This window comes from Sturnira hondurensis, unplaced genomic scaffold (genome assembly GCF_014824575.4).
Source record: "Sturnira hondurensis isolate 20B ecotype Veracruz unplaced genomic scaffold, ASM1482457v3 Scaffold0021632, whole genome shotgun sequence".
Classification (NCBI taxonomy): domain Eukaryota; kingdom Metazoa; phylum Chordata; class Mammalia; order Chiroptera; family Phyllostomidae; genus Sturnira; species Sturnira hondurensis.
The window spans coordinates 1359819-1499198 of NW_028094263.1; the positions used below are offsets into that span (position 1 = coordinate 1359819).

A 139380-nucleotide genomic window follows, 5' to 3' on the forward strand; every position below is an offset into this window, starting at 1 on the left:
AAGAAATTATGTGGTATTAGTAATAGAAGGTATAAGGCATAGAGATGGATCTTGATAGGTATTAGGAGAAAGATTTTCCTTCAAGCTTTGTGTTTTTCTCCCTACCTGATCCCTCCAGAATTTGGCATTCTGAAGGAATGACTAATAACGTAAGGTTTCTTTGCATAAAGCCAATAAGACCAGTCATTAATAGTGGTTTTGTTAACCAAGACTTTGACTGGAATGTCACGCCTGAAGGAGGCATGTATGGGTTCTGGTCGTTACCAGAGAGCTCAGAGGAACTGGGATTGACCTGTGAAGCTAGCAAAAGCCCACGAGAAAAGCCTGGTACATTGGTTGGTTATGTGGTTCGTGCCAGTCTTTCTAGGGAAGGAACGAAGGTTGCCTTCCTGAAAGGTGGCTAAAAGGAACCTATAGGCACAATGGAGGCTCAAGGATTTGAGTAAAATGACTGGTACAGGTGAAGCCAGATGGCAGATGTGTGGCTCTGCTTCTGTGCCCTGAGGGGCAGACTGAGAAGTCAATCTGAAGGTTCCCTGTGTGAGTTCCAGCAAAGTGGACTTAAGGATCATAAGTGATCCAGGCTGCTCTTGGTGTGTTTATGCGAATGAACAGTCAAAATCAAAAGTGGGACCTAAAGTAGTCCCTGTAATAACAGTGAGGGTGATCTTAAGGAGAAAAATTATAGTTCTAGGAAAATCACTATGCTCAGTATTGGATATCAGAATGGCGCAGCTAACTGTCTTAAAACTGTCTTATTTTCATTTAAGAGTTGAAACCTGGTTTGTAATGTCACCAAAGATGTACAATTTACAGGTGCAAAGGACCTATCAAATTGCCACTGTTAAATGTCATTTCAGAAAGGACCTTGCAATGGAATGTCATCCCAAAAGACAGTCTCACAGGCAGAGCAACTGGTTTGGAGATTATTGTGTGAATTACCCTGTGTGCTCTTCTGTTTACATAGGCTGTATGCCTATGACCTGCCTAATCTGTCACCTGCAGAATATGACCTGACCAGAAGGCCAATAGTCCAGTAATGCCAGCCTTTGGACACCAAGCCTGCGACTTCCTGGTGACAGCCAACTGACCAGGACCCTGTAAGGTCCTTCCCCTTGCAGGAAGGACTCTGTGCTGCGCCCACCTCCTCCTCTTTCACGGTACCCCTAACCCAAGGGTAGGTAGGACAACGTCCATGTCTAGCCTGAAGTAGTTATAAGAAGAATGAGACCTTCGTCCATTGTCCTTTATATGATTCCAGAAAGAGAAAGAAATCTCAGAACCCCTCCTAATAGTTAATCACAGGAGGAGAAAAATAATGAAGAAAGAAACCTCATTAATGCTCTGAATCCAAGAACAGGGGGGACCTGTATATTCCTAGGAGAAGAGTGTTGCTATTTTGTTAATGAAAGTGGCTTAGTTGAAGAAAACTTACAATGCATAAATAGACTTAAAGACAGACTATGGCCCAGGGCCAGGACAGGAGCGTCCTCCTAGTGGCAGGACACTCTTCTCTCCTTCCTAGCCCTCGTCCTAGGACCCCTGATCATCCCAAATGAAGAAGAGTCAAGGGTTTGACATACCCCAAAGAAAACAGGGGAATGTTGGGAACAAGAAAAAGAGTCTCAGCGCCAAGGAGCCTGCGTCCCTAGCAAACGTCCTGTAAGTTGATTGCCATCTGTTTAGTTTCAAAATTTTCCTTTCAGTTGAGTCAGACCCCACCCTGTTCCAGCATGCGGGTTCTGTAAGCCAATAGCTAACCGCCGCATCTGCTTCTGTGCAACGCTTGCTTGCTTGCCCCTATATAAGGACTTAGCTGTAAGCGCTCCACGGGACTCTCATTTGCAGCCCTTGTGAGCACTGTGTCTCTGGACACTTTGAGAGTTTGCCCCTGCGCAGGTTAAACTTGGCCAATAAAGTAACATCTTTGGAACCCTGAAAGTCTCCGACATTTGTTCTCGCGGTTGGTGGATGCAGCATTTGGAGGCCTCAGTGAGATTCTCCCTCGGCAGAACTTCGGATTGGAGACCGAATGGTAGCTCGGGCTTAATAAGTATTTGGTGGGGATCCCCTTTTGGTTTTGGTGCTCTAGAGCAAATAATCCTGAGGGGGTAGGTGGGACGCCACCTGTGACCCACCCAGGAACTTTCAGAGGCTCGACGCTGCCCTCTGAAATTTGGTTTTGGTAATTTGGATTGTGACCGGTCACGTTAGGTTTCCCTTCCCCTGCACCACGTGGTGCCGCGCGGCGTTTAGTCTCAGTTTGTGTGCTGGGCGCGTCTGATGGTCCGTGTGTTCACGGAACTGTGTTATTTGTTTAAATGTTTGTCTGTGCGTTTGTAAGAGTGACTGTGCTTGTAGCTCCGCGGGTGAAAAACCTATGGAGCAAGAGTGACACCCCCTCCCCTTGCTGGAGGGACTGGAGCCGGTGCTGGATGCTCCTCGGCGAGCGCCTCCCTGTCTGGTTTATGTGCCCTTTTCCACCGGTGACTTATTTAATTGGAAACATCGGAGTCCCCCGTTCTCTGAGAAAACCCAAGGGCTGATCTCCCTTCTCAGCCCCCGACCTAGGACCCTGGTGATACCGGGGGAAGAGACGTGCTCCTCCAGTGTCACCGGGTTCTGCTAGGGGGGCTCGGGGCAGCTGTGGGAAAGCTTACCAAGTTTGGTAAGGTCAGTGAAGTCATCCAGGGCAGCGTTCCTGGAGGGGCTTGTGGAAGCATATAGGGTATATACACCCCTCGATCCTGAGGCAGAGGAACCAAGAGTAAAAAAGAATGATAGATAAATCTAGATAAGTAAAAATATGTATAAAAGATGTGAAAGTTTTAAACCTGGAGTAAAAGAAACCTCAACTACTTGTTTTCTGGTTTCGTGGGAAAAGAGCAAATTTCTCACATGTGGTTCTATTTCTGATCAGAAACCTGTATTGTAAGACCTAGGAAAGGTCGCCTGTAGCCAGTTGGGGAAAATGCCTTTGCCACCTGGGACCCAGGAAGGGTCAATTGGGGCTGACGAGTTCTTCAGCCTGAGGCAAAGCATCATGTCTCTGCCATGAGACTGGGCCTGAAGGAGCATGTCTCTGTGAGGCACCAGTGGACACACTGGTGCAAGAGAATGCCTGTGTGTTATTTCGGAACTCTGTGTTTTGGATTTTGTTCTGTATCTGTATCTGAAAGGGAAGGGAAAAAAAAAAGCCCACTTGCAGGCAGCAAAGACCAGAGTTACAGCACCTACAATTCTCAGCCTAGCTGGCTTAGACTCAGACCAGACTGCCACAGAGCTTCAGAAACTCTGCCACTCCCCTTGGAGAGGCCCTGGCCAGAGATAAAAAATCATTCACTGAGAAGGAGACTGGATGACCTTGGACAGATTTGCTGCCGCTGGCACTGCTTAGAAATAGGAATGCCCCCTAAGTCTTCAGGAGACCTCCTCCCATCCTCAGAATAGATAAAGGGGGGAGATGTAGCAACAAAAGAACATTACCCTATCAGTAGCCCTGCTTTCTTGCTTCTGTAAACCTGCTTAGCTGTGTGCTGCTGCTGTGTGGACCCTGGAGCAGCCAGATTCTCTGTGTAACTGGTTCTGATAGGAATGGCTCTAGTTTTGAAGGTCATGAACTGAGGTCCAAGGCTGACCATCTGATTTATAGGGTGTTTGCAAGGTCTAAGCTTCAGAAAGGTGAAAAATGTCCCTGCGAACCTAGGGACTTTTAGCTGCCAGATACTGAGTTTAAGTACAGTCCTTCCCAGTGTGGGAAAGGAACAAGGATTAAAAGAGAATTATAGATAAATCTGGATAGGTAAAAAAGGCTATAGAAGGTTTGCGAATATTGTAGGAAGTTATAAAATAAATAGAAATGTAAAAGTTTTAGAAAGAAATTATGTGGTATTAGTAATAGAAGGTATAAGGCATAGAGATGGATCTTGATAGGTATTAGGAGAAAGATTTTCCTTCAAGCTTTGTGTTTTTCTCCCTACCTGATCCCTCCAGAATTTGGCATTCTGAAGGAATGACTAATAACGTAAGGTTTCTTTGCATAAAGCCAATAAGACCAGTCATTAATAGTGGTTTTGTTAACCAAGACTTTGACTGGAATGTCACGCCTGAAGGAGGCATGTATGGGTTCTGGTCGTTACCAGAGAGCTCAGAGGAACTGGGATTGACCTGTGAAGCTAGCAAAAGCCCACGAGAAAAGCCTGGTACATTGGTTGGTTATGTGGTTCGTGCCAGTCTTTCTAGGGAAGGAACGAAGGTTGCCTTCCTGAAAGGTGGCTAAAAGGAACCTATAGGCACAATGGAGGCTCAAGGATTTGAGTAAAATGACTGGTACAGGTGAAGCCAGATGGCAGATGTGTGGCTCTGCTTCTGTGCCCTGAGGGGCAGACTGAGAAGTCAATCTGAAGGTTCCCTGTGTGAGTTCCAGCAAAGTGGACTTAAGGATCATAAGTGATCCAGGCTGCTCTTGGTGTGTTTATGCGAATGAACAGTCAAAATCAAAAGTGGGACCTAAAGTAGTCCCTGTAATAACAGTGAGGGTGATCTTAAGGAGAAAAATTATAGTTCTAGGAAAATCACTATGCTCAGTATTGGATATCAGAATGGCGCAGCTAACTGTCTTAAAACTGTCTTATTTTCATTTAAGAGTTGAAACCTGGTTTGTAATGTCACCAAAGATGTACAATTTACAGGTGCAAAGGACCTATCAAATTGCCACTGTTAAATGTCATTTCAGAAAGGACCTTGCAATGGAATGTCATCCCAAAAGACAGTCTCACAGGCAGAGCAACTGGTTTGGAGATTATTGTGTGAATTACCCTGTGTGCTCTTCTGTTTACATAGGCTGTATGCCTATGACCTGCCTAATCTGTCACCTGCAGAATATGACCTGACCAGAAGGCCAATAGTCCAGTAATGCCAGCCTTTGGACACCAAGCCTGCGACTTCCTGGTGACAGCCAACTGACCAGGACCCTGTAAGGTCCTTCCCCTTGCAGGAAGGACTCTGTGCTGCGCCCACCTCCTCCTCTTTCACGGTACCCCTAACCCAAGGGTAGGTAGGACAACGTCCATGTCTAGCCTGAAGTAGTTATAAGAAGAATGAGACCTTCGTCCATTGTCCTTTATATGATTCCAGAAAGAGAAAGAAATCTCAGAACCCCTCCTAATAGTTAATCACAGGAGGAGAAAAATAATGAAGAAAGAAACCTCATTAATGCTCTGAATCCAAGAACAGGGGGGACCTGTATATTCCTAGGAGAAGAGTGTTGCTATTTTGTTAATGAAAGTGGCTTAGTTGAAGAAAACTTACAATGCATAAATAGACTTAAAGACAGACTATGGCCCAGGGCCAGGACAGGAGCGTCCTCCTAGTGGCAGGACACTCTTCTCTCCTTCCTAGCCCTCGTCCTAGGACCCCTGATCATCCCAAATGAAGAAGAGTCAAGGGTTTGACATACCCCAAAGAAAACAGGGGAATGTTGGGAACAAGAAAAAGAGTCTCAGCGCCAAGGAGCCTGCGTCCCTAGCAAACGTCCTGTAAGTTGATTGCCATCTGTTTAGTTTCAAAATTTTCCTTTCAGTTGAGTCAGACCCCACCCTGTTCCAGCATGCGGGTTCTGTAAGCCAATAGCTAACCGCCGCATCTGCTTCTGTGCAACGCTTGCTTGCTTGCCCCTATATAAGGACTTAGCTGTAAGCGCTCCACGGGACTCTCATTTGCAGCCCTTGTGAGCACTGTGTCTCTGGACACTTTGAGAGTTTGCCCCTGCGCAGGTTAAACTTGGCCAATAAAGTAACATCTTTGGAACCCTGAAAGTCTCCGACATTTGTTCTCGTGGTTGGTGGATGCAACAGGTTCACAGCTGTATGTGAAGCACAGTTTATTCTTGTATTATTATGTATTAATCATTGTGTTATTTTCTTTTTAAAAATATTTTATTTATTTTTAGACAGAGGGGAAGGGAAGGAGAAAGAGAGGGAAGAGAAACATCGCTGTGTGGTTGCCTCTTGCACACCCCCTCTTGGGGACCTGGCCTGCAACCCAGGCATTTGTTGGTTCACTGGATAAAGGGTAACCCAGTGAACTGGAAACGCTTTGGTTCACAGGTTGGTATTCAATCCACTGAGCGATGTCAACCCGGGCTAATGATTGTGTTATTTTCAATATGAAGAACTGCAAAACTCCTTTAGTCAAATATTACTCAGCCTTAGAAAGGAAGACAATCCCGACACCTGCTACAGTGGTACAATCTTTGAAATCTTTGACAATCTTTGAAAGCACTATGACACGAAAGTGAAATAGCCAGAGAAAAAAAGACAAATGTATTGTGTGGTCCCACTTCCATGAGGGAGCTAGAGTAGCCCCATTCGCAGAGACAGGCAGCAGGGGCTGCCAGGAGGGCGAGTGGGAACTCAGGGCTCTGTGTGTGTGCAGAGTTTTAGTTTGCGAGGATGGAAAAGTTCTGGAGCTGGCTGGATGCACGGCAGTCTGAAGGTGCTTAATGCTACCGAAGATGTTTTAAATGATACATTTTACTTATGTCTGTTTTACTTCTATAACGGAAAAATGGCTCTCTGAGCAGGGCTAGGGAGGCACCCTGATGAGCACCATTGATTGCATGCAGAGACTAGCATGTTTTGTGAGGGTTCTGCCCTAAAGCAGTGAGGGCAAAGGGCTACCATATGCCTGCAGTCAGCCTCAGAGTCAGGTCTTGGAAGAATTCAGCTCCACTCCTCTTTCTCTCAATGACCTTAAGCAAATATCCTCCCTCTGATCTGATTGTTCATAGCTCTGTTGTAACTGACTGTTTCTAAGTAGTATATGAAAAACACCCCTTGCCCTAGCTGATATAGCTCAGTGGATTGAGTGCGGGCCTGTGAAGCAAAGAGTCGCTGGTTCGATTCCCAGTCAGGGCACATGCATAGGTTGCAGGCCAGGTCCCCAGTAGGGGATATGTGAGAGGCAACCACACCTTGATGTTTCTCTCCCACTTTCTCCTTCTCTTCCCCTCTCTCTAAAAATAAATAAAATATTAAAAAACAAACAAAAATACCCATTTACTTCTTATACATTTTAAGTTGATTTTTTTGACAGAAAGAGAAAAACATTGATTTGTTGTTCCACTTATTTATGCATTCACTGGTTGATTCTTGAATGTGCCCTGACCAGGGATTGAACCGACAACCTTGGTGTTTCAAGATGAAGCTCTCACCAAATGAGCCACCTGGCCAGGGTGACAAATGTCCCTTTCCAAGAATTTTCCTCACTGTATGTCTGAGAAGGGAGCAATGTAATAAGAAACGTGGCAGTTATGAAGGAGAGGTGTGGGGGAGGGGGGAAGAGACTGCTGATAGCCACGTAAAGACAGCAGAGGAAGATGAGGGCAGGAGTTGTCATTTTGAAAGAAGAGATGACAGTGACTTGGAATATAATACTTCTATTTTGCCAATTAGATCCAATGCCAAAAGAAACCCAAATGGTAGCCAATACCAAAATATAAAAAAAAGGCTAATAAAAATTGTTCTAAAAATGACTGTTTCTGACTTTCAGATGGAAAGTGAAAATAAGGAGTGTGTTCTGAACTGCTGCACAGAGTGAGATTATTTTGATCACAACTAATAACCGGTGGCAGACACAGGCAGATGTGACCTTAAACAAGCAGCACTTTCCTGATGACAACCCCACACTGAAAAACGAAACCGGCTACTCTCCCAGCAGCTGCCAACAGTTGTGAAGGCCTGGCTTTCGGAAAGAATATGGGACAAAAGTCTTTCTTTGGATGACTTTGTTTTTAACTTGAGTCAAAGTCAAGAGCTAAAGTCAACTGGAAAGTCTTGGATAAAGACCCAGTGGCTTGATAAGTCAGAACGAATCTTATGTATCTTCCTTTTTTCACTCATGGTTTAAGAAATTCATTGATTGCTGACTTAATACCAGGCACTATGCTGGGCGCTTAGTCTGGAGACGTGAATGAGACAGGACACCTGTCCTCAGGGAGCTCGCTGTCTAGGGGAGGACACCAACCCTGAGACTGACGGTGGCAGGCAGTATGACCAGTGCTGTAGGAGAGGGGCCACAGGGGACAGGCACCCACCCTAGGCACGTTGCGGAAGTTCTCCCAACCCAGAGAAAAGAGTGGTGTGTTAGTTTCCTATTATTGCTGGAGTAAATTACACAAATTCAGTGGCTTAAACAGCAAAAGTTTAGCAGCTTCCAGTTGTAGAGATGGATTAGAAGAAGTGAGTCTTATGCAACTAAACTCCAAGCATTGGCAGGGCTGTTTCCTTTCAGGGGCTCTAGGGCAGAATTGTTCCTTCTCTCTCTCACATCAGGCAGTCCTTGGCTTGTGGCCACAGCACTCTCGTCTCTTCCTCCCAGGCCACACTGTCTCCTCTTCGGTGTCCAAGCTCCCTCTTCCTTTCTTCTGTTTCTTTCTTTAAAAAAGATTTTATTTATCTTTCAAGAAGGGAAAAGGCGGGAGAAAGAGAGGGAGAGAAATATCCATGTGTGAAAGAGAAGCATCAGTTGGCTGTCTCTCGTACATCTCCAAATGGGGAGCTGGCCTGCAATCCAGGCATGTGTCCTCACTGGGAATTGAACGAGTGACCACTTGATTCATAGGCCAGTGCTCAATCCACTGCGCCATAACAGACAGGGGCTCTGCCTTTCTTATAAGGACACTTGGGATTGCATTTAGGGCCACCTGGATCATCCCAGGCAATCTCTCCATCTTGAGATCCTTAACTTAATCACATTCTGATTTATTCAGTCATTTCCCTTTTGGCTTTAAATGCAACCTTAATTATATATTAAGGACCCATATACATTTGTATCTGTTTCCAGGCTGTGTATGTTGTTCCACTGATACCTGCCCATGACAATGCTAGAGGTTTTGAATTTTATTATAAGGTCTAATATCTGGTTGGGCAGGAGGACCCTTGTGGCAATTTTTTTTCTATTTCAGGAAGTGGTAGCAATTATTGTACATTTATCCTTCCATCCTAATTTGATTCTCCCTCTAATATTCATTTCAAGATCATTTTTACCTCATTCTAAAAACAAAACGGGGAGTGTCCGAGATCTTGTTTCCAAGCATTTGCCATCCGTAAACTCAAACTCATTAAAAAAAAAAGAACAAAACAAAAATCATGTTAGGGTTTCTAATTGTAATTGCTTTAAATATGAAGCTTACTTGGGCATGGACTGATTTACAGGAATATGGAGTATTACTTTACACATGAACTTATTTAAAGCAAATACATAAGTTTGTTTTAAGTAAACTCTATAAATAGAGATCATTTGTTTTAAAAAGTACTTTGGGGGCTCCTGTCTTCAAGGGCACCTGAATCTGCCTTTATTTCAATCCGCTTCTGGCTGTGATGACAAGCCACGCCGGAGCCAGCTGCCTGCCATCAGGAAGTTTGGCTCAGGCTGCAGAGTGATATTTGGCTCCTCATGTGTCTCTCTGTGGGTCCCTGACACACATTCCCATTTGATTACCCCCATTTTACAGAGGGAGACACAGGAGAGGTGGAGCGACTTGCCAAGATCACACTAGAGCTAGCAGACGCCATGCTGACCTGATGCCCAAGGTTTGACCAAGAACAGCTGCCTCTTATTCTGGTCCTGATCTTGGGCTTCTCGGGCTCCCTCACACAGCGTCCACATGCAGGCACCAGGGGTCACTTGGCGTGGGGGCTACACCACCGAGCCAGGCTCTCACCCCCGAGGAAAGAGCTGCCTACAGATGACAGGCTTCACTTTCTCATGAATATGCAGGTTGACAGCCTTAGGGATGTAAAATCATCTTTCTCAAAGGGAACAGCTGCTGTCAATTCCTCGCTCTGCTGCCTCGCTTCTCTGGGCTGCGTGTCTCTTCTTGTCTGACTCTGAGCCCTTTTTCAAAACCCAACTTAAATGCCACCTCCTTTGTGGGGCCTTTTCTGGTTTCTTCTTTCTTCCGAGACCCCTCCTTCCCACCATGGTGATTGTGACCCACCTTTCTTGAAATGCATCTACTTACTCACTGTGACTGTCCTCAAACAGTTAAGTAGATGACCTTTCTGAGCCCCAATTACTTCCTTTGTAAAACTGAGATAATAGCTGCCGTGATTTAAGAGAAATAACACATGCAAATCAGGACACAAAGTGGCATTATCACATATATCTGCACAGCCCTGAGCTCTTGTGCACAGATTTTATCTGTATGTGTTAGAGCCCTTGTGTGGGGGTCCGCCAGGCCTTAAGGGGGCCAAGGACAGAGTTCTCCACTGTGAAAATGGTGGACGAACTTGGTTTCTGGTCCCTGGAGCCGGCGGGTACCTTGACACTTTCCTAACCTTTTAGTTCCCAGCCTTGAAGGACACAACAAGGCTCTGGCGCAGGTGTCATGTTCCCAGATGGTTATGAGAACTTCTTGCCCTTGGTAGCTTAAGGGAGTGCACGAACTTTGAAAAACAATATTGTTTCTAGTTCCCTGCAGTCTTGCTTTAGGCATTAACAGTTTGTATTTAAGACAGCTGTTGCTTGAATAAAGTTGCCATAATGCCAGCAGACCTATGGTCCTCTCCATTATTTTAGTCCCTCGCCTCACTTCGTGATCACGTCTGCTGCAGCGGGCTGCGGCACCCTTGTTCTTTCTGCCTTACACAACAGTTATTTGTGTTGACCGTGGGCTCCTGTGGGAGGGGATGAAGGAAAATAGGGTGTGGGGAAAAGAAACAGGATTTGGAATCGAAAGATCTGGGCCTGCCCCTCAACCAGCCGTGTGACTAAGGACAAGGTATTCCTCCTCCCCGACTTTCTTCCTTTGTAAAAGGAGATACACAATAATACATCCCGTAGTCTTTTAATGTACATCAAAATAAGATGTACATCCAAATAAGATAATGGTTGCTACAGGGCTTAGAGATTGCCAAGGGCTAATGTCTTACTACCCAATTTCCCTTGTCTATTTCCCAAAACTCAGCACAGTGACTCTCTGGGAGCAGGAGGGGTGCACACGAGAATTTATTAAATGAGTAGACCTTTGCACTGACTTCTTTTGGTCTTCACACTTCCCCTCTGAGATAAGTCTCAATATCCCCATTTCAAAGATGAGAAAACTGAGTTTTGGAGTGGGTAAAGTGCTTCACTCATCCATTCAACAGACTCCTGGATGAGATACTATCATGCATCAGACACTCGGATAGTGGGGATCCAAAGACAAAATCCTCGCGCCTCACAATCCAGAGTGGAGGCACACAAAGATAAATATAACACAAGACAGATTATGAATTATAGCTGATATTTACTGGGCTGATATTTACTAAGTGCCAATGCAAACTCTTCCTGTGTTTCACTCATTCGGTCATTCCCAAACAGGCATTATTATATATCCACAGATTAGGCATGGTGATTGCTTAAGGTTTCAAAAGTACCAGGGGGCAGAGGCAAGATAAATATCCTGTTCGCCTCGTGGCAGAAGCCCTACCTCAGTCACCAAGCTCTACCACCTCTGATACTAAGGCAGCACACAGGACATTGTCAGAGCCCCAGGGAGGGACCCCTAACTCAGTCTGGGCTTCACTGGGTAGTTGGGGAGATTTCCTGAAGGACCGGGGGAGTTAGCTAAGTTGAGGTGCGCGGAGAAGGCAGGCCTTTGCAGGAGAAAGAAAGGTGAGGAGGCCCCCTGCTGGAGCTCTACGCTGCATCCCAGGCAGGGACGCCGGCTTGTGAGGAGGCTGCAGAAGAAGGCAGGGCCCAGTGTGGAAGGGAGAGAGATCCATACCCACAAGGTAGCTGAGGTTTGAAGGGCCCTGGCTAGATTTTTAGAGCATCCTCTGGGAGGCTGGGTAGAGGTGAATGAGAGGAAGAGAGACTCAGAATAATCCCGGTCCCAAGGTTCCGACTGCCCTGACAAGGTCTGGGGCGATGAGGAGGGGATAAGGGGCATTCAGAGGTTGGATTTTCCGGATAACTTGGAGACTGTTAAATAGAGGAGAGGGAGCACTTTTGAAGGACATTTGCTGTTCCTAGTCCAGGGGAATAGGGGTGATCTCATGAGGTCAGTTTGGGATGCAGCCCAGGCCTTCTGGCTCCCATTCCCTTGCCCTTTGGCCTCCTGGCTGGGACAGCGACGGCGTCCGCGGGCGTACCCCGAAGTCGCCAGGGAACGCAGATGCCCCGCCTCTCCGGTGTTGGTGGAGACTGCAGGGCGCGGCCCCAGGCGCGAGAGGGCGCTCCCGCAGCGGCCAGGGACACTCTGGCCCTGCCCGTCTCAGTGGCCTCGGAAGGTGACGTGGACACGGAAGTGGTCGTCGTCGTCGCGGCGGCACCGGTGGGAGCAGGGCGCGGGGATCGGAGTGCGGCCGGGCGGACAGCTGAGCGGCGGAGGTTTCGCACCTGGGGCGGCGGAGGACGCACACGTGGTCGGTTGGGAGCGAGTCCGCTGAGCCGAGGAGCGGCTTCTCAGGCATCCCCTGCAGGTCGGAGCCCCGGAGCCAGGACCCCGCTCAGCCGGCGTCACCATGACCAAGGCCGGTAGCAAGGGCGGGAATCTCCGCGACAAGCTGGACGGCAACGAGCTGGACCTGAGCCTCAGCGACCTGAACGAGGTCCCGGTCAAGGAGCTGGTCAGTACAGTCGCGCGAGGCCCAGGCGTCCACCCGCGACTGGTGCTGGCCCTTGCGTGGGCTGCTTCCTTTTTCATGCCTGTTTTCACGTCTTAAAATAAGGTGGGGGAGAGTGGGACTAAGTCCCCGGGGAGGCTGCGTCCGGCCCCAGCGTTCTTCCTGGGATGGACACGTGTCACTTTGGCGCAGTTCCAGAAGAAGGGGTCGGTGGGAGCCGCTTGTCTGGCACTGGGCTTTGTACTGGTCAAGAGGGAATCTCCCCGTGTCCTATTTGGGGTTTCTTCACAGCGCCCCGCTCGGTGCTCGACTCCAGGTAGGAGTCCACTGAGCGGCTGCTGGATGTATTCGGAGAATGAATGAACAAATGAATGAATGACTAGGTCTGAGAGGTAGGCGTCCGGGTAAACCGGGGTGTGGCCCAGAACCCGGCTTTCCTAGGAAGCCACCAATCCCCGTTGGCCACCTCAGCCCGGAGGCGTCCTTGAAGAAGGTGAGGTCTCAGTGCTTGGTTGGCAAGGTCTCTTGCACCGCAGTCCCGGGGTCCATCCCTCCAACCCCTCTACTCCCACAGTCCCACCCAGGAAACTGAGGCCTGTGGCCCTTGGGAGATTACACAGCTAGTGGCCAAAGCGGAGTGAGATCGTTCACCCCTGCTTTCCCCACACGGTGTCCCCACCTGCACCCTCCTCGCTGGCCTCACTTTGGGTGAGGTAGACTTTTCTCACTGCCTTTGGCACTTGACCCAGTCTGCCCTCCACCTTGGCTGTGTAGTATGGAGGTTAGCACTGGGTTCCCATTGCTTAAGAGCTGAGTGTCTTTGGCAAGCTAGTTAACTTTTATGCCTAGATTTCCTCATTTATAAAATGGTGATAATAGTTCCCATCTTGTAGAGGTTGGGAGGATTCAGTAAGATTGTAATGTGAACTATTTGGTGGGTAGCAAATGCTGATACATGGAGCCGGCAGAATGGCTTTCTTCCTATAATATCTAAAACATTTCTAGGTGGTCAAACTTTATTCCTGGGACTTTCTGACCATTGGAAAGTGTGGGTTGGCCCAGGGACCTTAACTGAGTATTTGGCTCCCTCCCCACCCCGTGCTCCAGGCATTTGGTCAGCACGGCATTGCCCCTAGGGAGAAAAAGTGTCAGTTTTGCTGAGCTCCCAGTCCTGAACCCCAGGGAGAATGGAGATGGGCTGAGGGGGCCTTGCCTTCACTCTGGCACTCATTCATTCCATTACTCGTTCAGTCGTGAATCAGCCATCATGTATATTGAGTGCCTACAAGGTCCGAACTAAGGAATGTGGAAAGTGCAAAGCTATAGTAGACACAGTCCCTGCCCTGAAACCTAATAAGGAAGGGTGCTAAAGAAAATGTTAGAAGTGCAAGGGAGAATTTCTAAGAATCTGTTTTCTTTCCTTGGCTGTCACACAGCCAAACCCCTGTTCTTTGCGTTCTTCCCTCCATTGTGGTTGACTGGCTCATTTTGCCTCTCCCGTTCCTAGGAGCATTATACTTCAGTGTCTTTTTTACAGGCCTTTCCTAATCACGGGAACTGGTAAATGCTTCCTTAGCAGATGTCACTGAATCATTCCATGTGTTGATTTGACGTTTTGTTCTCATTCCCTTTCCTAGGCTGCCCTTCCAAAGGCCACCATACTGGATCTGTCCTGCAACAAGCTGACTACTTTACCGGTAAGACGGACAAGCAAGCACAGTTCCTGCCAGAGCCCTGATACTTCATCTTCCTGTTTGGGGGAGTTGTGTCATAAGGCGTAATTTTAGGGTAGGCCTGTAGGCCGGCTTCATTGATATCTGAACGTGTTGGGGACAGAGCAGGGTGGTCCGCCTCCGTGGGAAGGGAAGCACAGGTAGGGGCCGCATTCTTTAGAGCACTGGGGAAGTCAGGCAACAGAAAACTAAAGTCAACGTCGGGATGCTGGCTAAGTCACTTATTGGGCTTGTCTTTTTTTCTGCCTTATTTTATTAGTTGAAAACTGGTGTACCTCCCTATTGCACAGAGAAATTGCATGGAGACCTTCGTAAACTGCTCTGCATTTCAGGGAGAAACCCGTTTCTTAACAGCCTCCTTCTGCATTGTTTGATGGGGCACAGGAAAAAGTGTGATTTTTTACAGGGCTTCTGTATCATTATCCTTTTGATCTTTTTTTGCTCAGCACATTCATTCTATGGTCAAACCCTTTTGATTTTTCTTGTACCAATTTTCCTTTTGCTCCACCTGTGTAGGCGCCGGAGTCATTCATCCCTTCAGCCTCTCCCGGGGAGCGGAGGCTCTCTCCTCTATAGCAGCGCTCCTCACAGTCAGGCCTGCGTACGTTGTCGCTGTCGCCTTTCCCATTCATTACCCTGGCGACGTCACTCCTTGCCATTCTCTGTTGGGCTGTGGCCCAGGAATTGAGTCTCAGAAGTGGGTGGTTTCTTCAGTGGGTCCTTAGTCCGTTCCTGGTATTCACCTGGACCTCACTCACTGTCTTAGCGTCGTCCCACCGCTCTACAGGGCCACGTCTACCACTGAAAAAGGCATCTGAGATCCCACTTCTTCCAGGAGGGATTTTGTGCCTAATTGGAGAAGGGCAGCAGTTCCTAGCCACCCAATGCCTGCTGTACTCTCTGTCACATGGCCACTCCACACTCCTGAGTGTCCTCAGTCTGAGTTCAGTTGTCTTCCTCTGCAGTGCAGGTCCCCTGGTGTTTGTAAGTCCCCAGAAAATGCGAATAGTGCCTCGTGAGCTGAAGCTGGAATGTCACCTCAGATTGGAGCTGAGAGAGGCTGAATGACAAGAGGGGTGTTTTGGCCTCTGCTGAAGAAGAGCCAGGATATGGGTAGGGTGGGCCTCAGCCTGTTCCGTCAGTCATGTAAAGGACATGACGCCTGTGTGGGCACCTGTGCGGGGTGCGACAAAGATAACAATAGCACCAGTTATTCAAGGGGTGCTTGATCTTTTTAGGAAAATGGTTGGTCTCACTGTGTTTTGACAACTCCTGTGGAAGGGTGACATGGGAGAACAAAGTGGGTCCCCAGTCGCTCCAGTAACAATGTGAGGGATAGGTGAGGGGGGGAGCTGTGGGTGAAGGAATGCACATTTACCTGGTGCCTACTTCGTGCTTGGCCCTTTTGCAGACGCAGCTCACTATTTACCACCAAGGGTGATGTTTGTTGTGTCCATTTTCATCTGAGGTAGAATAGCTGGTCAAATGGAGAGTCAGGATTTACACACAGAGGCCTCCGACTTGGGGGCTCGGGACTGCCTCATCAAGGTGTGTGAGCCCTGGGCTCAGAGGTTCTCTCCTCGGGTCCTAGGCGGACTTCTGCAGCCTCACTCACCTGGTGAAGCTGGACCTGAGCAAGAACAAACTGCAGCAACTGCCGGCTGACTTTGGCCGTCTGGTCAACCTCCAGCACCTGGACCTCCTCAACAACAAACTGGTCACCCTGCCTGTCAGCTTTGCTCAGCTCAAGGTAAGGACTCGTGACCTGATGTTCACGGCCCGGTGTGGCAAAGGGCTCAGGGACTCGTGGAGCATGGCTTTCAAAAGGGCTGGCTGCTAGAGGTGCTGCCACATGGTGTTCCCTGCGGCTGGGACACACAGGGGCTCTCTTCCTACTCATTTTGTTTCTCTTGGAGGGACCCTGTGTGGGAACTTAGGCTTAGCCAGCCTCTCTGTTCCTTTAGAGCCTGAAGTGGCTGGACCTGAAGGATAACCCCCTAGACCCTGTCCTGGCCAAAGTGGCAGGGGACTGCTTGGATGAGAAGCAATGTAAGCAGTGTGCCAACAAGGTAAGCGCGGAGCTCCCCGTGTCTCCCTCATGCACTGTCCTGGGACTTGCCTCTGCCTCCTCTGTTTTCCCTCTGAAGGCACTGTCGCCACGTGTTGATGAAAGCGCTCGGGTCTCAGTGATATGCGTCTGCTATGAACCTGGCAACCAAAGGGACTTTGTGCCTATGTTTACTTTGCACGTAGTAGAACAGCGCCATCTCTGCTGTGCTGCGGGACTTCAGTTCGTAAGGAACCAGGACCTTCCGAGGTCCAGCATTTCACTGTCCAGTGTTACCTGAATGGGACAAGAGGGTTATGGGCCGCAGGAATTCTGAGTCGCAGCTGTGGTAGGAATTTTGATAATAAAGGTGTTGGTGAATATTTGTGAGCTTATAGCTATTAAGCAGACATACCCTTTGCAGATCTGGCATTTGATTTCAGTCGAGTCATTTGACATCGTGAGGAAATAGAGGCAGCATGGAAGGCAAACATTGCCAATAACCTTGAAGAGGCCACACGAGGCCCGTAAGAACAGTCCTAGACCCACCTCTCAAAGACTCCCAACTTTTCCCCACCTGTAGTCACTTTTCCCCACCGGCTTTAGAATGGATTGCTGAGCACCATATGACTTTGGCTATGTTTAGGGCGCATGGTGAATGAAAAGGACTTAACTTTAAATCTAGAATTAATGTAAGTGAAACATGTGTATGATGGGTCTCTGTAGATCTCAAGAGTAATGGCCCTTCCCTTATCATTAGCCCCGGGCTTCTTCGATAGTCGTATCATCCATACCACCCGTTGTCACAAGAAATCAACAACAAAGCCAAGACAGCCAAGTAGCCAAGGCGACAGTTTGCCCTTAGCTGGGAACAGTGCTGGTGGTGAGGAAAATCCTGTCCTGAAAACATGGCACTTCAGGAGTGATGGGTGCTTCAGAGACCACAGTAGCTGCCAGGGACCACTCTCCCTTTGCCCCGCATGCTCTCTGTGCTTCATAGCCCCCCAGGCCCCGGGGAGCAGGCATTCACATCTCTGACACGAGAACCCTTCCCTGTGCACAGGCCTTTCACTTGTCCATGTGTTGGTTCAACAAGTAATGCACTGAACTGTATGAAATCACTAATGTTTTATAGTTTGTGACTTTTACAAACGATTTTTATTGAGTGCAAAGGTCTTTAGCCGCATTGACACATACCTTCCAAAGCCCGGCAGCTCAATGCATTATGGGTGCGGTCATCAAAGCTGAACCACCAGCCCTGCGGGGTCTGAGCTGTCTTCCCGCAGCACCCCTTCAGGCACTGCATCGGGGTGGCATGGGTCCATCAGAACGAGTTCACTCGTCTCCAGGAGCTAGTTTAGGTCTCAGCTCATGTGCTCATGGGCTCATGGGCTAGTCCTGGAAACTCATCAGTTTGGCACACAGTAAAGCACCTGTTAAAAACAGCTGGTTAGTGCAGCGGTGTTCCCCAAGCACTTACCGTTTGCTGTGGACTGGGAGAGGGAGGTAGTCTGCCCTTGAGGACTTACTGTCTGGACTGGCGGAGTCTCTCCCGTTTCTGAGCTGGCTATGTTTTCGGATAAGTAACTCCTGATGTGGGGGAAAGGGGCATCTCTTAAACCTCCCAGCTTTTTACGTAGTCGGCCGTATACTCCCTAAAACCAACGGCATGGTAGGTGCTTATTTAAAATTCAGAGTTCAGAGCAACACGGGGACTTCGAACTTGGGCTGCCTGTCTCCATCATGCTTTCCCTTCTTCCAGATCCCATAACCCCTTGTTGAGAAGCCGATTTTTAGGAAACTGGATTCCCTTCAGAGAGGTCAGGCTCCTGCGTTACAGGACAGGGTCCCTTGTGGCTTCAAACTAGGCTCTGGGAAGGAGCTCCTTTTGCAGTCTGCCCCTGAGCCCTGTCGCAATGGGTGCGGAAGTGCCTACAAAGTAGAGTCATTACGTTTGCATACCTGTCTGTCCTGTAGGGTCCCTAGTGCGCTGGGGACCATGGGCAATTTGCTCTCACAATCTCGAATAGTTTAGGTTTTCCTCTCCTTTTCATTGATGTGGTAAAGATGATAAAGTAAAAAGGGGGTAGGATTTATTGAGTCCATATAATGCCGAGGGTCATGTCAGGCAGCTAGTACAAGTCCTGTAATTTAATCTGTGCAACAGGCAAGAGAAGCCTTATCTCCATTCTCCAGGAGAGAAAATCTGCTCAGAAAGGCTAAGCCACTAGCTAAGGTCAACTGTGAGTAAGTAAGTGGCAGGGTCAGGGGTGTGTTGAGCTCCAGGCTTATACTGTGTCCCCAACATCTAAGGAATCCCAGCTTCTAAAAGATACAGACCTTAAAAAAAAAAAAAAAAAGCCATTTACACTCCCCGCACCATGCCTGTCGGGAGACTCTCCAAGGTTGTCTCAATCAGAGGTCCACCCTGACGGAGCTAAGGCGGGCGGGTTCGTGGGGCTTGGGCGCCAGGGGGTTGTGGGTATTTGGCAGAGTGGCCCTGCCCTTTCTCCTCCAGCTCCCCAGCCTCTGCGTGAGGGAGTGGAACAGGCTGTGGTTGGGAACTCGGAAGACTGAACTCCCAGCTGTGCTGCTTTCTGACCGTGCGGCGTGGGCCCATTCGCCCCACCAGAATCTGTTTTCTTCCTTTTTAAAGGGGCACCCAGTCAGTTGTTCACCAAACATGTACCAAGTGCCTAGAATGAGCTAAGCTCTGCGCTCGCCTACAGACGGACGGTAGACCCTACCCTTAGGACTCCTGGTCCCCAACTGAGCTACATAAGAGAACTCCCCAGGATGGGAGGAGGGGAACCTGGGGTAGCCGAAGGAGGAGGGTTGGGGAAGTGTCTTGGGGGAACTGGTGCCCCTGTCTGTCAAGGAGTTGCTGGGAGAATTCTACGAAATCCTGCACATCAGCGACCGTAAATGGCAGGATTTTTTACAGATTCCAGTTGTGTTCACAAACATTTTTCCTGGTGGCTCTAGGGAACCGGGCTCATAGACTCTTCTCCAAGGTTGGCACTGAGTTAGGCCACAGAGAGGATTCTCTCCATTAGCTGTGCACGGCTGTCGGGCCTGTGGTGACCTGGGGTCCTGGGAGTGGCTGAGCACCCCCCACTGCCTTTGCAGGTGTTACAGCACATGAAGTCTGTGCAGGCGGACCAGGAGCGAGAGAGGCAGCGGCGGCTGGAAGTAGAACGAGGTAGGTGGCTGTCCCTTCTCGTGTCATACTCCTGGTCCCAGTCCCAGCAGCTGGTTCTGCTTCAGGAGCTGGAGTCCCGCAGAGGAGCTAAGTGGGGCAGCAGCAAACGGCGTGGTGGTAGACTGCGTCGTCTTTGTCCGACGCACCCATCTCCAGTCCTGGTTTCTGCACTGCGCCGCAGTCACGTTCAGCTGCTTGTCTCCCTGTCTGCTTGGAGGATTAATAGGCATCTCAAACTAAACACGGCTAAAACACGTCCCTTTGGGCCCCTCACAGTGTTCCTTCCAGGAAATCACTATCCCTGCAGTTACTCAAACCAGAGATTAGAAAGTTGTCCGTGGCTCCTTTCTCCTGTTACTCCTGTGTCCATCCAGCCTGCCAGCACGTCCTGTGTGTGCGCACTTCTCCACTTCCAGTGCCACCACCGAAATGAAGCCTCCATCCTGTGGACTACCGTAGTACCTCCTACCAGTGTCCTGACACCATGCTTGTGCCCTCTCTGCAAAGTCATTCTCCTCCCAGCAGCCAGAGAGCTTTTTAAAACAGATCAATTATGCTGCTGTTTGCTTAGAACCCTTCAATGGCTTCCAGCTGAACTCAGAATGAAGTTCAAACTCTGTAACGTGGCTGACAAGGCCCGCCGCAGCCCCAGCCCTCACTCCCCAGCCTTGTTCCATACCCACACACAGAGAACTCAGTTCACTTCACCCACACAGGCCTCCCTGTTGCTCCCACACACCCAGCACAGTCTCCCCTTTGCAGCTTTGCTTGGTTTCCTTTTCCCTCAGATCTTTCCAGGGCTGGTTTCAGGTGATTCCTCATGTCTCTGCTCAAAGTTGCCTTAGGTTAACCCTAACCCTTTCTGAAGCACCTGAACAAGAATAGCCACCCCACCTAGCATTCTCCATCACATCTTCTATTATTTCTTTTGACACACATCACTGTCTTTTTTAGTATTTTTTAGTATTTGTTCACTTGTTTGTCCCCTTCTCTAGAAAGTAGGTGACTTAGGCACTGGAACCTGGCTTGTCTTCACTGCCGGATCTCGAACACGTAGAATAAGGCCTGCCACGCTGGCGCTCTGTCGCCTGGCTGGCTGACTCCTGAGCCCCTTACTGAAGGACTCCTGTGGTTGGAGGAGGGATGTGTATGGTCCTTATTGCGGGCAGTCCCTAAGACCAGAACTCCGAGCCATGACCGTCCCTTAGACGTGCATGGCTCCTGTGACGCCGTGTTTACTCTGACCACTGCTTCTTTTACTTCGTGACAGCATGTTCTCTCGAGGCTGAGGGTAGGGTGTTCCTGGCATCCTCAGTGCCCAGCTGGGACTTAGAGCTTGTTTGTTCACAGAGAAGCAGTGGAAAGCTACCATACTTACAGTGCTGCTATTCAGCTACAGGATGGTTCAAATAGGCTTTTGGCCCCTAAAAGGACATTTAGCCACCATTTGTGGCCTTCTGGCTGTGGAAGAATGTACTTCAGATTTCCAAATAACTAATTTGGAAAGCATTTTTGGAACCCAGTCATTTGTGAGTTAGGTACTGCATGTAAATGTCCTTGAGCAGCAAAGTAAATCGGAACGAGTTAAATCTAGACACTACAAACTGTTCGTCTCGCTGTTTCAGAACATGTCCATCATCTCCAGCCCTGAACCTGAGTGTTCACTTTCTCTTCTTACTGGCCCTTCTCAAGCCACCTTTCTTTCCACAGCTTAGCGGGGTGGGAACACCCTAGACTCAGCGCCCCCATTGTTTCTTCGCTTTGGAGCTCAGCTGAACGAGGCTGTCGGTTGCTGTGCTTTCTGAGTCAGTACCTAGTTCTAGAGTAGCTCCCAACACATCACCCACACCTGTCTTATGTCCCTCTTGTTACCGCACCCTAATCTCTGCAGCTTGTGGCTGGAAACCTCTTGAGGAGTCCACTCAGCAAACTCTGAGAGCAGCTATTTTGCATGGGGGTAGAAACACAGCTCCTTCCTTTTATATGCTGTTTGTGGCCCACGGCCTAGGGGAAATGAGGCTGAAGCCATACTTTCAGCCACTCGGGGAAGCACACCGGAAGGCGTGTGGGGAGAAACCATTGTGGGGCACACTTTTGTGTAGAGGCTGAGAAGAAGCGGGAGGCCAAGCAGCGAGCCAAAGAAGCTCAGGAGCGGGAACTGCGGAAGCGGGAGAAGGCGGAAGAGAAGGAGCGCCGGAGAAAGGAGTATGATGCCCTCAAAGCATCCAAGCGAGAGCAGGAGAAGAAACCCAAGAAGGAAACAAACCAGGCCCCAAGTAAGTTTTCCCTCGGCTGCAAGGCCACGGCACAGCGCAGTGGGGGAGACTCACATGCATGTTCAGGCATGGATGAGTGAGCGAGCGTGCTTGCATCCCTTAGTCAGATATGGTAAACCTGGTGGCCTGGGAGTACCTCGGAGGGTTGGCTTACCAGGAGTGTGGGGCGCTCCTGGGGAGCAGGTGCCCAGCAGCATGTTTCCCCAGAGCCACAAGTACAGGGGTGTTGGTCCAATGTGGCTGAGAGCATTATCAGAACAAGGAGTTGCGCTGCTTTGCCAGAGTTAGAATCTGAAATCACTGAGAAAGGTGAGGGTTGCACATGGTCACGCACCCTTAAAAGTCCATCCCATCATCCTAAGTGCACTGGGGGTTTTGAGTGCATTGGCTGTCTCAGTAAAGCCAGCACTGCCTGTGGTTTCTCTGGAAGTTGGAACAGATCACTCTCTGCTCGAACACCAAGGAACCATGTTCAGGGAGCCACGTTGTATAGAAAACTTACTGAGTTTTGCCTCAGTGTGTCCAGTTGCATTTGTGTAGCGAAGTGGCTGCATGTACTTGGGAGGACTGTACACCCTCTGGGCCGAAGGGGCCCCAGGGGGAGAGTCACCTGCGAGGCTAGGGCCCTGCTCCCCTGCTCGCCCTCACTGGCCTTGAGCAAGTTGCCTGACCTCACAACCTTTTTGCTTCTTTGTGCAAAACTAGGAGCCTGTCTCCTTTCAGAGTAGTGATAAGATGAAGTGAGAAAACCTATGTGACAGGATCATGAGTTCTCGACATGTGGGTCCTCAGGGTTTAAAAAATTTTGCCTAAAAATCTCAAAATTATTTTTTAAATTATAAATGTAACAAACATGTTCATTGCAGAGAATTTAGAAAAGTCATCTCTCTATATATCAGAAAATGGCAATCACTTCTAATCCCCCATTCTCAGCAGTAATCACTGTTAACAATGTGGCATATAATGTTCCAGGCTTGCTTCTTACATTCACCTTGTACAGGGTGGGGCAAAAGTAGCTTTACAGTTGTTCATAAGGAAAATAATACAACAATTAATAATACTGTAAGAATAAACTGTGTTTTGCCTACTTACAACTGTAAACCTACTTTTGCCCCCATCCTGTATAATATTAACACTGATATATCTCAAAGGTGTTTCCCCAAGTGGGCAGCACTGTGCCCATGCTCGGTGCCTCCTGACAAGCCCCTGCCTCCATCCCAAGGGGCCTGACCATCACCATGTCTTCGAGAACTTAGGACCCTGGGGACTGTGGACACAATGTGAGACGTCCAGAATGAGTTCCAGTTTTGAATGTCTCCCTTGAGACCCAGGGAGCTTCATTAAAGAGGACGGGTGCACATGAATCCGCAGGGAGGAGGCTGGCATAGCTTGGTGGAGCGTGTGGGTGTCCTCAGACTGACTGAACTTTTTTGTCTACTGTGACTCTGTCACTCCAGAATCCAAGTCTGGCTCTCGGTCCCGTAAGCCACCGGCCCGGAAACACACCCGGTCCTGGGCTGTGCTGAAGCTGCTGCTGCTGCTGCTGTTGTGTGTGGCCGGCGGGCTGGTGGTGTGCCGGGTGACGGAGCTGCAGCAGCAGCCCCTCTGCACCAGTGTGAACACCATCTACGACAATGCGGTCCGGGGCCTGCGCAGCCACCACATCCTCCAGTGGGTCCTGCAGACCGATTCTCAGCAGTGAGCTTGTCCTCAACACCGGCTGCCTCCCAGCCTGGGAGCTTGGATTCCTATGGAATTGGGTTCTGCTGGACACAACCTCTTTTTAGCGTCAGACCTACCTGCCGTCATTAAATGGCTGCTCATTGGTACTTGAGAACCTCCTCTTTGTAGGACTTCTTTGTTCCTTAGTCAGGGCTCCCTGGTGGAATAAGAAGTGGAAGTGGGGAGAGAAAAAACCTGCATGCCTAAAGGAACAGGCTTGGGGGTGGGGAGAGGGGAAAAAGCAGAGCCTTTCTAGTTGTCACGCAAAGCCGTGTAAAGGCAAGGCTTGTTTCTACTAAATGGTCAGCTGTCACTACATTTATAGTTTTGTATGTCACAAACCTGTTCTTTCATCCCTCCCTGGGTAGCCAGGGCAGATCAGGAGGCAGTGGGTTGTTGGGGACTAGGGAACACCATACTCGGCAAATATAGCCTAAATAAATCAGAGAGGAGGGGCACACATGTTTCCTTAAGGGTCTCAGGCATTCATTTTGATGACCACACAAAACCTCAAGCTCAAAGGGACTTTAAGACTGCCCACTCCAACAAAGCACTTGCTGATAAGAACTTGAGACCTTCCATGACTTGCTTACAGTCTCCCAGTTAGTTTGAGAGAGCCGGACTTCCACTCCAGTATCCCTTTTTTCTCTCCCATCATTTTGCCTTCCTTATAATGTCCCAAGAGAACGGAACTCACACCAGAACCGAGTATCTCAGCCAGAGTGTGGAATCTTTCATGTAGACAGATTCATGACTCATAGAAATCTCACAGCCACGAGGATCTCAGATAGCCCCTGTGTAGTCCTGCACCCAGTCACGTGGCTTCCCTAAAATGCCTTGATTTTGGAGCACTAACTCTCCTCCATTGCCAGTAGACAAGGCGGACCTTTGCAAGCCACACTGTCTATGACAGCTGTTAGTAGTCAATGTGACTGAGTACCTCAAAGGCAACCTGAAAACTCAAGTGTCAGAGACTGAGGCTTAGGATTGTTTGATTCTGGACCTAGAGCCACACTTAGGCAGTGAAGGGAAGGCATCAGCTAGTATCACGGCATTTGACAGTGGGCAGGGACTGTAATCACTAGTGCAAGTAGGGGCAGCACCGCCACTCTCTTGTCTGCCGGGGTGTTTTCTTGCTCAGTAGCCTCCCTTGCTCCATCTTTGACAACAGTGGGACGAAGGGATCAGGAATGGCCATGTCATGGTGCTCACTCACTGAGGTCAGATGGCGAGCTCCTCGCCTCTCACCCAGGAGAGCGAGAACCTGTTATAACCCAGACACGAAGAGGATGGGTCCAGCTTCTAAGCCATAGTGGCCCAGTTGGATAGGACTGCCACTTGTGACTCTGATACTGGAAGAAATGACTTTGCTCCCCGAAGGATAGCTCTGCTGTGTACCCCCCCACCTTACTTGGTATCACTACACATTCCTTTAGTCTTCCTCCAAGCTCCAGAGCCATTGGTACAAATGCTTTATTGAAACTAACCACGTAGTACATAAAATAAGACTGAGATACAGAAGTCGGCACAGTGATCAGACCCGTTCCCTGGCTGGTTGAGGCAGCCCCAGTGTGTCCAAGGCTGGTGCACACCCAGCCTAGTAAAGTCGGTCTGCCAAGGGCAGTTCTCTCAAGGTTCTTTTGGATTTCTACAACTATTAAACATGTGTCTGAGCAGTCTGTCTGTGTTCCTTTGTGTTTTGGGGGCTGGCTGGGGCAGAGGCTGGGGTAGGAGTGGCTCGTGCACAGCAGCTGATTTTTGCCAGGAGTGGGGCACTGAATGCTGGTGAAAGGCAGATATCCCAGCCAGCTGACAGGGAGACCTGCAAAGATCACGACACCTACCAGTCTGTGACGGACCTGACCAGGCCCGTGCTACGGGAAGCACTTCCCATCCCTTCACTGTAGTCATGTCCCGAGGTGGGTGAGGTGGAAAGCTGTAGCTTTTTGTCTTGTCCCCGAGGGCTAGCTTTAGTCTGCACTGTCCAAAGAGAGATCTGGCTGCAGTGCGGTCATCTGAAGGTAGACACGTCTGGACAGCTCTGGTCCAACACGGCGGGAGGTGGATGTTATGCCTTCCCCACGGCGCACCTGTATGTCTGCAAGCAGATTCTGGCGTTCTTGCTCTGAAAAACACTGCCTGTAAGCCTGAAAGAGGAAAATGATCTCTTAGTACTGCACCATCCACAGTCATCCCCCATTTATGAACAAGAGTGAGGTGCCCCTGGGGCAGGGAACGAGAAACTGTCCTCCCACCCTGCGTCAGTGTTAACTCGGGTCTCAGCTGACCTGCACCATTGACCTACAAGGCTCTCTCAGGCTCTCACAAATGCTACCCATGAAAACCTGTAGGAGTCCCACTGAGGTCGCAGGGCCCTGGGCCGCGGCCCCTGAGCAACATACCTGGGCCAAGAGCTGTGGGGAGGGATAGGCAGCCACAATGGCACTGGCCATTTCCAGGCTGACGCGGTTCAGCTGCTGAATCTGTCTCCTCCAGACCTGAGCAAGTCCCCTGCCAGTACGGTCTACCTTCGCCCCTCCAGTCCAGTCACTCTCCAGGCAGAAGGAGAAACTAGTTTGATCTCGCAGTTTCCTGTAAACAGCACAGATGAAGAGCTGAGTCACTGGTTAGTGTCCTGTACCTGTCCCCTTAACTGGGGACTTAAACCCCTCCCTCCAGTGACTTTGGAAGAGGTGGACAGGTTGTATCTCGCTCACTTTGATCCCAAGCAGTGCCAGTTGCAGGTTCCCTTAAAAGCAACATCTAGTCCTTCTCATTAACAGAGAAGGTACCAGAAAAGCACGAGAGTCTTTTATGTTGAGATGGGCTGCATCGACCAGAGGCAGCACACAGGGTCAGACGTCGCGGACTGGGTTCCTGGCAGTGTGCTATCTGCTCCGCTTCTTCCAACTTGCTAGGAACTTGTTAAGTCTTTTCAGGCCTCAGTTCCTTCGGGTAGAGAATGAGGGACCTGGACTAGACTGTCTCTGAGTTACTAATTTAAAATTCTGACTATGAACACTCCTTTAGCTCAATAGGCTAAAAATTCCATTTTACAAGAGCCTATCACATTGTGACCTGACCTGTAATGAATCCTGGCAACCTGGCCAGCTGGTGACCGCCACCAACCGGCAGAACACAAACCCAGAAGCTACAAGCAGAATGTCTGAAAGGGACGGGGCTGGAGGGCTCTTCCCCAGAACCCCCAGCATGAGGTCAGCTCCTGCTTCATGCCCAAGAGACGATGGACTGACAACGCAGTTCAGGGGAAAGGGACATCTCTGGACCCTGGAACCGCTGTACAGGACGAGACCCAGCAGTGGGGCTGGGATTTGCTGGGGCACTTACTTGAAGGGTGCTTCGGCCACAGCCTTTGTGAATGCGCATGCGAAGTCGGCCAGCTCTTTCCAGCTCTGCACAACTCGAGCCTGGGCGTCGGTGTGTAGCTGCAGATCAACCAACGCCTAAACCCAAAGGCAGAGAGACTAGAGTGCAGGTGAGACTAGTCTGAAGGGGTTCTCCCCTCCCTGTTCACTGAGGCTGCACCCCAGCCCCTCGGCTCCTGTTTGGCTCCTTCTTTCCTACCCAGTACCAAGGCAGAGTACTGGCCGGCAGACATTTCACTCTTTCTCCATAGCAACTTGGGTTAGATCAGAGTGGGTGCCCAGCCTGCCTCAGGCAACAGGATTTCTTACCTTTTCCATGTCTACCCTGGACACTGTGGGCCCTGTGTTGGCCTCTGGTGGTTTATTTTTCTTCTTCTTGGCCTGTTCTCTGTTTGCCACTCCCTGCTTCCTTCTCTTTGGTGTATTCGGGGCACTGGAATGGGAGGAAATCAAAGAAGGGCGGCGCCTTCAGGCTGAGCTGAAGCAGAAGAGGCATGAGAAGACTGGACCACAGCATCACACAGGGCTTGGCAGGGATGCTCTGTGGCAAGGGACCCAGATCTGGGATGAATATATTCACCCCTGATGGCCCAAGAACTGCCCCATTCAATGCTAAATCTCGAGGATGAATCCAAACCTGAGGCGTTTCTCGGGATCCACAATCACCAGTGACAGAGCTTTCCCTGCTGTCCTTGCCGTGATGTCAGTTACAAAGCCCCGAAGTGTTTCTTTCCCGTCCTCAGTGCCACCTGCACTTCCCTGCATAAAGGGGCAGAAACCGCATTAATGCTGCCCGTGTGCCATGCCTCAGTGCCCACCCCTCCAGCTCTGCCCACCTGCTTGAAGTTGTGGACCATGAACACAAACGCCTCTGCCAAGAGCAGCACCAGGACCACCGGCTCCTCCACCCAGCCCTCCTCTCCATCCTGCCAGGGCACCTGGAACCCAGCAGAGGCAGACAAGTCAGCAGGTGTTTACCACCTGCGAAACCCAGACCTTCTGGGTGAAAGACCTCAACCCCATCAGCCTAGCCCACGTCGCTTTATTCTTTTTCTTCCAGAATGAAGTCACGGTGGCAAGAACCAATAACCTACGATCCTGTCCCTCCCCAGTCTCAACTATTCAGCCTTGGTATATTGCACCTCAAAGGTGGTGGATAATAAAAGAACTTTAGTGAAATGGGCTGAGAAAATTATGAGATCAAACAAGGGAGCAAAAAAATATTGTTTCATCTAGACTCTTGAAAATGCAGGGTGGAATATTTCGGATTCGCAGATGAGACGGACGAAAGGTACAGGAGCTATAGTACCCTGGGGAGCCTGGGCCAGGAGGGAACATGTACCCTGTGCCTACCTAAGAGCTCAGTGCTTGGTTATCTCATTTAGTCCCCAAAACACAGGGGCGGGGTGGGGAATGAAAGGCATATAACAGTGTTCTCATTTTATACACGAGGCACAAAGTGATCAAATAATTCGCCCAGAGTCACAGCAATAAAGCCACAGGCTCTGATGCAAACACAAGCCCATCTACTCCCAAAGCCCACTGAGAATAAGGAAGCCTGTGCAGAGTCCATTCCCTCTGGCCCACAGACCCACTCTCCACCCGCCGCCCCCCTCCAACCCTGCGCTCTCTACAGCCTACATCACAGGGTCCGCATGCACTCTGGCTGGGAATGGCTCGTGGAAAAACCAGCAGGAGATTGGAGGGAAGGATACTTGAGTCATGGTATTTCTTCCCTTGGCCCCTTCCCAACAGGGTCACAGGATTTTCTACACTCCTCTGCTGGAGGTCAAGCTTCTTTCAAGATGATCCTCTACATTTCTATCCTGGATTCTGGTAACCACTTCCTCCCCTCACCCCTTCAGGCCTAGGCATGGTAACAACTATGATAACCTGGTGGTACCCAACCTGGGTGACTTTCCTCCCACAAGGAACATCTGCAATATCTGGAGACATTTTTGATTGTCACAACTGGGAGGAGTGCCACTGGCATCTAGTGGGTAGATGCCAGGGAGGCTGCTAAGCATTCTACAACACATAGGACAGCTCAGCACAAGAGAACTGCCTGAAATGGCAACAATACCTGAGAGGGAGAAACCCTGAGTTAATGCTGTTATTACCCTGAAATACTGCATTGTCCTTTGTAGTTTCCTTGTACCCTGCCCATGCCTTGGAAAACAGTCCCTTATTAAATCCCCCTCAAATTATCCTGAGTGTACCATCTGCGTTCCTGCCAGGGCCTTGACTGAGGTGTATGAGGGGAGGCGGGAGGGAGAGGATAGACAGAGCCAGAAAAGCCCTACCACAGCCGGCCGAGCCCTCCTCCTCCTCCAGGTGAGGCTGCACGGCACGGCCTGGGCCTCAATCGCACAGCAGCACTCCATGGCCTGCAGCGCTCCGAGGAGCTGGCCCCCACCGTCGGTCTGTAAAAGCACTGCAACAGACAGAACAGGGGCTGTTAGGGTGGCCCAGGAAGCAGAGGCCCGGCCCAGGGTGAAGACAGATGCTGGGAGGACCTGGATCCAGCACCACCACGAGGTGTTTCAAGCCCTCCTCCGGCTTCTGGGTTTTCGGCCTGCTGACCAGTGCTGCCTTCTTTTTCCTTTGCGATTGTGTCAGGGCATTTTCCTTCTGGCTTGCTTGTCCCCATGGCTGGCATCCCTTTGAGCCTCTCCTCTGGATCTCCTGACTGTGCTTGGCTCTCTTCTGAGATGGAGGGACCTCAGCATTTGTTTTTGTTACCATTAAGTTGTAGCTCTGGAGAGGGCCGGAAGCTTGGTAGGCTGGAGGCGGATGGCATGCACTGTCTACTCCAGGGTCCTTGTTATTTGATGTACACCTCTCCGAGGTGTAACAGAGGGGATCATCACAGGTTTTTGGAGACCACTGTTTCTTCCTGTCACATGATGCTCCTTTGTTATTTTTATGATCCAAACCACGTTTAACTGGGGAGCTAGAGTCCTCGGGGCTCAGCTGCTTGTGGGTCAAAAACTTACATGTGAGCCTCTCAGCCAGGGGAATAAGCTGCTCCTCATCCTCACTTCCACTGCTTAGCACCCCGGCTGACTGTGTTTGTATGACAGTTTCAGCTGTACCTGGGACAGGTGGTGGATCTTTCAACCTTGGTGATGGAGGACAGGAGGTCTCAGAATCCGAGGTATCGACCACCACAATCTTCTCTTCCCTCTGAGGCTGCTTTCTCATTGTTGAAGATGGTTTCTTCTTCAGAAAGGTAAACACTGGCAACTCCTCAGAATCACTCTCACTGGATTCCAGTGAGAGCGACAACTCCTTTAGAGCCATCAATACGTGATATCAAATTAATTCTCTAAAAGACAAAGGAAGGTGAGACAGACTGTGGCATTCCGTTCAGTCCACTAGATGTGTCCTATGGCCAAGCATTATGGAGCTAAATATAATACAGAGAAACAGAGACATGAGAACTGTCCCCAAGACACTCAGCCTGGAGCTCAGAACACCTATGCCTGTAGTCTCAAATCCTCTCTAGGTCAAGGTGAGATATAAGCAAAGTGGACGTTAATAATACAAGATGTTAATGAAATAGTAGTAACAAGATTCACCCCACCTCCTCACACTGATTTTGCATTTGAAATGGAGATGACAAACGTAATTCTTTAAAAAAAAAATGAGATGCCTTAAAATGTATCCTTTTAAAGCATTCAGTACAATGTTTCTTTGTATATTCACATGGTTGTGCAACCATCACTACTAATTCCAGAATATTTTCATCAACCCCAGAAGAAATCTCATAGCCATTAAGCAGTCATCCATTTCCCTTCCCCTCAGCCCTTGGCAACCACAAACCTATTTTTGCTTGTTCTAGATGTTTCAAGTCAATAGAATCATACAGTATGTGGTCTCTTGTGACTGACTTCTTTCCCTTAGCAGGCAAGGTTCATTTATGTTGTAACATGTTTTAGTGCTTCATTACTTTTCTTTTTCTTTTAAAAGACTTCATTTTTAGAGAGAGGGGAAGGGAGCGAGAAAGAGAGGGAGAGAAATATCAATGTGCCAGATATGCATCAATTGGTTGCCCCTCATGTGCCCCCAACTGGGACCCAGCCCACAACCCAGGCACATGCCCTGACTGGGAATCAAACTGGCAACCTTTCAGTTAGCAGGCCAGCACTCAATCCACTGAGCCACACCAGCTGGAACTTCATTGGTTTTGATGGCTACATAATACTCCACTGTATAGACATGACACATTTTGTTTATCTTTTCATCAATTGCTGGACATTTGGTTTGTTTCCATTTTGGGCTATTATGAATGATGCTGCCATTGCCCTGGCCGGTGTGGCTCAGTGGATTGGGTGCCAGCCTGAGAACCGAGGGGTCACTGGTTTGATTCCCAGTCAGGGCACAGGTCTGGGCTGTGGGCCAGGTCCTGGGTTGGGGGGTGTGCAAGAAGCAACAACACATTGATGTTTCTCTCCTCCTCTTCCCTTCTGTCTAAAAATAAATAAGTAAAATCTTTTAAAAAATAATGCTGCCCTTGGACACTCATGTAAAAGTTTTTGTGTGGATGTGCTTTCAGTTTTATTGCAAACGTACACAGGTGTGCAACTGCCGTGTCGTGAGCAAGAGTCATTCTTTGAACAAATACATACTAACACTGGAGGTGTGAGTCAGGATAAGCCATGTAATTTTCTGGGCCTCATGTTCTTCTTTAGTAAAACAAAACAAAACAAGGATAATGACAATGCCTACTTTATAAGGTGGTGAGAAACAAAAGAAACCATGCATCTTCTACAGCGCTTAGTTCAATATCTGGCACACAGTATGAGCTCTGTAAAGTAGGCTCAATGACTAGGGAGGGACCTCATCCCTGTAGCCTCGCAGGGCCTCGGTAGACTCCTGCAAAATCAGGGAGTGGGACGGGCGGGCCCTGCAGGGAGCGCTCCTCTTCCAGCAACGCTCCTCGGTTCATCCGCACACCGTGGCAATGGACGCCCAGGCCACCAAGGCCCTGTGGAGCAGTGCCCAGGAGGGAAGCCCAGCCTTGCCAGCCCAGCCTTGCCCGCCCAGCCTTGCCCGCCCAGCTTGACCGCCCAACCTTGACCGCCCAGCCTTGACCGCCCAGCCTTGACCGCCGCGTCTGTATCGGCAGCGGCTTGGGTAGAGCCAGCTCACCTCCAGCTTCTCCCGCCATTCTTTCAATGGCCAAGCAGGACCCGGAAGTAGATCTTCGGCAGCGGAAGCAGAAGCGGACGATTTTTTTTGAGACCGGAAGCGAGTGTACGGCAAATATGGCGTCGGCGGCGCTCGCACTGAGCACCAGGGCTGCCGGTAAGGGGGCGCGGAGTTGCTACCGGCCGAGTGGTGGAGGTGCATGGCGACCCTGCAGGGAGCCTGGGTTGGAGGCCTCTCCCTACGTGGAACCCCGGTGCGGGGTGTGGGGAGGAGTGTGCGGGGCCCACGAGGTTTGAGGGACGGCTGTCGCCTATCACGTGACGTCTAGGGTGGCAGAGCTGTGGGTGGTGGTTCTAGGAACTCCTGTCCTTCCTCTGCCTGGCGAGCAAACACAGCTTCCCTAGCAATTGGTGACATGAGCTTGCCGCTTCATCTCTCTGGTTTTATTTGGTCACTTTCTTTTTAAAAATACATATTTTATTATGCTATTTCAGTTGTCCCATTTCCCCCACTTTATTCCCCTTTGCCCTGCACATCCCCTCCCACCCACATTCTCCTCCTTTAGTTCATGTCCATGGATCATACATGTAAGTTCTTTGGCTTCTACATATCCTATGCTATTCTTAACCCCCCCTTCTATTTTCTACCTACCATTTATGCTACTTATTCTCTGTACCTTTTCTCCCTCTCTCCCCCTCCCACTCCCCTGTTGCTAACCCTCCATGTGATTTCCATTTCTGTGACTCCGCTCCTGTTCTAGCTGTCTGCTTAGTTTGCTTTTGTGTTAGGTGTGGTTGTTAATAATTGTGAATTTGCTGTCATTTTACTTTTCATATTTTTTATCTTCTTTTTCTTAGATAAATCCCTTTAAAATTTCATATAATAAGGGCTTGGTGATGATGAACTCTTTTCATCTATAAAAATATAGGTTACTAACATTGCCACACCAGGGCTCAAAACGTTAATCTGTTCACTCCACAAATTGAGGTCTGTCTTTGTGCCAAACACTGTGGGGCTCTCAGTAGAAGAGAAAGACATAGTATCTCTATCCCCAGGACAAGTTCTTTCTAGTGGATAACCCAATAAATGAGCATGTAAATAAAATGAAGCTGTGAAAGCAAGTGTGTGCACATGCATGTTGGCCTTCATGTGTGTCCTCGTTTAGGTTGGTTGGTCAGGAGAGCCCTCTGAGGAGGTAACATCTAAGTTAAGACCTGAAGGATGACAGAAAGCTTGGCTCTGTAAGAGAGTGAAGGGCAAATGTGTGGCCTGACTCAAGTTTAAATTTTGAGAAGCAAACTCTTGTTCTTATGTGAACCTAAAGAGGATAGGAATAGAAATGAGGAAACCAGATGGGAAGCTGTAACACCAGCCCTGGTGAGAGATGATCTAGCCAGGATGTTAGTGGCGGTGTACTTGGAGGGAATGGATGGGTTTGAGCTCTGTTTTGGGTGTAGAACCCACAGAGCTTGCTGGTGAACTTGATGTTTGGGGAGAGCAAAGGGAAGGGATATGCGATGACTCCCTGATTTCTGCCTGAACAACTGCGTAGGTGGTAGTGTCACTTACAGAGAGGAGAGGGCTGAGGAGTAGAGTGGATGGCAAAGATTTGTGAATGAGATAATGTAGGTAAAGCAAAGGCCCAGTTCCTGAGCTTAATATGTGAGTGAGTGAACGCATGAAGAGCTATTGAAATTCAGGTAGGCTGTTGTACTGGGCATTTCATGTGTTATCTGTCTAAGTCCTTATCTCTGGTCCTGTGCCCCAGTTAGTCTCTGTTCTTACTAAAACTTCAGAAACTCACGCTTTGGGAACTCTGAACTTACAGGCTCCAGACACCCACAGGGTTTCTCTTAGACCTGCCATGGCCCTGATGTACTAACCGTGGCTGTGTCTGGAGACCTGGAAACAAGGACTGCCAGCCCTGGGCTTGTCATGTAGCAAGGGACTTCCATCTTGGTTAGCATGAATTATAGTTTGCTTTCCTTTTTAAAACAAATGCCACTGAGCACATTGGAATGAGTATAGAGAGGTCAGATTCACAGGACAGAGTGTCCATCTTCTTGGCTGGACCTGTGCGTGGTGGGCTTGCTGAAGAAAGGGCCCAGCCTTACGCAGTGGCCACGATGCTGTGGGAGCTGTCCTTAGGGAAGCTGCCCTTCTTGTGTACAAGTACATGGTGTGCAGTGGAGGGGTAGAAGGCTAAGGAAGTGGTGGTTGAGGCCAAAGCAGGAGTCTCTTTCTGGATGTCCTGTTGCTGGGCTCTGTGGTCTGGCCCCTCCACAGTGCAAGGAGCCGTGAGGGCATGATGGGAGCGAGGCTGAAATAGGCAGTTTTGTGGTGTACTCTTGCTGGCTTCTAATTTTGTGGTGTTTGTTACTTCTCAGCAGGGCTGAATGTGTCCAGACCCAAGGTACATGGTGTTTTGGGGTTTTTTCCCCATTAGTATTTTACTGCCCCACCCCTCATCCCCTGGTCACACACAGCACACATACAAACATCTCATGTAGTGCTTACTCTTTGGACAGTACAACGAATTGCTTCTCCCCTCCATGGGAGAAAGCCAAGGACTTCAGACACTCCCTGAAAACCAATGCAGTTAGGTGGTATTCTGTTCCCGGAGCTTCCTCGCCTCCCCCGCCACTGCCTTCTCCCATCTCAAACTAGCACATGGCCCGCCCAGGCGGAGAAAGAGCCTGCCTAAACAGTTCTGTTCTCTCCGCAGTCACAGCCCTGCTGAAGCCCCCTCAGGCTGCGGCTCTTGCTGTCAGATATGCATCCAAGAAGACAGGTGGTAGCTCCAAAAACCTCGGTGGGAAGTCACCAGGCAAACGCTTTGGCATCAAGAAAATGGAGGGTGAGGGTGTACCCTGGCTTCCATTTTCCATCTGTACCCCTACCCTGTGCCCTGGCATTCCTTTGAAGAGCAGGAAAAGCATGCAAGTACCTAGCTGGGTGCTCTCTGCTTAGCTCAGCAGAGCATTGGCTCCAGATTAAAGAGTCAGATAAAACCAAGGTGGGGTGGGGGGCCCGAGGGAGAGCAGACAGTGTGAACCTTGGGCATGCGACTGGAGAGAAGAGGCCGCTGGTTGGGGGACAGCTCTGCTCTCACTGAGCCATCTGGGAGCTGGTTTTTCCCAGGGGCAGGCCCAGGGGCTGTTGCGCAACACTGGGGCCAGGATAGTATGGGCCGCATCGTGTTTTCTTAGCAGTTCTCTGTGCTGCCCTGGAGTCAGTGCACTGTGGACTTCTCTCCTAGGTCACTATGTTCACGCCGGCAATATCCTGGGGACTCAGCGCCACTTTCGCTGGCACCCAGGTGCCCATGTGAGTTATTTTCTGCCCTGCCCACCCCACTTTCTTCTCTGGGACCACCTTTCCATGCTTCTAAGCACAGAAATAATAATAAAACACCTGCATTTTGGGGGTGCTTAACAAGCACTGTACTGATTCCCATGCCTATGGTATCTCATCTACTCCTTGCTCCTTCCCTGTGAGGTAGGCGGTTACTTCCATTTCACAGGTAGGATGTCAGAGGTTTAGACAGTGGAGGAGCCCGAGTAGCAGAGCGGGGTTTGGACCTTGTCTGCCTGACTCTCCGATCCCTGTGTTTTGACTTGGAGTAGCACTGGGTTTCCTTACTAACCCCCACTTCTTGGAGAAAAAGATGCCTAGTGATTTATTTTTCTGAATCTTGGGAAACTGATGATAATTTATTCATTTTTATTTATTTCTAAGAATTCTTCCTTTGCATAAAGTTGTTCCTAGATGGCTGAAAGAGAGCTTGAACTTAATACAGTAGAATTGATTCCTTTGTAATTAACTTCAAATGCCCCCATACCCTACCCCTTTTTGGCAATTTTAATGGGAACAGAAAGACTGATAGTGACCTATAATTTCAAAAATACTAACCTGTATGTGAGTTGGTTGTATTCGTGTAGCTTTATCTTTTAGAACTTGAGACATTGGCTGCGTTAACTCTTGGGACTTACTAAAATAATGACAACAATAATAAAAGCCAACGTGTTTTGAGCTAGAGTATTCCAAGTATTCTAAGCCCTTTCAGATTGCTCACTCATTTAGTCCTTGAGGTGACCCTATTACGTCGTTGATATCCCTGCTTGGCAGATGAAAAAACTGAGACTTGAGTGAAGTAGAGTAACTTGCCCAGATCAAACATGACAAGTAGCAGTGCTGGGGTTTGAATCGAGTGTCCTGGCTCCAGAGTCCATTCTTTTAATCAGAGAAATAATAAATAATGCTGGGCCGCCTGGATGAAAACTGTCACACGTCTAGTCTCAGATTCCAAAAGAAAAAAGCTAGAATATATACAGGTAAAAAATTACAACATACAATTTATTTAATCTTTTTGCTCGCGTTTCTTGTCTGAAAAAGTTAGAAATAGTAGTTACTAAACAGATGAAAATTAAATGAGTTGATGGATATAAAAGGGCTGTATTATTATATATTAATATTATAAAAGGGCTTAGAACAGTGCTTACCATGGTAAGCACTATATATAAGTATTACCTGATATCATTATTGTTTTCTTCACATATACATTGTCCATATAGCTTTGGTCTGCTCTTTCCTTAAAGCCTAAATTTGGTAGATCACTATATAAATGAAAACGTATGTCAAACTAGTGTTTATTATGATAACTCCAGTATTTTTGAAATCTAAGTAGGGGCATTTTCCTGGGCCTGTTTTGAGAGTCTGTCCAGTGGGGCTTCTAGTCAGTTGCACAGGTGTGGGTCTAAGTTAACAGCCCTTGGGGACTGAGCAGTCACCTAGATTGGCTGTCATTTTCTTTTCCTCCTCTGTCATGGAGACGGCAAAGAAGTGGAAGGCAAGGCAGTGTCAAGCAGTGGGAAAGGGACCTGAGAAGGAGCTTTCTGAACCCTTCCTTTGGCCCCAGGGCTCGACCCCTTGTGAGAAGTCTGTCCTACAGCCCCAGGACAGACCACCTCCCAGGCTTTCCTGCATGCAGCTGAGCAGGTCTGTGTTGCAGGTGGGCCTGGGGAAGAAGAAGTGTCTGTACGCCCTGGAGGAGGGGGTCGTCCGCTACACTAAAGAGGTCTACGTGCCCCACCCCAACAACTCGGAGGCTGTGGATCTGGTCACCAGGCTGCCCAAGGGGGCTGTGCTCTATAAGACTTTTGTCCACGTGGTTCCTGCCAAGCCTGAGGGCACCTTCAAACTGGTGGCTATGCTTTGAGCTCATACTCAAGACTTGGACAGCTGGAGCCCGGGTGACAGGGGCAGGTGGTACCAGAAGTCAAGAGTTGGGGTGTTTACAAGCCTCCTGAGGAAAAAGTCTGTGAAGTGACTGGCTGGGAAACCCTTTGGAGACCTGACCTGAGGCCAAAAATAAAGTTAGCTGGAGTCATGAGTCTGTGCTATTTGGGGACAAACCTGGGAGGAGCTCCCTATTGATTTGTGGGTCTTTCGTGTGTTCTCTAGTGCACACCCAGGGAACCTCCAAGCAGGAAAGGGGCCTGTTAGAGTGAGCAATGACTAGAGAGGACTGTGTCAGAGGAAGGGGTTACTTCGGCAGCATCCCTCAGGGGGGAGCGGGAGCGCTTGTGCTTGAGGTTGTCACGGCTGCTTCCCCTTTCTGGATCCCACAGAAGCTGGGCTGGGAAGCAGGTAGGAGGGACCAACAGGAAGCACCCCGATCACATTTCTTTTCTGAGGCCACACTCAGAGGGAGCTGGGTTGGCAGCCCCAGAAATGGCTGCATGGCAGATCCCTTCCTGTCTCCGCTGTCCGGGGCAGAAAGGTGCCACCTGTCCCAGAATACTGAGATCCTTCTGGGGGGATTCGGCAGGGGTGGCGGGGGGAGCACTTGGGGGGAAATGCGGACAGCTGCAATTGAACAACAATAAATAATTATTTTTAAAAAAAGATCCTTCTAATGACAGAGTGAGTGACAGATGGGCTTCTTCCTGCACACCTGGAGAGACACGCCAAGCTCACATTCTTTTCTGGTTCTTGGTGTATCACAAACCAGGAACAGCAGCAAAGATGGGCTTCAGGAATGCCAAGTCTGGGTTTGGAGTGGTCTGGGGGCGATCTTTCATTGCCAACCCCACCCAAGACCTTGAGAGGCTTGGCTTCCAGTGGAAGGGCCAGGAAGGAAGTCTCACCTGGTGCCTGTGGTCCTGGTTGTTGGATGTGCTGAAGTAGGGAGGGGGCAGTCTCAGGGATCGTGAAGTCCTGGGTGGCTCAAAATGAAGCTCCGGATTTAGAGTCAGAGAGCAGGGCCCAAACTTCCTGTCCCCATGTCCCTCTCCCCATCCCCTTAGTTCTGTCCACTGAGTCCGGGGCCCAAAGTTCAGACACTCAGCATTTCTGAAGTGCGCTGGGGTGTGAAGAGATGCCACTCTCTCGTGGCCACTAGCTCATTCTCTCAATTTGGCAGCTGTGTCTGACGACCTTCGGAGGGAGAGTCAGAAAACCTGTCCCTACATCTCCATGTTGTCTGGTGCCCAGAGTTGGGCGGGAGTGGAGGGTCACAGGGGATGGGGTGGTCGAAACCTGGGGAGGCTGCAGGTCAGAAGGCTTATTTTGCTTTCTGTACCCAGGATCCCAAGTGTTGCCCATCCCTGGGGAGAGGACTGACAGGACTTTAGCTGCCACCTCTCCCCTTGCACAGAAGCCAAGGCTCTGGGCTGTCTATCTCCCAGGAGCTGGGGAGAAGGGGCAGGCCTCCAGTTTGGAGAGCTGGGGAGAGACCGTTGTCTTCATCAGCAGCTCCCAGCACTGGGTCCAGTTTAACCTTTGCCAGGGAGGAGACTGACCAGGATGTTATCAACCCTTTCCCAACTGCTGCCAGGGCCCGGGGTGAACTCAGGCCGGAAGATGCAGTCCAAAGAGTAGACTCCAAAGCCCCCTGCATACTGAACAAAAGCCGGTGCCCTTGGTTGGGGTTGGGGTAGGGGCATGGAGGGAAGGGGTTGTTGGCCAGGGCGCATGTGTGTTGGCTGGGGCTCTGGAAGAAGTGACGGGAGCAGAGGACCCAGCGACACTGGGGCTCACGGCAGTGCAGCAGCAGCAGCGGCAGCAGGACAGCCAGGATGAACACCAGGGAAGAAACCACTCCCTGCGGAGGCCGAGGCCCTGCCTGCACAGGCTCATCTTGCCCTCCCAGATTGGAATTCTCCTGCAGAAGCTGGGTAGGACTGACCTGGCTGGGGCCGGTATCAGCTTCACTCAGGGGAAGCTGAGGTGCAGGATCTTTGCTGCTGCGTGAGCTCCCCGAGGCAGAGATTTGTGAGGGAGAAGGGAATAGCTGTATCCTGTCTCTTCTTCAGCCCAGTGGGGGGAGTGATGTGTGCAAGGGAGTTTATAGAGGACAGACTCGGGATTTGCCCTGTGACGGGGGCAGGCACCCTTAGGAACAGTGGATCTAAGGAGGCAGGAGGGCCCGAGAATCTGAACTCAGACTCCTGGTGCCAGCCCTCTCCCATGGTCATAGATCGTGGCGTCACAGAAATCGACGGTAACTGGTAACAGGTAACTGGTGCCAACGTGGCAAGGACCTCAGGGATCAAAGACCACACATAGCATTCTTTCCAAGTGGCTGGCTCTAGGTGACCCTGTAGATGAACAGGGCTTCTGGCTGATGATGAGGGGCCAGGGGTGCACGTGCCCCAACTGTGGGATGCAAGACAGTAGGTACCCACCAGTGGCCCCTACTATGGCTAGGAGACTGTTTCCACGATGGCAGAGGGGTGCCAAGGAGGAGCATGGGCCTTGAGTGACCTCAAGAACAGCCAGCAGGGCTACAGGACTGACTCCTCCCGACCCCACCCCAGAACCCCCTGCCCAGAGCTACCTCCCACCTCAGGAATCCTGGCCTAGGGGAGCAGCCTCATTCAGAGCTGGGGTGTCTGTGAGCAGCTCTGCAGCTCCTTGGCCTGTGCCCCAGTTTGTCCTGGTCAGTAGCATGCCATGACCTAGTGTCCCATAGGTGGCACTCCCTTCTGCAGGCCTGGCAGCCACGAAGGTCGTTTAAAACCTTCAGAAGGGGTGGCCAAGAACAGGCTTGGCTTCTGCTAAAGCCGCCAGCCAGCCAGGGGAGCTCCAACTCACTCAGCTCTCTGTACTTCTCATCCCAGATCCCCTCCTGGCCAACTCTGCCCCACTTCCCATTGGCCCAGGTAACGGCTCCAGATGCCCATTGGCTATTGTCTGGTTTTGGCTTCCACTGCTAACGGAACTGCGGTGTTGTCCGTGGTTGCCCTCGAAATTGGGCACACAGGCCACAAAATACAAAAGCATCTCCACCCTGGCTCTCCCTCTCCATCTGAAGTAATTATGCAGCTCTGGGACCCAGCCTTCCCCAAACACCACCCACCACCACCACCCCACTTTGAGCCTCACTGGAATCCTGATCTTGACCCCAGGGGCCCAGCCGGGGGAGGACTTCAATGAAGCCTCAAAAAGCCCAGGCCTCTAGGCTGAGCTCACCCTACAGAATGATGGAGCTGGAAAACACTGTCAGCAGAGTAGCTGCACTTGACACTTACCTCGGAACTGGATGGGAGAGGAGGGCCTCCACCCCCAAGCTTCCCTCTTGACCTGCTGGGCGTGGTGGAGCCCGGTCCCTGGTCTTCAGTGATTCTAACTCATGGGGCCCAAGACCTGCCATCAGAGCAGTGGGGGTAAGGCCACACCTGTAGGTCTCACAGGCCTGCAAATTGGAATCACCTGCAGGAGCTTTGCACTCCGACCATTACTGGGCTTCCACTTCACGCCTCTTAACTCAAAACCCTCAGTCAAGAGCGCAGTCTACTGGGCTACAAGTGCAAATACAAGATGTTCCGGCAGGTGACAATAATGAATAACTAGGACCTGCTGTGACAGAGTGGGAGTGGCAGGGACTGAACCAGAGTGCTCGTCCCTCCCAAGTTCAAAAAATAAGCCTGAAAACTTGTGCTAGCCGTTATTGGTGGTCAGGGTGGTCAGCATAGCCACAGCCCAAGGTCAGCCTGCAGGCTGGTCTGTGTGCCCTTAGCTAGCAACTCTGAATGTTCTGATATTTGCCGTCTGGCTCTCGTATGCTGAACCCAGTTATTAATCTTTCTCCTTATTTACTTAGGATTTGATGTTTAAAAACATTCTAGAGAACCAGAGTAGAGTTTCCTGACGTTCACTCAAATAGGGGCCAGAAAAAAACGTTACCTTAGCCCTGAACCCAAACACTGTTTTCCTGGCCTTGTTGCTGTCTGGTCCCTGCCCTTGGGAGCAGACAGTAGTGGCAGAGGGGCATGGAAGCCGGCTCCATCCGAAGCCTGCCGCCACCACGTAGTGGCTGTGGCTTTGGGCTCATTGTGTCAGCTTCCTGATGTGCTGAAGGAAGATAATGACAGTGTCTGCCTCAAAGGGTTCTGAAAACTAAATGAGATACTGCCCACAGCGTCAGCACAGTGGCTAAACAAACAGAAAACACCAAAGCCGTTATTGGTGGTCAGGGTGCCCTCTCCCGGCAATTAGGAAACTTGACACGTGGCAGCCAGGGCAGGAACTGAGCCCTTTGTTCACCAAGCTGAGCTGGCCAGGCCAGTGTGCCTGGCTGATAAGGGTCAGAGAACCCTTCAGTTCCACCGCACTGTGATGCAAGGTTGAAGGACAGATACGGAAAGCCCTGGCTGACAGTGGCGAAAGAGCAGGAGGGGAAAAGGGCCTTGAGAAGAGGAGGGAGGGTGGATGACCCTTTCCAACATGGCCTTCCCAGGTCTTAGGGCAGTGGCCAGGGACCCAAGCCACTGCTGCTCCTGTCCCTACAGGGACAAGCTCCAAAGGTAATCAGTAGACTGTAGCTGGGATTGCCTCTGTTCTTGAGGGTGCTCCACACTCAGGGCTGGGTGGGAAGCAGAGTGAGGAGGGATTCTGTGGGGGTGGGACTGAGGACACCAGAGCAGCCAACATCTGCCTTGGCCTGGAGGCAGGGAAGTCCTGGAGGCAGGGAAATCCCGGGTCAGGGCTCGAGAACTGAACTGGCTCTCCCACTGGCCTACTAGGTGGCAACGAGAACGTCTCTGAGCCTCTCCACCCCTTTGAAAAGGACAGAGCTATATTAGATGGGTTCTCGCATCCCTTCTGGTTCCTGGGTAGAATCTAAGCTGTTGCCACTCTTAGGAATGAAACCTCTACCTCACGGCTGCCCAAGTACCAGCCAAGACTTTAGATGAAGGCCTAAGAATGAGGGCTTCCCAACCCCCAGGAGGGAAGACGCAGAGGCTCGGCTTAGAGAGATAGAGGTCTATTTCTTCTGTTGCATATTTCAGACTTCACGCTGAGCTTCAGGCACGATGCTGCTCCAGGTTCCTCTGAGATCCCCGACAGAGTCTTCTTCCCATGCTGCTCATGTGGCCTGGTCCTTCTGGGGCAGCAGCCCAGGCTCTGCTTGAGTTCTGGGTCCCTGGGAGACTCTGCATTGTTCTTAGTAGGCCCTGGTGCCCTGCCTTTCCCATCAAGGAGCAGGGCATGCTGGAAAGCCCTAGGGCCAGCCCCACCCTCTCTTCTGTGGTCCCCTGGCTACAAGAGGCGGGGCTGTCCCACTAGAGCCCAGCTCTGCAGGGCTCCTCCAAGTCACCTGCTCTCTGGGCCTCAGAGCCCAGCAGGGCACTTACAGAGCCTCAGCCATGAGCACACACAGGCCTAGGCCCAGGGATGATGCCCTGGAGAGAGAAGCAGGCCCCATCTCCAGAACAACAGCAGATGGGCCCATCAGGCCGCTGGTCCCCAGAGCCATGGCCCACTTCCTGGGGCTGCTCTGAGCCCTATTGCACATCTTTTGTTTCCAGTTCCTCCCCACACCACCCATTTTCCTTAAAAAAAAAAAACAAAACAAAACAAGAAGAAGGCTTGGAAGAGCAGGGTGTGGAAGCTGGAGCCCTTCTCCTCACATTCCTGCCCTCTCTGGTCCCCAGCAGCGCCATCGGCAGTAGTAAATACTGTGCCCACCTTCCTTGCTGTCTGTGCAGGTTCTTATGGCTGATGGGTGTGTTGTCTGGGCTTCTGGTCCTTGTCTGTTGGTGGGGGGACACCCCTCCTTTGTCTGTAAGTGCAATTCCCCAGGTGTTCCAGAGGTGCTGCCAGGGCCCTGCTACCTGAGTCGCCCGTCTGCTTTAACAGGCCCCAGCTCTGACTTGGGGTCGGGGAACAGAGAGCTCCAGCTGGTCAGTCTGCAGAGCTCCAGGGAAGGGCAGGCGGAGGGGCCCGTGGCACACAGTCCAGCCACAGACCAGAAGCCGCTCAGTTCCCCATCTGTCCAGGCCTCGAGCTCGGGGCCCGTGAGCAGCGTGTGCTGCCGGGCAGCCTCCTCCACGGGCTCTGGCTGAGGCAGGTTCAGGATGCCACTCAGGCCCTGGAAACTCTGCTCCATGTACTCGTTGTGGGGGGGCCCGGCGTGCAGCCAGCTGGCATCATCTGGGGGTGCAAGATCATGCCGTCAGCACGCCCGGCCCAACTGATTCCATGAAGGCCACACCCTGGGAGTCAGGTCTGGGCCCCCCAGTTCCTGACCCAACTCTACTGCTGAGTCACATCTTGCTGAGTGACCTGGGCTCTTGGGCTACTCCACAGAACTTTCTGTGCCTCTAAAGCCATTAATTTTATAAAACCAAGACAGTCGTCCCTGAATCCCCAACTTGAGGGTCAGGTAGAATAGTGGGTTTGGGGCACTTTAGAAAATACGGTAACTCTCCCAGAATGGTCTGCCTTGTGTCACCCCCACCCGTTCTCAACCATGTCCAGAGCCATCGGAAGCCTCCTATTCAGGCCCTCCGGCTATGGGGCCCCGCTTGCTTCACCAGCCTTCTTTCCTGCCACCCCCCTGCACCCTGTTCCCCTCCACTGTTTCCCTCATGCATCAGACACCTGCCAACTTCGTTCCCTCAAAATACCCTTCTGTCTATGCAAATCCAGCCTATTCAAGGCTCAGCTCCAGTGCCCACCACTATAAAGCTGACCTCCTTTCTGCCCTCATCCCCTCCAGCAGGCTGTGAGTCCTGGGAAAGCAGGGTGTGGCTGCCCTCGGGGTCTGCCACAGCCCACCCACTAGTCTGTCCTCCTCTGGGTTTCCCCACTCTGACCCACCTTCTCTGAGACAGGAGGTGGCCAGAGGAAGGAAACATGTGCCTACCTACTGAGCACCTACTGCATCCCAACCACTTTCACCCACATACTCATATCAAATGTCACCCAGGGACTAGTTACTTGGGGGACATAGGCCCCCCCGCCCCTTGAGGCACCTGCAGCCTTGAGGCTCCCTTGGCTTCAGCCAATGGGTGGTGGGTCATTGGACCTTGCCCACCAGGCCATACAGTGAGATTTGCTGTCCTAAGAAGGTGGACTTGGGGGCCAGGCCCTGGTCAGTCTCTGTTGCCCTAAGAGGCCGTGTATCGTGTATCAAAAAGCCGGAGCCTGAGGCTAACACAGAGAGAAGATGGGATGGTGCACAAGACGCCCCCAGAGAGACGGAGAAAGCACTGCTGGTTTCCAGTGAGACTCGAGACATTTCCTGGGATCTGTGGGGCACAGCCCTGCATTCTCCAATAACTCCCCCTTTTTATTTGAGCTAGTCTGAGTGGATTTGTGTTCCATGCACCCAGAAGATCTCCAGTAGTTACATTACTCCTACCTTACACTTAATGAGACTGGGGCTCAGGAAGCTGATTGCTAAGAATAACAGCCCAACTGTCAAAGCTATGTTGCAAAGCCACGGCTGCCTGACTCCAAAGCTTCCCCTTCGCACCACAGCACAGCCCTAGGATGCCAAGGGGCAGACGATCAAGTTCCCCACTTTCCCCCTTCCCCTTCTCTAGTGATGGGGGTCAGCTCTGATGGTCCACTTCTTGGGGTTACCTCCCTGGCTTCTGGGCATCATTTGGGAACTAGATCCTTACCTTTCCTGAGAGGTAGTTTGCGGTTGAAGGTCAAGGGCAGCACGAGGAAGTGGGTCTCACCCAGGGGTTCCCAGAACTGAAGCAGTCGAACGGTCCAGGCCCCCGGCCGCAGGGGCCGGCTCAGTGGGGGCTTGTACTGTGTGACCTCGGTCTCTGTGTCCACCACAATGTCGTAAGATGTGGCCACCACATAGGTGGGGTCGATCCATACCACAGTGGCTGTGAGGTTGGGGCCCCGGGCCCAGCGCTGCATGGCCACAGGCTCATCCAGTGGCCCCAGCAACCCCCCAAAGTTCCGGAAAAGACGCTCTTTGGGGTCCCACTCGGTGCCAACCTGTAGGGAGAGAGGCAGCTGGGCAGGAGTTTGGGGGAAATCCTCCTCTCTACTCTAATGCGGCCTCTAATGCACTGTGACCTTGAACTAGACACAGTCTCCCTCTGGGTCTCAGTTTCCCCATCTCCAAAATGAAGGTCTTGGACTAGAATCTGTTCTAGGCTCCCATTCTGACCTGGTCTGCAATGGTGGGGCAGGAAGGCAGAGGTAAGGTTCAAAGTCCTGCCCGGAGAACATTCCCACACGAAGCGAAGGCCTCTGAGAGAGACCTGGAGACAGAAGTTGCCTGAATGGAACATCCACGTCCCTCTAGAAGGAAACCCTTGCAGTCTAGAAGATGAGGGTGCAGTGCAGTGGAACTGCGGTCTCCTCGGTGACCATGGCACATCCTCTGGGCACCCCAGGTGGGAGGTCCCCTCCAAGTGTGCATGCAGGGATGACCCACGGATGCACACAAGGCACCGCCAAGGCTGCTGTCCCTGGGAATGAGAAGCCCACGGACTCGGTCCTGAAAGGCCTAACCCAGTCCTTGCCCCTCCCCCAGTGTTTGGCCCTGTCTTCCCACTATATTCAGTCTTACTGGGAGTCAGGAGGAAGCAAGGGGAGGACCTGTCCCACCTCCAAACTCTGGAGCCGGCTGGCCTGGTCACTGTGCCCCAACAGCTTCAGCGACCCCTGGGGCATCAGCCACATCTCAAGCGTCTCTGCTGGTCCCTGGACTGAGGGCTGCACCACTTGCGTCACCAGGTAGCCCTGGAAATGGTCGTCATAGAAATACAGGTGCACGCTGGACGGCAAGCCCCTGGGCTCAAACCTAAGAAGGTTTCAGCAGGGAGAAAGGGAGATGCCATCAGCATATTTGATTTGGTCTGGAGTCCCAGAGAGCGGGCACTGGGGAGTCCCATTCCAGGCACTTCCTTCGCCCCAAATCTCACCTCTTGCCATCTCCATTTTATTTGCATTTTCCTCTGTCTTAGACTGGGGGCTCCCTGATGGCAGGGGATGTCTCTGACTGGTCTCCCCCCTCAGTCAGCACACCCCGAGGACCTGTCAGAGGTCTCACCTGCAGAGTGGGGTGGCTGGCAGGGGTGCAGTGGTGGCAGCGTGGCGCAGGCTGAGGCGGGTGAAGGCGGTGTAGGCGGTGAGCATGACATCACTGAGCCCACTGGGGCCATCGGCCGCGTCATAGACGTTCTCCCAATAGGCCTTGAGGGCTGGCGTGCCGGGCGGGTAGTTGCCATACAGGTGGAAGTCCAGAATTTCCAGGACCTCCTGGTTCACAGTGGACTCAAACTTCCGGGCAAAGAAGGTGGGTCTGGAGACTTGCTGGAGCAGGAGAGGCAAGGAGGCTAAAGGGGTCTGCAGGTCCCGGAGAGCACAGCAGGGGAGGGGCCCCTCCCAGCACTGCCCAGAGATTGGCCTCTGCACTTTTCCTGCTGCTACAGTAGCCCCAAGAGCCCTGAGGGGGAAGGCCCCAGATTCTCTGGTTAGCCCACCCTGAATGCTTTCTGACCCTGGCGAAAGGCCAGGTGAGGCCCTAGCATGGGGCAGTGATAAGGGGCCCTGGGGTGCACCTGCAGCCGCAGGAAGTCCTGCGGCTTGAAGTCGTTGGGGGAGCAGCCACACCAGTCCACGATGTGCTTGTACTGGCACTTGCAGCCCAGCTTGCGGTTCCAGTTGGTGACCCGCAGGTTGTTGTCCACGAGGCTCTCGCAGGCCGGGCTATTCTCCAGCACTGTGTGGAAGAAGGACTGCAGGCGGCAGGACAGGGTGGACGGTGAGCTGTGGGCACCCCACCAAGCTCCCTCCTGGGCCTGGGTGAGGGCCCGGGTCACCCACCTCAGCTGGGAGCAGTGTGTAGGTGTAGAACTGGCGCAGCTGGGCCACGAGCGGGTCGTCCGTGTGCACCACATACTCCACGAAGCTGCGTGTCAGTACGAACCAGTCAGAGCCACCGTCCACCACGATGCCTGCCGGGATCTGCCGTTCGCCCAGGCGCCACATGTGTGAGTCACATTCATGGAAGAGCCGGTCCAGGCCCTGTTTCTTGATGAACCTGTGGGTAGCAGACCGGCCAAGGCTGGGGGCTGTGCAGGGTGGAGTCCGGGCTGTTCCATCCACCTAGGAACCAGCACCCCTCCATCTATGATTGGTCTGGAGACTTCGTAACCCCAGGCAGACCCCATGTCCTCAGTGTGGGAAGGGCTGTGATGAGACCCCAGGGCCAGGGCCTCTTCCCCCACCCCCTCACCTGGAGTTGTCCCTGCCATGTGACTTGAGGAAATTCTTATCCCGGTTCTTGGACAGGAAAGCCACCAGCTCCTCATTGGTCCTGGGGAGGGAATGGGGTGTGGGCACTGGGTGTGAGGGGTGCTCAGCCACTGGCCTGGAGTGGACTCCCTGCAGCACTCCTCACCTTCACCTCTTGGCCTCCAGCCATGTGCCCTATCCCCAGGTTGACACTCTGGGGTGGTGGGCACCTAAGGGCCTGATGAAAACCACCTCATCCTTCCTGTACCTCTGGCTGGCTGACCCAGCACCCCAGTATACCCCTCTGGCTCCTTCTCTTCCCCATCCTCATTCACCATTCCCTCCCCTAAAACATGGCCAGGGCAAAGGGACCACGTCTGGACTGGGTGGATCCCAGAATAAGGCCTGAGGGAGGGGAAGGGGCCTATCAGGACCCTTTAACCCCAAGTGCCCAGATGGGCCCCCTCCCAGCTGGAGGTCCCGAGCACCACCCCATACCTGGTGGGGTAGTCAGTGGCACTGAGGTTGATGAAGAAGTCCCAGGCCCAGCCAGGCACCTCCAGCAGGTCCTGCATGCTCCGCAGATACATCCTCAGCAGACTGGCCCCGCCCCAGATGGTGACCATGCGCCAGGGTGTCACCCGAATGTTGGCATACTGCTGGGCCAGCTCCACCACCTCCCGGTGCAGGTAGTTGGAGCGCTAGTGGGGTGGGGGGTGGGGGATTCTCAGCAGCCACAGGTAGACCCTCAGCATATAACCTCCCCACCCCACCCCAGGGAAAAGTGTATGCAACATGGAATGGAGAGCGCACATGTCGCCTTGTGCTGGCTGTTCCCCTATTCTAGGCCTGTTTCCCTAACTAGGGGCCACCTAAACAGGTCAGAAACCCTGTCTCTCTGTGACCTTCTGGGTCTCTGCTCTGCTCACTCAGAAGAACCCCTTGGCTACCCACATGGTACCTTGTCCACGTGGATGTAGAAGAAGTGCCGCTCATGGTAGACGGCCTTGAGGAGGCGCTTCAGCTGGCGGATGGCGCGGCCGTGGACCACCAGCATGTAGGCGATTCGCACTGGGGGGCCATCCATGGGCTGTTGGGCCCGGGCCTCGTCCCACTGGATGCCGGGGCTCATCTTACCTGAGCAGAGAACAGGGGTACCAGTGAGGCCCCTCCCTAGGTCACAGAGGGGAGGCCAGATGGGACGAGGGAGCTGCCTGCTTTCCAAAGGAAGAATCCTAGACTCAGAGCCCAGGGCTCCAGGGGCCCCTCTCCGCCTCCACCACTTAGTGTCCTAATCACCACCAGCTGGGCAAGGGAGGTGGGTCCCTCTGAGCGCTCTTCCTCTGAGAAACAGGGGTGGGATTCCTGCCAGGTCACCTCCCGGGGCTGCCACCTCTCCACCCATGCCTGTCTCTTACCGGCCAGCTGGCAGTGCCGAGGCACAGCCTTAGGCATGAGGCTCCCGGCCTGGTGCAGGCACACCACATTGGCGATCTCTTGCTGGCACTGCTTGGTGCTGGCCCGGGCCAGTGCAGACAGTGCGTCTTTGCCCAGAATCTCGCACTTGGGGGTGAAGCCATTGTCTGTGGGCTGGGGGGCGCCCTCCACACTCCCAGTGTCTCCGTGTTGTGGGAAGCCAGCTGCCCCAACCAGCGCCTCCCCGGCTGCCGCCCCACTCAGGTTCTGGCGGCCAGGGGCCTCTGGGGGTGGGGCAGGAGGGACCCTTCGGCTAGCTCTGTGCCGGCTGGTAACAGCCCGTACCACTTTGGCCACGGGCACACCTGGGCTCTCAGCACGGCCCCGCCAGCGCCCATGCCTTCTGCTGGCGCTGCCCCGCCGCCCGGCTGAACTGTCTGTGTCCTTGGAGCCCTCACCAGGGTCCAGTGGCCGTGGCTTCCTCTGCCTTCCTTTCTGTAACAGATAAGCAGACACAGGTCACTGGGACAATCACTCTCTTCCTGCTCCTTTAGCTCCCTGCTGGCTTGGGCCTAGAAGCCCTGCGACCCTTCACCTAGAGAAGTTCTGTTCACCTGAGGACACTGAGCAAATAGCGCTTCTGCTGGGAGTTGTCCCCGTCCTCCCTCCATGGTGCCCTGGCACCGACACGCCCACTACCACACAGATCACAGGGCACTGGGTCTCCTCTCTGCTGTGGAGTGAGCACCACTTTCTTTTCAGCAGATGTGAAAATGAATGTCCACACATGTCACAGGAGAAGGGTGTGGAGGCCCTGCAGAGGTCCCACCGGGGCTCAGCTTGGAAGAAACAGGAGAGCATTCTGCTGCCTATCACACTTCCATGAGGCTGCACCACTGAGACCACAGCTGAGAGAAGGGGTCTTTCCTGGTGGAGAGGGGAGAGGTAAAACCTGAGACCCCATACTGGCTGGGTTCCCTCAGAAACAGACACCACCAAGACAGCGTAAGTGCAAGATTTCCAGTGGCAGCACCACCGGTGGACGACAGGGAGCAGGAGTCAGCAGGCAAAGCCTTCAGCTGGCCTGCACCTGAGCAAGGAGGGGAGGAAGGAAGAGCAGCAGACTACAGCATACAGCGAGCCTCGGCTGGCTAATGGGAGCTCGGGTGCAAAGACTGCCTGTGGGCGAGAGCCCTGGTATGACTGCCACACCTTGTCACTGGCTGGGGACCCCCACCGCTGGGGCCTGGCAACTGAATGCTTCTCACTGCGAGTTCTCTGGAAGGGGAATCTGGGTGGTGGGCCTTCCTGACTGCTACACCTGCTTCCTGGCCTCTGCTGCTGCTTCTCAGAGGTGGCCCAGTCACACCTGAAAAGCATGTACACTCATCCTCTTCCCCAGCTGGCCCTGTCCCTCTCTCTTGACACCCCCTTCCCTGACTGACCAAAGCCCATCCACCCTTCAAGATCCCCTTGTATGAAGCCCGCCCATTTGCCCCCAAGTTGATCGTGCCTCTAGCAGACACAGCTGCGGGGGGGGGGAGAGACTGTCACGTCAGCCCCCCTCCTCAGTGCCCAGCACCCAGCGGAGTAGCTGGCACACAGGGGACATGTGGTCGGTGCCTGGTGGATGAGCCACAGAGGAGGAGGAGGAGCAGGAGGCACTGTGTGACTATCCTGGAGTCCCCAGGACTCCATGCTTAGCTTCGCCACGCCCCCAGGCACCTGAAATTTTCAGCTGTGAAATCCAGGAGGGAACGGTGTCAGAGGAGAAGGGCACGAAATAACTCAGCTAGAATGGGCCCCATGAGCGGTCCCCATGCACCGGCACACCTGGCCTCAAGCATGCCCTCCCCATGCTTCCCCGCCTCGTGGCCACTCATCAGCCTTCCTGGCTGAGCCTTCTTTATCTCCCAAGGCTTCCCTGGGCCCTTCCCTGGGCCCTTCCCTGGGCCCTTCCCTGTCCCGGCTCTGGAGGGGATCTTCTTCAGTCTCTGAACTCCATGTGGCCTGGATTGCTCCCTTGAACCTTCGGGTTTTTAATCGCCCACCCTCTTGACATCTCCCCCCGGGGAGCTCCATGTCCCTGTCAAGCCCACAAGTCCGTAAGCCGACTCCAGACCTTCCTCCCTAACCGGCTCCTACTCCACCAGCTCAGCGAACGGACTCCATCCTTCAGGTTGCTCAGGCCAAAACCTTTTAGGAGTCATCTTTGACTCTTATTTCCCTCCCACCCCGCATCCAGTCGCCCATCAGTAAATCCCACTGGGGTTTCCTTCAAGAAGGTAGCCACATCAGGAATCAGATCACTTCTCACTGCCTCCATCTCCTGCCTGCCCCGTGCCCGGAACACTCCCCACCGAGATGTCCCCACACCTCCTTCCAGCCTCCTTCCATTTTTGTTCCGAAGGCATCTTCTCAGTATGGCCTACCTTACCATTGTATTGAAAACGCCAGCCCTCCCTATCCTCTGCTTTATTTGTCCCATGGCACTTACTACTTTCTCTCGTCCTATAAATGTATTATTCTGTGTCCCTCCCCTTCCAAGAAGGTAGGCTCCACGAGGACAGGGCTCTTTGTTGTTTTGTTCACCGATGGCTGCTAAGAGCCCAGAAGAATGTCTGGCCATATTATACACTCAATACATATTTGCTGAGTGAATGAATGAGGGAGTGAGTGTGAAGCTCTTGCCTTAGGCAAGGACTTGACCATTATTACCACTGGAAGGGGAGTAGGACCCGGACAAATACCATGTCAGGAAGGAGCCCCAGGCCCTCAGGCACTTCGGCTCTGTTGCACTGGTTTTTCTCTGCCCCTCACCGGCCCAGGACCTCCTTCCTCTTCTCGGTCGGAGCATGGCACCTCACATGTCAGGCTGATAGTCATCTGAGGGCCAGAGCCCCACCCCCGCCAGTACCCAGGCCCTTTGTGCCTAGCACCCAGTGAGCCCTCTGATCTATTGAGAGGCACCCAGTGAGAGCTGGGAGTAGTTTTTTCCTGTCCGAAAAGAGATACCTGTAAGAGGGAGGGCTGGGTTGGGGAGGAGGCAGCAAACCCCATCCTGTGCCCACGTTGGATAAGGCGCCCCGAACCGGGCAGCCCCCAGGAAGGGTGAATGCAGCTCCACTGAGCGGAGTGTACATCAACCTGGCCACACACCAGAGAGCGCTATCCCCGAGCTTAGGTGGGCAGAGGTGGCGGACGAGCTGTGGGCTCTCGGGGTGGAAGCCGGTATCAGCGAGTCAGGAAGCTGGTCAGGAGGGCAGGGTCCGGGGCACCGGGCCAGGCTGGCTGCGGTGGGAGGCAGGATGTGGGAGGAGATGGGCCTGTTGGTGCCGTGCACTGCAGCAGGGAGCCGCTGACCCTGAGAAGGACAATCCCAGAGGAGGCTGGGGGACTAGGAGGCAGCAGTGAGGAATTTGGGGAGAAGAATTGGTGGACAGCCAGCCCACAGCCCTGCCCCGACCCAGGCATGTTCATATAGGCTGCAGCAGGGCTGCTAAAGGAGCTGTCCCCAGTTGTCCCTGAGGTCAGAGTGCCAGAGGTCAGGGTTCCCTCTGATTACCGAGGGTGGGGACTGGTCCTCTGACCTAGATGCCTTCTGGCCCCTGAGGCCCCCTCCTCCCCATTAAGGAGGTTTGAAGTCCTCTGTCCCTTCCTGGCTCTGCAGCTCCTCCTGGGAATCCCCTGAGCCGGGGAAACAACACAGAACTGCTTACCCCACACCCCACCTCCTTTGGGCTTCTCGGGCCGAGTTTAAAATAAGTGGTGAGGCAGTGTTTGTGAAAGCTCTGAACATGATAGAGTGGCTCTCAGGATGTTAATGATCATCCCTGGTCTCCACTCTATCCCCCTCCAGAGATGGGCAGAGTGTGCGTCGTAAATGCACATCTGACCCCATTGCTGCGTAACCCCGCGGGGGCTGTCCCACTGCACTTACAATAAACCCACACCTCTCACTGTGCCTGCACGAACTCTTAAACCTTCTTCCAGGGAACATACCACACACCCTCCTTCCACTCCTCAAAGGCAGCTGAGCCCATACAACTCAGGGCCTTCTGCCCAAACTCTGCCCACCTCTTCCCCAGGCTGACAGGCTGCTTCAGCTCACATGCTACTTCCTGCAGAAGCCTTCCCTGACCCTCTGATGGAAATCAGCCCCCTTGTTATTATAATGAGTTTCCCTTGAACTGTCAGCCTCTCCCTGCAGCTGCCTACCCATGTGGGCTGAGACCCTAACCATGTGTGTATTTCTGTATGCGTAGTATTAGCACACTGCCTGGTACCAAGTAGAACTTAAACAGTTGTTGAATGAATGAATGAATGAATGAATCCCTACTCCCAATGTGCAGTGCTGCGACAACAATGAGTTATTTATCGATGGTTTGGCATATGCCAGGAAGTCCCACAAATACTTCACAGGCATCATTCATTGAATCTTTACAATCAACCAATGAGAGCGGAGCTATTATTATCCCCATCATGAGGGGAGATACTGATGAGGACATGGAGAGGTTAGGTGATTTGCCAGTGGTCATGCCACTCCTTAGCAGCAGTGCTGGAAAAGGACGTGGGACAGTACAGTGGGGCGGTCGGACTTCAGCACCCACCTTCCTGAGCACTAGGTTACGCCTGGCAGCCCTGAGGTCTGGTCCAGGTGCTGGTGGCTGCTTGGACCACACAGCCTCTGGATCATTAAGGATCGTTTTCCATTCCAGCCCAGTATTTCCCTCTCAGTTACTGCCAGGAGGAAGTGGGAAGGTGGGGTCCCAACCACCCCACCGCCCCAGTTCTCCACCCCAGAGCGGCAGGGGCCTCCAGGCCTGGGCAATCTCTCAGCCTTTCCAGAGACCCAGGGAGTCATGCAGCAGCTCAGGGCCCTGAGAAGCCTCAGAAGTTTTGCCGTGCCCCTCCTCAGAGTCCACTGGCCTCTGCTCACATACCCCAGGGCCAGGGCTCCCTAACTGCCTTGGCAGCTCATTCCACCTCAGAATGTCTCATTTGCCCAGAGTCTTCTGACACTGGACCCAAAACGTTCTCTTCCTCCTTCTTACTGGTCCACAGAACAAGTTCACTCTTCTGACCTCACAGAGACAGCCTCCCCCACCGCCCCCCTCAGTTCCTTCATAAGTTATGGTCTCACGTGACTATGCTCCAGCTCCCCCCACCATCCCAGACTCTAGGTTCTCCCAAAACAGGCGAGGACAGCTCTCCTCCCAGGCCCCACACCAGAACTCCCAGACTGCCCAGATGCACGAAGGGAAAGCAGACGTCACGGTTCCTTTGGCCTTCACCCTGCCAGGGGGAGAGGCCCAAGAGGACAGGGCAAGTAGCGTGCCTGCCTCAGAGCCCTAGAGGCACCAGAAGCCAGGGGGTGGTGGGGCGGGTGCAGGGAAGCTCTGCCCTCTGGCCCACAGCTTAGGGCCAGGATTTGGCCTATCCTCCTTGACCTTGCAGGATAGCCCCAGACCCTACTGGACTCTTCCTGACCACACTGGAGAGGACATATGTGGGACTCCAGCTGAAACTATGGTCAGCCTAGAGCAGCAGACCCTCAGACCCTCAGGTGCCGGGACCTACTGGGGAGTGTGCAGGGTAGGTCTGCCCCTGCCAGGTCTAGGGCTCTGCTAAACCAGCTGCTGCTACTGTCCCCATTCCCTTGGAGCTAGAGGGGACCACATCCCCAATTCCCTAATTCCCTGAGGTCAACTCACCAGCTCATTTCCCTCGGGCATCTCTTCCTGAAGGCCCATGCAGGTTCTTCAGACCCCTGGCATGGCTTGGTTTGGCTCTGAGGCATGAAGAAAGCCACGCCTCGGAGACACTCCAAGTCTTTCCCTCGGGTTCACTCCCTGGTTCCCTCAGTTGCCGGACTGAGTTCCACCCCCAGCCTCCACTATCCCACGGACGGTTACCTGTCATGCGCTTCTAGACGCGGATACCGGGGGTCCCCCGGCCTCACGCCTCCGCCCACGGCGCACACACCCCCGCCCCCTCCCAACTTCAGAAAGTTTGGCCTGGGGCTCCCCACCACGGAGCAGGCTCGGGCCCAGCCCCGCCTCCCGGCCCCGCTCCTGACCTTCATAGCACCCGGGGCAGGAGACCACCTCACCGAGACCCGCTCCTCCAGCTTCGGCCTCCTGCCTGCCTATCGTCCGGGCCTCCGGGTCACGCACCACCCCGCGCACAGTCCCTCAGGTTCTCCTGGGAAAGGCTGCCAGGAGTCGGACGCCCAGTTCCAGGTGGCTGCCTGAGTCTGGCACACATGCGGCCCATGCCCCACTTCCCCAGCCTGGACAGCCCTTAGCCCCGCCAGGACCCCGCGCGCCCCCGCGCCTGGCCTGTCCGCCTGCCTGCCCCGCCGTCAGAGCACCTCGCCCGGCTCGTCCTCCTCCAGGCCGCTGAAGCTCCACACCACCAGGCCCTGAAGCAGCAGGATGGCGAGCGCCGTGGCGATTGCCAGCTTGTAGCGCCGCACCAGTTTCTGCACCCGCGCGCTCGCCACCATCTTCCTGCCCCAGACGCGGGGCGCGCGCCCAGCCCTGCAACCCCGCCGCGGGCGCGCGCAGGGGCGCGGGCCGAGACGGCTCCCCCCGCACGGGAGGCGGGCCAGGCGCGCACTGGGCCGGGGCGGGGCCGAGGCGGGGCCGGGGGCGGGACCCGCTGTCCCAAATCACCTCGCTCCTCAGGCCAGAGGCGGGGCCTGGGCCCACAGGGCAGCCAGCTGGGTAGCGCTTGGCTTGGGGCAGGGTGCCGTAGCCTCCAGCGCTCCGGCTTCGTGCTGGGCAGCTTCTTCCCTGTCTTCGTCGGTTCTCCAGATCCTGTGTGTGCTCACCTCCTCTGGGATAGCAAACCCATGGCTCCGAGGTGGGGAGAGGTCTGCAGCCCGACCTCTCTTCTGCCGGCCGCCTGCTGTTCCGGGGGGGTGGGGAAACTCAGTGCGGTCTCCGGCCCCGGGTGCGTAGAGAATGCCAGAGCTCCCAGAAACGCCAAGTTGGGAGCGATTGTGTGAGTGACACAGACCCCTGCTTTCATCGAGATCTTGGAGGGAGCAGCTACGGAGTGAAGTCTAACCCCGAGGACTGGCATCAGAGGCCCTCGCAAAGCCTCCTTTCCCCCCTCGGCCTGTCAACTAAAGATCCTCACTCAGGCCTCTATTAGAGCCGCGGTTCTCAGAATCTAGGGTGCGTCAGAATCACCTGGAGGAATTGATAAAACATTGCCGGGGCCCACTCCCAGAGTTTCAGCTTTGTTAGGTTGGGAGTGGAGCCTGAGAATTAGAATTTTCAGCAAGTTCCCAGGTGATGCTGATTCTGTTCACCCGGTACCACACTTGGAGAACCCCTAGACCTTTGCACACACTGTTCTTTCTCTTGTCCAGATTCTAGAAGCTGTTTCCCCCATCCCCATCCTTACCAATGGCATCCTCCCCACATTCGAGCCCTGATCATACCTCATTCACTGTTGAATCCTTAAGCCTGGCATTGGACACCCAGAAACACTCAATAAATGTGAAAGAAGGAGCAGGTGAAACCCAACTTCTTGTTTAACCCTATCGTTATCTGAGAGCCTGGCAAGTTCAAGCTCTGCAGAGACAACGCCTGAGCACCTGCAGCCCCTCTCTGAACCTGGGAGGTGCGTGGAGAGGAGGCAGGGGAGGAGAGAGAGCAGTGCTCACCAGAAGCAAGGTGCAGGCCCAGCTTTGGGAAAGCCACCCAGCGCCAGAAGAAAGTAAAAAGAAGAGCAAAACCAACATTCAAGATTTAAAATGAAGACTTTAAGAACCATTCCAGAGAGGTCTGGAAAAGCCATGAGGAGAGGGCTTGGAAGTTACCGGATTAGTCTGGTGCGGGGATCCTAAACTGCGATGAGTACCGGAGAGGCAGTTTGACGGGGCACTTACATAAAACCTTCTGTAGTGTCTTCTACCCCTTTGGTATTTGTAATCATTCCATTCTTCAGCCCTAGTTAAATGGGAGGATGGTAAACAATGTTTCAAGTGCCAGTTTGGCTACTTAAGCGAGCCTACACTTTAAGGGATTTAGAAAACATCAGTTGACACGCCAGCAATTGATACGTTAATTAAATATCGATCTTCGATCTTCTGTGCTCTTTAAATCAGGTCCCCTAGAAACCCATACTCTCTGCATGGTAATACCTTCCTCCCCACCCCCACCGCTCACGAAAATACCTTTGTTGTCCACTGATTATATAAGTAATATATACTCATTATATAACATTTAAACCAGAAAAAATGTAAGGAAAAAAGTAAGTCACCTACAATCCCACTCCCCAGGATAATCATCATTAATACTCTGATGACCACCCTTTCCCTCATCTCTATATGTTCGCATAACTTTGCATGGATGGGGTTGCCTTACAACATGATTTTTATGTACAGAGACTTGGTTTTAAGTATTTCCCATCCCCTTCCGTGTTAACAGCCTCTCTATCTTGCTGGCTTGCTTCCTAACTAACTTCCTTCCACCATTTTCCCCAACGATTCATATACACAGGTTTTATTTTTCCTTTTGAGGGGATGGGTGTCAGTATGTCTAAAAAGTCGGATTATGTTTACATACGCTGCTCTCCATCCTGCTTAGAAATTCCCCCAAGCTGGGTGGCGCAGTGCGCTTGGGTTCCAGTTGGCCGCCGCTATGAGGTTGCCGTAAACACGATTCTACGCAGGCCCCCATGCACTGTCGCCTGTATTTCTAGGGCGTTGTCCTAGGAATAAGATTACTGTGGGAAAGGAGATTTTTAACAGCTAGTGCCAGGTCGCTTTCCCAAAATGCTGTAGCAATGCGCATGTCCAACAGTGAAGTCTGAGAGCACCGTCTGCCCGCATCCCTTTCAACGACAGGTGTTGCCGCTGTTTTTAATTTTTGCTCATCTGGTAAGTGAGAAGTGACCTTCTTGGTCTTTTAATTCACAGTTCTCTGCTTGCGAGTGTCTGTTGATTGGTTTCTTGACTGGATTTACTCCTGCCCGAATTGCCTCTTCACCAGCGTCATGAATTTGCCTATTGCTGTTGTATTATTTGTCTTTTTCTTATTAATCTTAAGAGGTTTTCATCCTCTTAAAATTTCCCTCAGTTTATCGCTGCACTTTGATGTGAGACCTTTCTAAAATTTTTCACTTTAGGGGGAATCAAATATAGTTGCTCTTGTTTTATGGCTTCTCATTTTCTGTTCCAGTTAGTAGATCTCCTGACCTTGGATGAAGTCTATGGTCTCGTATATTTTCCTCACAATTTTTATTTTATAGTTTTACATTTAAGTCTTCGATCTCCATCCGTCTGGAATTTGTTTTCGTGTGAAGGAGAGGTGCGGGAATCTTTGTTGAGCTTTATTGCCGGCCACTCTTTCAGTATCCATTTAGATTTAACTATTTTTAAAAACCAGCTTTGTTGTTGAGGTACAACATAGATAAATTGAGTTAGACGTGACCATATAAAATACAAGGTTCATCGCTTCTCACCGTCTCCCCTCCAGGTTCCCCTGTAACTTCCATTGTGCTCACCCCCACTTTTTTATTGTACAAAGTCTTGAAAATACAAAATGGCTCCTTGGAAAATCAGAACAGGAGAGCATTTTTTTTTTAAGTGAGCTGCTTTGTATATGTCCTTTCTCATGTGAAGGCATTGTCCTTAGGGTCTTAGTTTTTTAAAAATATTTTATTTATTTATTTTAGAGAGAGGGGAAGGGAAGGAAAAAGAGTGGGAGACAAACATCAATGTGTCATTGCCTCTCATGTGTCCCCCACTGGGGACCTGGCCCACAACCTGGGCATGTGTGCCCTGACTGGGAATGAAACCAGTGACCCTTTGCTTCACAGGCCCGTGCTCAATCCACTGAGCTACACCAGCCAGGGCAGAGTCTTAGTTTTAAGAGCTGTTTTATGAGGCGTAGATGCTGAATGTTTTAAATGCATTTTCAGCACCCAGAGTTTAACCTGGGCTCTGGACCGGAGGACATGGAGGCCCCCTGCAGCAAAGCCCCAAGTCTGTGCCTCCAAACACCTCCCCGGGCTCTGTCTTCTCACCTTTATCTCGTTTCTGCTTCTTGGTTGGCTTCCTTGGAGTGACATTTTCCGGGGCTGTCTGCTGGGCCTGGTGCTGCCCTTACCCCTCGATGCTACTTTTGAGGCACCCCCCCAGCCCACACCCAACCCAGCTCTGGATCCCCAGGCCTCTGCTCTTCATGGAGTAAGTTCCAACATCTACTGAAATGATCGTTTGGGTTTTTCTGATGTGACCTATTGAGGTGATGGGTGTTATTTAAAAGTAATTTTTATATATGAAAACCTTTTTGCAACCCTTAGAGTAAATGTAACCCGGTCACAGTAGATTTTTTAAAAATTGTAATATAGGTTGACTTGGACTCACCAGTATTTTATTTAGAATTTCGACCTCTGTGTTTACAGTAGAGATCAGTCTACACCAGGAGCTGCAAACGGGTGCCCCGTGGGACTTGTACGTGTGGCCAGCCCAGGGTCTTGAAGCATCTGACCGGGGTGGGGATTCCTGAATAAGGGGCACGCAGTCTCCATTTCCTGTAGTTTCCACTTTCCCCTGTAATTTTATGCCCAGCCACGCTCACCCTCTATATTACTTTCTGGCTCTTATAGACACTTGCGCCTGCAAACCCTGGTCTATGGTTTCCTTTGCTCATTTTTTTTTCTGACAGATTTGAGAATTAGAATTGTACCAGCTTACAACCAAAGCTGAGGGGCATTCTTTCTTTATTCTGTGTTTTTGAAATGATGTATTCAATGGCAGGCCCTGCTGTGCCTTAAACAGCCTTGTCAGCAAGAGCATCTAACCCTGAAGTCCTTTGGGGAGCTGTTTTTTTGGTAACTACCCTGCTTTTTTTTATACCCCTTCTTGGTTGTTTGTCTATTCAGAATTGTGTGGGTTTTCTGTTTTTGGTTTTTGTTTGTTTGTTTTTGAGTCAGTATTAAAATGGATGACTCTTTATGGAGAAGAATTTAAGCACTCAGCTACATCTCTCTTATGATTCTTTCTGTTATTCTGTTTATATTGTATGTTGACAGTATGAATTGTTCCCAAAGGGTCATATCTTGTTTATTTTTCTATGTAGCCAGATGACAGCTCTTACAGCATAAGGGGTGTCCAACTTTTTGGCGTCTCTGGGCCACACTGGAGAAAGGTCTTGGACCACACATTAAATACACAAACGCGCTTCCGGCCAAGATGGAGGCGTAGGTGGAAACACTGTGCCTCCTCTCACAACCAAGTTTAAAGACAACAAAATTTTAGTAACAAAAATGCAACCAAAACACAGAAAATTGAACTGTACGCAAGTCCGACAACAACGAACCATTCAGCCAGACCGGTAAGAGGGGCGGAGTTAGCAGCCGGCAGAGCAGGGTTGTGCAGGAAAAAGCCGCTGGATGGACCAGCGTGGGCGGCGGCTGGCAGATCCCAGGCGTGGGGTGGCAATGGGCGGACCCAGAGAGGGTGCAAGGCAGCTGGCTGACCATGGTCACACACTCACACTCAGATAAACCAGGCGAAGGAGCAGACAGTGAGACAGACCGTGCAACCCAGGGCCCCAGTGGCAGGAAATAAAGCCTAAAAGCACAAGTTGGAAAAACTTTTGGGGTTGAGGTGCCGGGAGAAGCTCCCAGGCTCACAGAGGCTCACAGAGAGACCCACAGGGTCCTGGAGGGTGCACAGACCCACACATCCAGGAGCCAGCACCAGGGTGGGGGGCGGTTTGCTTGCAGAAGGCAGCAGAGGGGACTGAAATCTGAGAGAGCACAGAACAAATGCCATTGCCCCTCTTTGACCCCATCCCCACATATAGCGTCACAACCCAGCCACGTGGGTTGCCCCGCCCTGGCGAACATCTAAGGCTCTGCCCCTCATACATAACAGGTGTGAACAGATCAAAACATTATGGCTCAAGAAGAACAGCTCAAAGCCCCAGAGCCAATACTTGTAAGCAACCAAGAGAAAGCCAGCCTATTAGATGCACAATTCAAAATACTGGTGATCAGGATGCTCACAGAACTGGTTGATTTTAGTCACAAATTAGAGGAGCCAATGAAGGCTAAACTAATTGAAATGAAGTGAAATGCACAGAAAACCAATAGTGATGGAAAGGAAACTGGGACTCAAATCAATGGAGTGGACCAGAAGGAAGAAAGAAACAACTAAACAGAAAAGAAAGAAGGAACAAAAATTCAAAAAAAATGAGGAGAGGCTTAGGAACCTCCAGTACATCTTTAAACATTCCAACATCTGAATTATAGGGGTACCAGAAAGGGAAGACAAACAGCCACGAGTGGAAAACTTACTTGAACATATAATAAAGGAGAATTTCCCCAGTCTGACAAAGGAAATAGACTTCCAGGAAGTCCAGGAAGCTCAGAGAGTCTCAAAGAAGTTGGACCCAAGAAGGAACACACCAAGGCACATCATAATTAGCTTACTGAAGATTAAAATGAAGGAGAGAATTCTAGAAGCAGCAAGAGATAAGGGGACAGTCACCTACAAAGCCTTGCCCATCAGACTGTCAGCTGATTTCTCAAAAGAGACCTTACAGGCAAGAAGAGGCTGGAAAGAAGTATTCCAAGTCATGAAATCCAAAGACCTACATCCAAGATTACTCTACCCAGCAAAGCTTCCATTTAGAATGGAAGGGCAGATAAAGTGCTTCTCAGATAAGGTGAAGTTAAGGAGTTCATCATCACCAAGCCCTTATTATATGAAATGTTAAAGGGACTTATCTAAGAAAAAGAAGGTAAAAAAATATGAACAGTGAAAGAACAGCAAACTCACAGTTATTAACAACCACACCTAAAACAAAAGCAGACTAAGAGGACAGCTAGATCAAGAGCAGAACCATAGAAATGGAGATCACATGGAGGGTTAGCAACAGGGGAGTGGGAGGAGGAAAAGGGGGGAGAAGGTACAGAGAATAAGTAACATAAATGGTAGGCAGAAAATAGATGGGGGTGGCAAGAATAGTATGAGAAATATAGAATCTAAAGAACTTGTGACACATGGACATGAACTAAAGGGGGGAAATGGGGGGAGGGGTGGTGTGCAGGGTAGAGGAGAATGAAGGGGGGAAATGGGACGAGTGTAATCGCATAATCAATAAAATATGTTAAAAAGAGAAAAAAGAAATAAACTACATAAAAAGTAAAAATTAAAAAATAAAATAAATATACAAATGTTCATGAAAACTGATGAGAAAAAAAAGGCTTTAAGCAAATTTATGATGTCGTGTTGGGCCGCATTCATAGCCATCCTGGGCCATGGGTTGGACACCCCTGTGTGTTATGCGGTATTTGCTTTCTCTTCAGCCCTCTGCATTGTCTAGAAAATCCGTGGGGGGCACAACCACCTCACAAAGCAGGTGTCAGCAGGGTTTCCAACGGGACTGCAGGAGAGCTCAGGGCTCAGAACGTTCTGCTCCTGCAAATCATCTTACTGCCACAGGGGGTCGCTGTCAGGGGACAGTTCAAAATTAGAAGTTGCCCAGATAGGCTTTTGCTGATCTGGTTCACATCCCTGCCCAGCCCACTGAGCCCAGACGAAATGTCCGACACTTGAATTCTCAGTGTTGCAGTGTCAGCGTTCAGCTCTTTCACCCTGGCCCCCTCCAAACGCTATCTACTGCTATGCTCCCACTAGTAGGTCAAGAAGTACCTGTGAGAAGTAGAAAATGACTTAAACACTAATGAGAGGAAGGTTGAAAGTCCGTGCTTTGACAAGCTCTCATCACTCCAAGTGCATAACAATTTGAGTACAAGTTTTAAAAGACATTAATAAGACATAAACAGACTAGAAAACAGGATAAACCTCTCAGTGAACAAGAAAGAGAACTAACTGAAAAGCAGATCGGTGAGTAGGTCAAAGCCAAGGGCCTGTGGGACTGTGGGAACTAAAATGTTGCACATGAAGTAGAGGAAGGAGCCAGACTCCCTGGCTGAATCCAGGGACCGGAAAGAGGCCGCCTCTCACTTGAAAAAGAAGGCTGGGAAAAAATGGCAACTGACCAGCTCCCAGGAGCTACGGCCAAAACTAGGGACTGAAGAGGCAGCAGAGGAAAGATAGTGTTGCTATCTAGGGTTGGGTCAAGCCATCTTCTGCTGCTGTGAGGGGGTCTCCAAGACCCCCATGTCAGGGAAGAGCACAGGTCTGCAGCTGTCATCACAAGACCAGTCTGGACTAGGGCACAGGCGCGGTCACCACAAAATTAAATCCACCAGATAAGAAAGGAGAGAGAGCCAAACAGGGCACAAGGCAAAAGCATCAACTCCTCGCCGTCACGAGCCCATACACCAATATCCTAAAGCAGGTGAAGAAACCAAATGCTGAAAAAGACAGCCAACCAACTTAACAACTGAAATATGAACCCACAGATGAAATTAATTTTGGGACTAATCTGGCAGCCACTTAAAAATAAGAAAGCTCAAAGAGATCAATGAAGACACTGCTTGACAAATGGGAAATTGTGAAACAATGCAGATGAAAACAAAGTGAAAGTTGCTATGAAATCTAAACACTACGTAGCATTGCAGGAAGCACCTTGGTTCATACATCCTTAGATACTGGTGTCTTTGTTTCATATGATAGATTTCTAAGAGTAAGATAAAAATGCATATTTCAGTTTTTAAAAGATATTGCCAGAAGATTTCCAAAAAATGCCAAGTAATTCACATTCTTCTGTGAATACATGAAAGTTCTTCTTTCCCTAAACCACCTAGTAAGTGCTTCAAGCTGAATTTTTTCTCAATTGTGAGGATTTGTTTGCATGTTTTTTCTCATATCCCAATAGACTATTTTTTTTAAAGATTTCATTTATTTAGTTTTAGAGGGGAAGGAGAGAGGGAGAGAAACATCAATGTACAGTTGCCTTTGGTGCACCCCCTACTGGGAACTGGCCTACAGGGAACTGGCCTGCAATCCAGGCATGTGCCCTGACTGGGAACTGAACCGCGATCTTCTGGTTCACAGGCCTGTGCTCAATCCGCTGAGCTACACCATCCAGGGGCCCAATAGTCATTTTTTAAGTGATATATTTAAGAACAGTACTTGAGAAGGATTTTTTTAAAGATCTTATTTATTCATCTTCAGAGAGAGGGGAAGGGAGGGAGATGGAAAATGGGAGGCAGAAAGAGAGAAACATCAATGGGTTGCCTCTTGCACGCCATCAACTGGGGGCCTGGCCCACAACCCAGGCATGTGCCCTGATTGGGAATCGAACCAGTGACCCTTCGGTTTGCGGGCTGGTGCTCAATCCACTGAGCCACGCCCTCCAGGGCTATGAGTGCATTTGTAAAAACATAGACAAAATTAGGAAATATTAAAGTCAATCAAATGTTGTAAAGATAATTAATTATTGCATCATGAATGTCTAAAAAGTAAGACATAGATTAAATTTTTCCTCCTTTATCATGTTTAAGTATATATTTACAAAGTAAAAATGTATTTTTCAGGTAAAATATGTCTTTAACTGTGAGTCCAGGTAAAACAAATTGACATTTACTGATCTGTGAGACGTCTACAATCATTTTCATTTTAGGCTTTGTTCTTTTGTGTCTGTAAGGTCCTTCTTTATCATTCCTCCCTCCAATTTAAGCTTGTTTTTAAAATTACAGAAGAGAAATGCATATGTATGTTTAAACACAATAGAACAAAGGTCATGAGAGGAAAGGTAAAATCTTTCCCTTCAGCTCCCTGTTGGCATGGGTGTGTGTGCACGCGTTTCAGAAATGTTAACAGATTTTACTTTGAGAACTCCACCATAGTGTGTCTAAATGTGGTCCTCTTTTCAATCAACTTTGCTTGGGACTCAGAACATACTCTTAGTTTCCAGCCGAGTTCTTTCTGTGTGCTGGGGACGTTCTCTTCTTTGATGACTGCTTTCCCTGTGTCTGTTCTTTTTTCTCCGGAATTCCTGTTATTCCCTGGTTATAGCCCCTGTGCCCGACTGCCTGCCTCTTTCCTTTTCATCTCTCGATCGTTTTCACCCTTGACCACATTAATTTTCTTCCCTCCAGTGCCCGCCCTGTTATTTACAGCCGACGTGACAGCTTGTAACCCAGCCGTTGTGGTTTCTGCGGCCCTGCTGTACATCTTGCTCTCAGAGTTCTGCCCCTTTATTATGATTTCCTCCAGTTTCTAGATCTTTTCCAGAGCCCCCTGGAACCTTATTGAGAATTTGAATCAGATGATCTGACTGAAAAACAAAACAAAAATTTTGTGCTGCAGTGAATCCTCCCCCCCACCCCCGCCCCGACCCTGCCCCACGGAGGGGCAACTGCCTCAGCTGGGCTCTGGGCTCCAGCATTGCTCCGGCTCCTATGAGCTTTCCTTTGCCTCCAGCTCCCAGCTCCCAGAGGAAAGCCTAAGTCAGCCCAGTGTGGCTGTTGGTGTCCAGTCTTGATGTCCTTGGTTTCCCTTTTCCCTGTCAGGGTGGGGTTGGGGGTGGCACTGACTCAGGCCACAGAAGGGCTGGAGTCCCCCCCCCTCCTCAGGAGAATGTCTTACCCGCTCAGCAGGTAAAGGAGAAGGGGGCTCCGCTCCTGGGAAAAGGTTTTCTGGGCTGCTCTCTGCCTGGCAATAATCGGCCTGGCCCTGCAGGGCGCAGTGTATCAGGGGCAGGTGGCAAGATCTGTCTAGTTCAAGGGTAAAGCACAAGGGTGCCCATTTGTCTAAGGAACTAAAGCCACATTCTCCAGTCCCCTTTGTCAGCGATAAACCTGACATGTTCATCTCCAGTTGCCTAGTTCCTGCGACCTGTGTCTCCAATCACCTCGCCCTTGGCAGGAGAAAGAGACACCTCCATTTGCCTATTCAATGACTCAAGCCAGGATGAAACCAGGCTCTGTTCAGGGGGAGGTGGTAAGAGTTCCTGCCTGAGCCTTTGTCAGCCGTTGAGGTTCAGACCAAAGGACCGGAGGAAAACTGACAGAGGACACAGCGAGGAACAAGCACTTCAGACACCCGGGGCACAAGCAGGAGGTGAGCAGCTCGTGTAGGGAGACTTGGTGCCACCTCCCCAGATGAATTTTTAGCCAAGCAAAAAAATGGAGTTTATTATTTTTAAGTTCTCAAGAAGACTTAATTATTGCAACTAAGTTACTAAAAGTTTGGGGGGAATTCCTTTTGGGCGGGAGGGTGGCATGCTTTTCTGCTTCATGGATCCACCAGCTGCTTCTCAGGGCTTCTCGGTGGCTGTGCCCAGGTAGGACCAGTCAAGCAGCCACAGTGCACTTGGGGTGGTCTGAAAGCTACAGGTATGCAATGGTGGGAGGGAAGCCTGGGGCGCACCCTCACCCTACCATCCCTCAGGCCACTCTGACCTCCAGGCCTGGCCTGCTGGGTGAGAGGAATGCCCAAGGGGTGGGCCACAACCCCGGCCTGGAGCTGCCCCGGGTGAAGTCCAAAACCCACCCTGCAGAAGGGCAGAGAGACATGGAAGAAAGGAGCAGCCAGATTGGTAGGTGTCAGGTTTAATAAGCAACGGAACTCATAAATCAGTCTCAGACGACTGCAAGACTAGTTTTCTCACACCCACCCACCATATCTTAAAAGTTTATGTAGAGGTTCCAACTGGGCTGAGTCATGCACACAGGGGCCTTGACTGAGTCATAACCAGTCCAGATAGTCTCAGCACAGCACAGTCTCAAGGGCGTGTCTCCAGCAGCTGGGGGAGCGGGAAGGCAAACAGAGTCCACGCTCCAGAAACCCGTGGGGGAGGGTGGGTGGGGACACGGGGAGACTCTGGCTGTCATGACTTCTTTTTTTTCTCTTCTAATTTTTTAAAAATGGATTTTAGAGAGACAGAGAGAGGGAGAGGGGGAGTGGGGAAGAGAGAGAGAGAAGCACCGATTTGTTGTCTCACTTAGTTAAGCGCTCATTGGTTGATTCTTACATGTTGCCCTGACCTGGGAGTCAAACCCTCAACCTTGGCTTGTGGGGATGACGCTCTAAGCAACTGAGCGACCGGGCCAGGGCCCCGCATGTTCTTGATGACCTTGGGACCCCTTGAGAGCAGCCTGCCTTCCTCAGTGATGCCGTCTGTTTGGTCCCCCAGGGAGCCATCTGGCAGAGAGCACCAAGTTTCCTTGGTGTGGATGGATGGCTAGTGTCCAGTGCCGATGCAAGTCGTTGCCTCTTTCTTTAGCCATTTTGGGGGTGTTCTTGTGGGACAGGAGGGAGGGGCGGCAGAACCCAAGACCCCAGGAGCAGTGTCTACGTCACTATCTTGCCAGGAATTCCCAATTAAGTTTTGCTCACCCAGTCACAATTCTTATGTCTGCTTGAACACTTGAAAACCAGAAAACACACCACGGCTGGTGTGGCTCAGTGGACTGAGTGTGGGCCTGTGAACCAAAGGGTTGCTGGTTCTATTCCCAGTCAGGGCACATGTCTGGGGGGTGGGCCAGGTCCCCAGTGGGGTCTGTTCAAGAGGCAACCACAGACTGGTGTTATTCTCCCTCTTTTTCTTCCCCCTGCTCCTCTCTCTAAAAATAAATAAATACAATCTTTAAAAAAGAAAACTCATTTTTCCCCCTGTTCTTAACATTCTACATTCCAGGCTTTTTGGATCACCACCCCCCTCCATGCCCCAGTTACCATGATACAGTTTTCTGATCATTAAAGGCATTGAAAACCAATGCTTCTGCATGGGAAGAGCGGCAGGTGGAAGAGACACCAGCCTGCATGACCCCAAAGCCACTCCCCAGTTGCAGTCTGGGGAGCACTGCCTCGCCTTTAAATTCAGCTTGACGTCCCCCTCAGTCACCCTTCTCCTGGGCCCTGGCCTCTCCCCAGGCAGCAGACACCCCACGAGTCCCCTGCCATCCCCCAACCCTCCCCCCCCCCCCGCCCCGCGCTTCGGCATCCGCTGGGGCACGTGTTCCACTCTAGCTTGATTGAGATTTTAAAAGGTTTCCTCCTCCCCTCTGATTCCTGATTGTGAAAACACTTAAAGAGTCATCTGCCATGCTTTTAACATTTAAAAAATTATCATAGAAAGGCTGAAACAGCTAGAGCCATTCCCAGTTAATCAAGCCTCCAGGGTGTTTGTGCACCAGAGGAGAGATAATGCAGGTGGAAAGCGCTTCGCAGGCGGGCAGGGAGGCCAAGGCCAAGGCCAAGGCCGGGGGTGGGGGGGGGTGGGGGGGGTGGGGGGGGTGGGATGGGAGGTCCGGAGGCCTCTTGCGACCCTGATGGCTGGACCTGAAAAAACTCCCTTTAGAAAAGTGAAAGCAGTTGTGGTGGATGCTTGAATTCACCTTCGCGCCAAGGCTGGTCCTTATTCTGGGCAGAACACCAGGAGGAGAGGTTCGTTTCCTGAATGGCCAGCAAGTCCCCACTTGTCCTTGCTGCGGAGGACCCTGAGTCACTGACCATCCGTGCCCAGAGGTGAAGTAAGTGATCTGCATCCAGACACTGACGGGTGCACGTTTGTATGGAATTGGACGTCCATCTCCAGCCCAGGAGCTTCTCGGGATGGGCTTCGGAGGTCTGAGTGTCGTGTGATATGTGTGTGTGTGTGTGTGTGTGTGTGTGTGTGTGTGTGTATGAGTGAGTGTGTTGTTCACACACTTGCAAGTCAGGAATGACAAAGCTCACACAGGCCTGACCCTACCTTCACTTTGACCAACTGAATAGAAAGTGTCCTGGATTTGGCCACTTAACCTTGACCAGACCACTGATGCGCAGAATGGTCTTCAACCCTAAATGACCATCACTAGGAAAGGTCCTGTTGTTGAGAAACTCCATCGGGGCTGGTTGGGGGTAAGGACTCCTCAGTGGGGGGTGGTGTCCCTGAGGTTAGTCAGTTGTCCCCTAGGCAGGCAGGATGGGCAGGCCTGGGTCTGAAAAGAATACCAGAGCCTCAGACATGGGCCTCACGCTGGGAAGAGGGAAACCTTTCCTCTTTCTGGGATGTTGGACCAGGACTCCAAGTAGAGAGGATGGTCAACATTGAACATCCAGTGGATTTTAATTGAGCATCTACTATGTGCCAGGCAATAAACACGTGCCAGGCACATTTTAAGCATTAAGATACAGTGGGGGGTGGAACAAAGACCTTGCTCCCACAGGACTTCCAGTCCACTGAAGAGAGATGATATGCAGGCAAAAGCGAATGAATAAGAGTGATTCATGCAGTGACAGGTGCTGTGAGGTGACAGTGAGGGGCTTGGTGGCTATTGTAGAAGGCCTCCTGGGGAAACATTAGGGGAGCAAGTAAAGACTAGAAGAAGCCAGCCAGGCAAAAGTTCGGGGGCAAAAGTCCTGCAGCAGGAATAAGCTGGGAGTATTCTTGGAGCAGGAAGAAGTATCTGGGGCCTTCAGATGGATGAAGAGGAGGGAGCAGGAGGAAATGAGGTAGGAGTGGTGGCCAAGGTCAGATCACACACCTGAGGGCAGGTGCTGTCCTGCCCACAGCACTGGCTGGGGTAGTCGAGCAATGTCAGAGGCCCAGCAGGGTGGGCCCAGGGCCATCTGGAGGCAGTAGGAAATGCTTCTGTTTCTCACTTTCTTTCCCTCCCCATAAAGTTCCAGTAAAGTCTTTAGTCGTTGGAACTCAGTCTCCTACTTTGTGGTGGAGATGAGGAGGGTCATTCTGAGGGAGGCTGGGGACAGGCTGTGACGGAGTGGGAGGTGGGCGGACGGAGACTGCAGAGCAGAGGTAGGGGTGAGGCTCAGGGCACTGGGTGGGCACAGGGACCCTGGAAGTACTTGGGAGGCTTGGGTGGGATGGGAACTGAAGCCCCTGTGACTTGTGCCCATTTGGTAGGCCCAGGCTGCTGAGGCCAGGGCACGCTGATGACCACAGCGTCCTCACAGATGTCACTGGGTTTCCTGGCTGAGCCTAGCTGAGCTCTGTAGCTGGTAGCCTGAGGACCGTGCAGACTCCCTTTACATGAAATGATGCACAGAGAAGCATGGGCTCCTGTGCTGAAGGGGGAGGCAGGGCGATTCACTTTGTTTGAGTTCATTCTACAAAATTTCTTGAGCATTTATTGTGTGTTAGGCATCGTTCTGGGCATGAAAGATACAAAGGTGGACCTTGCTGATATCTTGCTCGTGGACATCTAATTTCCAGGACCGTGAGGAAATAAATTTGTGTTGTGCAAGTGAAAACAATGTCTTAAATAATAAAAATAAAATAAATAAAATGGGCAAAAACTCCCTTGCTCGGGGAACTTACATTTGTGTGTGTCTGTGTGTTAATGCATTCACGCGCATGTATGTGTAAACACACACTAGCCCGGAGGAAAACCTGGGAGAGGAAGGAAGTGAGGAAGGAGCAGGCCCATATTACTGTAGGATGCTTGCAGCCCCATCACTATCGGCACCTCCCACCCTCAGGCCTGGCTTGCTGAGGGTGCAGCTGACAATGAACTCTCAGCGATGTTGGTGGTCTCTCCTTCTACCCGCTGCTGTGGTGGTTCTGGCTTTTCTACTTCACTTAGTTTGGGCTGTTGATATTTCCAGCTTCTGGTAGCCATCCCAGCACCTTGCCCTTGCCAGGAGGCAATGCCCTGTGCCACAGGGGAGTGCTCCCACATTAATAAATTCTCTCCAGTAGATCTTTACATTCTGCCCCCTTGGTCCTCATCCTCAGGATCCAGTCTCAAACCTGCTCCCTGGACCATAGCCACTCCATGTTGGCAGGTTCTTGTAGCTCCATCAGGGGATAGTACAGTCTTGTTCTTCCCTTAGCCACAGATCAGTGCTTCCCGGCTGAGTTAAAGCTGTGACATGACTCTATTTTTTTGGCTGGTGGCCAGGAGAGGGGTGGATACTGTCTTGCCAAGCAGAGGTTCCCTGCATCATCTTCCAAGACAAGGGAACTTTAGCCCTTAACAGGGAGGGAGTGCAGTTCTGTAGACGCACAGGTTCAGTGGAACCTAGAGATTCAGGATTTCTGAGTGCACTAACCCAGGTGCACCCATCCCATCCCCGAGTCCCGGACCTTCTCTATCAGGACATGACCTTGGCAGAGCTGACTTGTCCCAGTTGAGAATTTGACCTTCTCTGGAGTCTAACCATTACCCTTCTTTATTCCTGGGGCCAGTTTTCACATTTTTATTGGAGGTCACAGTGAGGGAGGCTCCTCCCTGTCAATGGAGGTTCTCCAAGCTTGGGCCCTGGGGGTCATGGCGGTCACTGGGCACGTGGTACACATTCCGGTAACCTCCCTGAGGCCCCGGAGAGGGGTTGGGGGTAGCCTGGTAGACCCTGAGGGCCTACGTGTTGTAGGGGCTGAGTGGGGGCAGCACTGTAGGACACGGCAAGCATGGGCTCCTTGGCCCAGGCATTCTTGAGGAAGGCGGTGAGTCCTGGAGGGGTGGATGAGGAGGGTCATCCTCGGGGACACATCGTCTCTGCTGTGGCCCCTCCAATCCTCTCACAGTGAAACCCCAGACCCGATCCTTTGTTTTTTTTCTGCCTTCCAGCTGCAGAATATGAGACTCTCTCATTACACGCTGCCCAGGAGGCATCCACTCTTTGCCTTAAGTTGATGATGAGGCACCTTCCTAGGTTCACAGTCTTGGTAGCCTCCACCCTGTGATTCCACAGCCCTTACATTCTGCTGTTCTGCTTCCCAGAACTGCACTAATGTGATGTCTAGAAATTGCTTCCACCAGTGCCTTCCCTCCCGCTCATCTCCCCACCCCGAGCGTCTCCAGTGAAAGTTTCAACACTTGTGCCACTTCAGCTGGCCAGGGGCTCTTGGTGTCTGCCGTCCAGCTCTGAACTCCTATTTTTAGTCTGCCTCCTAAAATCACTTCGAGCCCCAGCTGTCACAGCTGGCCCCGGGAAACAGACTGTGCGGAGATTTACGTGGCAGAAGTCTACTGGGGCATGGTCTCGGGAATGAGAGCGGTCTTGGAAAACAGTCAGAAGGCAGGGGTTGCAGGACTGAGCAGAGGGAGCAGGGGAAGTGTGAAGCAGTTGTACTGGGGGCCTCAGCTGGTCCTACAGGGAGCTCTGGAGTTGAGACGGCCGGTTAGACTCGTCTCACACTTAGACAGGAGGACTGAGCCTTTGTAGCCCTGCGCTGACCCATCATTGGGAGGCCACGTAAGCTTGGGCGAGGCAGAGGATAGCACTGCACGGGAATAAATAAAGCCTGAGTGTTTACTAACATGCAGCGATGCCTGGAGGACAGCTGGGAGCCATCAACAGCCAACTCTCCCTACAGCTGGAGGAAGGAGAGCTGCAGTTTGAACCGGAATAGAGAGGTCACGCTCTCAGCCTCCACTACTGGGAGGAGGAGGGTGAGGAGAGGAGAGGTTGAGCTGGAGGAGAGGAGAGCTGCAGAGAGGAGAGGTTCTCGGTGGCTTCCTTTGAGCTCCTGCATGAAACTTTGCCCAAAGGTGCATTTCCTTTATATTTTTCATTGAAACACGCAAGCAAATTCTCCTTTTCATTCAAGCCAGGTGAATTGGGCTTTCTATCACTGCGTCATAAAGAACATCCATAACCTACAAATTCAAGTGCAAACATTCATGGCTTACTGTCTTAAAAAAAACAAAAACAGAAGCTGAGGTTAAATTGGGAACTTTTTAAATAAAAACAAGATTTCTATATAAATTAATGATGATTCTTTTTTGGGGGATTGTAGTACTACCTGAATATGGAGTTAGAATTACATATGGAAATATTTACAAGCTTATACTGCAGTATAATTGGTGTTTGTTTGAGCATTTTATTAATATTTAATTTTGCATAATTTCTTGAACAAATTTATTGGCACATTTTTTAGCATTCCACCAAGAGACTTAACATGCATCACATTAATAATAAATGGTATGGGGCTTTTTGTGTTTGTTTTCTGAGCTATCATTTAAAGACAGTTTTCTGTGACAGTGCATTCTAAATGCACTCGTCAAGATGAGTCTCGCTTAATGTCCGCTTCAGCAACCAACAGGAAACGCAATGGGATGTTAATTATATTCACGTCTTAGATTTTGTCATGGGCCTTTCTGTTACTAAGTCTTGGGAAGTGCGCCTCTTCATAAAGTGTGTTCAGCCGCCCATGAAAGAGCAGGCTTGCTCAGACAAGCACTGGAAGCTAAAATGGAACTACGGGAGCAAGGTTGCCAGATGAAGCAAGAAGCGTTCTTGTGGGGACCAGGTCAGGACAAGTTTGTCAGAGTGGCAAGGACCGGAAAGCTGCAGGTGGCCAATGTCTCTGTCACCAGGCAGTTAGTCATGCCCCACTCACCTCCTGAAAAACCACAAAATTAACTCTTTAAACAAGTCACATTCCCAAATAAGTAATTCAAAAGCTGTATGTGGAAGAGAGAAAATAAGATGAACGGCTGAGAGCTTATCTTTAAACATGTGCCAAGATCAGCCTGCAAAATAAAGAAACTTTAAAATAGTTTAAAACTCATAAAAACTTTTTTGGCGAAACACGTGAATACTAAAAATAAATGCAAAAACAACTTCCTGCCCCACCCCCACCCCATCTCCCTGCAATGCTTCTGTGACAGTCAAGATTCTTTTGACTGTAAATGACAGGATCCAGTACAGAGGACAATGCAGGATTAAAATAACCAAACGTGTTTGTTTGGTTGCAATGGAAAAAGGGCAATTTTTCCTCCCCTCCCCCAAACCCTATTTCCACTTCCAGGGGGACCCTCGAGGGCTAGGCTAGCTTTTGTTTGGGGAGCCCATCAGACCTCTCCTGGTAACAGCACCTCTTTCTTTGGGAGCAGACGCACCCAGCTCCCTGTAGTCCTGGGGGGTGGGTGCTGTCAATCACAGTGCCCATCACAGTGCAGCTGAGGTGGTCCAGTGACTCAGCCAGGGCCTCGCTTAGCAGCACATTCTGTGATGCTTCCAAAAGATGGACACGTGAACATGACTGGCCAGAGGCCTTCTGTCTGAAGGCCCAAAGGCTGGTCTTGGTGCACGGGGTTTACTGAGCAACATGATGGGAAGGGGAGTGTGCAGAAGTGTGGTTAGAAGCCCAGGGGGAAGCCACACCATTCCAATAAGTGGAAGGAAGCCTTGGAAGGAGGCCCAGTGGGGAGTCAGGACGGAGGAAGCAGCACTGGGGGGCTGAGCACCGCCAGGGGCTGCCTGGGGTGGGTCAGAAGAGAGCCCTGAGGGACTAGAAGGAAGACGTGGGTGGCAGAAGAAGACTGAAGAGTTTGCTATGGAGTGAGCAAGGGATATAAAAACCTCCTGCTCAGTTCTCTCTACAAAACATTCAGTACGATTCACACTGCTCAGTAATGCCAGGGAAGGCAAGATTGGCGTGTGGGGCAGCAACAGAGACGGCCTCCAAGGCCAGATGACACGGATGCAGCGATCTCTCACAGTCACACAACAAGAACAGAAAGCTCCTTCCTTAATATTCTGAATCTCATCCACTTGGAAACCACAGCCAAGTCCATACTTAAAGGGGACAGCTTCACTGTCAGGATGGAACATGGTTCTGGAAGTCTGTCTCTCCTCTGCCCTCAAGGAGGATGACACACATGGCAGGGTGGAAAGCTCCTCAAGCCCATGCCCCTCGGGGGGGCTGGGGCTCTGCCTTTTGTTTCCATGTCATGCCCACCAGGCAGACCAATGAAAAGGTCACTGGTTGCCAAGTTATCCTGGACATTGCTGGGCAAAATTATCACCACCTCTGAGTCCATCACCTTGGCCTTATCCTACTTTTCTCCTTCCTCTGAGGGCTTGGAGGAGAGTATTTGAGCAGGGATCAGTGAAACCTGAGCATTTCCTAATGTGAAACAGTAGAAGGAACGGTCTGGTTCTAGTCTACGGGGCCTAGAGCAGAAGAGCCTGGCCTCTGAGCTCCGCTCCTGGATGGGGAGCGGGAAGAGGGTGCACTTGTGAGACTTGGACCAGGGGCGGGAGGCACGTGGACGTGGCCATCAGTGGGGCTGTCCCCTCCAGCAGCCTGTACTAACTGGGTCTCCAGGGGAGCAGCTTGGGCAGCATCACGTAGGAGGTGTTCTGGCATGTGGCACAGGACTAATGCAGAATGATGCCTAGTAAACTAGGAGTTGCAGTGTCTGTCGGGAGTCTCCCGGGAGGGCACAAAACCCCAGTGGCCACCAGCCACATGTAAGAAAATAGCTACGTGCATCCAGAGAGCCAGCTGACCCTGGAGGAGCTAATAATGGCTGAGCCACACTCCACCCAACTGGAGCCTCCACATTGGATGGGGATGGAATCGTCTCCTTGGGAAGGTCAAAGATGGAGAAGCAGAGACAAGACGAGGGTGCTTGGGAAAGCTGTGAGAGACCTGGGAAGGGGAAGAGAAGCTGAGCTTGACCCCAGCCTCTGCTTTCCTATTCTGCTAATTGCTGCTTCCTCCACACCCCATCCATCCCCTTACCGCTCAAATTTCCGGAGTCACAACCCGTCCCTGCTGCCGGAAAGAGCAGCACTCACGCGTTCCCTGGCCTCGCGGCCCCTTTCAGGCGGGGAAGCAGGCACCTGAGCATGGCAGAGCTCATCTCGGGGGGCCTCTCTAGCTGAGGGCTCGCTGGGCTCCCTTCTAAATGTACACCCACCATCTGTTGGATGATTCACGCCCGGCTGGATGCAAAGCTGGGGCTCCATTTGGGTCTTTGGACTTGAATTCATTCCAAAATCAAAGGTGTCAAGTTTAGTGGCCTTAAAATTCTGGAATCTCTTTGGAAAATGGAAGCTTGTACAATCTTCTGATGTGTCACCTGTTTTTATGAAAATGTAAAGAAGGTTCTGGGAAGCCGCTGAGATGCCTCCTTCCTCAAACAGGCCAGGGTCACTCTGGACCAGAGACCAGGCTCTCCTGAGCAGTGCCTTCCCCCAGGCTCACTCGCCCCCGCCCTGGATCAGCTGGCTCCCATCCTTCCCTCCCGCCTCACTTTTTAGTTTTTCTCCCTGTTTTTCAACTTCAGGTGTAGAGATCTGAGTTAACCGCATACTGCCCTTTATGACGCTTCAGCATCTCCTGTGCATGCAGGGCTCCTGTCTTGCTTGTAATCATTTATTCCTCTTATCTACACCCCCCTTTGCCATTCCCCATCCCCTCCCCACCGCACACAAATATTCGAGTTCAGTCAGTCTTTTTAAAAAATTAAAAATACATATGTATAGTGATTTGAGAAAGAGAGGAAGGGAGCAAGAGAAAGAGAAACCTTGAAGTGAGAGACAAACATCAATTGGCTGACCTCTATACACGCCCCAAACAGGGATCGAACCCACAACCATCTGGTGTATGGGATGACACTCCAAGCAACTGAGCCACAACAGCCAGGGCTAGTAAGTGAGTCTTTTAAAGAGTATTGCTATTTTGTATTTTGAATTCTACATGTGCACACATTTTAAATGTTCATAAATGGTATTGAATTGTATTTCTCACTTCGGTTTTCATGTGTTCCCTGCCAGTACCAAGTTTCTGAGATCCGTCCGTGTAGCTCTGGGTGCACCTCACCCATTGCTTCTAACTCTGCAAAGTTCTCTGTGGTGTGCACGCCGGGCACTCCCCACTGGCCCCTCAGACCCACTTTCTGCCTTGATCTGTGCTCTGGGAAGCTGAACCCTGTGGACTGTATAGAGCAGGTTCCCTTTTCTTTCAGCTTCCAGCTGGGTTTGGCCTTTGGCAGGTGCCATTGGGAGAGCAGAGGGGGAGGCCACTCCCTGCAGTTGACTGGCCTGGGTAAATCCCTCCCACTGATCTGCCAATCGCAACCAAGGCTCAACTAGAAAATGAGGGTGTCCTCAACCCACACAAAGGGCACACCTCAAGTACCCAGCTTGGGTGACAACGGAGGCTGTGCCACTGGACCTTACAGGACACCCACTACGCTAGGCCACACTACCAAGACACGGAGTCAAAGAAACTGCCTAATATATAGAAACAAACCCAGGGAGGCTGCCAAAACAAGGAGACAAAGAAACATGGCCCAAATGAAGGAACACATCAAAACTCCAGGAAAAAAAGCTAAACAAAATGGAGATAAGCAATCTATGAGATGCAGAGGTCAAAACACTGGTTATAAGGATGCTCAAGGAACTTAGTGAGGATCTCAACAGCATAAAAATGATCTAGTCAGAAATGAAAGATACACTAATTGACATAAAAGAAACAATTTACAGGGAAACAACAGTGAAGTGGATAAAGCTGAGAATCAAATCAATGATTTGGAACATAAGGAAGAAAAAAACGAAAATAACTCAGAACAATAAGAAAGAAAAAGAAAGAATTTTAAAAAATGAGCATAGTATAAACAGCCTCTGGGACAACTTCAAGAGTTCCAACATTCGCATCATAGGGGTACCAGAAAGAGAAAAGAAAGAGCAAGAAATTGGAAATCTGTTTGAAAAAAAAATAATGAAAGAAAACTTCCTTAATTTGGTGAAGGAAACAGACATGCAAGTCCAGGAAGCACAGAGAATCCCAAACAAGATGGATGCAAAGAGGCCCACTCTGAGACATAGCACAATTAAAATGCCAAAAGTTAAAGATAATCTTAAAAGCAGCAAGAGAAAAGCAGCTCATTAGCTACAGGGGAGTTCCCATAAGACTGTCAGCTCATTTCTCAAAAGAAACTTTGCAGGCTAGAAGGGACTGGCAAGACATTCAAAGTCATGACAAGCAGAGAGGTACAGCCGAGATTGCTCTACCCAGCAAAGCTGTCATTTGGAATGAAAGGGCAGGTAAAGAGCTTCCCAGACAAGAGAAAACTAACGGCAATCATCATCACCAAACCACTAGTATATGCAATGTTAAAGGGACTTATTTAAGAAACTGAAGAAGATCAAACTATAAACAATAAAATGGCAGAAATACATAGCTATCAACAATTGGACCTAAAAAACAAACTAAGCAAACAAGAAAAACAGAGACAGAATCATGGATACAGAGAGCATTTTGATGGTTGCCAGATGGGAGGGGGTTATGGGGGAATGGGTGAGGGGATTAAGCAGTACAAATAGGTAGTTACAGAACAGCCACGGGGATGTAAAATACAGTATAGGAAATGGAGTAGCCAAGGAACTTGTACGCATGACCCACGGACATGCACAATGGTGGGGGATTATCTGAGGGAGTGGGGGGTGCTGGGTGGAGGGGGTCAAAGTGGGAGAAATCAGGACAACTGTAATAGCACAATCAATAAATTGTGGTCTTTAAAAAAATCAGTTATATATACACAATCTTGAACGGACACAGACACCGCCCCCCCCCCCGCCTTGATTTACAAGCTAAAAATGATCCAAAGTTTGCCCAAGTGCTCATTTTCACAGTTCCAACAATTCAATTATTTATCTTAGAAAAATACCAGAGCCTTGGACAAACAGGCTATATCAAGAGCTCTCAGAAACAAGTTCACCTACTTGTTCCCGCCTCAGTCTCCTGGTCCAGGACAACATTCTTTGCCAAATAAGTCTTGATTCCAACTTGGACATGGGGAAGTTTGTACACACAGAGAGACGCACAGACTCACGAATGCTTCCTGGAACGGTCCAGTTCAGCAGTTAACAGCAGAGGCTGTGCGCTGGCTCCCGGCCTCCTCCCTGAGCCGCCTCACCCCGCACGTTCCCCCATTTGTCTCCAGTCCACATTCCAGGGCGCCTTCTCCAGGCAGGCAGCAGGGGTTCTGAGGCAAGGGGAGGCGGTCCTCTCTGTCCTTCGTTACCAAGCCAATTCATCTCACAGCCCAGATTGGCACCTCGTCCTGGGCATGCCTGCAGGAGAGTCGCCTGGTCCCAGCTGGCACACAGCCCGAACCCCATCATCCTTCCTTGCAGGTAATGGCTTTTTCTAGGAGCCACCATTGCCTGGGCTCCGTCCACACCTAGCCAGCCAGCTCCTGGCCATTCATCTGGGACCCACACAGTCCTCCTCTTACCAAAATAGCCCCTTTCCAGCTCTTCAAAGGGGCAGGGGAGGTACTTGTCTTCTGAGAAAGATCTGAGCAGCCACCTCCACACCTCCCCGCCTCCCCAAGAAGGCCTTCCTTTTCAGAATCAAAACCCCTGATGTCAGGCCCGCCTCCAGGTAGCAGATATTAAGGTCACAGTCCTGCCTCACATGTGCCCACCCCCTGCCATGGACACCTCCCCTCTACCAGGGTCTGGGAAGCCACCCGTCACCTCAGTTCCCCTGATGGGCTCTAGGGCCAGGCCACCTGGGCCCTGATTCTGGGTCTTCCCGGGTGTAGCTGAGTGACCTTGGACAAATCACAGAACCTTAGAGCCTGGGGTTCTTGTCTGTAAGGTGGGATAAGGTTACACCTACCACCTAAGGTTAAGGAAAGTGCTTGCTCAACACATGGTCTGGCTCCTGCTAACACCTGGGAGTCACAGTAACATTGTCATGTATTCTGACTTGTCCCCAGAAGACAGAGACTCTTCTCCCCATGTCACCTTGCTGGGCTGAGGGCTGTGCAGGCCTGAGCTGCACCTTTATTGACATTCCTACCCCATGAGCTTACATGCTGTACTCTGCCCTTGAACTTCTGCAGTTTACAGGTGTTTTTCTGAACACCAAAAGGCTGCTGCTTCTCGCGGCCCAGATGGGACCATAGGCTAGCAAGCCAAAGATGCCTGTGGATGGGCTTCTGGGGACAACTGCGGTGTTGTATCCATGTTGTGCCCACATTCTAATGGCAGGTGTGTGGAGAGGCATGGTAGGACCAGCGCTGGCTGCTCCTGTCCTCCGTGGAAACTGAGGCTGGGCCAAGACCCTCAGGGACACGTCCACATGTCTCAGTTGGTAACAGCCTCTCATCGACCCGTCTGTGGGTTTTGGATGCAAGAGCAGGTGACTGCAGCCCCTTTGGGGACTTAGTAAAGACCACCCGCACACATCCTACCTTGGGCTCTTCATAGATACCAGCCCCTCTGCCTGCAGCCTCTCCCCCCCACACAAGCAGAGCCTGGGCTTGATAACATTACTACTCCATCCTTTAACTTTTACCTTCGAAGCCAGTGTCTGGCAAGTGGTAGGCTCTGGCCTGCTTTCCCTTGGCGTGTCCTAGCGTGTTAAAATTCTCCCGACCCCTCAGGAAGGTGGTGAACACCCTGGGGGAAAGGGTGGGCTGAGAATACCAGGCCTCCACTGCCACGGTCCTGGTCCTGCCCAGGTGCATACATAACACCTTCCGATTCCACCCAAGCCATTGGCTTCCTGTTCCTGCCAATCTGAACTCCTCACACTTGGGACCGTGTAAGTCACCTGCTCTTCTCGTAAAACCTCTAGAAATTTCTGTGCATAAAGCAACAGAGAAATCCCTGAAGAAAGATGGACTGATCTGACTACACTGAAATGTAAAACTGTGAAGTTTTAAAGAAACAATAAACAAAGTCAGAGAAAAACTACCATCCAGGGAGAATATTTGCCACTAATATGAGGGATAAAAGACAGTATGTTCAACAACTATCTATTGATGGCCTACCATTCTCCGAGCCCTGGAGATGGGAACCGAAGGCCAGAGGAGCAGTTCACTGAGTAGGCCCATGTGCACGCATGTGCACTCACAGAAGTGCATGAATGTGTCCGGGGGGACTTCTAGCAGCAGGAGCCCTATAAACAACTCCAGGGGGGACAGGGCTTGGAACAGGGGAACGGCTGAGAAAGTGACTGGACCATAGACAGCGAGGGGACAAAGCCAGGAGGTGAGGGTGGGGATGTCAGCAGTAGCCAGAGCATCGGGGCCTGTAGACCTTCTTTTGTTTTATTTTTTTATACTGTATCCTAAGAGCTATGGGAAACCACAGATGGATTTTAAGCAGGGGCACCAGGGTTGAACTTGCCTTTTGCCAAAGTTCACTCTGGCAGGTAAATGGGTGAATAGCTGAGAGGAGGGTAGGGAGAGCTGTGAGGAGAGTTGACAGGACAAATAGCTATTGCGTGAGATCAGGTGAGACATGGTGACGGCTGAGCAGGAGGTGACACAGCCTTCAGGTGACCATACCTGGTCAACAGGTTGACTGTGATGCGGTGAGAGACATGGAGCCAGAATCACCCGTCCTAGTCACTCCCAGATTTTGGCCCTCAGAAACAGTGTGAAATAATAAAGATTTGTTTTTGTTTTAAAGATTCTGGGGGTTTTTTTAGAGAAGATGGGAGAAAGGGAGAAACATTGATTGATTGCCTTTTGCATGCCCTCAACTGGGGGCCTGGCCTGCCACCCAGGCAAGTGCCGTGACTGGGAATCCAACTGGTGACCTTTTCAGTTTGCAGGCCGGCACTCAGTCCACTGAGCCACACCAGCCAGGGCATAAAGATTTGTTTTTTAAAAACTGCTAAGCTTTGGGGGCCCTAGCTGGCGTAGCTCAGTGGATTGAGCACGGGCCTGCGAACCAGACAATCACGGTTCGATTCCCAGTCAGGGCACATGCCTGGGTTGCAGGCTGGTTCCTTGCAGGCTAACAACCAGCAGGGGATGCACAAAAGGCAACCATACATTGATGTTTCTCTCCCTCTCTCCTTCCCCTCTAAAGATAAATAAATAAATAAAATCTTTAAAAAAAAACAAAAAAACTGCTAAGCTTTGGGATAACCTGTAATGCAGCAACAGATAACTGATACACCCGTGACTTGTTTCACTCAATTTCTTTCATCTAGCAAATACTCATGGAGCAACTATTATTTCAAAAGAGGAATCATCCATAAGATCGTAAGTGAAAAGCGAAAGCTGCCAGAGAGTATGGGGAATACAGCCTTGTTTTTGTAAAAAAAAAAATAAAAAATATGCACATAGGAAATGTCTAGGAAGATGTTTAGACACCACAATGTGTATTGCTTTCCTCTTTAAATTGTCCTGCGTTGCCTGAATTTTTTTATACTGAGCATGTAGGACTGTTCTAAGTGGGAAAAATATAATGTGTTTTTCATTTGGGGAAATACTATAAAAGCATTTTAACGAGCCCTCCTAGGGAAGTTGGAGGTTGGAAGGCAGTGTGTTTAAAAATCACAAGCTCTGACGCACATACCAACTGCCTGGGGATCAGTTAAGATGCTGGGCCCCGTTCCGTAGGTTTCCGGTGGGGCCCGAGGGCCTGCATTTCTCTAACAAGCTCCCAGGTGATGCCCAGGCTGCACTCTGAGTAGCCAGTCTTTAAAGCAAACTGCATTTCTCTAACAAGCTCCCAGGTGATGCCCAGGCTGCACTCTGAGTAGCCAGTCTTTAAAGCAAACTTGGATCTAGAGCTCGGGGCTCTGGGTTCAAATCCTGACGCTATCCAGAAGGTGTAGCGAGGCCTTGGGGAAAAGCACAACTGCCTTGCTCTTGATTTTCTCTTTTGTGGAAGGAGCTGACGCTCGATCTGTCATGGTCAGACCTCCCTCTTTTGATATCGAGCCCCCTCAGGGTGCTGAAACAGGCCTGGAAACCAGTGATGCGAGCCACTCCACCTCCCTCTTCAGCGGGGTAGGCCCAGGTCTCCTAGTCAGAGGGGAAAAGGGCTGAGTTCCTGCTGTTCACCCATCCCTGGCCTCTACCCCTCTGCGTCCCTGCAGTCCCTCTTTTCTCCAGGCGATGGCAGCAGAGGATAAGAGTCCCAAAGGAGCCTCCTGCCACCTGAGGGTGACCAGTGGGCTTTTGTAAATGTCTTTTCCTGTCCTTTCAAATGGTTACAAGATGAACTGAGCCAGTTCAAATTCACACCGTTTTATTTGTTTAGGATTTAGGCTCCAGCTCTCCCCAGCCACCCACCCCCAGAAGATTTTATACTCAGTGAAAGAATTTGGGATTAATAACACAACAAAAAACCACGCAGAAATCTTACTAGTGCCTGAGCTGAACCACAAGTCTTAAAGTTACTCTTGAGTTTTTTTTAAGACAAGTAGGTCAGAGGAGAAGGGCGTGGCACACAGGGCCAGGAAGCGGGTGTTGACTATGTGCTGTATGTGCTGGGCTCACTGTGGCTGGAGGCATTCCAGCCTCACCACCCTATTGCCCCATTTCACGTTCGTGGAAGCAGATTCAGTGAGACCCAACATGGAGACCGCTGTCCCTCTACTTAAGTGGCAGAGCTGGGGCCTTTGCCCTATGTCCCTCTGCTTTCCTTGGGTGACATGATTTTCATTGTCTGGCTCAGCCGCCATACACCTCTCTACAGAGAGGAGTTGGGTTTTTTTTTCCTTGAGATAAAATTCATCAGGATGTATGAAAGGGCCTGGGCCACAGTGGACCACGGTTTCCAGGACAGTTGTTCAGGCCCCAGACACTGTCACAGACATGTGTGCTAACCCATGTCAAAGGCTGAGGGAAAGAGGAGGCTTTGAATTCATGGAGACTGAGGGAGATGAGTTCAGCCCTGCTGCTTCTGAGCCTTTTCCTCCTTCCCGGCCGCTCTGACCTCCTCGGAGTTCCTCCAACACACCCGCTACACTCCTGCCTCGGGGCTTTGCGCCCCCTCTTCCCTCGGCCCAGAACACAGCGCCCTGACATCACAGCTCACTTCACGGCCTCCTTCGAGTCTCTGCTCAAATGGCCCTTCAAGGGGCCACCCTGGCCCCCTAGTTACAATCAAACCTGCGGCACAGCCCTGATGCCCTCACTTGGCCCTGTTTTCCCCACAGCGCTCATCCCCTTCTAACACACTATATCACTTATTTATGTATTGTGCTTATTGACTTACTTACTTGCTTCCTATGTTGTTATTATTATGTGGAATGAGAATAGTGTTCATTTGAAGATTGACTTCTTACTACTGCCTTGAATGTCCTGCCTTCATGGAGGCAGGGCTTTCTGCCTGCTCACTATCCCACCCACGGAGCCTGAACTAGCGACTGCCATGCGGTAGGAACGTAATCATGAATGAACGAACAAGTGGATGAATGAATGAGTGAATGAATACCTGGGTTGCCCTGATGGTTACACGTTAGTCACACCAGGGCCTCCGAGAGAAATTGTACCCAATGGACAAGGAACACACATGTGAGTGAGATGTGGACACGCAGCTGACATGTGGGGGACACGTGACCTACAATGACACACACTGGACCAAAACATGATGGAGCCTATGAGGAAACGTGCCATCCGTGCACAGACACCTGTAAACCAAGTGACAGGAGGCAACGGACAAGAGACCGGAATGTGACAGCTCAGGCTGAGCACACCCGAGGGCCACTTGACGGGGCAGTGCAGGTGGCGAGCACCGGGAGGGAAGGCGTGTCACGCGCCGAGTGAGCGCTCCTGCATGGTCCTCCTGGGCCTTCCTCATTGCAATGCAGAGGCTTTGCAAAAGCAGGAGCCCCTTCCAGACAAACGGCCTTTGCTTTAAAAAGGAAAAGCAGAATTTCTTCCCAGAAACATTCTTATGCCTGCACCCTCTCCCCAGAGTTCAGAGATACTTAAATTTTATTATTATTTCTTTTTTTTTCCGCCCTGAGCTTCTTTGTCTATCTGGGGAAGTCCACAGCCCCCTTCTTGGAATGATGCACAAATGCCTTTAAATGTATAAAATAAATGACATCAGGATAAAGGAAACAAAATGCAATGATCAAAGTATTTGGGGAAATTGTAAAATAATGCATGTTCTTCTTTATAAAAATATTAAATAATGAGGTCTAGCAGTGAGTCTAATAATTAACTAAATTTTAAAGTAGTTCTGGATGTAAATGATAGTTCAAGGTATGTGTAATGACTGTAAGGCGATAAACAACATCTGTGGCCTCTGTGTGACAGCCTGCTGCCACACCAACTCTGCCAGGGCTTGTGGCTTCCCTTTGCGATGGGGGAAAGCCAAATTTCTGTGAGCGTCTTGTGAAAATCAAGACGTGATACCTGTCCCACTTCAGCTCCCGGACTCCCCGAATTCTGTCTGGGAAGCTGCCGGCAGCCCAGGCACCTCGTGTCTGGAGCCCGCCCTTCAGCCATGTTACAAAGCTGCGGGCAGCTTGCAAAAACGGTCTATCCGGGCTACAGAAATTCATTTCTACAATTCTTCTCCATCAAGGAGGTAAATATTTAAATCTTATTGCAGAATCGAGGACCAGCAAGGAGCAATTTTGCTTGGGTCGGGAAGGAGGAAGACACAGAAGGTCTTCGTCACCAGTCAGGCATTTCGCCCCCAGACACCGATAGCCGCAGCAGGCGGGTGCCAGCTCCCGGCTTCCTACCCTTTGTGACCAGGATGGGAAAGGTCCCCACTGTGAGCCTGTGGGTCTAGTCCAGAGGACCTGGTGGAGCTGGTCCCAAATAGGAGCTAAAGAGGAAAGAAGCCCCAAAGAAGGAAGTGGTTCTGCCACACAGGTTGTGTTTGGGAGCTCTGAGGAACCTGGTGGGGACAGATCTTTGTCACTGAGGAGTTCTGAGGGATTGCTAAGCACTCCTGACATGAAACTTTGGATTTTCATGGTTTATTCTTAGAACCCTAAGGGCTCCCCAGGGCTTTCTCTTGCAACAGAGGCTCTGAGAAGCTACCCTGGGGAGTCCTGATGTTTCCTAGGTAAAGGAGACTCAAGGAATGAATCCGTTTCAGACATGAGAATATATATGGAAACTAGAATTGATGTCAATACACTTTTTCCTAGGGCAGTTCTGATCTTGAAGGTTCTGTGCTATTAGCAGAATATACATACCAGTTTAGGGTCTGGGTCGTAGAGTAACCATGCACATGGATCAGGTTAATGTTTTGGAGTTGTGGGAACATTCTTTGCTATTTGAAAACTTTTCCTAGGGTTTCTGAATTGTATTTGTTAGTCTGACTCAGGCAGACAGCTGCTCTTCAGATTAGGAAATACACCTTGAAGAACATGCCTGTTCATGGAAGGCTAGCCCTCAGATGAATGGAAAGTCTTACATAAAAAGAATTAAAATGACCTTCAGAGTGGGCTGCAGACTGGCATTTGGGGTGCCTTTGGGAACACAAGAGAGGAAGAGAAACCCAGCGGCAGGCAGGGCCCAGGGAAGCACCAGGCAAGGCGGGTGCAAGGGAGGCAGAGGGCTGCAGCCTGGAGGTCAGGGATGACTGCACACAGGGTGTGTGAGTTTGAGATGTAGCCCACTGCAGTGTGCAGCGGGTGGGGTTCAGGGCTGCTTCCTGTGGGAGGCCCCGAGGGCGAATGAAGAGAATGGGCTGGAAAGTGTCAGTCATAGTGGCTTCTTTTGGGTCCCCTGAGGTCCCTGGGTGGTAGCCAAGGGATTCTGCCTGTTCTGGGTAAAGCTATGCCACACCCTGGGGCTCACCACACCACCTCTTCCCCAGCCACTGCTTCCTGGAAGCCGCCCGAGTTGCCTCACAGAGTTGTAAAACCTGCTTTGAGTGTGGCAGGTCACTGCGACCCACTAACGCTGTCGCTCTGGAGACAAGTTCTTGCTTGGTTACAGGTACTGTCTTGCTTCATATTTCTGTTCAGGGTATTGAATCATCTATTTATTTACTTTTTAAAGATTTTATTTATTTATTTCTGGAGAGAGGAGAAGGAAGGAAGAAAGAGAGGGAGAAAAATATAGACCGCCCGTTTCTTGCCCACCCCCAACCTAGAACCCGTCCCGCCTCCCAGGCATGTGCCCTAACCAAGAATGGAACCCGCAACCCTCCGTCTGCAGAATGACGCCCCGCCCACTGAGCCACACCAGTCAGGGCTGTTGAGTCATCTACGTGGCAGTGACCACTTTTTCACCCTTACATGGCATGTGGCCCAGGAGGAACCAAAACTCTTACAGACCTGCCAGGGCCCATCACCCCTCTCTGTTACTCTAAGCCTTCAGGGAAAGTCAGAAACACCCAACTCTGTCACCGGTGCCTGGGAAGAGGGGGAAAGGTAGAAGGGTTGTGTGTAGGGTGGGGTGAGGGAACAGGAGGAGACTGTCGGCTGCAGGACCCTTAACTGCACAGCTACGCAGAAGAGGCATCTAGACTCGCCTCCAGACCATCTTTTTTGATGTTAAAGGTGAGGGGCAGGGCCTCAGTCAGCTGGGGGACCCACAGCCAGCTGACACTTGAGTGGGTCTCTGATCTCTCTTTAGCTTTGGTTGGCAGGATATGTGTCAGCTCGGTTTAATCTGAACCCTGCATGAGAGTTTTGCAAGGAGGCAAAGATCTCCTTTGATCCTGTCAGCCTCGTGTGACAGCTCAGCCACACGAGGTCACCAGAGAGTGCGGTGACCTTTGAGCTTCTACCTCGAACAAGCCCGACTTTGTTCTTCCCATTCTCCATTTCCGGTGCCAACCTCCCACACCCCAAGTCTCTAGTTATGTTCGGATGGGCTTCTATTTTTGTCCTTCCCCTAGGTTTGTAGACAGGGGGAGGCCCAGATGCGTTTCCCTCCAGCCGGGGACTTTGGAAGCCTCTGACAGGCTTTGGAAAAGCCGCGTGGCACTGAGTGGCAGCCACCGTGCAGGAACACATGGGCGCTGCAGCCTGGACAGTCGAGACAGTTCTAGCCCCGCCACTCACTAACCTTGCAGCCCGAGGGGAATCCCAACCTTTCTCAGAATACGTTTCTTCATTGTAAAGTGAGGGAGTTGGTTTAATAGGTGACTCTGGGCCCTTTTGATGGCAAGTGCCAATAAACCAACTAACTCACAGTAGCTTGAGCAAAATGGGGCGCGTATTAGCTTTTGGTTTCCAAAGAAGTGTGGGGTAGCCAGGCTACGGGAAGGCAGCTGGGCCTCAGGAGTCGGGCATTTGACAGTCGTCGGGACTTTCTCTGTCTCCTCTGTCCACTTCCCTGGGAATGTTGGCTTCCTTCCTTCTCATTCACCCCTCAGTTTTCACACAGTAATGAGCACGGGCCCCAGAGGATCCAGGCTCTCCATCTAACAGCCTTGCTACCTGAGCAATCTACCTATTAGACAGACTCACTGAGTTCCCAGTCCAGGATTCTCATGAAGGGCTCTGATTGGCTCACACTGGATCAGGGCCCTGCCCTGAACCAGTCAGCTGTGTCCGGAGAGGCAGAGCTACTTTGTGAAAAATGACTGTTCTCAGTCTCACAGTCTTTATGTGAATAGGGGTGAGGGGCAGGTAGAGACAATTTCGAGAAAATCCAGGAGGCTGGGCACATGGAAAAACTGTGCAGTATAACAAATATGGAGTTTCATTGTTGGTGTAGGTTCTGCTACTGCTGTGTCAAATTGTGAAATTTTCCATCTGAGCCTCTGATCGAAGTTCTTAACTTCCTTGGTTCTGATAAAATGTTGACCGGAAACTACAGCAAGTTTTCGAATAAATTATTGGTCAAATCTCAGCTAACACCATTGAGTGTTCTCAAACGAATACAATTAAAATATAATCCTGCTGAGAGAATTCTGGGAAGATGACGGGATAAGAAGCACCATGAACCTGTCTCTCTACCTAAACAACAACTGAAGTTGCAGAATCTGTCTGATATTACTATTTTGGAACTCTGGAGTCTATTAAAGGCTTGCAACTTTTCAGAGGAAGGCTAGGACGGTGAATCGCAGTTAATTTGAATGAATTTCAGCTCTGAGCACAGTAGCAGCCACCCATCCCCCACCCTCAGCCAGGTGGCAAGCAGCTGTGCACATGCGTCTGGAGCAGCTCGCACGCAGCTCGCACACAGCTTGCTAGAACCAGAGTGGGCAAAAAGGACCCCGCCGTCCAAATATCAGGAATCTGTGTTCTGATTGCTGACTGCTGCTTCTAATCTCAGAGGTGTAGACCGAGAGGAGGGGGAGCCATTTTTCTTGCCCCCTTGTACTTCCCTGCTGTCATTGAAGTGGATTTCAGGGCATTTAAAGGACAAATATCCTTTTTCCTTCATCATTTTTTTCTCCTTTTCCCCCTTTTTGAGAGGCAGGAATTGAAGACCAGGACATTCAAAAGCAACTGCATATACAGAGAAAAATCACAAAGTGAGCACACATGCAAAGCACAGACTCAGAAAGAAATCTGAGAAGACCTGAGGTTTACACTTCAGTCTGATCCTTGGCACATAGTCAACTTGCAATGAATTTAAAAAAGCAATAACACAAAAGAGCAAACCCTAGAGAGGAGGGAGAATCTGATTTCCAGGGTTACTGCATCATTAAATTCAAATGTTCAGTTTTCAACAAAAATCATCAGGCATACAAAGAAACAGGAAAGCGTGGTCTGTTCTGGGGGGAAGGGGCAGGGAATAAGAACAGAAATTGTGAAAAAACACCTGATTGCAGATCTACTAGACAAAGATTTTTAAACAGTTTTCTTAAAGGTACTCAAAGAGCTCATGGAAGATGTGGAGAAAGTCGAGAAAATGAGGTATGTACTTGAACAAGAATTAAATTTTTTTAAAAAAGAAAATGAGGTATGAACGTAATGGAAATATCAATAAAGAGACAGAAAACTTTAAAAGAAACCAAAAAAAATCTGGAGCTGAAAACTACAATAATTATAATGAAAATTTTTGCTTTGGCTGGTATGGCTCAGTGCATTGAGTGCTGGCCTGTAAAATGAAAGGTCACTGGTTTGATTCCTGGTCAGGGCTCATGCCTGGGTTGCAGGCCAGGTCCCTGGTTGGGGGCATTTGAGAGGCAACCAATTGATATTTCTCTCCCTCTCTCTCTCCATCCCTTCCCTTCTCTCTAGAAATAAATTAAAAATATTTTCTAAAAATGTAAAGGGATTCAGAAATAGACTTGACAGGCAGAAGAAAGAATGAGTGAACAAAGAATCAGTAGGACAATAAAAATGATTGAGTCTGAGGAACAGAAAGAGGAAGATTGAGGAAAAGTGAATGGAGCTTAAGAGACGTATGGAACACCACCGAGTGGACTACCAGGTGCACTGCAGGGGTCTGCAAGGAGAAGACAGAGAAAGGGGCAGGAGGAATGTTTGAACAAATAATGGCTGAAAACTTCCCAATGTGATGAAATACACAAATGTAAGTATCCCAGAGGCTCAATGAACAAGATGCCAAAAAGCCCTACACCTGGACCCAGGAAGATTTACAATCAAATTTTTGAAAGACAATGGCAGAGACAAAATTCTTTACGCAGCAAGAGAGAAGTGACTTCACATTGTACAACAGAGTCTCGACAGGGTTCAGCAGACCTCACCAGAAAGTTGGGAGGCTGGAGGTAGTGGGCTGATACACTCCAGGTGTTGAAAGAAAAAAAAATCTTTTCACCAGGAATCCTCTATCTGGCAAAACCGCCCTTTGAACATGAGGAAGAAACGAAGATGCTCCCAGATGGGCCAAAGCTGAGAGGATTTGTTACCGCTAGACCCACCCTGCAAAAAACGTTCCAGGGGGTCCCCTGGGTGAAGTGGAGGGCACCAGACAGTGATCCAAAGCCTTATAAGAGAATGAAGATCCTACTAAAGTCAAGTACAGGGGCAGTTATACAAGTTAATAATATTGGCCCTGGCTGGTGTAGCTCAGTGGATTGAGCACGGGCCTGTGAAGCAAAGGATCGTGGTTCGATTCCCAGTCAGGGCACATGCCTGGGTTGCAGGCCAGTTTCCAGCAGGAGACTCATGAGAGGCAACCACACATTGATATTTCTCTCCCTCTCTCCTTCCCTTTCCCTCTCTCTGGAAATAAATAAATAAAATATTTTTTAAAAAAGTTAATCATATTTTAACAATGGTTTTACTGCCCTTTTGTTTTCTACAAGATTTAAGAGACAAATACACTAAAATATTATTAGTTGAAAAGTTAATATTATTGTAACACTGGCTTATAACACCATATTTTGTTTTCTACATAATTTAAGACACTGACACATTTAAATGAATTATTGTCATATACACACAATGTATAAAGATGTGATTTTGTGACATTAATAACCCAAAGAAGTGGGAACAAGGCTGTAAAAAAAGGAGAGTTTTTTATGTTATTGAAGTTAAACTAGTATAAATTCACATTAGAGTGCCATAACTTTATGATTTTAAGTGCAATCTCCATGGTAATTACAAAGAAAACAGCTATTGAGGATACACAAAAGGAAAGTAACATGGAGTTTAAACATTTTACTACAAGAAATCAACTGAAAACAAAAGAAGCCAGTGTTCCAGGAAGTGACAGACAAAATGCGATAAGATGTATAGAAAACAAAGACCAAAATGACAGAGGCAAGTCCCTTCTTATGAGCGATTACTTTAAATGTAAATGGATGAAACTCTCAAATCAAAAGATAGAGAACAGCCAAATGGATGAAAAAGCACCAGGTAATTATATGCTGTCTACAAGAGATTCAAAAACACAAGTAAATGGAAAGAATGGAAAAGATACTCTATGCAAATAGTAACCGAGAGAGAGAGCAAAGGTAGCTATACTCATATCAGAAAAAATAGACTTTAAATCAAAATAGATTACAAGAAACAAAGAACATTATATATCAGCAAAAGGTTCAGCACAGCAGAAGATACAGCAATTCTGTGTGTATGCACGTAATAACAGACCATTAAAATACATGAGGCAAAAACTGACAAAATTGAAGGGACAGACAGTGCTACAATAACAGCTGGAGACTTTAATACCCAATCTCAAGAATGAATAGAACAACCAGACAAAAGAGATATAAGGAAATAGGGCTTGAACAACACAATAAGCCAACCAGATCCAACAGAAATGTACAAACACCCTGCCCAACAATAATAACGTACACATTTTTCTCAAGTGCAATGGGAAATCATCCAGGGTATGTGTTAGACCGTGTGTCCCATTATGGATCGAGTCCCAGTAAGTTTTAAAAGGTGGATAGCATACAATGTATCTTCTCCAACCACAGTGAGATGAAGTTAGAAATCAATAACAGAAGGAAAGTGAATAATTCACCAATTTGTGGGAATTAAACAGCAGACTCTTAAACAATAAGTGGACCAAAGAAGAGATCACAAGAAAAGTTAGAAAATACATAGAGACGACTGAAAATGAAAGCACAACATATTAAAACTTGGCATACAGGAAAAGCAGTGATAAGGAGGAAATTGATAACCCAAACACATTGAAAAACGAGAAAGATCTCAAATCAACAACCTAACTTTATTCACAGCTTAAGGAACTTGAAAAAGAACTTAACTCGAATCTAGCAGAAGGAAGGAATTGAAAAAGATTAGAGCAAGAGATTAATGAAACAGAACAGAAAAACAATGGAAAAAATCAAGGAAATCAAAAGTTGGTTCTTTGAGAAAAACCAACAAAGTTGACAAAACTTTGCTAGATAAAGAAAGAAAAAGGAGAGAAGACTCAAATCAGAAGTGGAAGTGGGAATGTGTTCCTGATTCTATGGAAATAAAAGGATGATCAGAGAGAACTAGGAACCATGGTACACTAACAAACTGGGTAATCTAGATGAGAAGGATAAATGCCCGGAAACACAAAACCTACCCAGACTAAACCACAAAGATACAAAATTTGAATAGACCTATGACTAATAAGGAACTTGTATCATTAATAAAAATAGCACCAGAGCTGATTGTTTACTGATGAATTCTATCATATCTTTAAACAATAACTAATGTCAATCCTCAAAAATGTCAAAAAAAAAAAAAACCCAAAGAGGAAGGAACACTTCCTGAGTCATTCTTCGGAGCAAGTATTACTATGATACCAAAACCAGACAAAGACACTACAACAAAATTACAGGCCAATGCCCTTTATGAACATTGATGCAAAAATCCTCAACAAAATATTGGGTTGGCCAAAAAGTCCATTCAGTTTTTTCCACAACAGACACATTTTTATACTCTGCAGAGCACCTCTCCATACTCTGCACAAATCTTTTTTGTGTTTCAGTTGCAAACTGAAAGTAAAAAGGTAAAAACTTTTTACCTTTCATGAAATAATAAAGCATAGAGACTTCTGGCCAAGATGGAGGCATAGGTAGACACACTGTGCCTCCTTGCACACCCAAAGGACAACAATTTAAAGACAAAAAACAACTAGAACCAACAGAAAATTGAATTGTATGGAAGTCTGACAACCAAGGAGTTAAAGAATAAACACTCACCCAGACCGGTAAGAGGGGCAGAGATGGGCAGCTGGGCAGAGAGGACTCAAGGCAAAGCAGTGGCTGGAGGACCTGGCGAGCGGGTGGTCCCACATTCACTCGCAGATAAACCGGGAGAAACAACTGAGGAGCAGGAAAGACTGCGCAACCCAGGGCTCCAACATGGGGAAATAAAGCCTTAAACCTCTGATTGAAAACACCTGTGGGGGTTGAGGCAGCGGGAGAAACTCCCAGCCTCACAAGAGAGTTTGTTGGAGAGACCCACAGGGTCCTAGAATGCACACAAGCCCACCCACCCTGGAACCAGCACCAGAAGGGCCCAGTTTGCTTGTAGGAAGCAGGGGAAGTGACTGAAATCTGGCAGAGAGCAGAGAGAACACCATTGTTCCCTCTGGGACCCCTCCCCCACATACAGTGTTACAACCCAGCCACGTGGGTTGCCCCGCCCTGGCGAACACCTAAGGCTCCACACCTCACACATAACAGGCTCGATTAGACAAAAAAAAAAAAAAAAAAAGGCCCAAATGAAAGGACAGATCAAAGCTCCAGAAAAAATACAACTAAGCAATGAAGAGATAGCCAACCTATCAGATGCACAGTTCAAAATACTGGTGATCAGGATGCTCACAGAATTGGCTGAATTTGGTTGCAAATTAGATGAAAAAATGAAGGCTATGCTAAGTGAAATAAAGGAGAATGTACAGGGAACCAATAGTGATGGGAAGAAAACTGGGACTCAAATCAATGGTGTGGACCAGAAGTAAGAAAGAAACATCCAACCAGAAAAGAATAAAGAAACAAGAATTCAAAAAAAAAAAATGAGGAGAGGCTTAGGAACCTCCAGGACATCTTTAAATATTCCAACATCTGAATTATAGGGGTACCAGAAGGGGAAGAGGAAGAGCGATAAGTGGAAAACTTATTTGTACAAATAATAAAGGAGAACTTCCCCAATCTGGCAAAGGAAACAGACTTCCAGGAAGTTCAGGAAGCTCAGAGAGTCCCAAAGAAAGTGGACCCAGGGAGGAACACACCAAGGCACATCATAATTACATTACACAAGATTAAATCCTAGAAGAATCCTAGAAGCAGCAAGAGAAAAGGAGATAGTTACCTACAAAGGAGTTCCCATCAGACTGTCAGCTGATTTCTCAAAAGAGACCTTACAGGCAAGAAGGGGCTGGAAAGAAGTATTCCAAGACATGAAAGGCAAGGACTTACATCCAAGATTGCTCTATCCAGCAAAGCTTTCACTTAGAATGAAAGGGCAGATAAAGTGCTTCTCAGATAAGGTCAAGTCCAAGGAGTTCATCATCACCAAGCCCTTATTATATGAAATCTTAAAGAGAGTTGTATAAGAAAAGATAAAAAATATGAATAGTAAAATGACACAGCAAACTCACAATTACTAACAACCACACCTAAAACAAAAACAAAAGCAAACTAAGCAAACAACCAGAACAGGAACAGAACCACAGAAATGGAGATCACATGGAGGGTTAGAAACAGGGGAGTGGGAGGGGGAGTGAGGAGGAAAATGTACAGAGAATAAACAGCGTAGATGGTAGGTAGAAAATAGACAGGGGAAGGTTAAGAACAGTATAGGAAAGCCAAAGAACTTATATGTACGACCCATGGACATGAACTAAAGGGGGGGAATGTGGGTGGAAGGGGGTGTGCAGGGCAGAGGGGAGTGAAGGGGGGGAAATGGGACAACTGTAATAGCATAGTCAATAAAATATATTAAGAAAAAGAAGCAGTAAAGCATAATATGCCAAAAATGTTGCGTATCTTCTTCCAGCTTCAATATTAAAATGGTTGCACAAAATTCACCAATTTTGCTAAGCTTTTTAATATATGCTGATACGACAGCTGTCACAATACAGTCTAACAAAATTGTTTAGAATGAAATTAAAGACAACTAAGCACTGCTAGAGCCATCATACAGAAAAAAAACTAAACACACTTTGTAAGCCAACCCAGTACTAGACAACCAAATTGAGCAGCGTATCAGGAGGAGTATGTACCATGACCAAGAGGGCTTTATTCCCGGAAAGCAAGGATGCATCAACATACAAACACCAATCAGTGGAACACATCACATGAAAAGAATAGGAAGAAACACAACCACATGATCGTTTCTTTGGATGCAGAAAAAGAATCGGACAAAAATTAACACTCTTTCATGATAAGAACATTCCACAAATGAAGAATCGGAGGCAACTACCTCAACATAATAAAAGCTGTATACTGAACACCCACAGGGAACACCGTATTCAGTGGTGAAAGACTGAACACTTCTCCTCCGAAATCAGTAACAAGGCAAGGATGCCTGCTTTTGTCACTTTGACTCAACACAGTGCTGGGAGTTCTAGTGAGAGCAATTAGGCAAGATACAGAAATAAAAGGCACACAAATTAGAAGAGAAAAATAAAATCATCTGTTAGCAGATGATATCATCTTATATGCAGAAAACCCTACAGACTCCACACCAAAAAAAAAACCCCAAAACCTGTTAGGACTATTAAATGAACTCAGTAACATAGCAGGATACAAAACAAACACACTAAAATCAGTTACACTCTTTATTTTATTTTTTAATTTTTTTCCATCACCACCAAGTCCCCTTACACCCCACTCCCCACTGCAGTCGCCACACTGTGGTCCATGTCCGTGAGTCCTTTTTTCTTTTTGCTCCATCCCTCCACCCCCCACCATCCCTGCAACTCTAGCCGTCATCCTGAACTCCATCCATGAGTCTGTCTCTGTTTTGCTTCTTAGTTCAGTTTGTTCATTAGATTCCACATAGGAGTGAGATCATATGGTGCTTGTCTTCCTCTGACTGGCTTATTTCACTTAGCATAATGTTCTCCAGGTCCATCCGTACTGCCTCAAAGGGTAAAATGTTCTTTTTTATGTTCAAGTAGTATTCTATTGTGTGTCTCATAGTTGTTTAGTTGTTTTCTTTTTTAAGAGCGTTTATTTACTTATTCTTAGAGAGAGGGGAAGGGAGGGAGAAAGAGAGGGTGAGAAACATCAATGTGTGGTTGCCTCTCACATGCCCCACCTACTGGGGACCTGGCCCACATACCAGGCATGTGCCCCGACTGGGAACTGAATCAGCAACCCTTTGGTTCGCAGGCCAGCACTCAATTCATTGAGCCACACCAACCAGGGCACCGTAGCTGTTTTATCCACTCATCTACTGATGGACCCTTGGGCTGCTTCCATATCTTGGCAATTGTAAATAATTCTGCAATGAACACAGGGGTACTTATGTTCTTTTGAATTAGTGTTTTGGGTTTCTTTGGATATATTCCCAGAAGTGGGATCACTGGGTCAAAAGGCGAATCCATGTTTAATTTTTTGAGGTATCTCCATACTGTTTTTCTCAGTGGCTGCACCAGTCTGCATTCCCACCAACAGTGCAAAAGGGTTCGCCTTTCTCCACATCCTCGCCAGCACGTGTTGTTTGTTGATTTATTGATGACAGCCATTCTGACAGGTGTGAGGTGGTATCTCATTGTGGTTTTAATTTGCGTTTCTCTGATGACTCGTGACATTAACCATCTTTTAGTATGTCTTTTGGCCATCTGTATGTCCTTTTTGGTAAAGCATCTCTTCAAGTCATTTGCCCATTTTTTTAATTGGGTTGTTTGGGTCTTTTGGTATTAAGTTTTGTATGTTTTTTATAAATTTTGTATATTCACCCCTTATCAAATGTATTGGTGAATATGTTCTCCCTTTCTATGAGCTGTCTTTTTATTTTGTTGATGTTTTCTTTTCCTGTGCAAAACCTTTTTAGTTTGATGTAGTTCCATTTGTTTACTTTTTATTTTGTTTCTCTTGCCTGGGGAGATCTATCCAATAAAATGTTGCTACGAGCAATGTCCAAAGTCAATTGCTTTCTTATACACTAACAACGAACGGTCTGGAAAAGAAATTATGCAAACAATTCCATTTATAACAGCATCAGAAGGAATAGTTTGATCTTACCCAAGGAAGCGAAAGGCTTGTACAAAATAGCAAGAGAAAAGCAGTCAGTTACCTACAAGGGAGTTCCCGTAAGACTGTCAGCTGATTTCCCAAAAGAAACTTTGCAGGCTGGAAGGGATTGGCAAGAAATATTCAAAGTCATGGGAAGCAGGGACCTACAGCCAAGGTTGATCTACCCAGTAAAGATACAATTTGGGACTGAAGGGCACATAAAGAGTTTCCCAGACAAAGAAAAACTAAAGGAGTTCATTATCACGAAACCATTATTATATGAAATGTTAAAGGGGTGTATTTAAAAAAAAGATCAAAACTATGAACATTAAAATGGCAATAAATATGTATCAATCAACAATTGAATCTAAAAAACAAACTAAGCAAACAAGAACAGAGACAGAATCATGGGTATGGAGAGCGTTTTGATGGTTGTCAGACGGCAGGGTGGGATGTGGGGCAATGGGTGAAGAGGTGAGGGGTTTAAGAAGTACAGATAGGGCCCTGGCTGCTGTGGCTCAGCGGATTGAGCACTGGCCTATGAACTGAAAGGCTGCCAGTTTGATTCCCAGTCAGGGCGCACACCTGGGTTGCAGGCCCGGTCCCCAGCTGGGGCTGTGTGTGGGGGGCAGCTGAGTGATTTGATGTTTCTCTCCCTCTCTTCCTCCCTCCTCTCCCCTCTCTCTAAAAATAAATAAAATCTTTTTTTTAAAAAAAAAAAGAACTACAAACAGGTAGTTATAGAATAACCATGTGTAGGGAACAGGTTTGTTTTAAGTCTGGCAAATGTGACTCAGCCCCGTATGGAAAACCTATAGGAGCAGAGTAGTGGGCAGGAGTCGGACCCTCAAACCAGATTTCCCTGTGGGAACCAGACCCAGGAAATGCATCCAGACTGTCTGGCTTGCTCTTGCTTCAACTCCTCGCCCTGGTCTGAAACAGTTGATGTTTGTCGTCTGTCTTCAAGGTCATTTCCAAAGCTGTATAAACTTTCTCAAGGACGGAGCTAATCAGCTCGCCACCTTTCCCCTCTGCGTTGGTTATTTTCGTTTCCTTGCTTGTGCCTAAAATGTAGACAACAACATTCTGTGTAATAGATAATAAATCCTTCTTTGATGTAAGATCCAAGAGACACAATAAAAGCCTGTTCAGGCAAGGGTGGGGGCACCCTCCCCTTGAGAGAAGTGGCCACAGGACCCTCATCTTCTACCTTCCCTTCCCTTTCTCTCCACAGGACTGTGCAGTTTGTGCGTTTGTTTTCGTCCTCAGTCACAACATGCAGACTCTGCTGGCCGGAGTCTGCCACAACCATGGGGATGTAAAGCACAGACAGGGAATGGAGTAGCCAAAGAACCTATACGCATGACCCATGGACATGCACAATGGTGTGGGGATTGCCTGAGGGAGTGGGGGGTGCTGGGTGGAGGGGGGCAAAGGGGGGGAAATTGGAACAACTGTAACAGCACAATCAATAAAACATAACTATAAAGCATGCTAAGAGAAATTAAGGACCACATAAATGGAAACACACCCCATGTCCATGTTTACGGGTTGGAAGACTCAGTGTTGTTAAGATGTCCCTACCACCCGGAGTGATCCACAGAGTCGGTGCAATCCCTATCAAAATACAAACGATGCTTTCTGCAGAAATAGAAAATTTCATCCGAAAATTCATAGGGAATCTCAAGTTACCCCAAATAGCCAAAACAATCTTGAAAAAGAAGAACCAAGCTGGAGGACTCACACTAACTGATTTCAAAGCATATTGCAAAGCTATAGGAATCCAAACAGTGTGATGTTGGCATAAAGACACACATTCAGACCAGTGGAATAGAAGAGAGGGCCCAGAGATAAACCCTCACATATGTGGTTAAATAATTTGCTTTGAAGATTCTATTTATTTATTCATTTTAGAGAGAGGGGAAGTGAGGGAGAAAGAGAGGGAGAGAAACAACGATCGGTTGCCTCCCGTGTGCACCCTGACTGGGGCCGGGGGACCAAAGCCACAACCCAGGCAAGTGCTCTGACCAGGAATCTAACCAGTGACCTTTCACCTTGCGGGACAATGCCCAACCAACTGAGCCACACCCATCAGGGCTGGTCAAATAATTTTTGACAAGGCTGCCAAGACCACGCAGTGGGTGGAAAGGACCGTCTTTCAACAGATGAGGCTAGAAAAACTGCATGTCCACATGCAAAAGAATGAACGTGAACTCTTAACATCATGAACAAATATTAACTTAAAATGGGTCAAAGGCCTAAATGTAAGGCCTAACACTCTAAAACTCTTAGAAGGAACATGGGGCAAAAGCTCTATGGCATTGGATTTGACAATGGTCTCTTGGCTAGCACACCAAAGGTACAAACAACAATAAGATAAACAAATTAGACTTCATGAAAATTTTAAAATTTTGCATATGAGAAGACAGCATCAGTAGAGTCCAAAGGCAAACCACTAAATCAGAGAAAATATTTGCCAATCATGTATCTGATAAAGGATCAATATATAGAATATATAAAGAATTCCTGAAACTCAACAACAAAAAAAGCAAATAATCTGATTTTAGAATGGGAAAAGGACTTCAATTGACATTTCCTCAAAGAAGATATACAAATGGCTGATAAGAACATGAAAAGAAATTTGATGTCACTAATCATTAGGAAACTGGAAATCAAAACTACAGTGAGATACCGCCTCATACCCCTCAGCATAGCTACTATCCAAACAAACAAACAAAGGACAGAAAACGACAAGTGCGGGTGAGGGTGCAGAGCAGGTAAAAAGCCTTGCACGCTGTTTTGGGGGAGGCACAACGGTGCAGCTGCTGTGGGTACAGCGCAGGGTTCTGCCACAACTACAAATGGAATCACTGTGTGATCCAGCCATTCCACTTGTGGGTGTACACCCCAAAGGGTTGAAAGCAGGGTCTTGAAAAGCTATGTGTACCCCTGTGTTCAGAGCAGCCTTCTTTACCATAGGTAAAATGTGGAATCTACTCGTGTGCAGATGAATGGATAAGCCACATACGACACATGCATACAAAGGAACATTATTCAGCCTTAGGAAAGGAAGTCTGACAAGAGCTACCACATGGATGAAACTCGAGAACCTTATCCTAACTGAAATAAGCCAGACCCAAAAGGCAAATACCGAATGTTTCCACTTACAGAGTACTCAGAACCACAGAGACAGACAGTAGAGGGGTGGGTTGCAGGAGCCACGGGTGGGGAGTGGGGAAGGGAGAGAGAAGGAAGTGTTGTGACTAACGGGTACAGTTTTACAAGATGAGGCCTTACGGGGATGGCTGGTGGTGATGGTTGCACAACACGATGAATGTACTCGATACCACTGAACTGCGCACTTAGAAATGGTTAACACGGCCCTGGCTGGCTCAGTGGACTGAGCGCGGGCCTGTGATCCAAAAGGGTTGCCAGTTGGATTCCCAGTCAGGGCACACGCCTGGCCTGCAGGCAAGATTCCCCAGTTGGGGGCGTGCAAGAGGCAACCACACATGGATGTTTCTCTCCCTCTCTTTCTTCCTCCCTCCCCCTCTCTCTAAAATCAAATCAACAAAATCTTTTTTTAAAAAAACTCTTAAAAATGGTGAAGATGGTAAATTTTATGTTGTATGTATTTTACCACAATAAAAAGTTGGGAAAACAAAACGAAATAAAGAAAAACAATCAACCACACAAGCGAGCTGGGTAGGCGGTAAGTGGTGGAAAACAAAATTTATTTGTTTTAGTTCAGAAGTTGACAAACTATGGCTCCTGAGCCAAATTTATCCGGTTGCCTGTTTCTGTACGGAAATTTTACGTTTGGTCAAAAACATAAACATAGAAGCCTGCCCCGCAGAGGCACGTTTAAATGACTAAGAAACTGTCATTTCAAAAGCCCAGGTCCTCTTCTTGTGTCTGTGTGCTCAGGGGTCATGGCCACAGGCCATGGGCAGGTGTGAAGGAAGGAGAAGACGCATCTGACTTCGCAACCATCACTGTAGCAGAACGTTGTGCTAATTACAGCCCTCTACACTCAAATTACTGCAGCTTAAATAAGCTGCAAACCAGAACAAAACAACAGACTGGGTTTTGGATTGGGCCCTGGGCACATAAACAGAACCTAAATTTGCTCTATTGACCTTTAATCACATAAAAAGCTCTTGAACCTGGAGGCAGGAAACCAACCAACGTTTTAAAATCGTTATGTTTTGAAGTAATTATAGACTGACAGGAAGTTGCAAAGCCCATACAGCGGTCCCAAATCCCCTTTGCCCAGTTTCTCCCACGGTTGAATCTTAGGCAACGCCCAATAGTTAACATTTCACAAGATGCGACTGTTGGGAGAAACAGTATCAAAGTCCCCAGACTAACACTGGTACCATGTGGGTATATAATTCTACGTCTTTTTTTTAATCACCTGTATGCATTTATGTAACCACCACTGCAATCAGGGTACCAAGCTGTCCCCGTCACCACGGAGATCTCCCTCCTGCTACTCTGTGGTCACACCCACTCCCTCCCCACTGCATCACTGGCACACACTCATTCATTCTCCATCTCTGTCTTCTTGGCGAGACTGAGTTTTAAATCCACAGTCTGATCCTGCCCATTTTGTGACCTTAGATGAGTCACTTCTCTTTTCTGGACTTTATCATCTCATCTACAATAAAACAAAGCATTTCTCTCGAATTTCTACGTGATGATAGGATCGCATAATCCCACAGGGATTATGAGAAGGAAAATGGGTTTTCTGGTGAAATAAACTAGAGAGGTGGTTTCTTAAATCATGGTAGATGGCTTCTTTACTGTGAATGCGGAGCCCTTTGATATGCTAGGGTGAACTGTGATCTTCCACTGTGAGACGTGTATGCAGCATTTCCCAAATTTATTTGAACACTCTCCCTTTTAAAATCTTCCAGCCTTGGCTGGTGTGGCTCAGAGGATTGAGTGCCAGCCTGCAAACCAGAGGGTCATGGGTTCAATTCCCAGTCAGGGCACATGCCTGAGTTGTGGGCCAGGTCTCCCGTGGGAGGTGAGCAAGAGGCAACCACACATGGATGTTTCTCTCCCTCTCTTTCTCCTTCCCTTTCCCTCTCTCTAAAAATAAAGAAATAAAAATTTTTAAGTTTTGTATTAAAAAAATCTTCTAGAAGAAGTTTTTAGGAATTACCCTTCAAGATATGCTGCTTCAGAGGGTCTCTGAGGTGCCGTCCAGGTGGAAATGTGTAGGGCCATATCCTCTGCAGTGGACTGAATTGTGCTCCCCAAAAGATAGGTCCACCCCCCAGAACCTCCGAATGTGACCTTATCTGGAATAAGGGCCTTTCATATATAACTAAGGTAAAGCTCTTGAGGTGAGACCACCCTGGAGCAGGGCGAGCCCAAGTCTTGTGAAGAGCGCCCTCAGAACACACAGACACAGAGCGAAAGGCCCTGTGAAGACCGGGGCACAGGCTGCTGGGCCGCCCTGAGCCAGGACAGCTGGCAGTCCTCAGAAGCTACCAGAAGGCACAGAATGGAATTCCCTCCGAAGCTCCAGAAGGAACCAACTCTGTCAACACCTTGATTCAGACTTCTGGCCCCTGGAGCCAGGAGAAAATAGTTTCTGTTGTGTTAAGCCAGGCAGTTTGCGGTGATTTGTTATGACAGCCGTAGGAAATGAATTCACCCTCGTTAAGAATCTTAGGGATTTTGAAGCAGGGAGGGGTGTCCTTTAAGTCTTTCGGCCACCGAGCTCCTTGCACACTCAGGGTCTTTGCACACCCTTGGGTCTGCCGTGAGCTCTCTTCTCCCCGTGCACTCATGTCTGTCCACTTGTCCCCCTGGCACTAGCTCCCTATCCCCGCTCAGGCAGACCTCGTCGGACAGCCGGATCTGAAGCAGTTCCCCGGCCCCACCAAAGTCCTCTAACACCACAGGTGCAGTTTTTCTTCCCGGCGCCCAGGCCGGCGGCAACCACAGGTCCCCTGTCAGATTGCTTGATTGAAATCTGCTTTCCAAGGGCAGGTGCAGGAATGGTGTCTGTTTGGGGGGCCTCCTCTACCCAGGCCCTGAAATAATGCCTGACGTGTAAGAGGTGCTCACTTAGTTGTCAGTGAAAAAGAAGAAAGGGTGGAAGGAAGGAAAGAAGGAAGGGAGGGAGGGAGGAAAAGAAAGCACAACAACTCCATGCCTGATGTCAAGGGCCTGGCATCAAACAGGTGGCACCGAGGGGGATTTGCAGGGCCTGAGAAGCTCCTTTCCTGGGCGTTTCTCTTGCAGGAACGTTTGGGCTTTGCTTTAGAGGTGGCCATGACCACAGTGGCGGCTGCTGGGAGTGAGTCAACAAAGAGTGATGCCCCCCATGCGCTAGGCATTGTTCTTGACCCTGGACCAGAGAGTGGACATGGAAAACCCCTGTCCCTGAGGAGTATGGGTCCAGAGAGGGCGAGCAGGCTGTGCGCACACGAGCACGTAGATAAGTGAGGCGGTGGCAGGGCTGGGATGAAAACGAAATAGCATCGGGTGACAGAGTGGGGGCCAGAGGGGCTGCCCTCTGCAGCTTGGCCAGGGCGGGCTTTGTGGTCGAGGCAGCTGGAATTGGAGTGATGGGAAGATAGCCGTGTGAATATTGGGAGACAAGTGGCTGGGGGTGGGGGTGGGAGGGGGGTTTCCAAGCAGAAAAGTCATCAAAGGCCTGAGCCTGACGGATGTGCAACATTCGGAGCTCAGAGAACAGGCCTCTGTGGCTGGAATGCAGTGAGAGGGGAGGAGACAAGAGGGACCCACGCCTTGTAAGTCCTGAGGGCCATAGTCAGGGGTTTGGGGTTTATTCCAAGTGCCTGGCCAGCCATCAAAGACCTGTAAGCAGGGGAATGGCATGCATTATCTATGCTTCAGAACAGTGATTTTCAACCTTTTTCACCTCCTGGCACACATAAACGAGTTACTAAAATTCTGCAGTACACCAGAAAATATATTTTTTGCCAATCTGACTAAACACAGGTATAATTTTAGTTCATTCATACTGGAAGGCTATTGTCGTGTTGGCTGTTGTCCTTTTTTTTTTTACTTGACAATCTCAGGGAAAAGAGGTCAGCGCCCCTGACTGAACAGTCAGGCATTGCATGGTTTAAACATTCCTGCGGTGCACCAATGCGCCTCTTGCAGGACCGTGAACATCGCTGCTGTAGGGAAACCTCTCTGGCTGCAGTACATAGGATGAACTGCAGGGGGCAGGATGAGACAAGCGCAGAGACAAGAAACTAGTTAGGATGTCATCAGGAGAACCTAGGCTAGACTTCTTGGGGACTTCGTTAGGGGCTGTACCCATGAAATGGTGAAAAGTAGGGTCTATTTTGGAGGCAGGGTGAGGAGGTGAGGGAAAGGGAGAAATTAGAATAACTTGGGTTTTTTGGCCTGAACAGCTGGCTGGTGGTGCCAGTTATTTATGATGCGTCAACTTGGGAAGGACTGGATTTGGGGTGGGGTGGAGGGAAATTAGACATAGTTTTGGCTGTGAAATGCTCCTTAGGCATCCAAGTGGAGGTGATAGGTAGTTAAGTATAGGTAAATATATTAGTCTGGAGATCAAGGGAGAAATCTTGGCCGGAGATAAAGATTTGAGATGGTCCATGAAGCCACAGAACTGGGCAGGACCCACGGGGGAGTGAATGAACATAAAGACTAGAGGGCCAAATACAAAATCTCCCGCCAACTATCATTGGGAGCTGGGGGGGGGGGGATGGGAGGAGCCTAAGGAAGTGCAGCCCAGGAGTAGGAGGAAAACCAGGCAAGTCCACGGAAAAAGTTTTTCATGAAGAAGTCAGGAGCCAAGTATGTCAAAGGCCACTGAGAGGCAGCAAATGAGGCTAGAGGGTTGAGCTTTGGCTTCAGCAAGATGTAAGTCACTGGTGATATGGGCAAGAGCCACTTCTCCACATGACAGGGACAGAGAGCCAAGGGAGGCCAGGTGGAATAAGACTGGGGAGGAGGGGGTGGGACAGCACACGCAGTGACAGTGTCAATGGAGGGCTTCTCAAAGATGGGTGGCAAGGCGTATTTGCGTGCAGGACGCAGGGTAAAGGCCCAGTGAGGAGGGGTTGCAGCTGACACAGAGGTACCTGTACCAGTGAGGTCTTCAGAAGGCTCAAGGGGGAGGGATCCAGTTGGCAGAGTGGGACGTGGCTTCCACTGTCACCAGAGGTGGGGCCCAGGGGGAGTTTAGGTGGTTCTCTTGAGATTACATCCACTTTTTTCTCTGACTTCTGTGGTGCCCTCACCAGCTGAAGTTGAGGTTGGGACTGTGTGAGACTGAAAGAGAGCAGAAGGCGTGAATTAGTCTCTCTCCAGAGGAAAAGGGGCAAAGCTGTTAAGCCGTGGTGGAGGCGTGGGGGCCTGCTTGGGATTCAGCTTTGATTCTGAAGTGAGTTTGGTCACACAGCTACACTGGTTCTTGAGCAGAAGTTGATTTCAACTGGGGTTTGCCCGGTGAGTATGATGGATGGAGACAAGGGTAAAGGAGTTAGATATGGGGGAGGGGGGTTATCAGGCTAGGTCCAGGACTCCAAGCTAGATGAGGAGGGCAGGGAGGACGGAGCTGATGGGGCTAAGACCGGCGGCCTGGAGTGATGTGGACACCGGCCTGCAGTGTCCGAAGCATTATGGACGAGACGGGACAAACTCACATGAACTATAGAAATCTGTGGAGAAAATGGGATGACACAGCCTCTCCCTCAGTGAAAGACAGGGCCAGCCTGACCCTTGCCTGGACAGGCTTGTATTGGGTTGTCCAGGAAAGGACATCAATCATTGTAGGCAGTAATGATCCAAGAGATAACATTCAAAGAACTCTGAGGGCCTATTTTTCATCAGGGTTAGATAGCTAAAAGGCCATGAAACTTTGGGGGAGCAAACTGATTTCATGTTTGGACCCTTATCATTTAAATTTGAGGGCATTCTTAGCAAAGTAGGTTTCATAGGATTTTATGCATTCTTTCTTAAGTCTGAATGCCCTGGGAAACCCACCCTTTTCAGCATAGGGTCACACCCTCCCCCCCCCCCCACCCTACCCCAGCATTGTTTCAGGCTTAAATCAGGCAGGGGGATGTAAGGAAGCCAAGAGATTAGGAGACTTCTGGTAGACAGAATTAGAGCTCAGGCTGTCTCAAAGCCGAGGGGTGTGGGTTGAACACCCCCTTTTTCTATAGCCCCCCCAAGTCCTTCCCTGAGGGCTCCTTCATGACCATGCCTGTCTTAGGTCATCCTTCCCTTGAGGAATCTTACCCATCATTGGCTAACCAGTCATCCGCCTGGGGCCAAGCAGGGTGAGGTGAAAGGGGGCAGAGACGGTGCCCCTGCAAGGAAGATAAGCTTTGTCTCCTAAGTGGCTTATGGTCCCAAGGTCCTTTACTCAGCCTTAGCCAAGGGGGATTACAGTTTCTGAAACCAGGCAGGGCGGTTCCCAACACTGGAGGTCTCAGTGGGCTCTGGGAATTGGTGGCTTGGGGCTGCTACTGGAGTCAGAGGAGTAGGAGGTGATATTCAGGGCTGCAGAGGTCTGAGCTGATCAGGATGACAAGATGTGGTCTGTCCGTTGGAGAGTGTGGCTGAGGGGGAGTGGATGAACTCTCTAACCTGCTTTGCCCCTCTCATCTCATGAACCCATGAACCGGAGAGCTACCTCCTACCAGAGCTGGAAGGGATAAACATCTTCACTGTACAGACAGAAAACTCAGACCAGGAGATGCTGGGTGCAGAATCTAAAATTCTGGAAGCTGGAGTTCTGAAACCCAGTCCCAGGGTGAGGTTCGATTCTCCTGGGTGTCATCCCCCAAACTCCCCACCGAAGCTGAGCTCCATTCTCCCTCCCTCTGCCCCTGGAGCATAAGGCTCCAGCACCCCAGCACCCCAGCGTACCCTGTGCCTCACAGCTTTTCTTGCACTCCCCAGGCCTCTGGGCGGTCCCCTGCAGACTGAAGTTCAAGTCCACAGCCACAAGGAACACCTCCTTGGTGATAACCAAGCTGTGCCTATCTCTACAGATGTCTGCCAGCAGACCTTCACGGGTTTATTCCTTCACTCACTCAGGTAACCATTCAGTAGTTCGCAGTGATTCCATCTTTTCTGATACCTTCATCGCATTTGGGCTGCTAAACCAAGTGAAAGGAGTAAATTCTCAGTCATTGTGAAATTGCTTATCCCCCAAACCAACCAGCCAGACATCCTACACATGCTGAGTGCTGGTTACAGTCCTGTGTAGGTTTCACCTATGGGCATCACAGGTCCTCACCTGTCAGGTGTCCAGGCTGAACCAGGTCCACTGTGGATCTAGTCTGTGTCACATATTTGTCACATGTGTCACACACCTGAGTCCTTCCAGCTTCTTCCTCATAGCAGGGCTGATAACACAGGAATTACCATTGAGTAAAGTTCCCAGAATGAGTCTTTATTCTCAACTTCTCAAGCTGCCTTTGTTTTCCATTAAAGAATTTTTTTTTTAATTTGCAAAAGCCATGCTTGCTTATGGTAGAAATACAGTGACCAGGCATGCTTCCTCTCCTCCGTTCCCCAGTGCCAACCACCACTGAAAGTGGGCAAGTGTGGGTTAGTTCATATCCGTCTAGACCTCTACACATTCGCAAAGGAAATGCGTGTCTAACACGTGTGGTGTAGTATGTGTTGGTTGTTCTGCAACTTGCCTTTTCTCTGAATAACAGATGAAGGATGTGGTTCCAGGTTGGCGTCTAGATGCACTTCTTCGCTCCTGGGGCTGTGGAGCATCCACAATACGGACGAGCCTGGGGCAGGTGCCCGCCCCTGGCAGTGGGTGCCACCACCAGCTAGAATGCTGTGGCAGACACCTCTTTTGTGTGTTTGAGCACTTCTGAGGGGTTTTCTGAGAAGTGGAATTGCTGAGTCATGGGCATTTAAAATGTAATGAAAACCCAACGCCAGGCACAGTGCCAGAGCCACACTGAGATCTGTGTGAACATCAGCGGCATCGTCCTGCTAGATGGCTCTCCAGGAGGATCACACTATGTCCACTCCCAACAACAGTGAACAAGAGCCAGAGGGCCGGCCATATCTGCCACCAGGTCCTAGCACGGCTTGGGACCACCTGCCTTCAGGCCACTCAGCAGGTGCAGGAGGATCTGAAGGCCCCGTGTCATCTCGGATAGAAAGAAGGCCGAGTCCGAGCTGCAGACGGCCTCCTCTCCCAGGTCTGCAAAGCCCATTGCTTAGCACGCTCCCACTGGGGTTGGAGTTTGCCACAGCTAGGGCCATGTCAGCCCTAGGGCCTCTCCCACTGGAGCTAGCCAGGTGTACACAAAGCACCCACACCTTCCCTGTGATCCCCCTGATAAATCCCTGAAACTTCCGTGACTGGTCTCATTCTCCTACCATCAGCTCTGTGTTGTCTGTAACCACCACACTCCCTCTGGGCCTGTGTCAGCAGGAACCTTCAGCCAGAGAGCCCCTGTCCCTGGCCTTTTGAGGGCTGGCTGTGCCATCCCCCTGCCCCTGCCACCTGCCTGAGTCCTGATCCCCAAGGCTGGGTATCACTAGGAGACAAGGAGAGGCCTACAGGAGCCATCCTGGCTAGCATCAGGTCTACCACGTCCTCCTGGGAGCGCTGGCCAGCTGCTCTGTCCTCTGCCTGCGGAAGAAGGCCAGAGCTCACGGGCTGTCGGGGAGCAGTGAGTGCAAGGCAGGGCTGGTGTGCAAAGGAGGCGCCCAGCCTGAGCCCCAAGACACCAGCTGGGGGTGTCTCTCTCTCTTCCTGCACAATGCCAGGCTCCCTGATGCCCTGGGCAGACTCTGCTGCAATGCCAAATGCTTCTTTCCTCTTTGGGGTTAACCCATCAGCCGGAACCACCCAGGACTGGAAGAAAAAGGTGGGTCTGCCCTCTCCTCCCTCCAGGAGATTCCACAGTGGGGCTAATCCAGGTTTCCAGGAGCCCTGCCCTACAGAAGGCCAGCCTCCCACTCCCCACCCCCAGGGCAGCAGCAGGAGGGTAGGGTGTGGAAGCACACACCAGCCCCTCCCACCCCATCCCTGCCTCCCTGTCCAGGCTCTTCAGCACCCAGAGACTTCAGGGAACAGGAGGTCAAAGTACCTGTAAACATCCTCTCCCAGAGGGCGGCCCAGGGATGTACTGTCCTCCCAGGCTCTCGGTGTCCCTGTGATGACTTCCTTTCCTCCCTGCCCTCCCTCTTCCCCGGCTCATCTCCCCACAGAGCCAGAGGCAGACTCTCAGCAGCAATCAGCTGGTTTAGTAAGTACACATGTTGGGGGGTAGGGTGGGGCAGAATGGGGTCTTCTCCATTCAGGGAGAGCTGGAGGTGGCTCAGAGCTCAGGCAGTCCGATCCTCATCGGCATAGCAGCGCCCTCCCTGTCTCAGACCTGGCTGTCCAGTTGAGATTTGTACACCTCCAGCTGCGGGGCTCTCTCCACTCCTGAAAGTAGCCCATTCTCCTGTCCATCACCTCCAACGGTTGACATCATTTTCCCCTTGGCAGCCTCTACCTTGGGCTGCAGGGGGTGGGGTGGGGTGGGGTACGGTGGGGTGGGGTGCGGTATGGTGGGTGGGCACTGTCACCCCAGCCCAGACCCTGGGACAAGAGAGACAGTCGGTGTGAAGTAGGGGCAGGAAAAGCAATAAGTTAAATCCAAGAAAGGCCAGAGGTGTAGCAAGGTGGGCGGGGGCAGTTCAGGGATCCCAGGTGTCTCTGGCTTGATCCAGGAGGTGTCAGGGAGGAGGTGGCTGAGCCAGGATTCCAGGTAGCAGATGGCTCAGAAGGCTGGGTTGTCGATGCCCCTGGAGACCCCCGAATGTTCTTCAGGTCTGATGCTATAGGGAGGGGGCGGGTCCGTGGGGGGCAGGTCCAGGACTGGCTTCAGAATAATCTGCAGGGAAAGCAGGGGACACAGAGTCTCCTTAGGGCCTGGCAGCAGCCACCGCCACCCATGTGCCCACGGTGCACGGGGGGGAAAGGGTGAGCCAGTGTGGCTGCAGAGCCATTTGTGGGACCAGGAGGCCCCCCACTCTCACTGCTGCCCTAAAAATCGAGACGGGGGGAGACGCAGAAGGCAGAGGAACCGAGCAGGGTTTAGCACAGACACCCACCTCACTGTAGGGGGGTGGTGAGTAAGAGGGGGACACCACGACCCTCTCTGGGGGGGCACTGGGGATCCGTTCGGGGAACACTGGGAGAACCGCCGGGGGCTGCCGCTCCTGCTCTCTGCAGCTGCGGCAGAAGTGCTTGGCCAGGCCGCAGATGCACATGATGGGCACGATGATGAGGAAGACGATGATGAAGATCCTGGGTGAGGAACCGCCAGCATCCCCCTGAGTCTGCAGACCATCCGGCCCCACCTCCCTGCCTCCTTGACCTACCCCCGACCCCCGGGGCAGGAGGCCCAGTCCTGCGTGGCCCAAGCCCCCAGGGGGGCTGTGCACTGAGGAGCTGGCCCTGGGCTCACCTCAAGGGGCCAGAGAAGAACTCATACTCCTGGCAGCAACTGTCACCACAGCATTTGAATCCTTCAGGGCAGCTGCTGCAAGTGGAGGCGGAGAGAGGCCGTTGTTACCGAGGTGGGGAGGCAGAAGGATGCCAGCCTCCTCAAAATGCACCCTGCACTCAGGGTGTGAGCTGTGCCCCTTGTGGGGTGAGGGTAGGGGCCCTCTGGGCTTAGGGGGAGGAACCTGGGGCTGGGATCAGAACCTGGGTTCCAGGTGCACCTCACTCCTGACCTTGCGCACTTCTGCTGAGTTACGCTCCTTCCTAGCCCTCGCTTTCCTCATCTGCAACAGGGGCAGGTGTGGGGGGCAGTGTAGTAGAGAGAGGGGCGGAGGGAGTGTCCAGGAGCTGGCCGAGGAGGAGGAGCCCAGAGGGCAGGAAGGGGGAGGGAGAGGGTGTTTCTAGTACATCCAGTGCTGACTTGGACACTCTTCTGCCCAAAGACCACCCTTCAGCCCCTCACTGAACTCAGGCTTCCTGGCAGTTGTGTATTCAGGTGGCACCCTGATTGTCCCCTCTCCCAGGGTCCTCTCAGAGGGGAGGTGGCCTGAGACTGCAGTGAAAAGGAAGAGGATTAGGCTTCGGAAGGACCACAGGTGAGAAACTCCCTCTGGGGTGACTGGTGGGAAGCAGGAGCGAGGCAGAGTCTCCTCCTCCGGGTGGGGGAAGAGGTGGCTGGTGTCTGGCTGGAAGGGGAGTGAGGGAGGATAGTGGATGAGGTGCTCCCTCCCAGGAAGGCAGGCGGGGCAGGTACGGGGTGTCTCCTCCCCAGTTTGGAAGTTACAGCCCACCCCCCAGACTTACAAGAAGAGGCCACACTGGGCTGCAGCCTGTGGAAGAAAAGAGGCAGAGGTTAGGGACATAAACTCAGATGCTGCCCAGGCGCCCGACCGCCAGCAGACACTCAGTGGAGCAGCATCTCCCCGCTGCGTCCCCCAGGGCAGTGACGGGAGCCCTAGCTGCCCCCTGGAGACCCCCAGCTCTCCTTCCTCTCCCCACCATACCCCCCACGCCGTATTTACCCCTCCCCAGCTGTGCGAGCTCATACCTCTGACATCTACAGTCCAGGATGCCAGCAACTCTCCTGCTGCCCACGGGAGCTGCCCCCAAAGGGCGGACAGGTTTCTACCCGCAAAAATCCGAGCACCTGCAACCTTGTTGGAATTCCCTGTCAGGGGTTCCCTGGCCCCCAGGGACCAGCTTCAGCCGTCCTACCCTCTCTCTCTCACACACACCCACTGGGAGTTCCCTGAGCACACCTGGCTATTTCACACCTGCATGCAGGGGCAGGCCCTCTTCCCCAGGCCCTCGTGGTCTGCTGCGCCTGTTCATTTTCAGATCCCTGCCTGGGGGGGCGGGGTGGGGGGTCCCCTCTGTTTGAGACTGCCTGGACCCTCCTCTCTGGAACCAGCTCCTCTCTCCCTACCTCTTCTACACCAGCTCTGCGGGGCACCCAGGGTATCTGTCCAGAATTTAACCCAATTAACAGCAATTATGTAAGCCTTGCTTGGACCATTTTCCTCCAGGTCTCTGCTAACCTGCCTTCACACCTTCCTTTCTGACCACTCCCCTGTGCTTCATTTTTCTGCATAGCTCTTATCAACATCTAACATACTGTATGTTTTTCTTTATTTTGTAAATTGTGTGTTTCCGAGGTAGAGTGTAAACCCCACAGGGCAGGGATCTGGGTCTGTTTCATTACTGTTGAAAACCCAACAATATTGGCCATGAGCATTCATTGACTCCTTGATTGCCCAGTTTCCTTTCTTCCTGGCTTCTCCCAGGCCGGGTATGGGGGAGGAATGCAGGGATGGGAATGCAGTGGGGAATGGGAGGTTACCCGTCCCCACAGCTTCCCTGGGACAAACAACTGGCACTCAAGAATAAGAAGCTAACTTTGGACAGGCCACCCTATCTTTATACCTTTTCTTGAATATTTCAATAGGATTTCAGTTGCTAATGACAACAGTAAACCTAAGAATACCACCAACCGCCAATTAATAGCTGCACTGACTCCCCCTTTCCTATTCAGTCCCCTGTGAGTGCCAGCTTCTCACAAGCCCTGGATGGTGGGGGCTGGAGCAGCGATGAATCCCTGGGGCAAGTGGGCCCAGAGTGGGTGAGGGCCACACAGCACAGAGAGGTCCCGGCAGAGCTGGGGACAGACCAAGGGGTTGACACTCGGCAACAGCCCCTTTCCTTTCAGATCCCAGACCCTGTCCCTCCTCCCTCTCCTGGCCCCCGGCTAAAAGGACAGGTGCGAACAGGTTTAATAAGTCTGTGCAAAATTCCTGTTTGGGAGGGGTAGGAGAGCTCCCAGATTCTCTTCCCTGATGATGCCAAGGGTGGCTTGTCTGAGTTGGTCCAGAGCCTGAGTCCTGTCGAGTGTCGGGGAAGCTCAGCTCACAGCCATGTGCTACACAACTGAATTTCAGTCAATGACGGGCGGCATAGGTAACGGCAGTTCATTAAGATTGTGGCGGAGCCGAAACATTCCCGTTGCCCGGTGACATCATCGCCATCATAGGCACTACTCACATGTCTGTGGTGATGCTGGTGTGAACAAACCTGCCACTCTGTCAGTCGCGTAAAAATATAGCACAGCACAGCAATCATGTACGGCACATCATACTTGATAATCATAAAAAAGGACTGTGTTACAGATACTCACTAGACTGTGCTTTTTATCATTAGGGTATATTCTTTCTACTTAGAGAAGTTTGCTGAGCCCTGGCTAGTGTAGCTCAGTGGATTGAGCGTGGGCCTGTGAACCAGACAATCGCGGTTCGATTCCCAGTCAGGGCACATGCCTGGGTTGCAGGCCAGTTCCCAGCAGGGGACTCACGAGAAGCAACCATACATTGATATTTCTCTCCTTCCTTTCCCCTCTAAAGATTAATAAATAAAATCTTTAAAAAAAAGAAAAGTTTGCTGCAAGTAAGTCATAGCTGTGTTACACCAGAGCAGCCTCATTGCATCTAGCATTTAGTGGATTTCTTTTTTCTTTTTTTTTAATCCTCACTCAAGGATATGTTCATTGATTTTAGAGACACAGGGAGGGAGAGAGATACATCAATGTGAGAGCAAACCAACTGTTGGTTGTCCCCCATACCCGCCCGACTGGGGATTGAACCCACAACCTTTTGGTGTCTAGGAGAGGGCTCCAACCAACTGAGCCACCTGGCCAGAGCCTGCATTTCTCGAATGAATTATTTTCTCTTGTGCTTGATTTAACCTTGTATTGTTTTCCGATATTTAGTTAGCTTAAGTGTACAGTGTGTATAAAGTCCACAGTAGTGTCCTTCACATTCGCTCACCACTGACTCACTCAGGGCACCTTCCAGCCTGGCATGCTCCCTTCCTGGTAAGTGCCCTATACAGAGGGACCATTTTTTAAATCTATATTGTATCCTGGCTGTATCCTTTCTATGTTTAGACACACAAACATTCACGGCTGTATTACAGCTGCCTTCAGGAGTCAGCTCAGCAGCACGCCGTGCAGGCTGGTGGCCCGGGAGTGACAGGTGTACTCAGAGCCTTAGGTGTGTAGTAGGCTCTGCCACCTAGGTTTGTGCAGGTGCACTCCGCACGTTCCCACGATAAATCATCTAGCAATGTGTTTCTGAGAACGTACCCCCGTCGTTAGCCAGTGCACGCTTGTACGCTGTACTGACAGGGGAACTGGGGATACTAGCAGCGCCTGCCCCCTGGAGTGGGTGGGAAGAATCAATGAGAGGATGCTCCCGTGCGATGGCACCAACTGGTGGCTTAGTGACTGAGGAGGACCAGGGAGAGCTTCAGGGGCAAGGCAGCCCTGTGGTGTGAATGTGCCCTGTTCTGGGAAGCCCACCTGGCGCTTCCCTTGGGTCTTAGGCAGAAGTTAAATATCTGCCTTCACAATAGTTTCCAGGATAGTCTCCTACCCCAGGGCTAGGTAGAACCTCCTTATCACTGGAGGTATGAGAGATAAGGCCGTGACTGTCCACTCTTAGCATCCCAGATTCCAGAGGTCACCCCAGCCTCGGGTCAGGCAGCCAGATCAAATCCTTCCACCGGCTGGAATCCCAGCCCAGATCCTAGAAAGGGCCTAAGGAGCCTCCTCTCCACTGAGGCACAAGCAAATAAACAGTCCAGAGAAGGCCAGGACTTCCCCGAGGTGACCCAGCACTGGGGGAACAGAGCTGGGGAGACAGGCTGGCCTACAACCAGACCTCAGTCCCAGATACTTCCCACTTTCTGACGCAGTTGGAAGGAGCTGGAAGGAGCAGGAAGGAGCGGGAAGGTTCGGAAAGGACTATCTAATGTGGGTCAAAGTCCCTACTCACAGACAGGCGCTAGGTGACACATGGTCGTGGGCCAAAGCCAGTGTCACTAGACGGGCCCCCCAGGGTGAAGGAAGTCCAGTCTTTTCAGGGCCTCCTTCCACCGCTCCCTCCTTTACCTCCCCAGCAAAACGAGAAAGGAAGTGGCTAATCGCGTGTAGTCAAGAAGGAAATCCTAACATTGGAAGGGCGTGACCCAACTCCAGAAGCAGGCCCCAGACCCACCAGGGTCGGGCCCTTAAACTTCTATAGTTTTACCTCCCAAGAGCTCACCTGTTGGAGGCCGGCCAGCAGGCCGAGCAGCACGGTGGGGACGAGGCCGAGGACCCAGGCGTCGGACATCCTGGCGTGGGGGCCACTGAGCTTCCGTGTGTGAGGAGAGGAGGGGAAAGGCGGGGGAGGCGGGGCCGCGACCTCTCCCACGTCGCTCCACCTACGGGGTCCCGCCTCGGGATGAGGGCGGAGCCTGTGCACCCGGATGGGCGGGACTTGGGGCAGGGAGGAGCCGGGAAGGAGAGGGAAAGAGGTCTGACTTGGTTGTCGGTAATTAAGAAATAGAAGAGATCAATTGAAAAACAAATTGTGGGATCAGTTCAAGACTGCTAAGCTACCCCTTCCCAACCCCCAACTACTGCTCCAACCCTAACTGGCCCCAAGCTTAAGGGAGGAGGTGCTGTGACCCGCAGCGGGATAAGGGGGTGCAGGCAGAGGGATCCGGGCCGCTGGAAGTCCCTTCCCACCTGGCCTTCTTGGGGAAGAGGGCGGGCAGAGGTTGAGGGGAGGGGGAGGTTCCGGAGTGGATTGAGGGGGTGGATGGGGAGAGGTGTCACCACCCCACCCCAGGGTTTTGTTGTTGTTGTTGTTGTTTTTCAAAGGAAGGAAAAGGTGGCCTGGTTGACTTCGGAGGAAGGAGAACAAGGCGCATAGTCCTAGTACAACCGTGTTTCCCTACCTCCCTTGAAATTCTGGGAGGAGGTGCTGGTACACATCTTCCTTTTGACTACAGGGGCAATTAAGAAACCAGGGTTCAGACATTTGCCCCGGAGTTCGAAGTGGGGCCGCTGCCAGGCGAGGTGCCGCGCGGGCGAGCAGTTCCCTCCGGATTCCTGGAAAGACCCCGCGCAGGAAGTCCTAGCGGACAGGGGAGGGATTCCCATCCTCGGCCGCCGCGCCCCTGCCCTCGAGGCGTGCTGTGCTTCCCGAACTCGGCCGGCAGGTGGCAGCATCGCTCAACCCGAGGGGGAGAGAGGACGCGAGGCTGGAACCTGGGATCTGCGGTTGGGTCTCCCCAGCGCCCTACCCGGGGAGCTGGCCGGTGGGCGGGGTGGGAGGCCGTCACCAAGGGTGATAGGCGCAAGATGAGAACAAGACGCCCAAACATGGATGAGACAAGTAGAGACAATGCCGGCGCTGGAGAGATGGAGCCCCGACGCCTGGGGAGGGAGTGCAATGGAAATAGATGGTGGGTGGGTGCTGCTCCTTGGCCTGGAAAAAGCGGGGAGGGCTCCAGTAGATGCTCAGTCCGTAGGCTGTCAGACGTCTCCTGCTGTGTCTCGTCTGACTTTGGCACTGGAAAATATCCCCAAGTTAGTACGAAACAACAGCCGGTCTGCTCCGGCCCCTTTATCTTGTTCTCTCACCACTTCCTCTTTATCGCTGTTTCTCATCTCTCTCCCAGTCCCGTTATCTCTGTTCTATGTTTAACTTTCCCTTGCCTCCTCCCCATTTCTCCCAGTCCGTCTTCCTGGTGAAGTTTCTCCCTGTCGCTTTCTCCAGTTTGTCTCCCGTTCACTGTGTTTCTCTGTTTCCCATCTGTTTCTCCTTTCTTGCGTTTATTAATCTGTTTTTCTCAGGCGAGGAGTCTGGTTTCCTCTCTCTGTTTCCATTTGCTTCCGTGTCTCTATATGAGTTTTTCTCATCAACTTTTTGGTCTCTCCTAGTATATCTCTCCCTGCTCTCTCCCTCCCACCTCTCTGTCTGTTTCTCACCATCTCTTGGCCCTTTTGGCCCCTGAGGACAGAACCTTCTGGTCTCCTGGTGCAAGGGGAATTGGGGTCTGGCCCTAGAGAATGACCTCCCTATTCAAATTCCCTGGTGACACAGATTGGAGAAGGGAATGTGCATGGGGTATGGGGCACCTCTTCCCTCATGCCCCTGCACTTGGCTCTGGACCCAGCCTGCCCTTCTGCTAAGGAGGACCTGGTGCAGAGCGCTGGAGTGTTCTCCCATCAGTACCCATTCTGCTGCCTCCTTAGTGAAGTCGTTGCTAACTTGGACTTCCAAGGCCCTCCCACCCTTATGCTGGCATCGCTGCATCAACACTCAAGGTCCATTGTGGAGCTCATCTCTGTCACACCCCCTGACACTGTGCCCAGGCCTGGAGCCCCACAGAGGTGTGGCCCTTAGAGGAGAGGGAGATGGGTGAGTTTAGGGGGAGATGGTATCCTGGGGAGTGAAATGGGGGTGCTGAAGAAGGCATGCAGAAGCCTGAGGGGTAGGCCTGGGAGGCTTGGACAGCTGAGAAGGGACCATGCAGGCACTAGTGCCCTGGGGGTGGGCAGAAGGGCAGGAGGCTGGCCTCATTCCCCTCCAAGTCTCTGGTGCCCGCCTGACTTGGATCTAGGGTAGCCGGGCCAAACACAGGACACCCAGTTATATTTGACTTTCACAGAAACAATGAATAATATTTTTAGCATGAATATGCCCCATGAAAAATTTGATACGTATTTATACTAAAATGTATTTGTTGTTTACCTGAAATTCTAATTTAACTAGGTGTTCGGTATTTTTATTTGCTAAGCCTGGCAAGATTACCCACATCCCTAAAGTGTCATAGGACAGCCATTTGGGAATAGCCACTCCAGCCGCTGGCCCACAGCTCCCCAGCGGGAAAGCAGGTCTCATGGGGCAGCATCCACAGGGCCTCTGGGTCCCCAGTGTTTTTCATGCACCAAACTGCCCTTCTATGCTCCTTCCTGCAGATGTGGGGAGGGGAGTCTTGGAGGTGGGTGGTCCCAGCCCAGGCCAAGAACACTAAGCCCCGTTGTCAGCACCCATCATGGCTCCCAGGGCCCCAGCATTCTTAGTGGGTTAGGTCCAGTGGGGGTGGAGTCCCCAGACAATGGAGCCCCAGACTGAGCAGACACGGCACTGTTCCTGTGTAAAGGCAGGAGGGCCCTGGATGGAGCCAGCATCTTCTGTTCGATATCGAACCCAGCAGTGGGAGGGAAGTGTCTGCACACATGCGTGCATATGTGTGGGCATGTGTGGGGCGGGGAGGGTGGGAGGCCTCCTGCATTCAGTGAGCCCCTCTAGATTCAACACCACATTCCATGTGGGGTTTCCCAAGAGCTGCAAAGTCCAAACGTCTTCCTAGTAGCTCAGCCCTTTCACTAAAAAAGGAGATGATTGGCTGATTGTCAGTGCATCCTTCAAGGGCCCAGCTGGAAAGGCCTGGGAGGTCAGCTAGTCCACCAGCCCCTTCTCAAAGAAGCAAACTGGAGTTCAGAGGGGTAGGAAGGCCAAGTCGCACGGGACACGGGCTGAGTCAGGACCAGAACCACACAGGTCTCGAGACCTCACACCCAGAGGCAGCCTTACCAGGCAGCTGCTGCTCTGGATGGAGGAATCCTCACGGCGGGGGGCGGGGGGGGGGGGCNTTGTCAGTGCATCCTTCAAGGGCCCAGCTGGAAAGGCCTGGGAGGTCAGCTAGTCCACCAGCCCCTTCTCAAAGAAGCAAACTGGAGTTCAGAGGGGTAGGAAGGCCAAGTCACACGGGACACTGGGGCTGAGTCAGGACCAGAACCACACAGGTCTCGAGACCTCACACCCAGAGGCAGCCTTACCAGGCAGCTGCTGCTCTGGATGGAGGAATCCTCACGGCAGGGGGCGGGGTGGGGGGGCAGCGGCTAGTGCAACCTGACTGAGCCCAGCCTGGACTCTGGATAGGGGAAAGAGCCAGGCTAACTTCTGTTCTTCTCAGCCTCTTTCCACCATATTCTGGTAGACACCAATTTCCATAACGACTTAGAGGTCTGGGCTAAGATCTTTCATTTCAAAGTCCACAGAACATTCTGTTCTAGCCCAGCTCTGCCTGGAGAGAGAGTGTTCTGTCGTGTCAGTAAGTGTGTCACTTACTGTGGTGTGCTGTGTGACCTTAGTCACAAAACTAAACTTCTCTGTGCCTCTCTAAACTCATCTGTGAATGGCGCAAGGGTGGATAACCTACTTTGTCACCCAAGGTCGTTATGGGAATGAAATAAGCCTCTCAGTGTCTGGGATACAATCATGGTAAATAAATGTTGTTTAATAATAGCATGCAATAAATGGTTTATTCCTGGCATAACTAAGAGGCCCCAAGCTCCTCTTCATTTCACTTAGATGCACGAGTGAGGTGATGAGGAAGGTGACGAGGAAGGGTGCTTTCCACCAGAATGCTGGCTCACTGGCCCCCTCTGCTGTCCGTTCAGTGCTGTGCACCCACCAAGGGCCTGGTCAGAGAGGACAGGTTACCTACTTACCTCCACCGGTGACTTGGTGTTGACTGCTCCATCCCAGGCCACAGGGAACTGGATGTGGATGTGCCAGTGATGCTGAGACCAGACATTTGAGCAATTTCCTCTATTTCTGGTTTGTCCCCCTTTCTGCTCCCCCACTGCCTGCTGATCGCTGCCTGGACTGGCCTCATGGTGAGTTCCCACCTACCTCTCCATCAGGCTGAGCACGCAGGGGACCTGGGAACTCTGCTTGTCACAAGTGTCCCTATTGCCACTGCTTCCATGCAGTGTGGCTCCCATGGCCATCACAACCATCCTCATAAGGCTTCCAGCCTCGTCTCCCCATTACCCATGTGGGGGGCGTGTCACTCTCTTGCTCCATAATTTCCAGAGGCTCCCCACTTCTGCCTTAATAAAGTCCCATCTCAGGGAGACCTTCATGGTCCTTCATGACCAGCCTGCACCTGGCCTTGCAATGCACTCTGTCCTGCCGCCATGGTCTCCATCCACACACTGGACCCTTCCTGCTTCCCTCCTTTCCTCAGCTTGGGCAGCTCTCTCCACCTAGAACACAGGTCCTCACACCCCGCCCTAACAAATTCTCACCCCACTCTTCAAGGCTCAGCTCAGATACCACCTCCTCCAGAAAGCCTTCCAGGACTTGGATCTTCCTGCAAGAAGTGACCGTTCCTTGTCCCGATTTGGGTGTTCCCTCGGGGCCTCTCTCCTTAGACGTGTGTGCATGTCCTAATGTTTTCACCAGGCAGCGGGGGCAGCTCTGATTCAGCTTTCATTCCCCATGGTGCTTTGTTCCGAGTAAACACTGGCCCTGTTGTCACTGACTTGAAGCTGGTTGGAGGCCTCCTGAGGTCAGGGGCCAGATTTCCCCAGGAGGATAGGGAATGAGTTCCCAAAGTTCTCGGTGGAGAGTGGAGCACTCAGTTAGGGGGCACTGTGCCTGACTGGTGGACTCCCCAACTCCACTGTGTGTTTTGAGTGCTCTTCTGCTTCCTGCTGCTCCGAACGGTGCAGGGCCCTCCTAGTGAGTCAGATGGCTCCCTAGGGGTCGAGCACCTCCCTGGGGCCTGCTGCAGGGAATGCTTGGCTCGTTGTCCACCTTCCAGGAGGAGGGGGGATGCATGCTGGGTTGCCAATAGGAATTCTTGGGCATGGGACCAGGGCCCCAGTCTCCTTCCCAGCGTTCCTCTGGAAGTTGAAGTCCACTGGCCCCTCATTGTTGGAATGATGGATGTGAGGGTGGGGAGATGACTTCTGGAGTTGACCCCAGGTCTGAGCCACCAACCTGTGGACCGAGAGGGTGGAGGGAGGCGTGCCACCTGCCAATTAACAGTGCAGGGAGCTTATTATCCTAATGAGCAGGTTGGAGGAGCTGAACAAATATTCACCCTCCCGAGGCTTAGCAGAGACAAAAGTGGCACTTGGGAGCCATTATCCTTCCAAAGTGTAGGTTTCCGGGGCACGGCCAGCAGTGGAGAGGGAAACACCTCCCAGAGGCGGGTGGGGAGAGGAAGGGGGAAGCCTGGGCAGCCGAGTTTGGCTGTCTGGGTGGCCGCTGGAACAGAGTCAGGACAACTCAGGTGGGAGGGGCAGAGCCAGGACCAGGTTAAGGGTCTTGAGAATCCCGCAGCCCTAGTCCCCTCCCTCTGGGGCTCCTCCTCCCCATGGCTTTCCAGCCCCTCCCCCTCCCACAGCCCCACCACAGCCCCACCCCCACCCTCTCACCCTCACCCTCACTGTTGACTCTTTTGATAGGGCCCTGCAGCCAGAGGGAAGAAACGGGTTGAGGACTCACAGGGGCCTCTGCTTTCTATTTCTGCTCTCGTTTGCCCCTTGAAAAGGGGCAAAAAAGGGCCCTATTGAAAAAGGGCCCCACTGCACCCTGCTGTGGGTTCCTCTCTCTCAGACCCAAATGTCACGGGACTGTGGCTAGACTTCAAGAAGAACTTCCAAGTCCCAAAGAAGCTGGGAGTTCAGGGTAGCCCGTGGAACAGGTAGCCCCTCCATGGGTGGGTCATACTTAGGGGAGGGGCTCTGAGGGGCCTGGGGGCCCAGACTAAAGTGCGGGGAAGATACTGCTTGGGACATCCCTGAAGGGACCACTTCTCCGGGGCCTGGGAGTCAGGCGAAGAATGACTACAGGCAGCAGGCGGGGGAAGCGAGGCCGGCAGAGATCACATTCTTCCGCAAATCATAGCTCCTCTAAGCAGCCACATCATCTGGCCCCCAGCCGAGGACAGACTTGGCTTTGTGTGCATGCACGCATGTGTGGGCGTGTGCAGCGTGTCTGTGTGCGTGCACATACATGGGCCTGTGTGTATGCACACAGTGCAGCCCCCACCCCGCGCTGATGTGGCAGCCTCCCCCAGCTCCTTTATCTCCAAGCCAGTCTTTAGGGGGCTGGCTCCAGGATCCCCCTCACCCCAGTGGCCCTGTTAGCACCTCCTCCTTCCCTTGTTAGCGCTTCACAGCCCTCCCTCCTCCTCTGGCCCCTGCTGTGCCCTGAGAAAGGCCCCGTGGCTCACAGCCCAGTTCTCTTCTGACTCCACATCAGCTTCTAGGTTCCAAAGCTTCGCGAGCCCCCTCCCCTCTCCACCGCCCCCGCATCCATGTGCACAGGTCCTTTGCTGAACAAGCGAGCCTGGGGGGTGAAGTTGGTGCTCCTACCATTCAGTGCACACTCCACTTCCAGGTGAGGAACAAAGTGAGCACCCCGCATCAGCCTCTCCTGCCTAGAGGGTAGGAGGGGGCAGGTTTGGGAGGAGGCCCTGGACTAGGGGCCACAGCTAAGTCCTGGCACCAGCTGTGCCACCCCCATGAGGGCAAATCGCTACCCTCTCTGCAGGACTGAAGGGGCAGGGGCGAGAGATGGGGCAGTCCTGCCGGCCCCCTCCAGGACCACCGTGCCCAACCTAAGCCTGGGCTGCCGACTGGGACAGGGTGGTCCTTCGCCCCGAGCCAGGCTGTCAGGCCGCCAGGATGCAGGTTTCCTCTACCGAAGGGCCCCTTCCCTGCCGGCTTTGATGTGTCTGCGAGGTTAGAGGAGGATGTTTGGCTTCGGGGACAGGTGCCAGGATAAACTCGCTCTGCCTGTGCGCCAAACCACTGCCTTCTCCGTGCCTGGCCCGCCTGCCTTCCCCAGTCTGGGGCCTGGCCTCCCCCAAGGCCAGCGCTGCCCTGCCCACCCAGTGGGGTGGGCGCCCAGTGGCTGCATTTACTGCTTCTGGGGAGAGGCCCTGAGGCCGATGGATGTCCTGTCTCGGAGGCTGTCACTGGGGTGCCTACCTGTCTGCCAGGTGACCAAGCGCCCGGCCCCCGTGGGAGTTGAGGGCCCAGACCCCAGCTGTTAGAGGGGGTGGAGGTGAGATGGACTGTGGGGGAGGGGTGTCCACGTGGAGCTGTCTGCATCGGCTTCAGCTCTTCCAGATGTGCAGAGGCTCCAGATGTGCAGATGACTCAGCCGGAACGGGGAGGGGTGGGGGGATCCAGGTCCATGGGGGCAGGGGGATAGAGAGCAGGGGGGAAGTGAGGTCCTGACCCACCACCAGTTGCTGCTCCCCTTCCTCTGGAGCCCCAGCCCCCCCCCCAGGCGGTGGAGTGGTAGCTGCCGGGAGCTGCCCAGATGTTCTGACTTCGAGGTTCCCACTGCGCACAGATGGGGAGAGGAGAGGCCTGGGGCAAGAAGGGGCCCGGCTGAGAGTTTGCTCGGAGACTGGAGACAGAGGCAGATAATAGGGGGACGTGAGTGGGGCCAGGGGCTGGCAGAGGAGGTGGGAGGGAGGACGGAGACAAGGAGGGGCAGGGAGAACCTCAGGACCCAAACGTTAGACCCTCTCTTCGGTTCCATTAGGGATGTGACGCTGGGAGGAGGGCGCACGGGTGCAGAGGACTCGCGCATTCCCCGGTGTGTGCGTGCATGGGTGTGAGCTCATTGCTGGAGTATGGGTTATAAGCGGGGAAGGGGGGAGCTGGGAAGAGTTGTGTGTCCAACACATCTAAGATTCTGTGCGTGTTGGGTGTGGCGGCTGTGAGGGGTAAGGTCTGTGTGTAGAGGAAGAAGGTGGAGACAAACATCTGCACAGTAATTGCTGGGGGGTGATGGTGGTCTCTTAAGTAAGGCCACATGTGCCTTTGGGTGCTGAGAGTGGGTCCCTGGAACCTAGGGACGTCCAAGCACAGCAGGCTGGGGCTCCAAGGTCCTGGGGTTTCCTACACCTTCAGCCTCCCTGCTTCCTAAGAAGCGGGGGAGCTTTGGAAGAAGCTTCCAGAACCCTTGGAGTGGTAATTTCTCCCATCTGGGCCTCAGGCTGGTGTGATTTCCTCCTGCAGGGCAGCTGAGGGGCCCCTGGACTTTGGGGGGATCTGCCCTGTGGGCTGCAGTGCCAGAACGCGGTGTTCTAGGCGGCTGGGCTAGAGGCCCCTCCATGCTCCCCTTCCCCAGGTCCATAGAGACTTTGTCCCAGCTCCCTCTGTGGCCTCCAGGTGGGTCCGCTGGCTATGCCTCTGGCTGCTCCCTGGAGAGGCCCACCTGTGCCAGCCGCCCATGCCAGGATAAACAGGGCACTAAGTGTCTGGGCTGGTGCCTGCTGTGAGCTGGGCACTGCCTCTCCACAGCGGCTCGGTTCCCGCCTGTGGCTTGGGCTGCCCCTTCCAGCTAAATGACCGGTCTGATACCCACGCCCCATAAACAGTGTTTTCTGGGCAGGTGGGGGTCGTAGGCACCCAGAAAGCAGACAGATAATCAAGTTTAATCAGGAGACAATGTGTCACCACCTCCAAGGGGAGCTGTTGTGACTCACACCCCCACCCCAGGCAGCAGGGGTCCTTGACACTCTCAGGCAGCCCTGGACCCCTCCATCCCCCATCCCCAGCACACATGTGCACACGCGCATGCACACACACACACACACACACACACACGCACAACCATCCCGCTCCTCCAGGTGTCCAGCACAGTTCCCGGAACCCACTTCTCTCGTGAGTGCAAACATGTCCCCTCAGTGGTGGCTGGGAGCAGGTCAGCTCATTCTGTGCTGTCTTGTTCCCTCTTTTCAGAGCCCATGGGTGGAGCCTCGAGAGACTGAGCCCTATCCCCTAAATCACCAGGGTGAAATACGAGCTTGGGTGTGTACATGGTCCTTCAGACACTGCAGTGCCACCGGCCCCCCACCGCCCNGCACACATGTGCACACGCGCATGCACACACATACACACACACACACACGCACAACCATCCCGCTCCTCCAGGTGTACAGCACAGTTCCCGGAACCCACTTCTCTCATGAGTGCAAACATGTCCCCTCAGTGGTGGCTGGGAGCAGGTCAGCTCATTCTGTGCTGTCTTGTTCCCTCTTTTCAGAGCCCATGGGTGGAGCCTCGAGAGACTGAGCCCTATCCCCTAAATCACCAGGGTGAAATACGAGCTTGGGTGTGTACATGGTCCTTCAGACACTGCAGTGCCACCGGCCCCCCACCGCCCAACCTAGGGCTATCTCCCTCCCTCCTGGGACCGAGCCCTGAAGGCCGGCTCCTTCTCAAGCCCTCCCATGCTGCCCTCCACTCCATCCCCTCCTCTGGGGCTGAGTCCAGGTGACAGGGCGCCCTTACTTCTCCCTCCTCCCTCTGGACCTGTCATTGCCTGCCCCACAGGACCAGGAGGACGACTCTTGGTCCCCATGAAGCCCCTTAAAGGGCAGGTGGTGACCATGCCTGGGGTGGGGGGGTGAAACAGGCTCCCAGGGGCAGGGGAAGCACTGCGCAGGGGTGGGGTATAGAAGGGCAGGAAGGTCTCCCTCCTGGGCAGGCACCCACACGCCTGCAGGGCAGAGGGCAGGGAGAGGAGGGGCCAAGGAACCAGTGGGCCGTGGGCAGGCATCCAGGCCCATGGGTGCCACGCATAGAGATGAGTGACACCAGGCCTGGGGCTTCGCAAAGCACCCCATCCTCCCATCCTCTCCCCCCACTCCCTCCCCCCACCCCGTGGTTATCCCTCCCTGGTGTCCGTCTCCTTCCACATGTGTGTTTCTCTATGTGCGTGCCCGTTGCCCTGCCCCTCACTCTCTTCTCTCCTGCCTCTCCCCTCCCTTTCTTACTCCCTGAGGGGAGTAGCCCCACTTTAGGAGCCAGATTCCCAGAACAGATGATGGCTTTGCCCAGGGTCTCACAAAGCCCCGTCCTGCTCTCCACTCTGTGCGGGTCCTTGAGACCAGAGCCACTGACTGTTCTCGGGTGTTATGTGTGGGGGCGCAGATTTAGAACCATCTCCCTCAGCAACCAGGGGTGAAGGTGGACCTCTCTCTCTCTCTCTCCCCCTCAATTTCTCAGTCTCTCTCTCTCCCCCCCCCCCCCCGCCCCCCAGGCAGCACTCTGGATGGCTGCAGTCTGGGCCGCGTGTCTGTGTGACCAGATGCCCCGTGTGCCCAGAACAGCGCAGACCTGTGCCCTTTCTGAGTGTAATCGTTAGTAATGCCCCAAGGAAACCCCATTTAGACTGTAAATTCCTGGAGAGTCTCACAGCCCCCCCAACCCCTCACAACTCCCAGGAGAGCTGGATAGCCTGCCTGGGGCCTCGCCCAAGGACAGCAGGGCCAGACGGCAAAGAGGGGAGCTGTATAAATAGCCCATTTTGGGTAGCCCTCCCCCCAGCAGGGTAGGGTGGGTCTGCCTGCTGGAGAAGGAGGAAGGAGAGCTGTGGTTGCCCCCAGGCAGCATGTAATTTAGGATTTATTTTGGGGCACTCTCTGTAGCTCCGGGTGGGGCTGAGGTTAATTTGAGGGTTTAATGGGGAGGGGGGTTGGATAGAGATGGGGAGAGTGTAGCCCTCCTGCTCAGGCCTGGCTGGGAAGGTGGGTCGTTTCCAAGGCCCCTGCTACTGTCTGTCCCTGGGTCCTTTTGCGGAGGCCCTCATGGGCCCCCCTGTACCTTCCTTCTGCGGCACAGGCTGCAGTCTGCAGTCTCCTCCGAGGCCTGGGTTCCACGTGCTGGGTCTCGGCTGCACCGGAAGCATTCGGTGGATGAGAGATGTAATGATGCCTGGGGCACGGAGCAACGGTCAGCACGTGGTCAGGGAGGCCCCAGCTGGAGGGCCCTCGGGCTGGGGAAGTGGCCATTCCTCAGAGCTTTTGGAGCCCCCTCAGCCCTGGCTCCCAGGTGCTCCACGCTCTGTCCCTCCCCAGAGGTGCAGGGCACCCAGGCTGATGGAGGAAAGTCAGGCTCTGTCCTCAGGAAGCCTCAGTCTGGGGGAAGACGGGACACAGGCTTTGCTTTCCAATGGCCAGTCATTATTTTTCTGACCACCCCATCATGATCTTAATTTTTAGTCTTTATTTGTTTACGACGGTGTCTCTTCCTGGAACTTCAGCCCCAAGGTGGCAGGGACTTGATTCTGTCTCCTACAGGGCCCGCGGCATTTTAAAGCACAGAGTAAGAACTCAATCAGTGTTTTCCAAATGAATAAATGAAGAAACCGCACTAGGTCCCAAAGCCCCTGGTCAAGAGGCAGCCGTGCACAAAGTGTGAAGCCTTCTCTCCCTCGGTGTTCCCGGGCCCACATGATCTGACCCCTTCGCCTCCCAGCCTCCTGTCCCCTCGGGCCCACTCTTTGCAGCCATCAGCCACCCTGAGCTTTTGGCCACTGCCCAAATGTCCAGCCCCCTTTTCTACCTCTGTGTCCTTTCTCACCACATTCCCTCCACCTGCAATTCCTTTTGCTCCCGTCACCTCTTGACCAAATCCTGCTAGTCATTCAAGGTCCCATGTAGAGTCACCTCTTTCATGAAGCCTGCTGAGATCCCTCTGCTGGATGTAAACACCCATGGCTTGTTCTCCAGGCTCCTCCTCTCACTCTGTGTGGATCTGCCGGAGTTGTCGTTTCACTGTCTTTTAAACCATAAGTCCTGGGGGCCAGGCTTGCCTGAAGCTGTTGGGAGCCTGATACCCCATGGATACTCCATCAGAGGAGGCTGTGAGTCACCCGTGGGCCAGATGGTGGTGTGTGTCCTCTCTGCCCCAATGTCTGGGGACTCTGGGTGATTCTATGGTGAGAGGTATATGTGGTTGGGGGTGGTGGAGGGAGGTGGTTTCAGGAGCCGGAAAGAGCAAACAGGACCTGAGTGGGGTGGGGTGGCATGAAGTTCCCCTTAGGAAGATACTGGGCCTTTGGGTCAGAGAGAAGAGGTGAGTGCAGGGAGTGGGGAAGCGTGAGGGTGCATCCGGGCGGGGAGCTTGGTGGCAGGCAGATGGGGAGAGAGGACAGAGAGTGTGGAAGGCTGGGGGCAGTGGAGACAAAGGCCTCTTGGTCCCTGCATCGCACGTCTTCTTCTCCTGACCCAGCCTGCCTCACCTACGCAGCTGCTGGCCTTTAGGGAGGCCTTTTGCCTTGGGGGCTTCGGCTGCTCCTCCTTCCCGCTGTTTCCCTTCTACCTCTCTGGCCACTCCTTCTCGAAGGCTCTGTTTCTTCGTTCTTCCCTCGGGTTTGGCCCTTGCCTCTTTCCTCCATGCTTTCTCTGGGGGCTCTCCACCTATCTGGCCACCTGGTGGGCATGTCCACTTGGATGCCAACCGGTGTGCTGAAGTCACCATGTTCAATGGTAAACCCCCCAGCCAGAAAGTTCAAACCAGAAACTGGAGCCAGCCCTTGTCTCTCTGCCACTTCGTCACCAAGTCCCATGACTTCTGACTCTCACAGCTCTGGGGATCTGGCCATCTCTTTCCACCTCCCTGCCAGTGGCCTGGGCCCGGTCGCCATCACTTCCCACCTGGATCCCTGTGGCACCTTCCTCGTGTCCACTTGGACTCCACACTGACCCCTTTCCAACTCATCCTCCACGCTTCACCCAGAAACCTTCCTGAAACACAAATGGGACCTCGTCTTCCCACATGCCTCTGTCCTAAAGGCTCCTTTGCAGTATCTATCCTTTGCAGGTTCTGCACTTTGCAGGTGCTGTTCCCACGGCCTGCCACACCCTCCCCCAGGGCTCCTCTCAGCCTGCACTCACTCTGGGAAGACTTTCCTTATGTCCCCTATGAGCTGGGGGAGCGGGCCCCAGAAGGAGACTCCTGGGGGAGATCACAACAATTCCTGTGTTGAACACCACTTCGCTCCTCACCTAGACCATAATAACTTCCCATAACAGTACCTGGTGCCTATAGGTAAGTGCCCAGGAATCGTCTGTTGATAGAACATCATTCAGGGGACACCTACAGAGCAAGAAGAAAGAAGATATATAGTATCCACCCCCTTCCCCCCACACATAGAGCTAGCCCCTGGGGCAATGGAGTCGGGGAGGTTCCAGGACCTGGGGGTGGAGCAGGAGGCCTTGGTTGGGGTTGCATGCGGTGCTGGCCTGGGGGCGTCAGAGCTGAGGCTGCCCCATCCGCACTGCTCACCTTCTGGACGTTGACCTGCCCAGGGAACACACAGGATCAGCAGAGAGCATCAGCCCGAGGCCTGGGGCTGAGAGAAGGCCTCCGCACCCCAGGATGGGCCAAGGCTGCCCACCGGCACCCACCGGCCTCTTCAGCAGCCTGGGGTCCAGACAAAGTGGCCACAAAGGGGGAGACGACCAGTATACCACCCCAGTTCATGGGCAAGCCCAGGAGGAGGGTGTTACACCCTGACGCCTGCGGACACCTTCAAGGGGGCATCCTCTCTGCAAGCTTGTTTTCTACCTTAAAAATTCATAAGAATTTGCTTTTTACTCCACACTATGTCCTTGTGTGTTTTAACATCCAACTAATGTTTTAAATCGTTTACCACTGATGGTGGTGGTGGTGGGGTCGGGGGGTGACGAAGACACTCCGGGAGAAGAGGCAAATAATAAAGACACAGCTATTTTTGCCCTGGTCCTGGATTTGGACAAAGTGTGGGACCAGGAGCTATAGGCTCAGGTCCCAGTCCCTGCTCTACCCACACTGTGCATGGCTCGTCATCCGCNAACTAATGTTTTAAATCGTTTACCACTGATGGTGGTGGTGGGGTCGGGGGGTGACGAAGACACTCCGGGAGAAGAGGCAAATAATAAAGACACAGCTATTTTTGCCCTGGTCCTGGATTTGGACAAAGTGTGGGACCAGGAGCTATAGGCTCAGGTCCCAGTCCCTGCTCTACCCACACTGTGCATGGCTCGTCATCCGCAAAATGGGCTTTGAGCTGGCGATGCTTTGGCTCAGGACAGTGGCCACCATACAATGGAACAGTGGGTATGCAGACTTAATGATTGCACACGGAACCCTAGGTGCCGGGCTCAATGCGTGGGAGCCCAGCCCTCTCCAGGCCCCTTCAGGGACCACAGGGGCAGGAGGGAGCAGCTAGGCCCGTACCCCGAGCCTGGAACCCGGCCAGCTTCCCAGAAGCAGTCTGGGGGTCCAGGCAGTGGCTACCCCCTTCCAGGCTAGAGGAAAGGGTGAGCTCACCCTCTGGCCCGGGGAAGGCAAACGGGTAGGAGAATAATTAAAATGCCAGAGGTTAGGAGGTGAAGTTACAATGGAAAGAATGAAGCCCCAGCACTCGCCGCTGCCGACTGTGTCTCCCACTTCACTCCCTCTGCCAAGCCCACATTTGATTTTTATTTTGGGAGCCGCCAGCACAGCACTTGGGAGGGAGCAGAGAAACCTCACTCCTGCTCCCTGCCACGTCTGGAGCTGGGGCCCCGCACAGGGAGAGGGCTCCTGGGATCCAGAGGTCCCATCCCAGGACCCCGCAGTCCTCGGGGATCAGGCCCAGGGGAAGGGCGGCATGTGGGGCAGGGGTGGGGTTCGGAGGCAAAGAACGAAGGCCATTCCTTCCTGTGTGCATTAGCTTTTGTCCATCTGCTTCGCTCTTTCGAACCTGAGGAAGAGAAAACGCATCCAGCTTCCAGCTTGCCCCCTTGCTCCAGAAGTCACCCCACACCCTCGACTCTGGGGACTTCCAGTGTCCATTGGTATATGTACGTATGTGGAAGGATGCTAACTCTGGTCTTGCTCCTTCCCACTTGCTCTGTGACCCTGGGGAAGTCACTGTTTCTCTCTGGACCTCGGTCTCGTCTATGAAATGAGGGGGTGGGTGAGATAAGCATTTTCAAATTGGGCTCTGTGGAGGTGCCGCCTCCCCCAGACCGCCCTCTCCCAGGCACATCTCATCCAGGGACTGTGGAGAGCAGCTGCTGGCTTGTCCCCCGAAGAGCACTGAGACCCCTCTTCCTGCAGACGGGAGCTGCTGGGGCCAACTCACATTTTCCTGCTCTCAGCTTTCTCCACTGCCCATAATACACTCCAGATGGTTTCTCCATCGAAAGCCAAGGCAGCAGATTCCAGAGGGAGAGTGGTTGGGCTCCTCTTTCCACCAGGCGGGAGAGGGGCTGGGGCCAGGGGCTGGGGCTGCTGGAGCGGGGGCAGCGTTAGCTCCGCAAGAGAAGGGTGGGTGGAGGGGAGAGCCCCTCGGGCCCCTCTGTGCCAGATAAGGGGCCACGGACAGTCGGGGGAGACCAGGGGTCTGTGCTGAGGCGGGACATGTCCCACAGCCCCTTGCTGACTCCTGCGAGGCTCTCACCCTGACCGGACTGCCCACCCAGGACTGCTCAGGGGGCTCTGCGCCCCAGGCGAGGAACGCTTTCCAGTGTTTCCAGTGCTGGCCAGATACAACCGGGTTCAAATCCTGGCTGTGTTAGTTATTTCTGGGTTCAGCAGCCTTGGACTTCTTGGAGCCTTAGGTTTCTCATCTGTAAAATGGGGATGGCTAATGCTACTTGGGGTGGTCATGAGGGTGATGCAGATAATGTACAGTATCCTCAGATGTTCAGGAAGTGCCCAGCGCTTGCCTGGGGACCCTCAAGCACACGACCCGTCTCCCCCTGAGGAAGAAGCCCCCCCCACATTCAGTCTGACTGAGACCTGCCCTGCTGCAGCTTCCCAATGCTTCCTCCTAGGGGCCCAAGGGGACTTTAACTGACCCTTTGGAGTCTGTTTCGGAGACAAGCCTGGGGAGAGGGTGCTCTGGACCTGAGGCTGAACCCAAACCAGTACTTGCTTCCTCCCAGGCCCCAGCCCCCCACCTCAGCTGCAGGACTTTGCCTGGGCCTGGAGAGCCACGTAGAAGCAGAGGGGCTGAGGGAGGGGGCAGTCTCCCAGCCAGGCCCCGCCTGCCCCTCTACGCCTCTGCCAGGACAGCCTCCCAGCCACGCTTACCCTCTCCACCTCAGCTGTACCAATGGGAGCTCTTTGATTTTTCCACCAGAAGAGCCAAGAGCAAAATGAGTAACAAATCCAGCCTGGGGCTGCCAGCCCGCCCCCACCACCACCGCTTGCCCCCATGGTACATGGAGGGGAGGGAAGAGCGAGCCCCCAGCCCCTTCCCTACAGCCACTCCCACCCTCCACCCAGGACCCCAGGCCTCCAGGGGCAAAGGGCTTAGCCGGGGAGGGGACAGGAGAACCCTCACTTCCCCCCACCCACCACTGGGCCCAAAGTCTGGGGTTTACACTCGCTGCTCTCCACCCCCGGCCTGGAAAAGAATGAGCAAAGAGGCTGCTTCCTCTCTTCCTCTTTCTGAGGCTGTGGGCCCATTTGCAGAGGGGAGGGGACAGTCACTGCTCTCAGGTGCTCCCTGTCTAGACAAGGAAATGGGACCTCTGAGCCCCCTCTTTCTACCCAGCCCTCTTCCCTCATAAAGCACCCCCTCTCCCTCACTGCATCCGGCTCCTTTTCCGCTCCTCCCCCTACTGTGCGCTGCCCCTTCTGCAGACACCTCACCCCCAGCTACTCCAGGAGAGGCAGGCAGTGGCCCACCGCAGTCCTGTGCACCTGGGGGTCCCAGGATTTCCTCTCCTCACCCTGGGAGGTGGTGCCTGCCCCTGTCCAAAACCCGCCCTCTCCAGGCTCCGGGACCCTCTCCTGCCCCGCCCCCCTCCGTCCCCACCTTGTTCTCCTGGTGCAGCCCACTCCTCTCACTTGACAGCCTCCTTCCCATCTGCCCACAAACTCACACTAGTGTCTCTCACCACCCTACGCCCCCGAACCTCCAAATCACCTTGCTGGCTCTCTCCTCCCCTTCCCAGTGGCACTTCTCCCAAGGGCTGTCTCAGCCGCCACTCACTCCTCGACCTGCTCCAATCTGGCTTACAAATTGAGACCCTGGAAAGGGCCACACCCAGGAATAAGGGAAAACTGGAACCAGACCAGCTTCGCTGCATCGAGACGATTTACCTGCACTTTGGCTGCGGAAGAAAACGAAACTCTCTGTGGAAAAGAGGACATCACAGAGGCTCTGCTACCTGTGACACACCACGCCCACCTTTCAGTAGAAAACCTGCCTTCTCCTCCTCTTTCTTTTTCCACTCCCTTCTGTTCCTCTCAAGGACCATTCAGTCCAGAAGCCTTCAGATGGGCCAACAAGAGAGGTGTCCCAGAATGGGGCTGAGTTGCCTAACTCAAGTAAAGTAAGGTGGTGTCTCCGACTGGGGGGCAGTCGGAGGAGAGAGCTCAATTATGCGGGCAGATGACCTTGGCCAGAATGCTGCAGCTTGAGCAGAGAAGAGATTATCCAAGTAGGAGGAAAGCCCAGCAAGGAAGCTTGGACCCCGTAGAGGTGAAGCAGATGCCGGACCAGGGTAGCTGCCAAGCACCGGGAAGTAAAGTCCATGAGGGATGAGAAGGTTCCCTCCCAAGGGCTGGGGCAGGGTGTCCAGAAGGTATGAGGTGTCAGAACCTGTTGAGGTGAGGAGCACACCCATGTCGGGGCAGGGGTGGTGGGGGTGGCATGAGGCAGGGTCTACTTGCGGTGGGTGCAGTGGTGATGGGACATTTGTCACTCCCAGTGGGACTGATCCATAAGCAAATACACTGAGGGAATGAACTGGGTTTCTCATTGTTGGCAAAGGACATTATAAATATAGAAAGGAAGAAAGAATGAGCCGTGAGTCTGAGAAACTGTCACGGCACAGTGACACCCACAGAGACATGACAACCAAATGCAATGTGGTGTCCTGACCTGCATCCCGGATCAGAAAAAGGACCTTAGGTGGAAACTAAGGAAATCCCCGAAGTGTCCATTGATAGACAAAGGGAGAAACAAAATGTGGAATACACACACAATGGAATATTATTTGACCTTAGAAAGGAAGAAAATTTTGACCCATGCTACAATACAAATGAACCTTAAGGACATTATGCTACTGAAATACAAAAAACAAATAAGTGCAGTATGAGCCCACACATACGAGGTCTCTAATTGGTCATATCCTCAGAAACAGAAAGGAGAATGGTGGTGGCCCGAGGATGGGGTGAGAGGAAGATGGGAAGTTGTTTAATGGATGTGAAGTTTCAGTTTTGTAAGAGGAAATGAGCTCTGTGATTCACTGCACAATGGCGTATATGTACTTGATACTAGTGAACTGCACACCTAAAAATGGGTAAGATGCTAAATTTTATATTATGTATATTTTATCACAATTTTTTAAAACTAAGAAAATCTGAATAAAATATGAACTTTAGTTAAGAGTAATGTATTCACATTAGTTAATTAATTGTAACCAATGGGAAATTATAATGTAAGATGCTAATAACATGAAAAATGGACATGGGAAACTCTGTACTATCTTCACAATTTTCTGTAAGTCTAAAACCATTCTAAAAAATAAAATTCGTTATTGAAAAAAATTACTATTTCATCAGCTGTATGCAGATCCCAGCCCTAAAGCAACCACTAAAAATAATTAAAAGTATAGTTATTGGACATTAATAGATATAAAAGAAATATTTTTAAATAGTCAATTCAGAAGAAGGCAGGGAAAAAATGAAAATGCATGGAACTAATAGAAAACAAATAGAATAATGGTAGATTTAAAACTAATCATAGTAATAATTACATTAAGTGCAAGTGATCTAAATATTCAAGAAAGAGATGATCAGGATACATTTTTAAAAAGGCGAGACCCAATTATGTGTTATCTTTAAGACATAAGACTGACAACTAATATTTCCCCAGAAATGATGGAAACCAGAAGGCCATGAAATGGCAAATTGGAAGTACTATAAAGCAACTGGCAGAGTGGCAAATAAGTGAAAGAATCCTTAAAAAAATGAAAATAATTCCAGGCTGGCATATAAGGAGCTTGGACGTTGTCACTCTGTCCTAACAACAAAGCTGAATACACTGAAAGATCAACAACTCCTCTTGGATCCGTCACAGAGCAAACAGCTGCCCCACAAACTGCACAGACGGGCGGATACAGAGAATCACAACCTCCCGGAGCAGAAGCCTCCACAGGAACCAGTGTCCAGGCGGGAAAACCTGGGCTGTGGTTGACGAATGGCTGGAGGCTCAGTCTGGACCAGTCTGGGAGGTGACAACTCCAGGGGGACCCAGTCATGGTGGGGGGCCAGGGGGCATGCCTTTGTGAGTTTTAATTCCAAGAGTCCTGCAAGGTTCTCACAGTAAATGCCCCCCGCCCTCACTGGCCAAATCCCCTCATGTTTTTGCCAGGAGGAAGAGAAAAGGAGCCATTGCAAAATAACCAGAGCTTTCTGTTCTTCACCAGGCCTGTCCTCAAGAGACACGATCTCACGAGCGCCCAAACCACTGGAGTTTTCCCGAGCCTGACCAGTGGGAGGAAGGGAAAGCTGTAACTCCAGCCCGCTCCAGCCACCTTGTTCCACCTAAGGTGGGGTGTAGTGGGGTTGGGGATGGGAGAAGTACTTGTGAAGTTCACAGTCCAGGGGCAAAGGCTCATTAAAAGACCGAGACCTGCCCTGGCTGGTGTAGTTCCGTGGATTGAGCGCGGGCTGTGAACCAAAGTGTCGCTAGTTTGATTCCCAGTCGGGGCACATGCCTGGGTTGCAGGCCAGGTCCCCAGTGGGGGCCATGTGAGAGGCAACCACACATTGATGTTTCTCTAACTCTCTCCCTCCCTTTCCCTGTGTAAAAATAAATAAAATCTTAAAAAAAAAAGACTGAGACCTAATCATAGGACTAGAAAATCCCTCCCCTCTCCCCACCTTACCACCACATCACCAAAGACCTATTTATAGCAGTTCCTTTTAGCAAATGTACCCTGTGTGGCTATCAAGAAAAAAACTCCAAGACTTACTAAAAGTCAGAAAACACGCTTGAAGAGACAGAGCGAGCATCAGAACCAGACTCAGATATGGCAGGGAAGTTGAAATGATCAGACCCATACCCAGAATTTGAAACAACTACAATTAATATGCTGTGCTGGTTAGTTTCATGTGTTGGTTTGACTGGGCTAAGGGACACCAAGATGGCAGGTAAAACATTATTTTGGGTGTGCCTCAGATGGTATTTGAAAGAGATTAGTATTTGACTCAGTAGACTGAGTAAAGAATATATACCCTGAAGAACATATACCCTTAACCAGTATAGGCTAGCACTGTCCAATCCGTGAAGGGCCAGAAGAGAGCAAAAAGGGGAAGAAAAGGCAAATTGCGTCTGTTCCTTCTTGAGCTGGGATGTCCACCTTCTCCTGTTCTCGGACATTGGAGCTCTTGGTTCTTGGGCCTTTGAACTGCAGGGCCTTACGCCAGTGGCCTCCCCAGTTTCTAAGACTTTGGCCTTGGACTGGGAGTTCCACCATTGGCTCTCCTAGTTCTCAGACTTGAACTGAATTACGTCACTGGTTTTCTTGGTTTTCCAGCTGCAGGACTTCTGGGCCTCCATAACCAGGTGAGCCAACTCCTGTAATCAACACCCTACCTATAGAGGCACAAAGGTAAGAATTACATCTAACTTCTCCTATATGTTGTCTATAAGAGACCCACTTTAAATATGAGGACAGATGCAGATTAAAAGTAAATGAATGGAGAAAGATGTGTCATGCTAACATTAATCAGAAGAAAGAAGGAGTAGCTATATTTTTTTCGGACAGAGCGGACTTCAGCGCAAGGGAAGTTATCAGGGATAACGAGAGGCATTACATGATGATAAAGGAGTCGAGTCGCTAAGAAGATATCACAGTCCTTGATGTGTGTGCACCTAACAGCAGAGAATCGACATATGTGAGGCAAAGACTGAGGGAATTGCAGGGGAAAATAGAGGAATCCACTGCCATAGATGGAAACAAATACCCTTTTGTTAGAAGTGGACAGATCCAGCAGGCAGAAGCTCAGTAAGAATGTAGCTGAATTGAACAGCACCATCAGTCAACTGGATACAATGGCATTGATAGACTAGTTCATCCAATAACAGAATACACACTTTCTCAAGGTCATATGGAACATTCATTAAGGTTGATAATATCTAGGGCAATAAAATATACCTTTATAGCTGTGGCTGGTGTGACTCAGTGGATTGAGTGCTGGCCTGTGAACCAAAAGGTCACCGGTTCGATTTCCAGTCAGGGCACACGCCCGAGTTCCGGGCCAGGTCCCTGGATAGGGGCATGCAAGAGGCAACCAATTGATGTTTCTCTTACACGTTGATGTTTCTCTCTCTTGCTCTAAAAATAAATAAATAAACAAACAAACCTTTACAAATCTAAAATAACAGAAATCATATAATGTCTGTTCTCAGATCACAGTGAAATTAAATTAAAGATTAGTACCAGAAAGATACCTGGAAAATCCCAAATGAAACAACACACTTTTAAATAACACGTGGGTCAAAGAAGAAATCTCAAGAGAATTAAAACATATTTTGAACTCAGTAAAAACACTAACATAACTTATTAAAATTTGTTTTGTACTCTTTGAGAGAAATTTATGACATTGAATGTATATATTAGAAAAGAAGAAAAACCACAAATTAGTCATCTAAACCTCTACCTTAAAAGTAAAAAAGCAAGAGCAAATTAATTCTGAAGTAGAACCCTGGCTGGTGTGGTTCAGTGGATTGAGTGCCGGCCTGTGAACCAAAGCGTCCCCAGTTCAATTCCCAGTCAAGGCACATGCCTGGGTTGCGGGCCAGGTCCTCAGTAGGGGGCACACAAGAGGCAACCACACATTGAGCTTTCTCCCTCTCTTTCTCCCTCCCTTCCCCTCTCTCTAAAAATAAATAAATAAAATCTTTAAGAAAAGATTAAGTCTACGGCCATACCACCCTGAACGTGCCCGATCTTGTCTGATCTCGGAAGCTAAGCAGGGTCGGGCCCAGTTAGTACTTGGATGGGAGAAAAGATTAAAAAATTACTTTTGAAGTAAGCAAAAGAAAATAAATAAAAATTAGAGCAGAAATCACTAAAATTAAGAAAATAAAAGAAAAGCCTCATAGACAGAGGTAACAGTTTGGTGATTTTCCTTCCCCAGAGGGAAAGGGAGGTGGGGATAAAGGGGGGCTAAATGGTGATCGAAGGAACCTTGACTTTGGGTCGTGAACACACAGTACAATATTATGGATGATACATTATAGAATCGTCCTCTTGAAACCTATGTAATTATATTAACCAATGTACCCCAATAAATCCAATAAAAATTTAAAAAACAGAAAATCAATACTGATTAAATTAGTAAAACTTTCTTCTTTTTATGGCCAAGTAGTGTTCTGTTATGTAAATGTCCCATAGTTGTTTTATCCGCTCATGTACTGATGGACGCTTGAGAAATCCAAAACCCAAAGCTGGGTCTTTGAAAAAGTCAATTAGATCAATAAGCTTTTAGGTAAGATAACTAAGAAACAAAAGAGAAGACACAAATTACTAATATAAATGAAAGAGGGGTATCACTATGAATCCCATGCACATTAAAAGGATAATACAAGAATATGAGGAACAACCCTATGCCCACAAGTTTGATCACCTACCTGAAATGGACCAGTTCCCTGAAAGCGCAACCTGCCAAAACTCCCACAGGGAGACAGACAATTTGAGTAGGCCTATATCTATTAAAGGAATTGGACTGGTAACTAATAACTTTCACAAATAGAAAGCACCAGGCCCAGGTGGGTTCACTGGTGAATTCTACCAAGAATTTAAAGAAGAACTTATATCCGTTCTCTGCAATCTCTTACAGAAGATAGAAGCAAAGGGAATACTTTCTATGTCATACTATGAGGCCAACCAGACATTCAAGAAAACTATAGACCAATATCTCTTATGTACATACATGCAAAAATCCTCAACAAAGTATTAGCAGATCAAATCCAACAATGTGTAAAAAGAATTATAGGCACAAAGGCAACCTCCACTCTGTGCCAGATGGGAGGGACAGTGGGTGGGGGCCATTGCTGGGGTTGCTCAGCGTCCTCCGGGCTGGCACTCTAGAGTGAGTGCACTGGTAGGGGTGGCAACAGGCAACAGTCACCCAGATGGAGTCAGCCTATGGGTCCTAGAACTTGGCTGGCTCCGGAGCGCCCCCACCTGGCAGGGGAGTCCAAACAACAGCCGCTGAGGAGGAGGAGCTGGAGGTGGTCTGGTCCTGAGCCAAGAAATGTGAGAGCTTCTTGCCGCCAAAAGAGTTTCGCTCTTTTGCTGTAGACCCCCAGATCACCTTACTTGAAGGGTTGCGGCACATCCTCATCCAAGCATTTGACTTGAGTGGGAAGAACTTTGGCACCAGCTACCTGGGCCAGGATCAGCTGGAGCAGGAAGCTTACCTCTCACTCCTGTCTGATTGGGACCTCTGCACAGCCTTCGCTGCAGCTCGAACCTTACCTGCAGCTCCCTGTAGAGATTCAGCCCACTGAAGACAGCCCACCGCTGGGAGACTGGGACATAATCAGCCCTGAGGATGTCACTGGCTGAGAAACAATCATCAATGACAGCCGCTGCCCTGCCCCTCACACAGTCCACCTGCTCTCAGGTGGGCTGCACCTTGTCTGAGGTCCAGCAGATGCTGAGCTGGTCAGATGGGAAGGATGCCAAGCCCTTCCAGCCACCTTGGTCAGTAGGCAGCACATCCCTGAAAAGCGTGCCGCAACTGAATTCCAGGTCCTCCGACCTTGCTTGCTGCGTGCACTAGCTCTCCTGGGGCTCATGTTCCTGACTCCTGCGTTTCATGTAGTCCATCTGTTGGCGGCCTGTCAGCCCATCTGGGTGCACAAGCATCAGGTTCCACCACACCACCTTCCACAGGGAGGGGCTCAACACCACCATGACAGCTCTGCTGGCTCAGCTCCTCGGGGTGGGAGAGCCAGCCCTCGTGGTTCAGGTACGTGTGGGACTCGGCATCGCTCAGGGCTGGCTTTGAAACCTGCCCTTCCCCAG

General features: G+C 51.0%; 5 protein-coding genes across 9 annotated transcripts; 2 read left to right on the forward strand and 3 right to left on the reverse strand.

Moving 5' to 3' along the window:
• The first annotated feature begins 12273 nt into the window (after positions 1–12273).
• Positions 12274–23703, forward strand: LRRC59 (leucine rich repeat containing 59). Its single transcript, XM_037033591.1, has 7 exons — positions 12274–12614; positions 14249–14308; positions 15936–16094; positions 16309–16413; positions 19521–19593; positions 21696–21869; positions 23327–23703. Exons 1-7 carry the CDS (start codon positions 12510–12512, stop codon positions 23569–23571), a joined length of 921 nt encoding a protein of 306 aa, XP_036889486.1. The 5' UTR covers positions 12274–12509; the 3' UTR covers positions 23572–23703.
• Positions 23704–25048: 1345 nt separating this feature from the next.
• EME1 (essential meiotic structure-specific endonuclease 1) lies at positions 25049–32176 on the reverse strand. Its single transcript, XM_037033590.1, has 9 exons — positions 32132–32176; positions 29494–30305; positions 29281–29411; positions 27814–27915; positions 27615–27736; positions 27287–27410; positions 26940–27055; positions 25994–26183; positions 25049–25738 (listed from the first exon to the last, which is right to left on the reverse strand). Exons 2-9 carry the CDS (start codon positions 30278–30280, stop codon positions 25562–25564), a joined length of 1749 nt encoding a protein of 582 aa, XP_036889485.1. The 5' UTR covers positions 30281–30305; positions 32132–32176; the 3' UTR covers positions 25049–25561.
• A 9-nt stretch (positions 32177–32185) lies between these two features.
• Positions 32186–37523, forward strand: MRPL27 (mitochondrial ribosomal protein L27). 2 transcript variants are annotated; one of them, XM_037033593.1, is made up of 4 exons: positions 32186–32287; positions 34857–34988; positions 35391–35458; positions 37143–37523. In XM_037033593.1, exons 1-4 carry the CDS (start codon positions 32248–32250, stop codon positions 37347–37349), a joined length of 447 nt encoding a protein of 148 aa, XP_036889488.1. In that variant the 5' UTR covers positions 32186–32247; the 3' UTR covers positions 37350–37523. The 2 variants fall into 2 exon arrangements, with proteins under 2 accessions (XP_036889488.1, XP_036889487.1); XM_037033592.1 differs by having other exon boundaries at positions 32233–32326.
• A 4866-nt stretch (positions 37524–42389) lies between these two features.
• Positions 42390–55633, reverse strand: XYLT2 (xylosyltransferase 2). 2 transcript variants are annotated; one of them, XM_037033261.1, is made up of 11 exons: positions 55422–55633; positions 49051–49543; positions 48594–48769; positions 48131–48333; positions 47634–47714; positions 47222–47438; positions 46957–47133; positions 46446–46708; positions 46001–46196; positions 45049–45382; positions 42390–43570 (listed from the first exon to the last, which is right to left on the reverse strand). In XM_037033261.1, the coding sequence occupies exons 1-11, from the start codon at positions 55554–55556 to the stop codon at positions 43248–43250; spliced, it is 2598 nt and encodes an 865-aa protein (XP_036889156.1). In that variant the 5' UTR covers positions 55557–55633; the 3' UTR covers positions 42390–43247. The 2 variants fall into 2 exon arrangements, with proteins under 2 accessions (XP_036889156.1, XP_036889157.1); XM_037033262.1 differs by lacking the exon at positions 55422–55633 and adding an exon at positions 54763–54892.
• Positions 55634–109144: 53511 nt separating this feature from the next.
• Positions 109145–115168, reverse strand: TMEM92 (transmembrane protein 92). Of its 3 annotated transcripts, XM_037033478.1 has the most exons (6): positions 115011–115168; positions 111220–111245; positions 110620–110763; positions 110378–110452; positions 110022–110217; positions 109145–109801 (listed from the first exon to the last, which is right to left on the reverse strand). In XM_037033478.1, the coding sequence occupies exons 1-6, from the start codon at positions 115077–115079 to the stop codon at positions 109688–109690; spliced, it is 624 nt and encodes a 207-aa protein (XP_036889373.1). In that variant the 5' UTR covers positions 115080–115168; the 3' UTR covers positions 109145–109687. The 3 variants fall into 3 exon arrangements, with proteins under 3 accessions (XP_036889373.1, XP_036889375.1, XP_036889374.1); XM_037033480.1 differs by lacking the exon at positions 110620–110763 and having other exon boundaries at positions 110378–110449; positions 115011–115164; XM_037033479.1 differs by lacking the exon at positions 110620–110763 and having other exon boundaries at positions 115011–115162.
• Between the last annotated feature and the right edge of the window lie 24212 nt (positions 115169–139380).

Excerpts from the sequence above, each read along its gene's own strand:
- LRRC59 (XM_037033591.1), top strand. The coding sequence starts at position 12,510 with ATGACCAAGGCCGGTAGCAAGGGCGGGAATCTCCGCGACAAGCTGGAC. Across the intron at positions 16,095-16,308 it reads TCAGCTTTGCTCAGCTCAAG|AGCCTGAAGTGGCTGGACCT; the intron begins GTAAGGACTCGT and ends CTGTTCCTTTAG. Across the intron at positions 21,870-23,326 it reads GGAAACAAACCAGGCCCCAA|AATCCAAGTCTGGCTCTCGG; the intron begins GTAAGTTTTCCC and ends CTGTCACTCCAG.
- EME1 (XM_037033590.1), bottom strand. The coding sequence starts at position 30,280 with ATGGCTCTAAAGGAGTTGTCGCTCTCACTGGAATCCAGTGAGAGTGAT. Across the intron at positions 27,056-27,286 it reads CCAGGGTAGACATGGAAAAG|GCGTTGGTTGATCTGCAGCT; the intron begins GTAAGAAATCCT and ends CTTTGGGTTTAG. Across the intron at positions 26,184-26,939 it reads GTGGCCGAAGCACCCTTCAA|GAAACTGCGAGATCAAACTA; the intron begins GTAAGTGCCCCA and ends TGCTGTTTACAG.
- MRPL27 (XM_037033592.1), top strand. The coding sequence starts at position 32,248 with ATGGCGTCGGCGGCGCTCGCACTGAGCACCAGGGCTGCCGGTAAGGGG. Across the intron at positions 32,327-34,856 it reads CTACCGGCCGAGTGGTGGAG|TCACAGCCCTGCTGAAGCCC; the intron begins GTGCATGGCGAC and ends TTCTCTCCGCAG. Across the intron at positions 35,459-37,142 it reads GCTGGCACCCAGGTGCCCAT|GTGGGCCTGGGGAAGAAGAA; the intron begins GTGAGTTATTTT and ends TCTGTGTTGCAG.
- XYLT2 (XM_037033261.1), bottom strand. The coding sequence starts at position 55,556 with ATGGTGGCGAGCGCGCGGGTGCAGAAACTGGTGCGGCGCTACAAGCTG. Across the intron at positions 47,715-48,130 it reads GCCACTGACTACCCCACCAG|GACCAATGAGGAGCTGGTGG; the intron begins GTATGGGGTGGT and ends TTCCCTCCCCAG. Across the intron at positions 46,709-46,956 it reads AGGACTTCCTGCGGCTGCAG|CAAGTCTCCAGACCCACCTT; the intron begins GTGCACCCCAGG and ends CTCCTGCTCCAG.
- TMEM92 (XM_037033478.1), bottom strand. The coding sequence starts at position 115,079 with ATGTCCGACGCCTGGGTCCTCGGCCTCGTCCCCACCGTGCTGCTCGGC. Across the intron at positions 111,246-115,010 it reads TGCTGGCCGGCCTCCAACAG|GCTGCAGCCCAGTGTGGCCT; the intron begins GTGAGCTCTTGG and ends TTTCTTCCACAG. Across the intron at positions 110,453-110,619 it reads GAGGTGCACCTGGAACCCAG|CAGCTGCCCTGAAGGATTCA; the intron begins GTTCTGATCCCA and ends CTCCACTTGCAG.